The 144,179-nt window shown below is 41.0% G+C and overlaps 3 protein-coding genes across 7 annotated transcripts; all 3 read left to right on the top strand.

Annotated features, from left to right (window-relative positions):
• The first annotated feature begins 1,476 nt into the window (after nucleotides 1-1,476).
• SDAD1 (SDA1 domain containing 1) lies at nucleotides 1,477-33,156 on the top strand. 4 transcript variants are annotated; one of them, XM_070505625.1, is made up of 22 exons: nucleotides 1,477-1,728; nucleotides 8,186-8,290; nucleotides 8,748-8,846; nucleotides 11,421-11,531; nucleotides 13,069-13,140; nucleotides 13,271-13,371; nucleotides 14,351-14,408; nucleotides 15,051-15,125; nucleotides 16,581-16,682; nucleotides 17,779-17,848; nucleotides 18,821-18,924; nucleotides 20,921-20,978; nucleotides 22,087-22,145; nucleotides 22,760-22,836; nucleotides 23,600-23,697; nucleotides 23,800-23,876; nucleotides 24,473-24,602; nucleotides 26,061-26,155; nucleotides 26,289-26,479; nucleotides 26,586-26,670; nucleotides 27,516-27,677; nucleotides 29,149-33,156. In XM_070505625.1, exons 1-22 carry the CDS (start codon nucleotides 1,639-1,641, stop codon nucleotides 29,194-29,196), a joined length of 2,067 nt encoding a protein of 688 aa, XP_070361726.1. In that variant the 5' UTR covers nucleotides 1,477-1,638; the 3' UTR covers nucleotides 29,197-33,156. The 4 variants fall into 4 exon arrangements, with proteins under 4 accessions (XP_070361726.1, XP_070361728.1, XP_070361729.1 ...); XM_070505627.1 differs by having other exon boundaries at nucleotides 1,510-1,728; nucleotides 8,677-8,846; XM_070505628.1 differs by having other exon boundaries at nucleotides 1,510-1,728; nucleotides 8,677-8,846; nucleotides 26,064-26,155.
• A 7,210-nt stretch (nucleotides 33,157-40,366) lies between these two features.
• On the top strand, nucleotides 40,367-61,883 carry NAAA (N-acylethanolamine acid amidase). Of its 2 annotated transcripts, none has more exons than XM_044766154.2 (11): nucleotides 40,367-40,806; nucleotides 41,472-41,636; nucleotides 44,662-44,788; nucleotides 48,826-48,916; nucleotides 52,434-52,510; nucleotides 55,308-55,480; nucleotides 55,629-55,691; nucleotides 56,451-56,517; nucleotides 56,925-56,953; nucleotides 60,454-60,531; nucleotides 61,199-61,883. In XM_044766154.2, exons 1-10 carry the CDS (start codon nucleotides 40,604-40,606, stop codon nucleotides 60,527-60,529), a joined length of 1,071 nt encoding a protein of 356 aa, XP_044622089.1. In that variant the 5' UTR covers nucleotides 40,367-40,603; the 3' UTR covers nucleotides 60,530-60,531; nucleotides 61,199-61,883. The 2 variants fall into 2 exon arrangements, with proteins under 2 accessions (XP_044622089.1, XP_044622090.1); XM_044766155.2 differs by having other exon boundaries at nucleotides 40,387-40,806; nucleotides 61,392-61,883.
• A 17,837-nt stretch (nucleotides 61,884-79,720) lies between these two features.
• On the top strand, nucleotides 79,721-105,372 carry PPEF2 (protein phosphatase with EF-hand domain 2). The gene is made up of 16 exons (XM_014865938.3): nucleotides 79,721-79,775; nucleotides 83,750-83,877; nucleotides 84,030-84,087; nucleotides 84,999-85,174; nucleotides 86,468-86,582; nucleotides 87,555-87,601; nucleotides 88,391-88,557; nucleotides 89,434-89,470; nucleotides 89,563-89,712; nucleotides 93,964-94,350; nucleotides 96,352-96,537; nucleotides 97,639-97,781; nucleotides 100,254-100,360; nucleotides 101,277-101,440; nucleotides 102,192-102,279; nucleotides 104,797-105,372. Exons 1-16 carry the CDS (start codon nucleotides 79,721-79,723, stop codon nucleotides 105,045-105,047), a joined length of 2,259 nt encoding a protein of 752 aa, XP_014721424.3. The 3' UTR covers nucleotides 105,048-105,372.
• Nucleotides 105,373-144,179: the final 38,807 nt, after the last annotated feature.

The raw sequence follows: 144,179 nt of genomic DNA on the forward strand, positions 1-144,179 counted from the left end.
TTTGTTCATTTTAAGTGTGTTTATTTGTCTCTCTTATTAGTCTGTAGGTTTCCTAAGGGCAAATACCCATGCCTTATTTATTTATGAATTCCCAGCACCTCCCCAAGTGCCGGACATATAAATTTTGCATCTTGTGACATGGCCTGAGTGTTTTATTCATAAATCACATTTTGGTGACTCAAGATAAATATTCATAGTACATAAGCTTATGATTTTGACAGGAATTATATTAAATAATTTCAATATATTGTTTTCAGAATTCTTCTTTTCCTCACTAATACAACCTAACCAAAATACATTTTTTTAATTTAAATCTATGAATGGGTTTTTAAAAAAAGATTTATTGCTTACATTTACTTCTTAAAAACTTCACAAGTGCCTGATTCAATAACTAATAAACAGACTAGCCATTCTCCAAATGCAGCTGAAAAACTAATTGTAGTTTGCACAGTCTTCTTGATTTTGTTTGTGCTCACATGTGATTACAGAGTTGTCTTGTTTTTGACTCATTCTATCACGATCACTGAAGACCCAGGCAGCAGTGGACGTTCTGTGAAATTGCTTATCTTAAGCAGGAGAATACCACTACCCATTTATTGATGCCAGACCAGCTACAAGCTGATAGCTGTCAGGCTACTTTTCTCTTCATCTAGTTACAATCAAGACTGCCTGGACTGAAATCCCAGCTTCCTCACCAGCTAGGAACTTGGGCAGTCAACCTTGTTGGAGCCTGTTTCCTCATCTGTTAAGTGCAGATAATTATGCCTATTTTAGAGGGCTGTTCTGAGTATTAAAGGAGTTAATACAAATGAATGCTTGGAACAGTGCCTGGCACAGGGTGAATGATCAAGTGTATTTTTGCATTAACATTTTATCTCATTCATTCATTCCCCACCTATTTTTTTTGCACCATGTGAGATTGTAGAAATGTATTCTCTTCGAATTACCAGGATCTGAATTTAAAACTCTGGCTGAAGACTACTTACAAAGGTTATAACAATGGTGAACTTTTAAATACAAGTTAATTTGCATTTTTAAACCAATCAGCGTGACCACATTTTAAACAACAGTCCACATCCTTTTCCCTTGTCTCTGTTGAGTTGAAACAACCAAAAACAAAACAAAAAAAAATAGGTATTTAAAATTATACAGAAAAACTAACTTATGCCCCTCATTGCTTTTTTTCCTCTCTCTAAAATAGGACAGCACTATCTACTCCCCACGAATTTTTTTAGCTTCTAATTTTAGGCTGTGGGATTTTTAAAAAACTATTAATCCTCATCTGTCTGTTTCATGTGAGTGTCACGATGATGAAATAAACTAATGTGTGTAAAGAAAAATCTTTGGATTTCAGACTATTTCAGAAATACTAGGTAGTAGCAGCTGTTGGCCCCGGGGAAAAAAAAAATCTCGTATAAACCGCTACAGAGCGTTTCGGCAGTGAGAGTAAATTTGACACTCGGAGGCCCCCATAGTGTAGTTTTAAGAGCCAAGGTGGCGCTGCCCGCCGAGCGTCCCACGTGCTGTTTCCGGCGATGCCCGGAAGCGCGATTCCGAGCCGCAGCTGAGGAGGTTGGCGGTTGCCGGCGGTGTGAGTTTTCTTGAAGCTCCTCGCTGGGGAGCCAGTCTGTAGCCATCATGTCGAACAGAAATAATAACAAGCTGCCCAGCAACCTGCCGCAGTTACAGAATCTGATCAAGCGGGACCCGCCGGCCTACGTGGAGGAGGTGGGAGAGCGGCGCGGCCACGCCAGCGGCCCGGGCGGGACTGGCTCAGACCCTGGCGGAGAGGAGGCGTGGAGTGGAGCTGGGATCCCGGCCTGCCGCGTGTTCTACAGTTGGATTCAGGGTCCCTCGCGGGGAGAGAAGGGGTTGAGGAAAGGACGTGCCTCAGGGTTCATTCCCTACCGTTTGGAAATCTGCTGTCGGTTTGGCTTTTATGCCTGTTCGCTGGACCCCGCTGCTACGAAAACACCCTTAAAGACCTCTTTTTGCTTTAGGGTTTATCTCCCGACCTCATAGAGGTGGAGAGAAATGGACCGCCCCCAACTTCCAAGTTCCATGAAGGTTTCTCAGCCTTTTCCTTTCTGAGTCCTCTAACTTGAATTAGTCGGTAACACTTGATGAGTTGTATGTTAGAATGCTTTCGACTGGTGTCTGTTTCCAAGAGCCTGCACGCTCTGTGCCATGGGCTCTTGTGGGAAGGAGGGAGGATTCTCAAGTATGAGAGGCAGACACAGGAGCTTAGTATATCTAGTTTAACCAGGATTCAATCTCATCGGAAGCTGGCATGACCTGGATGTCAGAATTTGCTTCGGGAAACGATGAGGTTGAAAAATTAGATTAGATCCAGATTGTGGGGGGACTTTGTATACTGACCTGATACAAATTGTGAATATTAAGGGCGTTTGAGCAGAGAAATGAGAAGATGAAAACGGTGGTTTTGATATAGTCATCTGTCAGGTGCTTTCTTCAGACACTCATTTGTCTGACACGCGTTAGACAGGTATCTCTGCTGGGCATTTTCTGCAATTACTTGTTTGTGCTTCGTTCTCACTAGGTTGTGATTTATTCAATGGCTAACACATTTATTTATTTTTTGATTGCTTTTCTCATTTCCCTCCTCCCCCAGATTTTCACGTAGAAATATTTACATAAATGCTTCTTAACGAATAGTCGCGGTGGTTTAGGTCACCAGTGGAGAGAGCCTTCCCAAAGATCAAGGTGGTCAAAATAAAGAGTTAGGAATAAATACAGGAAATTAAGTAATATATGCAAGGCTTTGAGATGTGTAAAGCACTGTACAACCATTGACAGAGTAATAGTTGAGAGTCCATCTAGCGCTGTGTTTAAAAGCATTGGTTTCAAAATTAACTCTAAATCCTGGTCCTACCGTTGACCAATTGTGTAACCATGGAGGGTTATTCACTGAGCCTGTGTGTGCATTTTAGTATGCAAGAAAGAGATAATACCTACCTCGCAGGATTGCTTGTTCATTCACTTAAATATTTATGCAAATCCACACGTGTTGTGACTACTGTGTGGCAGTATAATTCTAAGCACTGGGGATACAATGATAAATGAGACAGAAATGAGAGCGTTCTTCTCTTGAACTTATGTTCTGGTGATGGTAGACATATCTGGTAAGGACTATTAAGAAAGTAAAACTGGTCAGGCAGGCCCAGTGGTGCAGCGGGTAAGTGCGCACTTTCTGCTTCAGTGGCCTGGGGTTCGTCGGTTCAGATCCCGGGTGTGGACGTGGCACTGCCTGGCAAAGCCATGCTGTGGTAGGTGTCCCACATATGAAGTTGAGGAAGATGGGCACGAATGTTAGCTCAGGCCAGTCTTCCTCAGCAAAAAGGGGAGGATTGGCGGCAAATGTTAGCTCAGGGCTAATCTTCCTCAAAAAAAAGAAAAAAAAAAATAAGTTGTCATCAAGATAGTAAAACTGGATGGGAATACATTAGAATTGGAGGCTGTTGATTTAGATCCCATGAACTGGGAAGGCTTCTCTGCTGTGATGATATTGAGCCAGACAGAGCATTCTAGACAGAGGGAATAAGAAGTGCAGAAGCTCTTGGTGGAAAAGAAGTAGAGAGGCAGCCAGTGTGGCTAAAGTGTAGTGAGCACGGAAGAGGGTGGTAGAAAATGGTGTGGGAAATGCAGGCAGAGGTCAGATCATGCAGCGCCTTTTAGACCATGGTAGAGAGTTAAAAGTTTTCTTTTAGGGCATTGGGGAGCCATTGAAGAGTTTTAAGCATAGATGTGACATGATCTGATTTATATTTTTAAAAATTTACTCTGGAGGCTAAATATAGAATGGAGTGTAGAGAAGCAAGCCTGGAAGCAGGGTAACTAATATAATAGCGGTTGGAATGTCTAGGCAAGGGATGGTGATGCCACTGTAGTTATCAACAGAAGTGGAGAGAAGTGGACAGAATGGGACTAGCTCTACATGGAGATGGAGCTGGTAGGACTCCTGGTGGAGCAGATGTGGGAGATAAGGGAAAATGAAGGAATGAAGGATGACTCAGGTTTTTTATTTCTGCATCTAGGTAGATGATAGTGACATTTCCTGAGGTTCATTCAGTATGTGCTAAGCATTGGGACTATAGTGGTGAACCATAAGATAAAAATCCTTTCTCATTAAATTATGTTCTAGTAGGAGGGGACGTACATTGACATATAATACAGAGGATGTCAAATGATGGTAAATACTGTGGGAAAAGATGTAACGTACCAGTATATATGTTGGGGATGAGGCAGGTGTTGCAATTTTAAATGGGATAGTGAAGGGAGGCTTTCTTGAGATGATAATCTTTGACTAAAAACCTGAAGGAGGTGAGGGAGAGCTATGCAGATGTTTGGAGGAAGAGCGATCTAGGCAGAAGGAACAGCAGATACAAAGATCCTGGGTCAGGAATGTACCTGGTGGGTTTGAGGGCTATGAAAGAATCCAGTGTGGCTTGGTATGGGGAATGAGGAAAGCAGGAGTAGTATGAGGTGAAATAGAACCATATCTTATAAGACCTAGCTGTTTTCAAGAGCTTTGGATTTTACTCTGAGTTAAGTGGAAATCTTTACAGGGTTTTGAGCAGAGGAAAACATGAACTGCCTTGTATGAGAACAGGATCACTCTGGCTGCCTTGTTTTGAGAATAGATTGTATGTAGGAGAGCAAAGATAGAAGCAGAGACACCAGTTAGGAGCAAGAGATGATGGTGGCTTGGACCAAAATGGTAACAGTGATGAAAAGTGATTAGATTCTAGATCTGGCAGATAGAGAAAGTCCTGGGAAGCCCCAACATTTACAGGCTAGTGAGTTGCTAAATAACTAGCAAAAGGGACTAAGAAAGAAGCCAATGAAGTAGGAGGAAAACCAGTTAGTGTCCTGGAAGCCAAGTACAGAAGGTGTTCCCCGAGGGAGGGAGAGACCAGGCATGTCAGATATTGATGAGTCAAATAAGATAAATGTTGAAAATTGACCTTTAAATTTAGCCATTTGGATGTCATTGGCTACCCTGATATGAGCAGTTTGAGTAGAGGAATGGGTGCAAAAATCTGAGAGTAGGTTTAAAAGTGAAGGGAGTATGATTCCATTTATATGAAATGTCCAGAATAGGTGAAGCCATAGAGACAGAAAGTAGATTAGTGGTTGCCAGGGGCTGGGGGTAGCGGGGAATAGAGAGTGACTATTCATGGATAGGGGTTTCTTTCTATAGTGATGAAAATGTTCTGAAATTAGATAGTGGTAATGGTTGCACAACTTTGTAAATATACTAAGACCACTGGATTGTACACTTGGAAAGGGTAAATTTATGTTATATGAGTTTATCTCAATTAAAAAATCTTTTTTGAAAGAGGAAAACAATTGGGCAACAAGTATGAACAACTCTTTTAAAGGAGCTTTTCTGAAAAGATGAGAGAAATGGAGTGTAAGCTCAAGACTGAAGTGGAATCAAGAAAAGGTTTCTTTTAAGGATGGCAGAAACAACAGCATGTCTGCATACCTACAGGGCAGAAATTGTTGAGGCAGAAAATGGGCAAGGAGACTCATGGAGCAAAGACCTAGACTGAATAGGGTATAGAGATTGGACTGGCTTTAGATGGTGGCCTGATAATTTATTCTTAGTAACAGGAGAGAAGGTAAAGTATATGAGCTCAGATGGAGCTAGATGGTTAAATGGAATACTAATGTATGGAAATTATTCTCAGATTGCTTATACCATATTCTTTTAATGAAATTGGAGACAAGGTTATCAGTTGAGAGTAAGGATAGTGGAGAAAGTATTTAAGGTTTGAGGACAGAAGACAAACTATGAAATGGTTGCCTAGGAGAGGGGAAAGTGCCATAAGATTGCCAGAGTACACTTCAGAGCCTCTTTGAGGTTTGTGGTAATGAGTTTAAAATGAAACCAGTTAGCTGATTTTCTTCAACCATGCTCAGCTCTGAGAGTGTAGTGATGGAGAAGGAAAGCACAAGATGGACATTTGCCAAACAGTGATGAAAGAAAGGAGCAAGTGCATTGAAGTACATGCATGGAGGTGGTTATAACGATTGGTCCTGGAACTGGAGCTGGATGAGAAGGGAAGTTCGGGAGGGGAGGTTAGTGAGATAGAGTGGAAGGTAGTAAGCTCAATGGACTGCGGATTCTGGTGAGATTGAAGGGTTGTTGGAGTTGGCATAATATCAGAAAAGAGATGGAAAATAGGAGATGGTGGTTAGAGACGAGGATGCTTCTAGTGGAGATTATGACGGAGTTGTAGTTATTGGTAATGGCAAGATTTGGGGTGTGACTGACCATGGAGGTGAGGGCTAAGGTGGAGTAAGACTTCAAGATGATTAGAGGAGGAGACTTCAAGGAAGTGATGGGTCAGGATATTGGAAAGACCACCCATTTGGATATGAAATCACCAAAAATTATGACAGGAATTGTTAGAGAGTGATAAGACAAGGAATAAAGAACTGAAATGTTCAGGGAATGTAGGGAATGACCATAGATCATAGATGACTACAACAAGATGGCGTAATGAGTCTCAAGACATAAGATTCAAAGCTGGCAGTGGGATGCTTAACAAGGAGAAAAGGGTGCTGATCTGGAAGGATGCTCATGCTCTGGAAGTTGCATTGGGAAATAAAGAAGATACCTTTTGGGTCAGCAATGCTGGGGGAAAGAAAATGGTGTGGCACGGTGTCAGAAGAGAGCCAGGATTTCAATAGAGCATCAGAGTAACTGGGCTGCTTTAAAAGATATAGATGCCTTGGCCCCTTCTGAGAGTTCTTGATTCCCCTGGTATGGGGGTTAGAGTGAGGGGGATGAAGGATGGCTTGGGAGTCTTAGCCTTTTATGGTGACTGATGAACAAAAGGACATAATGAAATTAGTCCTGATTATCTCAAGGCAGATAGTGGTGGCTGGGCCATGGGTGAGACGGGGAAAGAAGTGGGATAAGGATCTTACCAGGAGCACATTGAGTTCTGGGGCTCTCCTCATTCCTGTCAATGGCAGTGTGAAGTCGAGAGAGAGTTTCATTTGAAGCATATAAGGGCTGTAGGTTTCCCTCTTGACTCCAACTGTTGGAGAAAGCTGGAGGCCTAGCAGTTTTCTTGGGGAAATCAAGAGTTATGTTTTTTTGATCATGCTAAGTTTAAGAAGTCTGTTAGATATCTAAATAGAGATGTCAGACAATTGGATGTATGAATTTGGAGTTCAGTGGACCAGTTAGAGCTGGTAATATAAAGAAATACTCATTCTCATAGAGTCTCTCTCTCTCTCTCATACATACCCACACACAATTTAAAGCCGTGGTCTAGGGCCAGCCCGGTGGCATAGTGGTTAAGTTCATGTGCTCCACTTCAGCGGCCCAGGGTTTGCAGGTTCAGATCCTGGGTGTGGACCTAGCACCATTCATCAAGCCATGCTGTGGCGGCGTCCCACATAAAGTAAAGGAAGATTGGTACAGATGTTAGCTCAGCGACAATTTTCCTCAAGTAAAAAGAGGAAGATTGGCAACAGATGTTAGCTCAGGGCCAGTTGTGGTCTAGGAAGGGAGAGTAGATGTAGGGCATGGAACTGAGGCCTGGTGAATTCTAACATTAGATTGATGGGTTGTTGTTAGGATTAAACATAATTAAATGAGATAATGTACATAATAAGTTTGGCACATTGCAAGTGCTGAATAAATGGAAGCTATTATCATTAATTCTGTGTGTCTATTGCCTTTGGCTGTTAACACATCCTATCTAGAACTCCAGGATAAAATCTTAATAATTATTTAAAAGAAGAGGGGAATTTTGACTGCTGAGCTTGGTGTACTTGAGATATAATTTACTTTTTCTGACCCAGTAGTTTTCTGCTGATACGAGTGCTCTATATACATAGACAGTGTAGGGGTCATTTGGATAGTAAATGGCAGAATGGGGCCAGGATCTGAGTTTTTGACTCTTGCTTCACTGCTCTTTACACCACACCACCTACATTTCTGATGATAAAGGAAAGTGTCTTTAGATTACCTGTGATGTGCTCAGCATTTACAAAACTCATTTGAAGAATGCAGATAAGGAAAATGTAGTGTTTCTACATACTTTTGCCACATCTTTTTCTCCATGCCACTATCAGACTTCTACTAAATAATTTTGCATTCTGTACTGAATAGGTGACCAATTTAAATTTTATTTTTCTACAGTTTCTACAGCAGTACAATCACTACAAATCCAATGTGGAGATTTTCAAATTACAACCAAATAAACCTAGCAAAGAACTGGCAGAGCTGGTGATGTTTATGGCACAGGTAAGAAGATAATTTCTGAGTGAAACAAAGACCAGTTGTTAGACGTAGTTTGCAGAGTATTTTTCTGGTAATATACAATATCATTTCATTTGGGACCGGAAGCTTAATTTAAAAAAACTTTTTTAACTCCCTTTTTGCAAATTTTATTTTCTATGTTAAGTTAGAGGATTTCACCAGAGCATTTCAGAACCAGCTAGGGCAAAACTTTCAAACTACTTGTTTTTATCAAATTCATTATAAAAGCAGATTCTGAATCATGTCACACTTAATTTACTAAGACTAGAGGAAATATGAAAGAAGTCAGAGAAGTCAGCATGTAGAAGAAAAAGAGACGATTTGGAACCATCTACTTCTATGAAACAGAGCCTTTTACTCTCCTTTTGCAGAACATCCTAAATATGTGCATATGAATTATAAGAGAGAGAGAAACTTCAGAAGAGCCTTTGCTTTGTTACAGATTGGTCACTGCTATCCAGAACATTTAAGTAACTTTCCTCAAGAGCTGAAAGATCTTCTCTCCTACAATCACACTGTCTTGGATCCAGATCTTCGAATGGTAGGACCAGTATTTGGATTGATAAATTGTGTGGTGTTCATATGTGTGTGTAATACATATTTAAATGAGAACAGCCTCTCAGGTAAACATCTTTTTAAAATGTAAATGGGAATGTATCATCCCTTCCTTAAAATCTTTCTATGTCTTCTCATTTGTGCTTAGAATAAAACTCAAAGTTATTAATGTGGCCTGTAAGTACCTATATGATCTGCTTCCTGCCTGTGTTTTTGACCTCATCTCCTTTTCTGCTCCACTTCTCTCTCTGATCTTTCTGTTTTTCAGCATGCTAACCCTGCCAGGATGCTCTATTCCCTCTTTGGAATAGGTTATTCAAATCTCATATGCATCCTTCTAGTTATTCAAATATCATATGCCTCAGGAACCCTAATTCAACTTAAACTTTTTAGAATGCTTAATTTATAAATTTATCCATTACAGAACCAGCTTGAGCATTTAAACATTGTCACTTTAGTGGTTGACATTGGGTCCTGGCTGAGATCCCCTCTACCAGGCCAGTGCTCCCATTTTCCCCACCTGCAGTAAATGTTGGCTGCGAATGGCCCCCAGCTGCCCTTTCTCTTGAGCATTGTCTTCAGGTAAATGTGAGCCCTAGCACCTGGGAGGGTGCCTTCCCAGCCCACACCTGATACCTGACTAACCCAGAGGTACAAAAGCCCAGCCCCTTTCCTCAGGATGGGTCCAACTTTGTGTTACAGTCTGCGCTCCAGAGCTTCTCTGTGATCAGGCTAAAGCTAGTCTCCAGACAAGGACACATCCTTGCTCAGCTTTTCTTTTCTCTGTCCTAACTTGCTTCCTTTACTTCCCTTCTAGAAGAGAGCATACTCTGGACAAATCGCTATAATGAATCGACTCTGTTTCTAGGGAACCCAACCTAAGGCGTTTTCAAATTTCATACATCTGCTTGTCAAATAGCAGGTAGAATTTAACACAAATATTATGATCACAAAACATATTAATCCTATGCCAAAACTTGTAAAAATGCTAAATCCATAGATTCAACCTCATTTCTTATTCTTACATTTCCCCCAGCTTTCTGTAATTCTATGGTTATTTTACTTCTCTAGGATTTTATTAATTTGATTAGACCCAAAAGAAAAAGAATACCATCTCAGACTAGTCAAGGTTGCAGGCTCTGGCTTGTCAACTCACTGACTCTCGGTTGGGACTTTGGACCTGGCAGCACAGCCCAAGAGGCTTCAAACTTGAACCACTAGTCGGAAGACTTACTTATGTCATGGAACTTTTCACGTTCCTATATATTGTACAGATTTGAAAGTTTGAGTATAGAGACTTAGTGTCTTTCCAAGTAATTAGGTTTTCTTTAAGTTTTGTGTGACCAAAAGTACCCAACCAAACTGGTCTGCAGGCATTAATGAATAAATAAATATGTGGGTATGTTTCTTTATAATGTTTTATGATGATTATTAAAAAATAATAGTAGAGCTTTCCTTTGCTAGGAATCAAGGGATTGAGTGTGTAATTAGCATTTCTCTTTAGAGGAATCATTTAGAACACACTGGTAGTTCCTCTTTTTAATTGGCTGTTATGATAACCGCCAGTCCTTGTTGACTGCTGGACTTTCTTTCTACCTAGTATATATCCTATTTTTCTAGGGCTTTTTGAATTATTCCCAAGTTTTTGTTCCCTCTTTCCTGCCACTGATGGAAACAGACTGTATTTCTTAGTGGAAGAAACAAAATACCCATGTATATATTAACTTTAATAAAATCAATAAAATGAATTTTTTACATTTCTCTTTCTTTGACATTGTGATTACCTTTTTATGTACTTTTTATTCATTTCTTCTCTAAGCATTACTATTTTTATTATTTTATGTTCAAGTTGTCATTACCTGGCCAGTGGGAGTTTTTTAATCCCTTTAGCAATACCCTTGATGTTTGTGGAAGCATCTTTGCATTCTGGCAGAAATAGTTCCAAACTTTTTCTTACTGTTTTTCCTGCCCCAAGACTTGGAATCAACTATTCTCCAAGGATTATGTCTTCTGTCTAATGGAGGATAGTATTAGAGGCCAAAATTTGGGTAAGAAGGGTACTCATGAAAGTTGGTGGTAAGCAAGAGTGCTACCACTGCTGCTGGGCCGTTCTTAAAACTAAGAGTACTTCAAAAGAATGCCTTATTCAGATTGTTTATTTCAATTTAGTGTGTTATGTAATTGTTACCCCACCTTTCTTATCTTTGTGGATTCATTGATCACTGGAGTTTGTCATATGTTGACACTTCCTTGACCTCCCTGTATAAAATAGCCCTCCCTCAGTCACTATGTATCAGTTATATTACCTTGTTTTACTTCCTTTGTGACACTTATCATTATCTGAGATACACCTGTTTATATGCTTACTAGGTTGTCTGTCCCCTCTTCTGCTCCACCCCCAGTGTAAGGTCCATGAGGGCAGAGACTCTGTGTTCTGTTCTGATGCCTAGAATAATGCCTAGTTAGTAGAAGACATTATGCTTTTTTGGGATATACATGCTCCATTTTCTCATCTTAACTTTGTCATTGTCTTATAGTATGTTTTCTTTTCCTCCCTGAGACATTTTGCAAAGCTTTGATCTTGCTGAGAAATAAGAATCTCATCAATCCATCAAGTTTGCTAGAACTCTTCTTTGAACTTCTGCGTTGCCATGATAAGCTTCTGCGAAAGGTAAGGAGCAAAATTGCTTTCTTTGTTCTATGTCACTCTTCCTTGCAGTAACATAAAACTTCTAGAGTTTGGAATCCTTTGAATTCTTGATGCTTCACATTATTGGATACATTTAAGAATCATTTTAATAGGAAAAAATCATTGTGTGCATGCATCGTAGTGATAGTAGCTAAACATTTATTGAGTGCTTACTTTTTGCCAGGTACCATTCTCAGAGCTTGTACATATTTATTTCTTTACTCACAAAACCCCATGAGATAGAACAAGGAGGAGGAGGAGGATTATTATTTTACAGTTGGAAAGGCTGAGGCACAGAGTGATAGAGTAATGTGCCCCGGGTCACACAACTTCTGAGTGGTAAGGCCAGAACGTAAACCCAGGCAGTGTGGCTCTAGAACCCAAGCCCTTTTCCACTGCACTATACCGACTAGCTAAATCACAGCATGGACTGGACACTCATAGCTATAACTGCTCCCACCCTCTCCCCAAAACAACTCACTTCTTGTTGTTATTAGTATTTCCCTATGACTTTGTATTTGCTTATATAAGACCAGAAACTGAAGGTTTATCAGAGAAATTTAAGAAATAAAAGTTAAGTTTACATTTATTAACTTAAAGTTTTTTTCAAAGTATTAAGACACTTCAACCATGTGATTTTAGCAATTGTACTTCTTAGTTTAGCTTATGGAATAAAAGTGGTCCATGGGAAAATATTTTGGGTACCAGTGATATCTACGTAAGTCCCAGTATCTTCTTGCATGCACTTAGGGGCTCAATAAATGGAGTAACTTTCCTTTTTTTAAATAACAATTTTATTGAGACATAATTCATATAAACTTGTCCATTTAAAGTGTGCAATTCAGTGGTTTTTAGTATGTTCACAGAGTTGTGCAGCCATCACCACAGTGAATTTTAGAACATTTATACCACCCTCAGAAGAAACCCATTCCCATTAGCAGTGATTTCTCATCCCCCCATCTATCCCAACCATAGGCAACCACCAATCTACTTTTGGTCTCTATAGATTTGCCTACTCTGGATATTTCATCTAAATGAAGTTGTATAATATGTGGTTTTTCCTGACTGACCTTTCACCTAGCGTAATGTTTTCAGTGTTCATCCATGTTGTAGCATGTATCAGTACTTCATTACTTTTTGTTGCCAAATAATATTTCATTGTCTGGTTGTATCACATTTGTTATCCATTCATCAGTTAATGGACGTTTGGATTGTTTCTACTCTGACTCTTACAAGTAATGCTGTTATGAATATTTGTGTGAATATTAGTTGGAAATACGTTTTCATTTCTCTTGGGTATATAACTGAGAGTGGAATTGCTCCCTATGGTAGCTCCATGTATAACCTTTTCAGGGTAGTTTTCCTTTTGCTTTAGCTGCTGCTTTTTGTTTTATTTGTTTTTGGTGTCTTTTGTGATAGAATGAAAAGTAAATCCTTCTGTACGTTTGTACTTTTCTCCAAATTGAGCAAGGTGAGAAATGTTGGTTTATATGTAAATGTTTTTGTTTCTTTTCCTCAGACTTTATACACTCATATTGTGACTGATATCAAGAATATAAATGCAAAACACAAGAATAATAAAGTGAATATAGTAAGTACTCTTTTGTTTTCCATGTTAAGAGCATTGTACCATCAGTATATTAGATTTGCCTACTCTGGATATTTCATATAAATGGAGTCATATAATATGTGGGTTTTTTCTTTCTCTTCTTTTTCTTCAGGTATTGCAGAATTTCATGTACACCATGTTAAGAGACAGCAATGCAACTGCAGCCAAGATATCTTTGGATGTGATGATCGAACTCTACAGAAGAAACATTTGGTAACATATATGTATTTGTCTCTTGAGAAATAGACTCTTTTATTCATTTGTAATTACTACAGAGCACATAAGTTTATTTTTTTGATCTTGAGCTCTTTAATATATCTCTGTCATAGATTAAATTATAAGTAAAAATACAGAGATAATCCAAGTAACTAATAACATTGGCTACCATTTCTTGAGCACCTGCACTTCGCATTATCTCCTTCAACCTTCAGAACAGTGTAATGCAGCTTATCTGGAATTATCCCCATCTTTTAGGTAATGAAACGGAAGTTCAGAGAGTTTAGGTTTTATAGCTAATAAAGGGCAGAGTTGAAATTTAAACGCATATCTGTCTGACTCCAAAAATCTGAGCTCTTTCTACTCTGCCTCTCTGAAGATTTTCAAGTCAATTTATCCTCTATCTGTAAATTAATCATGTTTCATAAACTTTGGCTTGTTGATACAGTGTCCCCAACTCTTGTCTCTTGCTTTTCTTAATCGCTATTTTTTTTTAATATAAAAGTAGTTTTCATTGCAGCAGAAAATCTGGAGAAGGTAGAAAAGTTTTTTAAAAAAATTATTGATAGCCCCACCACCCAGAGACAATCACCATTAATATTGTATGATATTGCCTCCTGTCTCTTCTTTAACATGAATTTTTGAATATGGTTGGAATTTTTGCTGTATTATAGTTTTTTATTCTGTTTTTTGTTGTTACTGTTTTTCACTTGAGTAGGTTCCTATGTCATGAAAAACTCTTCAAAAAGTCCATCTTAATGGCTGTGTAATTTTCTGACATAAAACTGGGCTAAACTTTGATTGAATATTCACCTGTGGTTGATTATATAGCAACCATGACTTTTTAAAATATTACCACTATGAATTCTAACATGTCAGAAATACTTATTATATTGTTTATTTTGTGTCATTGTCTATGCTATAAAATACAATAGAATGAAAATTTACTTGAAAACACTCATTTGTCTTTCCCCAGGAACGATGCCAAAACTGTCAACGTGATCACAACTGCGTGTTTCTCTAAGGTCACCAAGGTGAGCGCCTGTAGGCCTGTGTGAAGGCCTGTCTGTGATGGTCTGCTTCTCCGGAGAGAAGGTGAAGGAGACGGGGCTGTGAGGAGGCAGTAGTGTGCAGACGCGCAGTGCATGTTTAGTAGTGCTTTCTTTGTGCTTTGACTGCTTCCCTGGGTCATCTGCTTTAGAGGAGTCACACAAAATTATCATGCGTATTAAACGATAGCCTTAGCGTTTATTCATGTTTTTGTCTGTAATTCTTGACTCTTCTTCTATTGGGCTCAGGCACAGCTGAAAGAAATTTAAGGACTGGGTTTGACTTTCTGTTAGAAGGGCTGTAATGTCCCTTTTCTTGTGTAGGTTGTTAAAATTCTTGACAGCCTACTTGAAGGGTAACAACTAGGTAGAATCTGGCTGTTTTTATCTAAAGATTTTTTTTAATTACATATTTATAGGACACATAACATTATAAAAACATTATATTTTAATTAAGAAAAATGAACCCAAATTCCACCACTCTGATTTTTTTTCTTCAGATCCTACTTCATATGTATGTCTAAAGTGTATAAAAGTATTTATTTATACTTTTAAAAATAAATGAAAGTGTTTATTCTTTTTTGTAAGCTGGGTTAAGTAATTCACTTTATTCTGATTGGTCCTTAGATATTAGTTGCTGCTTTGACATTCTTCCTCGGGAAAGATGAAGAGGAGAAACAGGACAGCGACTCAGAATCTGAGGTTAGTTTAACCTTAGATGTTTCTGAACTTTGCAGATTTCATTGTTGCTCTCAGTACAGACTATAAAATCGGTGACTGCTCAAGTTAGATAGAAACTTATACGTCACCTTCATCCTTTATTGAGTACTGCCATGTGGAGATTTTATTCTGTTTAGAGTTTGTCACTTAATTTAGTAACACTGGTTAAATAACTGATAAAACTTAGATTCATTCAGCCTTGTTCTTAGTTCTAAAGCTATACCTATATCTCACTGTATAAATTTAGAATGAAGATTGCTGCCAGCATGTTTTTGAGGTAGCATGTTGACATCATAGAAGTTTAGAGTAGGGAAAAGGAGAGGAGTAATATCATGGCATTTTTAAAAGGAAAAATCAAGATTTATGATACCATGAAATGTTCTTTATTAAAAGATGTTTCTTATTAAAACTAAAAGGGAGGGGCTGGCTCAGTGGCGTAGTGGTTAAGTTAGTGTGCTCCGCTTCAGCAGCCTGGGGATTGCGAGTTCAGGTCCCAAATGTGGACCTACAGACTGCTCATCAAGCTGTGCTGTGGCAGCATCCCATGTATAAAATAGAGGAAGATTGGCACAGGTGTTGGCTCAGGGACAGTCTTCCTCAAGCAAAAAGAGGAAGATTGGCAATAGATGTTAGCTCAGGGGCAATCTTCCTCACCAAAACAAAAAAACATAAAAGGAGGAAATTCTAAAAGAAAAATTTTTCTTCCTGTTTTAGCATTTTGGTGACAAGAATACTAGAGTACATAATAACATCTTTTAATTCATTTTGTTATTATTTTATTGTCTATGAATAGTAATTCTTATTGTAAAAATTTCAGACACTATAGATAGATAGTTTTCTTACCACGTCTTATTTCCACTTCCTAGATAGATTTCCACTTCACAGATAACCATTTTGTTTCCTACACATTTATATATGGTTGTATGTGTATATTGCCTTACATGTGTAGCAGATTTTTAAAAACTACATAAATAATATATGTACTATTCTGCAGCCTGCTTTCTTTGTATCGATCTATAGAGATGTACCAATGCATTTCAGTCTTCTTACGTTAGTACATATGGCTCTATCTCATTCTTTTAACCTCTACATAATCTTTCAGAATATGAATGTATTATAGTTTAAGCATTTCCCTGTTGATACATACTTATTTCCAGTTTATTTTTTCACAAAAAAACAAAGTTGCATTCTGTCTGTATATTATACTGCAATAAAAATTAAAAGCAAAATGTAAAAACAATCCTGCTGCAGTGAAAGATCTCTGTATGTGCCTGTTTGTGCACGGGGGCAAATATTTTTTATTGAATTTTAAATCATATTTATTTTTAATAGCTGTGTGCAAAGAGTATAAGTACAAAGAAGTGGTTGAAAGGATTACTGTTTGCTTTTATGCAGATTTTCCTTGTTTACACTTTCACAAAGTAGTTTCTTCTTCAGGATGATGGACCAACAGCAAGAGACCTGCTAGTGCAGTATGCCACAGGGAAGAAAAGCTCCAAACACAAGAAGAGGTTGGAAAAGGCTATGAAAGTGCTCAAGGTGAGACTTGTACCTGGGAAATGAGATAGGAATCATTAGAATGCAAAATAATGTATTTTTTAGCAAAAGCTTTTAAGAATTTGAAATTAAAAAAATAGCATTTTTGAAAGACTTAAACTTGTATGATGAATTTTTAAGCACTAATTTTTTAGATGGATACATGTTTTCAGCTCTAGCAAAATCAGTAACTTGAATAATTAATTTGATTAAATTCACTTTCACTTGTTCTGATCAAGATGGCCTGTATTAGGGTATCTGTGCTAGATATGTCTTCTCAGAAGAATGCATGAATGAAGTACATTTTATATTTTGTAATGATTATTGTGAAAATCATTAATTTGGCCCTTGTGTGTTTTTTAATGTTTATGTTTCCAAATTCTTTTAAGCCTTAAATTGGAACATTTCCAAGATTTAATCTTAAAAGGCAAAAATCACTTTTATTTCTTCTAGTTGAACTAGAAGCTTGGAGCTTACTGCCTATGTGTTTTGTTTTGTTTTGTTTTTGAGAAAGATTAGCCCTGAGCTAACTACTGCCAATCCTCCTCTTTTTGCTGAGGAAGACTGGCCCTGAGCTAATATCCATGCCCATCTTCCTCTACTTTATACGTGGGATGCCTACTACAGCATGGCTTGCCAACCGGTGCCATGTCTACAGCCAGGATCCAAACCGGCGAACCCCGGGCCGCTGAGAATTGGAACTTACGCACTTAACTGCTGCGCCACTGGGCTGGCCCCTGCCGATGTTTTCTTCTGGGATTTTTATGGTTTCAGGTCTCGTGTTCAAGTCTTTAATACATCTCGAGTTAATTTTTCTGTATGGTGTAGGATAGTGGTCCAGTTTCATTCTTTTTCATGTGGCTGTCTAGATTTCCTAACGCCACTTATTGAAGACACTGAGCATTCTCAAGGTTTAATCTTAAAAGACAGATCCCACCTTTAGTTCTTCTGGTTTAAAGAAAGGTTTTTGGAACAGAAATTTTTTTTTTTAAGTAGTATGGTAGACTTGATAACAGCTTTTAGCACGTTAGCACATTTAATCCCAGGGGCCTCATCACTAATTCAGGATGTAAACATTTTTCCTCTCCCTTTCTTTCAGAAACAAAAGAAGAAGAAAAAACCAGAGGTGTTTAATTTTTCAGCTATTCACTTGATTCATGATCCCCAAGGTACTATAATTATGACTTCCAAAGTCCTTATTGGCTTTCTCTCTGCCTATTTAGTTCTCTACCTTTAGGGTTACTAGGGTATACCAGATCCCTGGCACTTAATTAGTAGTCAGTAAATACTTAGTTGTTGCCAGTTGGTTGTCGCCTGGAGAATTATGTTCTAAAGCAGTGATTCCCAGTGCACAACAAAATAGGACAAATGTAGAAGAACAACTCTGCAATTCATGTCTTTAACAACACAATAGTGGTGGACGCTGAAAATTGACAATCTTTTGTTGGTCCTTTTTTGTTCTTTTTAAATTGGTCTGTGGAAACCAAAAGTTTGGGGAACCCTATTCTAGAACACTAGTTCTTGAACTAGATTGCACATTGGGCTTCCCTAGGGAATTTATGAAACTATGCTGATGCTTGGGCCGTGTTATCCCTAGAGACACTGATTCGTTGGTATGGGGTGCAGCTGGGCATTGGGACTTTTAAATGTTCTCTATCTCTAATGTACAGCATTGTTTGCTGACTCCTCTTCTCTGTCAGTTTCTCACACTTTAATGTTTATACAGATGACCTGAGGATCTTGTTAAAGTGCAGATTCTGATTCAGTAGATCTGGGGTGGGACCTGAGATTCTGCATTTCTGCCAAGCTCCCAGGTAGACCAGCTGCTGGTGGTCTGCAGATCACACTTGGAGAGCAAGGCTCTAGTAAGTGGAGCACCTATCAGTCACTTAAGATGCTGATCCAAAACATCTTGGGAATCCTTAAGACTTAATAAGTTGGGCACCACTGGAAGTAGATTCACCCGTGTGTGAGTCTTCACCTTCTGTCCTGCTGCTGCTTTTATCCTGGTTCAGCAGAGTGATTGCAGGCACAGCTGTCCCAGAGTCAGTGATCTGACTATTGCCTTTCTCTATACCTATTAGATAATGTCGTACAGACCGTGGATCCACAGTGTACTTCCCTGATATTCTCCTTTCTAGATTTTGCAGAAAAACTACTAAAGCAACTGGAGAGCTCTAAAGAGAGATTTGAAGTGAAGATGATGCTCATGAACCTCATCTCCAGATTGGTGGGAATTCATGAGGTTTGAGTTACATTATGCTTCTCTTGGTGAATGTTAGAAGTAGAATTATTCTTGGTAAAAGGAAAGCTACTAAGGTAGAGCAGTGGCTTAACTTTATGCCCCAAAACCATTTAAACCCATACAATTTACAGAAGAATAAAATCTCTCATTCTGAAAAAAACTCTTTTTATCACTTTGTTTTCTTATCAATGAGAATGGATGTTATATTGTACATGTATTCAGTTTATGGACAGACTTTTTTTTTTTTTTAAAGATTGGCACCTGAGCTAACAACTGTTGCCAATCTTTTATTTTTTTTTAATGCTTTTTCTCCCCAAATCCCCTCAGTACATAGTTGTATATTCTAGTTGTGGGTCCTTCTAGTTGTGGCATGTGGAATGCCACCTCAGCATGGCCTAATGAGCAGTGCCATGTCCGTCCCCAGGATCTGAACCAGCGAAACCCTGGGCTGCTGAAGTGGAGCATGCAAAGTTAACCATTCAGCCACGGGGCCGGCCCCTGGACAGACTATTTTGTGTTCTGTTTTTCTACTTTCTATCTATTCAACTTTGTCCCACATACACATTTTTTCTGAGCCAATATAACTCATATATTTGTGTTGATTATTACTACACTTTGCAGTTTGTTTATCCCTTCGTAGCTTTCCTGACTTCCAGACCACTCTAGTAGGGGATTGTCTTGTTTGCAAAGCTGAATTCTCTGCTTATTTATTTAGATTGCAAGAGCTCCTTGGTAGTATTTATGTATGTATATTCTGTATACATATGGAAACTTCACACATACTCTTAGACTAATTGCCATTGTAGAAAAGGAGAGATTCCCACAAATTTAGGCGATAAAGAAGTGACCATTGAGGTTGTTCCCTATCATTTTGTTCTTGTGACTGATGCTGTGCCGAACATCACTGAATGTGTTGCTTTTTTCAGAAAGTTTTTTTAAATAAAACAAGAAGAGTGAAACAGGCTTGTTTATTGAAAATCACACAGTATAGACATACATCAAGTTAAAAATGAAAGTACACGCATGAGTGAAACCACTTGTTCCCTTTCTCTAAGAAAAACTTGTCAACATATTAGTGAATACATTTCTTTTTCTCTGTGGGCTGCAGTCCTAAAGCAGGATTATCAGCTCAAGTCTTGTTACATTTGTGCCGTAATGTCATGTCAGACCTGAATTTGGGCTTGATAGGAAAGCAAAATTGATTTGTGGTTTAAGCATGGTCTGATGGGAGTGATACTGGAGTTTCACAACTGAGTACACTTGAACATCCGTCTTTATATTGAGCCCAAGGCTTCCCTGTTACTTCTTACTTCTCTGGCCGTGGGTTTGCTTTGTGGCTAAAATAGAAAAAACTAATTTATTCTCACATGATGAACTTTAAAAAAGACCAGCCCATCTCCAGAGTTCCTCTTGCAGTTAGAGATTATCACTGCTTAATAACTAGACCCTTGTCCCCTTGGTCTAGGTAGACTCCCGTGTTAGTATTTTCTCTGTAAGATATGGAGCTCAGAGCGATCCCTCCATTGTGGGTGGACTGGTATCCAATAGTAAGACTAGAACTGTGCGTTTTTTGGTGATCAGATTATACTAGGTGCTATTCAGATTTGAATTACTATTTTATCCCTTGCTTTGGAGCCTTAGTATCAATGCTGTTCCTTCCTGTAATCCTCTTTATCGTTGAAGACTAAAAAATTAGTTCTGCAGCCACACTAGTTTTAAAAGTAGAAAATGTTACCTTTTGGTTGCCTTTTTTCCTCTTAGTTTATTCTCCATACACTTTCTTCTTTCTTGACATATTGAGGATAGCAGCGTAGCCTTCCTTGGTTAATACGGCACATTGAATCATCCTGGGATGTGAATGCTTGTTGAGAAAAAACAAAAGTGAAAAATGATTCCCGATTAGTTGAGCTTGATGATATAATTGCATTATGGAAATAGGAAACTCTACAGCTTCAGTTACGTAAATATTAAAGTGAGTGCATGCTTCTTTTCACAGCTTTTTCTCTTCAATTTCTATCCCTTTGTGCAAAGGTTTCTGCAGCCGCACCAAAGAGGTAAGCCTCCTACTTGCAGTGTTCCTTTGGTGGCCTTGGGGTTAGAATAACCATCCAAAGTCTTTTGTTCTGGAGTTATTAAAGACAGAGTTAGGAGTGAAGTGTGTTCTGTATCAGAGAAGAGGAGGGATACCCTTATGTTTTCTTTCCAGAGTTTGCCATGCATTAATTGTTCTGCTCATCAACTTTAAGAAACAGTTATCTTAGGGAAAAACAAAAAACAAAAATTGGTTTCTCAAAGCAAGTCTTTTTGTAATACCATAAATGCTCCTGTGGCAAATTCCTTAAAAGAAGTTCGATCTTTTACTGTAACTTTGTAATAGATATCAGGATTTTATCTTGGTGCTTTCATTGTCCATGTGTATATTCTCAGTTAAAAACAACATAAAAGCAGGAAGAAGAGACGGTTGTTTTTCCCTTTGAACTTGAATCATTGTAGGAAGGAAACAAACATTCATTAACACTTAACATGAGCCAAGTACTGTGGTAAATGCTTTACATATATCATCTCATCTAATCCTCACTTCAGTCCTGCGAGGTGTAGAAAGAGAGAAAAAACACCAAGGTCATTCAGCAAATAAATGACAAATAAGGATTTATCTCACTTCTTCCTTTTGCCATAGACCTCATTCTTTGTATATACTGCCCCTTAAAAGGGAGAATGTGTGTGTATATGTGTATGTTTGTATTTATTCACTTATTCAGTAATTACTATGCTGCGTACTGTGCTACACACCCAAGAATTCTACAGTGACCATAAAGCAAAGTGCTTACATTCTAGAGGGAGACCTAGACAGTGCTGTGTGTAATACGTCCAAGTAAAGATAAAGATTTTGAAGAAAAAGGACGCAGAGTAAGGACAATAGGGAGTCCTGGGGTGGGTTCTGTTTTAGATTATGTGGCCAGGAAAGACATTTTGACAAGTCAGCAGTTGAATGAGGACCTGAAGGAAGCGAGGGGGTGAGCCATGCAGATATGTGGGAATTGGGTGTCCAGATGGAGTAAGCAGCAATAGCATTAAGGCCAGCATGTGCCTGCATGTTTGCTGTAGGCCTAAGGGGCAGAGTGATAAACTGACTATGACCTTTCTGATCTCTTACATTTTTAGAAGTAACAAAGATCCTTCTTTTTGCTGCACAAGCATCTCATCACTTAGTACCTCCAGAGGTGAGAACTCTCAAAGCTACCTGTGTCTGGATCTGATGCATGCATAAAAGTGCCAGTGTTAAGTGCCAGTAATCTCCCACAGAGATTACTGTCTGTCCCTCCTTTCCTTTTTTTTTTTTTAAATAAAGTGAGTGGAAGAGGCACTAACTCTTAAGGAGATAGACACAGAAGTTCAGTTATAGAAACGAAAGAAAATTTACGCTAGAAAGTAAAGTTCATTTTGGATAAGTTGTTGATTTTGTTTAATTGCCAGATTTTATGATGGGGATGTCAAGAATATCAGTAAATTTATAGTGATTATTTTTCAAAGCTGATAATTATTTTCTTTGATTAAAATAGCGCTGGATTATCCTGAGTCAAAGCAGTTTTTTTAATCCATATTGAAAAATAAAGGAGAGGAAAATTTAATCTGAGAAAAGTCAAGAAGACTGAAACTCATAGTGGAGTATGTTCATGTCTGTCCTCCTCAGTCGTGATTGCTTCCAAATTGATTCCACCAAAAGTGGAGGGCTGTTTTTCCATTGTGCATAATCTGTTGTCCCTTCATCCTCAAGTGTTTGAGTAGGTGCAGACGTTTTACCAGCACTCATCTCTTTTCTTTTATTTCCATTCAGATCATTCAGTCATTGCTTATGACCGTGGCCAACAATTTTGTTACCGACAAGAACTCTGGGGAAGTCATGACAGTAGGGTATGTAAAATGTGGCTAGAGGCAGTGGATATATTTTTAATGTACCAGGTTTGCTTTATGTTACCAAGATAAAATATTTCAGCTGGCAATATGGCCTCTAGAGAAGCAGTTTAAATATACTTCAGTCTTCTCAGAAGGCTTATTATTTTCATTTTATTGGTCAGAATTTAGAAGAGGGAGCTAAGGAAAAGATATTTGTTCTTTTAATGAACACTTTGTTTTTTTTATTAGCTTTACTCTTTCAAATGAATTATTATTTGGCAATCTAATTGTTTTTCTCCTCTCTCTTAACCTGAACTCATATCTTCCCCTGGAACAAGTGATTTATTATTGAATAACTCTTTAATTCCAGTGGCCGTTTTGATTAATTCAAAAATAAGTGTGAGCAATGGTTTAAGGATCGTCTAATCTGTCCTACTTTGCTGAGCAACTGGGGTAACAGCCCTAAAGACATTCAACTTTTCTTACTTGACCTAGTACTTTTTTCCCCTTAGAGTTGGCAAATAAATGCTGCCATGATTTACTTTACAGAGAAGACACTGTTTCTTTTTCCACTAATAGAATAAATAGCTATAAACTGTCTAGAATACAAGCCCTCTAAGGCTGCCCACCCTCACATTCTCCACCATGCTACAGTTTTAGAGACCCAAACCCTATAAACCCAACCTATATTCCTTTTGATTTAGTCTTTTTAGGGAACCTTCTTGGGTTGAACCACATGAAATTGCTCTTTTGGTTTTTTCATTTGTTTTTCCTTTTCTAGAATCAATGCTATAAAAGAGATAACAGCTCGATGTCCTCTAGCCATGACTGAAGAACTTCTCCAAGACCTGGCTCAGTATAAATCCCACAAAGATAAAAGTAAATTTTTATTCTTGGTAGATTGAAGAGTATAGAGTGATTCATTTTTACCTCAATAGATTCTTTGCCCTGAAGTTTCTAATTAAAGATACTATTTTACAGATGTGATGATGTCTGCTAGAACTTTGATTCAACTCTTCCGAACACTGAATCCTCATATGTTGCAGAAGAAATTCCGGGTAGGTAAAGCATACATGTGTTGATCTAAAGGTATGGTCTCAAGAAAGGTGAGAGTAATTTTCTACAGTTTGAGTTTTAGTATTTGTGGTCTTTCCATTATAAGTATTTGTGATACATATAGTTTTATTCTTTAAGCTCAGAATACAATTGATTGAATACCGTTGCCTTAAATATTTTGTAGTTGATTCATGCTCTTTGGTGATGTGTGAGTGTTATAGACCTAATAGGCTGTTTCAAGTCTTTAGCTGATGCCAGTATTTAACAGGCTGTTCCCCAGCCAGATTCCACCTCTTTCAAGTTAGGAGGGAAGCTGCATGTGTGTAACAGATGGTGATCTTGAGACTTAAGAGTCAGCAGTTACTCTGTGATAACTGCCAGTTTCTTGATCTGGATCAGAAGAAAGCACGAAAATAGTGGGCAGAGTCCTGGCTAGAGGATATATTTTGACCCAAGACATAAGTGAACTATTTTTGTCATTTGATTACTTCCATTTTTTGTGATTTTCCCTTCTAAATTTATAATGCTAGAGAATCCTTCACATGAATAATGTTTTGCAATCCAAGCACCTTATTAAAAACAGTGTTCTTTCCCTTAGGGTAAACCTACAGAGGCCTCCATAGAAGCAAGAGTGCAAGAATATGGAGAATTAGATGCTAAAGATTACATTCCAGGAGCAGAAATTCTGGAAGTTGAAAAAGAAGAAGAGAATGCTGAAAATGATGAAGGTTCGTTTTTATTTCACCATTATTCAGGACAAAAGTCACTTCTATATCTGTATTGACCTTGAAATCTTTATGCCGTTTGAACGTTCATTCGGCAGATATTTACTGAGCAATAACTACTTGCCAAGAATTGTTACAAGCATTGGGGGTCAAATAGACATGGTTTCTGCTCTTGGGGAACGTACATTCTAGTGTAGGAGATGCCTTTTCATGTCCTTCAAAGTGGCTGCCCCTTATCAAAGCTTCCTGGTTGGCACTTGGGAAAGATAATGATTTTTTGTTTGTTGCCTAGAAAAAAATGATGAGGATTAGTCCTTAGCAGTCCTCCAGATTCTCCTGTTGAAGGAGAATGCTTGTTGATTTCCAGGGTTAGTGTTTATTGCATTGGTTGCTAGGGTCCTGTCTCTTCCTATTTGTTCATTCATTATTTCAACAAAGGTTTTTTAAGCATTAGTTATGAGCTGACCACTGTAAAAGTAAAGATGAATGATATCGTTCCTGCCCTGGCCTTTCATAAACATCCAATAAAGCATTAACAGGCTTTATGATTGGAGTAGGGCATAAGGGCAGGGGAGAGGTCAGGTCCACCTCAGAGGTTCAAAAGAGGCTTCAAGGAGATGGTGAGCAATGAGCTATGTCTTGAATGATGAGTGAGGAATGGTAGAAAAGTTGAGACTTTCCAGGCAAACTGTGAGTCCTGAAGGATTTAGGAAACTATTTGAATGTAGGATACAGGGTGAGGCATAGCAAGATAGGAGACTAGAGGTAGGCTTGGGACCTTATCACGGGTGGTTGTGTGTATACCATAAGAAAGAGCTGGGGCACTGTCAGATAGAATATGGGTAACCACTGAGAGATTGCACATATCTGATTTTGAAAGCTTACTGCGGTGGCTCCATTAGGAACTCTAATACCTCTTTTTTGAGGTATCTACAAGGTTCTTTCACATCCGGAATCTTCTACCTCAGTTCTCCAAATGACTTGTTTCTAGCCAGTTTCTCAAACATGTATAAATATACTTAGTTAGATATTTGCTGTGTGGCCAAGATAAATGTAGAAGTGCAGTTTTGATGGATACAATTGGTTTGGTGGAAAGAACATGGGCTCTAGAATCAGACATGATTTTCATGATTTCATTGTAAGCTGCATTTCTAGCAGTGTGGCTTGGGGCAGTTTACTTAGCTTTGAGAGTCTGTTCCTCTTCTGTCAAGTTGTGAAGGTTAGAGGAAGTGATTGTGAAGTTTTGACTCATGCTAGATACTAGGTCAGTGTTTATTCCCCATTCCTTAAATTAATTAAAGTGATATGGCTTACTCATCAGTAACTATTGCTCAATTCTTACTTGGTAGAGCATCTGTTTGAGGTTCATTACCTAACTTCCGTTTTGCTTAATTTACCTCAACTTACTATGAGTACTCAACATAAAGTGGTAGTACAAATGGTGTGCTCTTTTTCACTCAGAAGGGTGGGAAAGTACCAGTCTCAGTGAAGAGTCAGATGCTGATGGTGAGTGGGTTGATGTGCACCACTCTTCCGATGAAGAACAGCAAGAAATTGTAAGTCTTAAAATTTCCTTTTACATGTGCATGACTGATTTTTATTAAGACTTCATTTCTGCTGGCTCTTGTTGGGGGACTAAGCTCTCACTTGAGCTCATAGCCATTTAAGCCTTTGTTGTGTGCTTTCAAGTCCAGGAAGCTGAACAGCATGCCCATGGAGGAGCGGAAAGCCAAAGCTGCAGCCATCAGCACTAGCCGAGTTTTAACTCAGGAAGACTTCCAGAAAATCCGCATGGCCCAGATGAGGAAAGAACTCGATGCTGCCCCTGGGAAAGCCCAAAAGAGGAAATACATTGAAATAGACAGTGATGAGGAGCCCAGGTAAAATGGCACATCCATCAGGTCTTCAGTCAGCTGCCATGGTAATGAAAGTAGTAGGGAAGGAGTTCCACCCTTGTTTCATACTATATTTTTTCCTTCACTTCAGGGGCGAATTACTTTCTCTTCGGGACATTGAACGCCTTCATAAAAAGCCAAAGTCTGACAAGGAGACAAGACTAGCAACTGCAATGGTGAGTGAGGCACATGGTTCCCTAGTTCTTTAACGAGAAAGTGAACAAAATGAAATAGGACCCAGAACTTGGATAGCCACAGAACGGCAGTATTTTATTTTGGTGTTTTAAATAAAGGTATAATTAACATAGAATAACATGCACAGATATTAGGTGTTCAGTTAGATGAGTTTTAACAACTAGATAGCCATGTAACCACCATCCAACACAAGATGTAGAGAATAGCACTAGTACATGTTCTGTCTCAGGGAAGCTCAGTACCTTTATCAGAGCTATCAGGAAAGCAGAGAAATGCTTACAGTCGTTGATGAAAGCCTCTGCCAAGTGCTGTGGCTGTTTGTGATTGCACATTTCCAACTGCCTACATTTCCTACTTCATTTTCTGTTCCTTTACTTGTTTTAAGCACCATCCCATACTGGCTTAACATCACTCTGCATTCCATTTGTACTGAAACCTGTTTAGATAAGTTTAAAAACCCATGTTCTTTCTCCTCCACACCTTTGCATATACTGTCCCTACTTCCTGAAACGCTCTACCCCTCCCCTCCTTTTCCCTGCTTTCATCCTACAAAAAACAGCTCATGACTCCCCCTTTCTGGGAACCTCCTCTGATCTCATCAGCCTGAATTACGACCTTTTCTTCCACTGAACTCCCCTTGTCCCATTACAATACATCATGGTTATTTCTTCGCTGGACTGAGTTGCTAGGGAGCAAGGACTATGTTCCATCCATCTTTGTGTCCTTTGCATCCAGTGGAGCACCTGGCACAGAGGAGATGTGTGTTGAGTAGATAACTCCTAAAGTACATTGTTTAAGAAGAAATACCAATCTATTTGTGTGATAGGCTGGAAAGACAGACCGAAAAGAATTTGTGAGGAAGAAAACCAAAATGAATCCATTTTCAAGTTCCACAAATAAAGAGAAGAAAAAACAGAAGAATTTTATGATGATGCGGTATAGCCATAATGTCCGGTCGAAAAATAAGCGTTCCTTCCGAGAAAAGCAGGTGAGTTCAACTTGGCTGAACTTGGCTGAAGCTTGGCTGGCTAGAATAGTGTTACCATTCTAAGAGTTGTTTACATTTGAGATGGAGGTGTGCCTTCTAAAGACCTTGTATTAGGTGTGTTTTAGGATTAATGGGGAGCATTATGAGAGAGATTGGAGAGGTGGAAAGTGGTCAGGGCATGTAACTCATTTAATCAATATACGACAACATGAGCAGGTACTGTGATTAAACTGATTTTACGTGAGAAAATCAGACACAGATGAATCTGAGAAATATCTCCTTAGCCATGCAAATTAGGTTAAAATGAATTTGTTAATTTTTTTCTACCTTAAGTATCCCAGCTGTTCTGCCTCTGCAAAGACGTACCAAGACTGAGATATAAGCTAAAGGCAAGGAGTCAATAACTTAAAGTCATAATATCCAGAAAGTGTGAACATTTAGATGTAGGGCCAGGCAACTTCCACCCCAAAAAATGCTTTAACAAAGCAAAAAAATTAACACGTATCTTGTGAAAATTCAAAAGCTAGAGATCTTTCAGAGTTTCTAGGAATCAAAGAGTGGTGCTTGGGAATTATTGGAATAGTATCCATCACACACTTAAGATGTGTACATTGACCTTGGTTATCTTTTTTTTAAATTTGAGTTTATTCTTTATAATCTTTTGGTATTACTGTTTATTTTGAGCACCGTAAAACTTTTTTTTTTTAAAGGCTTTCATGGGTTCACTTTGAATTAAACAAGTTTCAAATTAGTCCTTATTAACTAGAATAACTATTTTTGCCTTAAGCCACAATTGTCAGCGTTTTGATTTCTGAGTTAATTTCTTCATATTTGAGCCATGATAAAGGATAAGTGTTAGCATTTACTTGTTGTAAAGTTTTCTTAGTTCATTTACTGCATTAAACAAACCCACTTGAAAATCTGCAACTAAGGGGACATTTTTCTGTTTTCCAAATTGTATATTATATAGCGTTATCTTAAATCTGCACAAACGCTGGATGCCATTTACAAATTTTTAAATGGTCCACATATGCCATATTTGGTGGAATATATGTAATCTTGGAAAAGGTGATTGTGAAGAAAAATCTGTTTTCCTGTTGGCTTTAATTTGGATGAGACTGTTAAGAATTTTAGATGAACTCTAAAATATTAAGAGCTGCGTACATCAGAGAAGTACCATCCCTGGAGACACATGTTGCTCCAGTCTCTGCATTCTCTATCTGTTCCTGTTTTGAGCTTTTGTCCCACGATGTGGGAACAGCGGTCAAGAGCTTTGCCTGTTTTCCTAGCAGTGAGGAGGCCCCAACCTGGATACTGATTCGATCTGTTATAGAGTATTTCACTATTTGTAGTTTTTCAGGATGATGTATTGACTTAGTGATTCCATCTTGGTATACTTCCATATAACCAAATTACTGTGATGGGGTACCCAAGAGTTACCACGTTTAAATACTTTTTTCTTATCTTCCAGCTGGCACTACGAGATGCACTTTTAAAAAAGAGAAAAAGAATGAAGTAACCTCCAAACAAGTTTTCCATTCCAAAGAGAAAGCCAAATTTGTGTCATTATTTTGAAAATTAGCAAATCAAGAATGTTTGTTAACATTAAAAACTCCTGAAGCACTATTTTGTGAAAAATACTATGGACTTGGTAGCAATTTGATGTTTTTTATTTGGGGTAGTGGTGGGAACATTTGAAATGTAAACAGTAGTGGTATTGTAAAATCATTTGCATTTAGCATTTATGCAAAAAATAATTGTGGAGTGCCTACTAATTGTCACTGTAGATACCAAAATGAATGAGCCATAACCCCCACTCAAGGTGTTCACAGCCTATTTGAGGGATAGGGGAGCGAGTATGTCTATGTGTATTTATAGTGCACTGTAAATAGTTCTCCAATAGAAATAGGTTCATATTTCTATGGGGTCTCTGAGGCCTTACAGACTAACTCTGCAGAGAATGGGAGTTACAATTCTCTAAAAATGAAATAGGACAATGTTACAAGAGTAAGAGGTTCTTACTTGTAAATAGGCTTACCTGCTGAAAACAGGTCCCTGCTGTACAGATTTTGGGTAGACAGTTTAGGTCTTTTAGTCCATCCAAAAGATTTGAATATTTTTTTGAATGCAAGTACAGGCTTTTTGGTTAAGACCTCACTTTTTAAATTGCCTTAGTGTAAAGAGTAATCTTGGAGTGTCTTTGGTCCATCATTTGTGCTGCCCACTCAGAGGAAAAAGAAATCAGATTGGTTTCCTCAGCCTTCCTTCTCCCTGAAATATTTTCAGCCCACTCTTTGCCTGGTCTCAATAAAGGGTTTCTGATGTCAAATAGGTATTCTTGTGTGTTGAATGGTGCATGTTGGTCTCCCTTCCCTAGGCATGCTTGAATAGATTTCAGGGGACACGAGAGCCATGGTCTGTCTCTCTGTTTGCAAGTTATTGCATTTGGAAATAGTTCCGTGCTTTTGCCTCAGATTTCTTAGATAACATTGTGGTAGATGAGAAAATTGTTCTATCTTACTTAAATTAGAGTAAAAGCAGTTTTCTTTTCACTCAGAATTAGAAAACAGCTTCTAAAACCACTTTTCTTGTTCCCTTTCCAGTATTCTGTTCACTTTCCGAGTTCAATTTTAGTTTTTATTGAATGAAACTTCATGACTTTCTTTAAGATGCCCCCAGTCAGTGAGGATTAGTTGTGAAAACCTTAAGGTTTAATGATTAAATTGCACTGTTCTAGTGAGGGGAGCTCTCAGAGTCAACCCCAGGAACTTCAGTGTTTCACAGGAAGTGTCCGATGTGCATTTGAATATTTCAGACCCAAAACTGCTTTTTTCTTTCTGCATTTTTCAGCTGGATATCTCCTTATGTGTCTAGCTCCAGAGAGAAGTAAGTAAAATTCAAAATGGCATAGCAGCTATGGTCCACAGTTTTGCTGAGTATATTGTGATGGTGCCTGGATGTTTCAGCCTTCCCCTGGACTTTGCCAACCCACTTAGCTGCCGAGAGGCCAAAGTCCATTCTGTGTTCTGACTCCTGTTCTTCTACTGTGGCTTCACCCTGCTCTTAACTGAGGTTTATATGCAAGATAGAAAATATCTGGCTTAAAAAGGTGCAGTCTTAACTCTCTTTTGTTTCTTTAATCCCATGGTATCTTATCTCTGATTCCTTTTATTATTTTTATTTTTTTTAAAGACTGGCACCTGAGCTAAGCTAACAACTGTTGCCAATCTTTTTTTTTTTCTGCTTTATCTCCCCAAATCTCCCCTGTACATAGTTGTATATCTTAGTTGCTGGTCCTTCTACTTGTGGCACGTGGGATGCCGCCTCAACATGGCCTGACAAGCGGTGCCATGTCTGCGCCCAGGATCCGAACCAGTGAAATCCTGGGCCACAGCAGCCGAGCACGCGAACTTAACCACTCGGCCACAGGGCCGGCCCCCTTTTATTATTTCATAAATCTTCTCTTGAGAACATTTCCTGTTTTACTATAAATTTGAAGATCAGATCCTCACAAGGTCGGATGCTGCCAGTAAACGCAGAATGACCTTTCAGGGTAACTTTTACCTTTTAAGAAGTCATCAGAGTCTAAGCTTTAGCTTTTCAGTTTCAAATTTTTGTCAACATTGAGAATGAATCCATTTCAGGGAAGAACTCATATTGTCCAAGATCATAATATATATAAAATGATATGTTAATCTACAATGCTGATATATTATGTACAGTCATGCACCACATTATGACATTTTGGTCAGTGACAGGCTGCATGTATGATCTTAGTGATCCCCTAAGATTAGTACCATATAGCCTAGGTGTGTAGTAGGCTATACCATCTAGATTTGTGTGAGTGCACTCTAATGTTTGCACGATGACAAAATTGCCTAACGACACATTTCTCAGAATGTATCCCCATTGTTAAGCAACGTGTGACTGTATGTGATCTTAGCAAGTTCCACTAGAAAATAAGCTCCATAAAAGGCAGAGTGTGTTCTCTGCTGTATCCCCAGTGCTTGTTCAATGCCTGGTGTGTGGATGCTCAGCAAATGTTTGTATACATAATTTAATCTCTGTCCATTTTCTCTCTGAAAATATAATACCACCTACCTCACTGATTGTTTTGAGAATTTTGAGAGCTAGTGTTTATAGGCACTAAGCGTGGTATTTGCTATGAAGCAAGCATTCAGTAAATCAAAGATTAGATATCAGTTTTTATTTTATCTTTTGCTTAATTTACTTGAAATAACAGTTACAGTTGCTACAAATATTTGTTTTACCTCCCATCCATTTTGGGGGGAACTAGTTTGAAATACGAAAATGTATATTGAATGCTCACTGTGTGCAAAGCACTCTGCTGGGTGCTGTGTGGGTTGCAAACACAATGTTCGTGCCGTATAGAAACTTTTAAATCCAATGAAGGGAATAGACTTACAAAATGACTATAATATACAAGGCCACTTATAGAGCTATCAAAAAAGGCACAGCATAGGGCTCGGGGCACCCTGAAGAAGGGGCAGTTCAGCTGGCAGGAGGGTGAAATGTCTCTTTGCCAACAAACTGATGCTTACGATGAATAGGGCAGCAGTAGGAAATATATCTGAATCATAAAAGAAAGTTAGGGTTTAAAAGTTGGCATAATTTTTTTAATGTTAGGGTTGATATAAATTTTGTTTTCATTACTTCATATTCTAATTCTTTGAAAACTTATGATCTATATAGAGTGTTGCATGGCAACTCTGTATTAACCAGAATGTTTAAGGAATCAGAATATTCTGTTCTTCAAACTATTTTAGATACACATTTTTAAACTGCATTCTACCAAGTGATAAAACAGTTGTAGCAAGTGACATCCTTTCATTGTATAAAAACAAAACTAAAAATTAACTGTTGCTTTGGAATGTATCATATGAGATTTTTAAAAGATCTTGAATATGAATAGGAAAGTAAGACACTGATGTGGAAAATTTTCTCTTTTTTCTCTTTTCTTTCCTAGTACAGTCTTTGATCTGTACTTGTTTAAAAATGCAAGCAAAAACAGAGAGCACAGCTAATTCTGTACTATTTAAATACCATGTATTTGTAGAGGGCACTCCTAATGTGGTAATCTTATTTCCTTCTGTAAATTCTGCTTTCGTTGTTTTGTCAATCTGATCTCAGTATGGAAATGGTTAAACTATGATTTATTCACATGATGGAATATTATGCAGCTGTTAAAATGTTTACAATAGGAAATGCTTATTATAAATGAGAAGAACAAAATACAAAAGTGTTTATAGTAGGATCCAATTATACATATAAGAAAATGGGGAATAATAAAAGCCTGAGAGGAAATATACCAAATATTAAATGTGGTTCTTTGGAGTTGGGTTCATGTGTGAGTTTTTTTTTCTTTTTACTTTACTTTCTGAATCTTTTAGAGTGTACGTGTTTTTACTTATGTCGTTGTATAAGAGACAGAATAACTATTTGAGGCTGGGGAATAAAGGTAGCTTTAGACTTAAGACTCTGTTGTGAATTTTGTTTTAAATTGCACCTTAAACCAAGGCAAGGATTGATTTGAAAATTCTCCAGAGGAGTTGTAGTCTTGCCTTCTTCATTACTCTCTTCCACTAGTTGCTGATGAGGTGCTGGAGTCATCTTTAGTTTTGAGACCTTCTGACTCTAGCCAGCAATACCCAATGTTAGCAAAAGTGCTGTTAGTATAATTCTTAGGGAAAATAATTTGTAGTGTGTACCAAGAGCCTAAAAAATAGTCATACCTTTGACTCAAACCCACTTGTGAGAGTCTAGTCAAAGAAAATGATCCAAAATCTGACAAGAGGTCTGTTTGGGACTGTTCTGCTACAACTAACAGAATGTGCATCTAAAAATAGTCTAACCAAACTGGAGTCTCACATAAGTCTGGAGGAAGACAAGTTGCTGGCCTGAGTTCAGCTGCTCAGTGATGCCATAAAGATCTTGGGCTTCTTTTCTGCTTTGTCATTCTTAGTGGACTGAAGCCAGGATCTGGATTCAAATGCTGACTCTGACACAACTGTATGACCACATGCAAGTTACACAACATTTCTGTGCTGCGGTCTCCTCGTCTGTAAAATGGAGATAATGATAATACCTTACCTTTATAGACATTTCTTCTGTGTTTAAGGCAACAAGGGGCATTGCCACTTCAATCCCATTTACTAGGAAAGCAAAAAGCTTTCGCAGGATCCGTGTGACAGCCTTCCCTTAGGTGTCAGCCAGAACTGAGTTACATGACCACACTACCAAAAGGGGAAGCCAAGAAAGCAGAAAATAGGATTGTTGACCTCTCACTTTAGATGGACCATAACCACCCCAACAGAACTGGGCTTCTGTTAGCATGGAAGAGAGGGAAATGGATTTTGAATAGGCAACTGGCAATGTCTGCTACAAGCTATCTGTAGGGAAATGTTCATTGCAACATAATTTATAGTGGCAAAAATAGGTGCAAGAAAATATCTAAAATTTGGGAATAAACAACTTGGTATATAGTTACTAGATGGAATATTCAACTATTAAACAATCAATATGATAAAAAGTTATCAAAGATAAGGTATAAACACTGTAGTAATGTGAAAAAATGTTATGCTATTATTTTCAAAAGCAAAGTATAAAATGATTTTAAGACATTTTTCACATTTTTAATTGATGAAATTTGGATTTGTCTTAAAATTTTTGCAGCCAAATGACAGTCTTGACATAATTGTCATTGACTTCACATTCATAGTCTAAAAATCTTAAGTTGATGTCTGCTAAGACCAAGCAAGGACGAGTATCAAAACTTGCAGGAGTGTCAGTAGCTTGTAAGAAAATTCCAGAAAAAAAATAGTGGAACATTTTTCTAAATTTTTCAACTTTTTATTGATGTGTAATATATACATAAAGAAAAGTTCAAGTACTGTTAAGTGTACTTAAGCTCAATACATCCCTGTTATCAGCATCCAAACGAAGAAACAGAACATTACCGACGCCTTGGAAGCCTCCTTTATGAGTGGAGAACTCAAGAAATGCTGCATCACCAAGGTTCTTAATGGCACACAGAGTGACGTGTGGAAAAACATGGGCATCTATGATGCCACATCAAACGGTGGTTCAGAAGAGTCTAATTTTGAATGCAAAGAAGCTTATGCAGCACCTTAACCAATTGGTTTCACTTTTTAAAACATGTACAAGAGTAGGTAAGTGATTTTTAAATATCTGTGACAAAAAAACTTGAGAGCTCTTTCAATACATACACATTTTTAAATTCTAGTAAGAAAGCAAACTAAAGTAGTTTAAATATCAGCGAGTTTTTCTTTAAGATGCATAAAATAATACTCCGACTTAAAATTTTATAAATATAATATGCATATGAAAATAGTTCCTGGGTTTGTGTGGTGGGAATACAGCTGACTGGGTTTTCTTTTTCTGTATATATTAAGCATGTATTAGAGTTCTTCAGAGAAATAGAACCAATTGGAGAGAGAGATATTATATAAAATATATCCTATGTATATATGAGAAGATTTATATAGGAATTGGTTTACAAGATTATGGAGGCTGAAGATCTCTCATGATCTACTTTCTGCAAGCTGGAGACCCAGGAGAGCCAGCGGTATGATTCACTCCAAGTCTGAAGGCCTGAGAACAGGAGTGCCAACGTCCCAGGACAGAAGATGGATGTCCCAGCTTAAGCAAAAAGAGCAAATTTGCCCTTCCTCTGCCTTTTTTTCTCTTCAGGCCCTCAAGGGATTGGATGATGCCCATCCACACTGGTGAGAGTGATCTTCTTTGCTCAGTCTACCAATTCAAATGCTCTCTATTCTGGAAACATCCTCACAGACACACTCGGAAATAATGTTTTACCGGCTAGCTATCTGGGCATCCCTTAGCCCAGTCAAGTTGACACATAAAATTAATCATCAGAAAATATTTTGTAACGTTGCTATAAAACGTTTATACTAAACATCTTTTAAAAAATTCTAATAAAACCTCTAGTTCCATTCTTAGCAAGATCCAATTTTGGTGTACCTGCTATTCCTAATATCTAAGTTAACATCAGATCCAGGAGTGCTTTAAAAGGGAATTTGACCAAGGGTTAAAGGAAAATTAAGGACAAAATGGGAACCTAATTCTGCAAAATGTTACAAAAGGGGAAGTTTAAAGGAATTACATGGAAAGTAAACCAATAAATTATATTTCACAACTTCTTGTTTTAAGGATACTTGAATCTTCCTCTTTCAAAAAATTTTATAAACATTTTACCATTCTGTGATATTTTCAAACATACAGGAAAATATAGAAAATAACAAAACAGATACCAATCTCCCAGATTTATTCAATGTTAATTTTTGCCATTTTTTTTTTTATTTTAAAGAAATAGAACATTAAGAGTGTAAAGCCCCACTTAGCCATTTTTCCTCCCTTCTTGGGATAATGATTATCTTGAAATTAATACCTATCACTCCTTTAGTCATTTTTTCTTTTACTACGTTTGTGCATGTATATGTTGATGTGTGTGTATATAGTAGACAGTATTATTTATTATCTTTTAAATTTTTACACATATGGTATCATTGTGTATATTCTTTGGAGACTATGTAACAACATTAGATTTTTGATAAAAGGAGATTCTTTCATTTTAAGTGTTGTATAGTTTCCCATTGTTTATTCATAAATCCACAATTTATCATTACCCTACCAAAGAGCACTTAGTTTCCACTTTTTTGCTATGTAAAAAATTTTCCCCAGTGAACATCTTTGTACGTGTCTCCTTGGGCATATGTCTTAAGAGTTTTTTCTTTATCCAAAGTTTAAATAGAAACCTAGAAATGGAATTGCTGGGTTGTAGGGCCATGATTCTTCAACTTTACTAAGCAGTGCTGAATTGCACATTCCTAACAGTAACTCATAGGAGTTCCTATTTTAGCACATCCATGTCAATAGTTGGTGTTATTAGACTCTAAAAATTTACACAGTCTGTCACTTATAAATGATATTGTCTTAATTTGGAATTCAGTGATTACTAGTGAGGTTGAAATTGTTTCACATGGACTTTTGCCATGTAGTTTTCCTCTGCAGCCATTTGTTTTTCTTTTTTCTTATTGATTTGTGGGGGGTCTTTATATATTCTGGAGAGATATATATATATATCTATGGTCAACTATATTGCAAATATCTTCAGATAGGCAATGCTATCTCTGTTATAAACTAAGTTCCCATTTATACCTTGGACCTGGGAATTTTCAAAACCAGTCCTGCATCCTTTTCCTTTTAAATAGACTTTTTTTTTGGAGGAAGACTAGCCCTGATCTAACATCTGCCAATCCTCCTTTTTGCTGAGGAAGACTGGCCCTGAACTAACATCTGTGTCCATCTTCCTCTACTTTATATGTGGGATGCCTACCACAGCATGGCCTGCCAAGCAGTGCCATGTCTGCACCTGGGATTTGAACTGGCGAACCCCAGGCCACTGAAGTGGAACTTAACTGCTGCGCCACCGGGCCAGCCCCATAAATAGACTATTTTTAGAGCAGTTTTAGGATCACAGCAAAATTAAGCACGATGTACAGAGGGTTCTCATATACCGCTGCCCCTCCCCCCCACCCATAGCCTCCCCCATTATCAACATCCTCCACCAAAGTGGTTCATTTGTTACAACTGATGAACCTACATTGACACATCATCATCACCACAAGTCCATAGTTTACATTAGGGTTCATTCTTGGTGTTGTACATTCAGTGGGTTTGGACAAATGTATAATGACACGTATCCACCATTGTAGTATCTCACAGGGCATTGTCACTGCCCTAAAAGTCCCTCTTGCTGTGCCTATTCATCCCTTTCTTCTCCCTAACCCCTGGCAACCATTGATCTTTTTACTAGAGTTTTGCCTTTTCCAGCATATCACAGAGTTGGAATCATAACAGTGTGTAGCCTTTTCAGATTGTCTTCTTTCAGTTAGTAATATGCATTTAAGTTTCCTCTGTGTCTTTTCATGGTTTGATAGTTCATTTATTTTCAGTGCTAAATAATAGTCCATTGCCTGGATGTACCTCAGTTTATCCATGCGCCTACTAAAGGACATCTTGGTTGCTTCCAAGTTTTGGCAATTATGAATAAAGCTGCTATAAACATTCATGGGCAGATTTTTGTGTGGACATAAGTTTTCAGCTCCTTTGGGTAAGTACCAAGGACAGCGATTGCTGGATCATATGGTAAGAGTATGTTATTTTTGTAAGAAACTGCCAAACTGTGTTCCAAAGTGGCTGTACCACTTTGCTAGATCCTTTTTAAGTCTTCCCTGTAGCTTCTCTCTCCTCTCACATTTTACTGTAAGCAGCAAGAAGAAGCTGGGTGGCAACTTCAACGTGTCCTGGAAATCTAACTAGATTATCCAGTTCCTTGGGAACATTTTCTACCTTCCATATTACTGGAGGTGACAGTGTTGTTAAATGTTCTGCCACTACATAACAAAGAACCACTTTCCTCCAGTTTCCAATAGCATTTTTCTCATCTCCCTTGAAGCTACTATTGGCAGTCCCTTAAAGGCTGTCAGACTTCTAATAGTGTGTTCAAAGAACTTTAGGCTTTCACTTACACCCTGCTGAGTCCTTCCAGCTTCCAAAGCCACACCCACATTTTTAGGTATTTGTCATGGTAGCACTCCACTCGTGTTACCCAAATCTGTATTAGTTATGTATTGCTGCTTAACAAATCACCACAAAATTTAGTGGCTTAAAGCAGTGAACATTCTTTCACAGTTTCTGTGGGTAAGGAATTGGGGTGGCCTAGCTGCGGCTGGAGGATCGACTTTCAAGATGGCTCATCCATATTGTCTATTAGCAAGAAGCCTCAGTTCCTCTCTGGTTCTTGGTGGGAGGTCTCAGTTCCTCAAAATAGGGACCTTTTCACAGGGCTTCTTTGGTGTCCTCGGCACATGACAGCTGGTTTCCTGCAGAGTAAGCAATCCAAGAGAGAGTGCAAGCAGGAGGCCACCACGTCCTTGTGACCTAGTCTTGGAAGTCAGACACCATCTTTTGGGCAATATTCTATTCATTAGAAGCAAGTCACTAAGTACTGCCCACAGTCAAGAGGAGGGGAATTAGGCTCTGCTTTGGAAGGAAGTCGTACTGAAGGAGTATGTGGCTATATTTAAAAACTATCACACTGCCTTTAAACTGAACAAAATGAGATACCAGCCATAAAAAAACATTATATCCCATGTTTCTGATACAATCATCTAGCTTCTTGCATTCCCCACAGAAGCATTTTTTAAGCTGTAGGTTCTGATCCATAGACAAGCCATGAAATCAACATATGGCATCTCTGAAATGTGCATGGCATAGAAGCAGCAGAAAGGGGGGCTCGAAGTTTTGTAATTTCAGATCTCCCTTTTAATCTCTGTTTTAAACTGTTCTATAGCATATGTATAACGTTTTACTAGTACATGAATAGATTATTTAAAATTATATTTAGCTCAGCTTAATTGCGAATAGTGCCCATTTTACCACGTTGTAGATATGTTCATTCAATACATTTTATAATGGTTTTAAAAAGTCCTGTATTTTTTTTTTTTTTAGGAAGATTAGCCCTGAGCTAACATCTGTGCCAATCTTCCTCTATTTTGTGAGTGGAACACCGCCATAGCATAGCTGACGAGCGGTGTAGGTCTGAGCCAGGGATCCCAACCCGGGTGCGAAGCCGAGTGCACGGAACTTAGCCCTACGTCAGAGGCCAGCTCCTATTTTTAATTTTTATCTTTTTAATATCAGCCTTGAACAGACTGGAAGTCACTTTTTTTCTTTTTTAATGCAAGCGCACCTCTTTGAACTCACTGATCTGTCTGCTCCCTGGGTGATTCTCTCAATGCACCTACGGCTTAAGCAGGCAACTCAGTTACTCTGGTTTTGCAAACGAGCGAATTAAGACTCGGTCTTGACTTAGATTTAATGGAAAGATCAAGATGAAGCAAGAACAGAGACTTAAAACTTTAGCCCCGTGACAGGCAGGTCATAAATGGGAAACATCAGAGGTAGTGATCGTGTATTCTATTTGACAGGAAAAAACCCTGAAGGAAATGACCTTTCTCAGTTTCCTGTACACATTTATTCTGTTTTACCCACAGACGACATGCTAACCATTAAGAACGTCCCAGCCTTGCTAAGTCAGGTGATTTTCCTAAGACTTACAAGCTTTACGTTGCAAGTTTTCAGATCCTGGGAACTCAAGGAGGAGGCAGGGGAGTGATTACGAAGGTGGAGTTTGGATTCTGAGAGCCTGGCTGGGAGGCCAGCGCAGAGGCTCCCCAGGTGTGGCCTCGGGCAAATTACTTTACCTCTCCAAACCTCATATTCCTCATCACGAAAACGGGCAGAACTAACTCATCCCCGTTTGATGGTTAAATGAGATAGAGTCGGCAAAAATACTTGGCACATAAACGTTAGCTAACTTTTTAGTTTTTTTTTTTTAAACTAAAAGAGGTGTAAGTGTTGAACTGAAAAAGCTCTCTCTTCCTTTATAAAATCCAGATAAACCTTTAAATAATTTAAATATGAGCAAGTGAGGTGGCGGGGTGGGGGTGGGGGATCCTTTCCTACCACGGTAGGACTCTCCTGCAACCTCTTTGCTACTGAAAATCATTTACTTCGTCTCGCTCCAGGCCGCGGTTGACACTGTCGGTCCACGTGGCTGGGATGGGGCGGGGAGGCGGGGTGAGGAGCCGGCGGCTGGCAGCGTTAGCGCCCCCGCGGGAGGAGAGCCCGGGCGGGAGGGATGGGGGCACCAAATGACCTGGTGGGCCAGGCCGCGCGCGGGCTCCGCCTCCAGCCCTCCTAGCACCGCCCTGGCTCCTCCTCCTCCTTCTTCTTCGGCGCTCCCCCGGGCGCCGGCTGTGGCAGCAGCGGCCCTAACTCGGGCCATCTGAGCCCGAGCTATGCGAGCCGTGGACCCGGGCGCGCGCCCCGCGCTGGCGCTGCTGCTGCTGCTGGCCGGGGCCGGGGTGGCGGCCGCCGCCTCGCCCCCAGCTCCGCCGCTCTTCAACGTGAGCCTGGACGCGGCCCCCGAGCTGCGCTGGCTGCCGGTGCTGCGGCACTTCGACCTGGACTTCTTGCGCGCTGCGATGGCGCACATCCTCGGGTGAGCGCGGGCGCCGGGGCGCGGCTCGGGATCTCGGGGACATCACCGGCGGCCGGGGGCGGAGTGCGGAAAACCCCAGACGCGCGCTGCCCAATGTGCTCCAAACCGAGACTCCTTAGCCGTCCCCTCCCTCTGCGACAGCCTTGCCCTCCACCCCCTCCCCCTCACCCCTGGCCTCTGGAGTGTGCAGGGGCGGCGGGGACCAGAACCAGAATTGCGGCTGCTCTGGGCAGCGTGCGGGTTAGCGATGAGCCGGCGCGGCTGGGTTGGCTTTCAAGTTCGGTGTCACCAGTGGCCCGCCCGTCCTCGAGCCACTCCGGGTCAGGGTGGCGCGCGAGTTGTTGCCCTTGGCTGCTCGGCTATCTAGTAGGGGACGCAGCCCACGTCTTCTTTGCAAGCCTCACTGGCCTTCCAAGACCGCCCCTTTGGGGACCATGCTCGCTCCCTGTGTCGGAGTTTTCTTTTCCCCTCCTGGACGCTGAAGATTGGGTGACCCGGGGCCTGGACTGTCTGCTCTCTGGGGAAGGGAGGCACCTAGCATTCACTCCTTAAGGATGAGAGCCTCAGGTACCAACCCTTCCCGCCGCCCTCCCATCCCCCGACACACACTCGCACCCCTCCGACCTCTGAGCAGATCAGACACCCTCGTGGTTCTTCGTTTCTAGGGATGGGGTCCCCAAGTGGGTCCATACGTTGCTTCAAAAGGCGGTCGGAGTGCTGGAGAGCTTCCTGCCGCAGCCCTTCACCGACGAGATCCGCGGCATGTGCGACGTCCTCAACATCAGCCTGGCCGACGGCCTCCTCATCAACTTGGCCTACGAGTGCTCCGCGTGAGTGCCCCACGCTGGCGCGGATTAACGTGGGACTTCCTGGGAACTCCTGCCACACCTGAGTGGGAGGAGACATGTTTTCAGTTTGATAAAAACAGGGTGGTGACCGGGCTGCCCAGAAACCGCCAGCGCTTCCTCTTTGCTTCTCTGGGTGAATCTGAGCAGCAGATCATGGGCTTCGAGAAAGAAAGCAACTTCTTTGACCTCAGTACTGAACTTCTCCTCTGCCTGAAGCCCCTTTTTCTCCCTCTCCCTATCCAGCCAGCATCCCACTTTCGAAACTCTGCTCAACATGTACTTTTCCCGGAAGTTTTTGGAACAAACCCCGCTGGAGTATGGACCCTCTAAGTTAACCCAGTGACCTTCCAGCCTTATAACGCAAGGGGTCGTCCCAGGACTTATTTGTCCCCTGTATTTTGTCCTCCACGTTTCCTACGGCTAGTGAGCCTGACTCCTCTTTCTGAGTCTGTTCCCTCCAGGGCTGGGGTGGCAGGGAACACTGATCTGGCTAACAAGGCCAGCCAGGATTTGGTACCCAGAGTGGGCAGGATAAAATGGCACACGGAAAGTAATAGGGAGTGTGTGGTTGATCCCAGGCAAAGTGCAAGGGAAGCCGTAAGTCTTTAATGGCTCAGTAACAGATCCTGGAATTAAGTGAGGTTTGACTTGGTTTCTGCCTTCAGGACTTGTTTTGCCACCAGACCAACTTCATCCAGTAACATCTTGTAGATACTTATAGCTTCTGGCAGCCAAAAGGTGATTTAAAAAATATATATATATGCTTGGGATAAGGAAACCTTACTGCTCCCTGGCATCTTCCCGGAACACCTAGGCAGAGTAGGTTAAGGAGTAATGTGGGGGCCAGCCTCGTGGCCCAGTGGTTAAGTTCCTGTGCTCCGCTTCGGCGGCCCAGAGTTTGGAGGGTTCGGATCCTGGGCTCGGACATGGCACTGCTCGTCAGGCCATGCTGAGCCGGTGTCTCACATGCCACAACTAGAAGGACCCACAACTAAAATATACAACTATGTACTGGGGGGATTTGGGGAGAAAAAGCAGAAACAAGTAAAAAAAAAAAACAAAACGCAAGATTGGCAACAGTTGTTAGCTCAGGTGCCAATCTTAAAAAAGAAGAAAGAAAAAAGAAGCACTGTGACTGCCTTCCTCTTTAGGGAAATATTTTAAGACATGAGCTTGTTAAAGTGCTTTTCAATTGAACTAAGTTAATTTTGCCATTCCTCATCTCATACCCCCATCTTTTTCCTAGTCTATCATGTGGCTTTCTCAATGAAAAAATTATCACTTTTTACTTTCACCTTCTTTTGTTGGAGTCACTGTATTCAAGCAGATAAAGCAAAAGTTCCAGTAAAAACACTCTAACTTTTGGATTTGATATTAAGGTATATACTGAATTTCATGACAACAGAAAGCACCATCAGACTCCACCAGCATTAACAAAGGAAACGTTCTGTTTTCATTTCTGATGTAAGCCTTTTTGAATCAGAGTCAGACTAGCTACCCTTCTTGAGCCCCCTGGGTGCCAGGCACTGGAGATGGTATTACCTGCTGTGATGTGGAAACTAAGCCTCAAAAGGGACAAATTGCTGAAAGTCAGGTGGATGGTGAGTGGTCAGAGGTGGTACTAGAAGCATGTGTCCCCACTGCCCTGCGAGGCCCTGTGCTTGTGGGCCACCTCACGCTACAACTTTTGGGCATGACATGGAAGCTCATTTTGAAAAATCATCTTTGAGAGAGATTCTACAAACTTTGCTTTAGCCAATTCCAGTCTTTTATCAGTCCCTTCCTGGACATGAACTCTTTGAAGTTAAGATCAGAAACCTTGGAAAAAATTAAAACTTGACCAAGCTTCCTTTTTTAAACAAAAAAATTAAGTAACATTTGTTTTCTCCTAATTTTAGAAGTAATATGTAATCATTATAGAACATTAGTTAATACAGAAAAGTATGAAGGAAATTAACCACAATCCTGTTACTCAGAAATGACTGTCAGGGGCCGGCCTGGTGACGCAGCAGTTAAGTTCGTAGGTTCCGCTTCTTGGTGGCCCAGGGTTTGCTGGTTCGGATCCCGGGTGCGGACATGGCACCCCTTGGCACGCCATGCTATGGTAGGCATCCCACATATCAAGTAGAGGAAGATGGGCACGGATGTTAGCTCAGGCCAGTCTTCCTCAGCAAAAAGAGGAGGATTGGCAGTAGTTAGCTCAGGGCTAATCTTCCTCAAAAAAAAAAAAAAAAAAAGAAAGAAATGACTGTCAATCCATCAAGGTATTTCCTCTCATTTGGGTTTGTGTGGATAGAGATGTCTCCCCCCACTCCCACCCCCCAGAAGTGGACATGCTATATGTAAATAATGTTCCACATAACATTACATATCCCCAGAGAAAATGGACATTTAAATATCTTAACAAACCTTTTCTTCTTTTCCTCGAAATACTTCTCTCTGGCTGGGAGTTCTTAAAGTATCCTTTTTTCTTATTAGCTCTGTGTAGGGAGCTCTAAGGGGAACAGGAAAAGTGCCAAGCCCCTAAAAAGTTGACCATTTTCCCAGGGAGACGAAATAAAACCTTTGTGGGATGCAATGGTTTAGTGCCATTGCGCTTGCTCTGAGAAATTCAGTGGAGAGGTGAGCTTGAGCTGGCTTTGAATGGTGTGTTAAATAGATGGCACTCTGCCAAGCAGAGCAAAGTTCAGAGGTCAGGGTGAGCCCCAGAATGGGTCACTTTCAGATTTAGATTAGGATGAAATCCTCGTTCAGTATGTTTTCAATGCCGCGTGTGCTGAGGGCAAGGGTCAAGTAACACGGAACCAACACTGGTGAGTTGTGTCCAGTAGTGCTTTTCATCTTGAATTGTGAGTCCCTATTCTTGTACAAGGATTATGTGGTGTGTGTGTCTATTATAAGGAAGAAAAACTGTTTTACTTTAAGGACTTATTTTAAAAACAAAACACTCATTTTCCTTTTTCTTATTTTTCTCATTCGTTCATGTTGGACTTCTCCCTTTTCTCAGATTCTGCACCAGTATTGTGGCTCAAGACTCCAGAGGCCACATTTACCATGGCCGGAATCTGGATTATACTTTTGGAACTTTCTTACGCAAGTTGACCGTGGATGTGCAGTTCTTAAAGAATGGGCAGGTATTGTCCGTAGACTATAAGATTCAGAAATCAGAGCAACTTGCTAACCCAAATTAGCAATCATTTGGATGGCCTGCTCCTTAAGTGTGTTATTGGTTTAAGATACAAAAAAATCAAACTCCTGGAAAACAAAACCACGAGACCGTTACATCAATTAAGCTTAGAGAAAGAAGGGTCAATTATTACTGAGCTTTTCCTTAAAGAGGTCAATCAGTTTTCCTTAGGGAAATCTCCATCGGGGATGATCATTTGTCCACTGCTCTGCTGAGTCAGCTCTTCCCTCTGCTTTCCCATGTCCTGGCTGCTTCTGGAATAGGGAGGGGCGGCATAGTGTCACGGCTAGGAACACCCAACTTTGGGGTCTGACAGTCCTGAGTTTGAATCCTGCTTCTGTCACTTCCTTCCTTTAAGAACATGAGAGATTACTTAAACCCATTTTGTAGACGACAGCTCAGAGAGGTTAATAATTACTTTATGGAGACAGTTATAAAGGTTCAGTGAAGTAATCTGTGGAAAGCATGTGGTAGATGCTTGGAAAATAGTGGCCAAATAAGAAATGGCCCTTCACTCACTACTCTCTTATGTATCATCCTTAAAAAATTATACCTGGATCACTTTATTTTCAACACAGTCCCTTTAGAAGTATAATCTAATATGTGCTTTTGTCATGTTTCTGTGTAAACGTCTAGCGAGATAGCCTTAATCTATGTTCACTGAGTACACACAGCATGTTATTGCAATGAAACAGAATAGAGCACACAAAAGCCAGATTTTGGCTTGGTAGGACATTGTTTAAGGACGAGGACCTCATTTCATGTGCTCTTTGCGTTTAGGGGTTGACTCCCAAATACTGAAAACTCATTTACTAAATAGTCATTTGGTCATCTGCTTTTACAAACAAAAATTTCTCATAAAAAATTCAAAAGAGCAGCAAAATTTAAAGTTAAAGTTTCTCCTTTCCCAATTTCATACCTTTACTTCACCACTATTAACAATTTGATTTATAGCTGAAGATTTACTTCAAAATGGTTTTGTTTTGTTTTGTTTTTAAAGTTTGGGACCTGAGCTAACAACTGTTGTCAATCTTCTTTTTTTTCTTTCTGCTTTTTTCTCCCCAAATCCTCCCAGTACATGGTTGTATATCTTTAGTTGTGGGTCCTTCTAGCTGTGGCACATGGGACACTGTCTCAGCATGACCTGATGAGCGGTGCCATCTCCACGCCCAGGATCCGAACCGGCAAAACCCTGGGCTGCCAAAGTGGAGCGCGCGAACTTAACCAGTCGGCCACGAGGCCAGCCTCCAAAAATGGTTTTAAGTGGTGACAATGACAGAATATACATGCAAAATAAATTCTGAAAGGAAATCTGCTAAAATGTACATGGTTATTACCAAATGATAGGACAATAATTATTTGCATTTACTACTTTAGCTTTTCTCTATTATTCTACAGTGAGCAAAATTCTTATAAGTAGACAAAGGATTAAATGCAATAAAAATAAATTATTTCTGGGGCTGGCCCAGTGGCGCAGTGGTTAAATGCGCACATTCCCTTCGGTGGCCCAGGGTTCGCCAGTTCGGATCCCAGGTGAGGACATGGCACCGCTTGGCAAAAAGCCATGCTGTGGTAGGCATCCCACATATAAAAAGTAGAGGAAGATGGGCATGGATGTTAGCTCAGGGCCAGTCTTCCTCAGCAAAAAGAGGAGGATTGGCAGCAGTTAGCTCAGGAGTGATTTTCCTCAAAAAAAAAAGAGAGAAAGGAAAAATGAATAAATAAATAAATAATTTCAACTGTTCTCTCCAGAACTCAGCCTAAGTAACAGTTGCTGCTTCAGTTGTGTCTCTTTCTCCTGGAGCTCCCGTGAGAAGTGGTCTATTGGTGTGGCTTTTCTCTCAGTGCTCCGGTTATTATGCCGAACTTAGCAGTTTACACTTGGGTATTGTCTTTATGCTGAGGCCCCTGGCTAAGAAATTGTTTTGCTAAATTAAGAACAGATTATCCACACAATTGCTCTCTTATCCTTGTTGGGTGTTCATAATTTTAAAAGTATTTTCACATACAGGACCTCATTTGATCCTCCCAGCAGCCCTGTGAGGCAGGCACGAGTCAACATTTTCATCCTTATTTTCCAGATGAGGGGGCCAGGCCTCACAGAGACTGACTTGCCCCAAATCAGATGAGGGAGATGTGGCAGAGGTGGGACCGAACCCCGGCCTCAGCCTGCTGTTAGCTTTCTTCCCCAAAACTCGGCCTTAGACTGTAAATTAGAGTCTCTTGCCACAGCTAAGGGTGTATGTTAACTGACCTGCCAGAGACAATTGGAAAGCACAGACATCTAGAAATAGAGTCAGTTTTTCAGAGCTGCACGATACAATATCTTCAAATTACATCTTATAATTATTTATAATTATGTATTATAAAATATCTTGGAAACTACAATGTGATTTTAATTTTCATAACTTTAATTTGCTCAGTCCTTCAAGAGTGACGCTAACACCAGGATCAGTATATCATGCAAATAAAGTGAGGGCTTACATTTTGTAAGGGCTTTAGTAGCAAGGTGGACTTATTCCCGTCTTACTGCCGTGAATGGAAATGGGAGAATTCATGGAAGGCCCTCGGTGAGTCTAGGGGAAAAGGTCATTTATAAAAATAAAGCCACTGCATTTTTCCCTTGTAATTTAGCCACCTTGTAATTTACACCCAGATGAGGTAGAAATAAATGATTAAATGAGAAAGATTACTGACTTAAGATTCAGTTTTCTAACAAAAAATATTAACTTAGGCCTGTTCATTTCTCAAATATAAAAATCTTAGTTAACCTTTATTGAACAGCATGAGCCAGGTACTGTTCTAAGTACCTCTTTTAAAAACGAAGTCTAGGGGCTGGCCTGGTGGCTCAGCAGTTAAGTGCGCACATTCCGCTTTGGCGGCCTGGGCTTCGCAGGCCCGAATCCCTGGTGCGGACATGGCACCACTTGGCAAGCCATGCTGTGGTAGGCGTCCCACGTATAAAGTAGAGGAAGATGGGCACGGACGTTAGCTCAGGGCCAGTCTTCCTCAGCAAAAAGAGGAGGATTGGCAGCAGATGTTAGCTCAGGGCTAATCTTCCTCAAAAAAAGAAGTCTAGCATCCGAAATAACTGCTAGAGTTTGATTTTTCTCCTCAGGGCCATATAATGGTGTCTTGCAATCATTAGCACTCATTACTTTAAAGTGGGAGCAATTCTTATAACTCATGGGAACATCGTGAGGATTAAATGAAAGGTGTATGCAAAATCATTTTTTAAGCATTAAAATTTAAATATGACTGTCACTGATAAACAGTCTCACTTGTTCCCATTTACTTCACAAAACTTATAAGATGCATGATATTTATCTCTTATAAAAAGTCAACACAAGTTTTTAAATCGGAGCCCATTTGCGACTTCTAGGATGGGGCTTCTTTAAGGTGTATGGACCCCTGAGTGAGGCCTGTTGATCCCTTCTCAGAATAATATTTGATAAATACATAAAATAAAGTGAGAAGGATTATAAAGAAAACCAGTTATGTTGAAATACAGCCATTTCAATGTTATACTTTTTCTTAACACATTAAATAGTAATGTTTAGCAGCGCGTCTAATAACTACCATGATTCCAGAGTAGTGATAAGTATGAATGACATTTCAAGTTATCTGCCACCACCATGATGTCTGTGAAAATACATAATGATTTCTGCTGGTGACAGAGTTGTAGGCACAGCCACGACTGCACGATTTGTTGCCTACATTCCTTATAGAAGGAGCGAAGTTGCAGTTAGATGTTAGTGAAAATAAAGATGGACCTTTTTTCCCATTCAGGGTGACAGATCCACTGAATTCTGTCCATGGGCCCCAATGTTAAGCCTTCTAGAAGGCCATTTCAGAGTTTTTATTCTATTTATTCATATTATGAGCCTATAAGAAACAAAATCCATGAAATTGTGGGACAAAGCAGGTGATTTTAATGTGTGTTTGGTTGGAATGTTAAAATGATACTTTATCTCTTGATTTCAGATTGCGTTCACAGGAACCACTTTTATTGGCTACGTAGGATTATGGACTGGTCAGAGTCCGCACAAGTTTACCATTTCTGGTGACGAACGAGGTAATCACAACAAACTCCCGAGTGTTTTTAGCCATATTCCTGTTCAGTTTTACTTGAGTGCTTCTTTCACTCACCCAATATAGCATGGTAGAGGAACACCTTCTACACTACCTGGCAGGGACTTCCATCCTGGGGGGAGACGGGCAGTGCACATGAAGGAAAGAAGCTGATTTCAGGTAGTGCTGCGTGCTACCTAGAAAGGAAAACAGGAAGATGTGATCATGAAGGAGGAAGTGGGCCGGTTACTACAGGTAGAGGGTCAGGGAAGGCTGGACTCACACCATCCAGGAGCCAGGTCTGCAGAAGCTGGAGGAAGACCATTCTTGGTGGATTCCAGAAATAAAAGATGGTAATGTGGCTACAGCATGGAGTAAGGGGGGAGTAACAGTAAAGGTAGAGAGGAAGGCTGAGGCCATGGTAAGGGCCAGGATGAGGAGTTGGATTGTAAGCATAATGGAAGCCTTAGAAGAATTTTAGGCCAGGGAATGAACAGATGTGATTTAGATGTTTTAACTGTCACTTTGGCTGCTCTGTAGAGCTTGGACTGTGTTGGGATTGGATGGAAGCAGAAGACTGAGGAATCTATTGCAGTAATCTTGAGGTTGTATGACGGCATTATACAGGCAACATCTGTAAAGCACTTTACAGTGCACTTTCTCTTAAGTTTTTTCTTTGGACCCTCACAACAGTCCTGTTAGATAGCCAGGGCTGATGTTATTAACCCTATTCATCATGCAGAGGAAGAAAATAAGGCTATGAGATGAAATAACAGCTAGTAGTTGGGAGAAGTGGTTCTCCAACTGATCTCTGGGGTCGTGGCCCAGTTGCTGTGTTTGTTGTACAACCTACGGCCATTCCCTCCATCTCAGGGTATGTCGTTCCATACCACAGTACGTGGGGAGCCCAGAGATAAGCTAACTCTTGTCTCTGTCTTCAGGAAAATGCGGCTGGATGAGGAGAAAGACATACACGAGGAAACTCTTAAAGTTTAGTGTTGGTCATCTGATGGTCCCCTGGTCGACTTCATGTTGTTGTTATTTCCTTTGGTTAGGTTTATTCTTACCTGTTTGCGTAAGGCTTTCCCAGCAAGATGCTGATTGGGTATATATCAATGTTCGTGGTAGTCAGGTCTTCACCCTAATGTATATTTGCAACATTTTCTCAAATGTCAGCTGTGAGTGAGGTTGGTTCTCAACCAGTGGTACCCAAACCATGGCATGCCAGTTACTAATATTTTACACAGAATGTCTGTAAACACATGTATATTTATTAAAAAGATGGGCTTTGTTTCCATTATCTTGTGACTCAAATTATTTAGCTAACTGTTTGTAGAAGGTATGAGCAGTTTAAAAATAACCAAGTTATTCTGTAACATAAAAATTTAATTAAATATTGTCAAACCACTTTTTAAAAACTTTTAAAACCTTATTTTAATGAAAACTTGTCTGCTATGATTGAGTTCAAACACCTGAACAATAAGGTAACATGTCTTGGTTAGTATAGGTAATTAAGATATTTAGTTAAGTTTCTGGACATAATGAAGAGTGCCAACAGTGCCTCTAACTGCCCTGGGAAAGGAAGGGGATCTGAGGAGGACTAACAAATGGCACCAAGTGTGGGAGGCTCAGCAGACCACCTGGTGGTTAAGATCTCAGACCCAGCCTACCTGGGTTTATATCTTGGTGCTATCACTTGCTAGCTAGGTGACCATGACCAAGGTGCTTATCCTCTCTGTGCTTCAGTTTCCTCATCTGGAAAGCAGGGATGATAGTGGCTGCTGTGAGGATGAAATGAGTTCATGTATGTCAAGTACTCAGGGCACTACCTGGCACAGAGCAAGGGCCAGAGAAGCATTTGTTGTTATTGTCACATTTCCAGGCCTGACCTCCCTCCGAATTGGAGTACCCGACCACCTTCTCAGCATCTCCGCTTTGATGTCTGTTGGGTCTCTCAAACTTGATCTGCTTAAGTAGATCTCTTGCTTTTTTCTTTCCCCTTTTCTTGCCCTCACTCTGCCTCCACCCAAATCTGTTTCTCTCCGGGTTTTCCATGTCTCAGGAAATGGCACTTCTCTTCAACCAGTTGCTACCAGGAGAATTCTTTGACCCCTCAATCCCTAAGTTTTGTCAGCTCTTCCACCACAGCTAGACTCCACCTGTCCATTCTCTCTACCTCTATGGCTGGGCTAGCTGCCTTCGCGCCTCCACTGCTGCAGCAGCTGTCCCTCTGGTCTCCCTGCCACTGTTCTCATCCTCCTCTGATTCTTTCTCTACCCAGCAGCTGGCACCAGCAGGCTGTTCCCCTGTTTAAAACCTACCATGACTTTCCATTGCACTTATACCAAATCCAAAGTCCTGACTCTGACCTCAAACTCTATCCCGTCACCACCTGCACCCCACATTTTATGCCTCTGTCCTTCTCCCTCACTCTGCCTGCACCTCACCTCACCTCCTTTCTTTTCCTGACATCTGCCAAGCTTGTTCCTGCCTTTGGGCCCTGACACATTCCAGCCTCCTGTCTGGAATGTGCTACCCATCTTAGCTAAATGTCCACAACCCAGACAGGCTGTTCTTACGCTCCTCTTGAAAGGAGTCCTCCCTCGTCACTCACGATTACATTGTTCTGTTTTATTTTCTTTATTAGAGTTATCAAAATTTTCTTTAGTTAATGGTACACTAGTTTCTTTTGTTCCCTGTTAATTTCCAAAGGTCTGGATGAGATCAGGATATGTCACATAGTTAGATGCTCATTGCTTATTTCTTGAATGAAATTTTTTCTTTGGAAATCCCCTACAGAGATTTTTAAAGACATTAAAAAGTAATTTTGGAGACTAATTATAAATTTGTTTATTTGTTTGTTTTTCTTGGTGAGGAAGATTTGCCATGAACTAATGTCTGTTGCCAATCTTCCTCTTTATTTTTTTTTTTTGCTTGAGGGAGATTAGCCCTGAGCTAACATCTGTGCCAGTCTTCCTCTGTTTTGTATGTGGGTCGCCGCCTAGCCTAGCTGACGAGTGGTGTAGGTCGGCACCCAGGATCCGAACCCATGAACCCAAGCCACCAAAGTAGAGCACGGTGAACTCAACTACTAGGCAACAGGGACAGCCCTGTAAATTTGCATTTTTCGAAAAATGTAAGCCCAAATCAAACAAAGTTCTGAAAGATATGAGTTCTCTACAGTCTTCCTAATACTGATTGGGCCACTTCTCTTGACAGCTACGTAATTTTATTTTGCCTGGGGTAATTAATCAGGAATGATTTCCTTTAACATAATTCTAATTGTTTCCAGGCACAAAAGGTTCTGCTTTCAAATATATATTTTTACATGTTTTTATGGTTGCCGTGAAATTTGGGCTTAATCTTGAAAACTGGATGCTAGTAAAATCACTCCTCATCCAGCGACCTTTCTCTCCCATCAGCTTGTACTGTGGGAAGAAACGAGATTTAAGGAATTTTTCAAAGTGGCACTTGGGCTGCTATTTGTGTATGTACTTATTGTTCCTTCCTCGACTCGGCAGCTAAAGGCTCGTGGTGGGAGAACATGATCGCTGCCCTCTTTCAGAGACACTCTCCGATCAGCTGGGTCATCCGCACTGTGAGTATGTTCACTGTGCAGCCACCTCCCCCGACCTCATCTTCTACACTGTGTTCGTGTGGGGATGCTCTGTGTCACTCAACAATGTTGTCTTTAATGTAAGAAGCTCCTTAAAAGAATAGGCATCTAAAGGTTTGCAAAATGCACATCAACCTTTGTGATAATACGTATTAAAGATAAAATAAGGCTGGACACTAAAGTGAGAGTTATAAATTATAATTATAAAAAATTATAAATTTCCAGTTATAAAATAAATAAGTCATGGGAATGTAATGTACAGCATGGGGGCTATAGTTAATAATCCTGTATTGCATATTTAAAGTTGCTAAGAGAATAGATCTTAAAAGTTCTCACCACAAGAAAAATTTTTTTGGGTAACTATTTGTGGTGATGGATGTAAACTAGATTTGGGGTGGGTCGTTTTGCAATATATACAAATATCGAATCATTACATTGTACAGCTAAAACTAATGTAATGTTATGTGGCAATTATACCTCAAGAAAAATAAAGAAAGTGGTTAGGACAGATTTTAATCAGTAGTAGACTGTTGCCATAGGGAAACGTGTCCAACATGAACTGAACTGAACTCTGATTTGTACAGAGGTGACTGGGTGTTTTAAAGGAAGAATGAGGGAATGGGAGGGGGTGAGCAGGGCCTCAGTAGAGTCAGAAAAGTGAAAAATTACAAAAAGGAGGGGTTGTCCTTGTGAACCCTATCTGGGATTGCTCACTGGCTCTTATCGAAGTTAGCCTCCTACTCTCCTGCAGGGACTGGGGCCAGGGGCCCTATCTCCAGGTGTTGCCTGGAACAAACAGTAAAGTCTTTTGACAGCTTTGAGTTTCCTCCGGCAGGTATTCTAAGAGGGGCTAGGGTCATTTTAGGGATGTGGCCTTGAGGTGTTAGAAACTATGTTATCATTTGTTCAAGTCTTTATAGGCCAAGGTTAAGGTCTAATCAAAAAGAGGGCTCAGAGGAACTGGCTACATTTTAGTCACAGAGAGACTCTTCGTCATAACCTAGAGTTTTCTGCAATAGCTCAGCACAATGTTCAAATTCACCCTTGTTTGTATCACCAGCTCTTTCCTTGTTGTTATTGAAGAATAGTCAATATTATCAATATGCCGTAATTTATTTTCCTGTTGATTTCTAGTTTGGGGGGCTATCATGAATAAGGCTGGTATAGAAATTCTTGTACGAGTGTTCTTGTAAACATATCAGTTGGGTAAGTACTTAAGAGTGGAATTGCTGGGTCATAAGTAGAAGGATCTTTAATTGAGGTATAATGCCATGCGGTTTACATGCTGTACAATTTATCTATTTAAAGTATACAACTCACTGGTTTTTAGTTTATTCAGAGTTGTGCAACCATGACTACAAGCAATTTTAGAACATTTTCGTTCCTCTAAGAAGGAACTCTTTCCCGTTAACAGTCACTGCCCATCTCCTCACTTCCTGAGATAGACAGTAAGGTACCTGCCTCACCCTGACTTTGCTGCCTGAGGGAAGTAAGCCGCCACTGCCTGCAGTATTTCTTACTGATGTTCTTTTGCTTCGTTCTCGTAGAATTCTGTTTGAGGCAATAGATTCTTTGATAGTAGTTGGGGATGGTATAGGCAATATAATCAAAAAAGTATTTCATAGCTCCTATTGCCTCACTTTATAATTTTACTGAGTTTAGAACAAATCAACTCAAGTCTAAATACGTCACCCTGACAGCAGTATGTATAAGGCAGGGAAGAGGCCACAGGCCCTGCTGTCGGTTGATGGTTTATGGTGCTGAATGACAGCACCTCTGCAGACACTGATATTTTGAATTTTTCTTTTGTTTGACCCTATGCCTGCCCCCACCCTTGACACTGTGTCTTGGCGGTATTCAGGATGAGTGAGCAGAAAATGTACTTCTTTCAAAAAGTGGTGGAAGAGTGATTGGGAGGGGCAGGCCCTCTACCCCAGGATGGTCTCGAGCAGATCAGCTTGAGGGAGGAGCACCTATGGAAGCTGAAGATTTGGAAAGTGATCCCCTTAACCGTCTGTGCCACAGACCTCTGGAAGTCTTCGTGAGCCCCAGGGTATCTGAACACCAGTTAAGCTCACTGCTCTAATGTAGCACGCTCTCTTTCATCTCCAAGCCTTTGCCAAACTATTCCATCCAGCTGGAACTCATCCCTACCCCCACTCCCAACCCCAAAACCACCACTCTCACTAGTCTAACTTGTCTCTTTGGCCTTAGCTCCTGTGATTCCTCCTCGAGATGCCTCCTCAGCGCCCTGGGTGAGGATGGGTCCCCTGCCATGACTTCCACAGCATGTCCTTCTCCTGTGTTGACACTCATTACACTGTGTCACCCTTGCCTACTGACTTTCCTCTCATCCTTGGAAATATGGGGAGAACGAGGACCAGCTCAGTCATATTCCCTTTTCTGTCTCCATGCCAGCACAGTGCCTAGCACATAGTAGGTATTCAAGGAATACCTGTTGAAAGAGCAAATGAGTGAAGAAACATGGGGAGTCCTTTTTGATGGTGACTTGCTTAGAGAGCACGCAGCCCATGTTTGGTGAGCCAGGCCTAGAACTTGTCAATAGTTCTTTCCTTTTGTGAGAAAAATCCCGCTGCAGTTGGCTCCCCACTGAGGTTTCTCCCATCTCAGGAGCCCTGATGACAAGAGGATGAGGTCAGAGCAGTTCAAGATTCATGGCTTAATATATCAGGAGAATGTGCTTTGGACCATTTGTCCATCAGTTGGTGTGAAGAACTGCTGTGTGTAATGATGCTAACGCAGGTTTGTCTTTGTTCAGACCCTGAGTGAATCAGAAAACTTTGAAGCAGCTGTTTACAAATTGGCCAAGACTCCCCTTATTGCTGATGTTTATTACATTGTTGGTGGCACATCCCCCCAGGAAGGAGTGGTCATCACGAGGAACAGAGGTGGCCCGGTGGACATTTGGCCTCTAGATCCTTTAAATGGAGCGTGAGTAGGATTAAAGGCCCTGGTTATTTTGTACCAATTATCATTTTTTAATTGGTGAAAATACAGGCATTTTTTTATTCCGATATATTTCTTCTTTAACTATGTCCCAATGACCTTGGATAAGACAAGGCGGTGTGTTCTGTTGTAGGTGGTTCCGAGTTGAGACAAATTATGACCACTGGAAGCCAGTGCCTAAGGGCGATGACCGAAGGTGGGCCTCTACCCTTTCTGGTTTGCAGTGTTTTCTTGTGGTCGGACGAATGTACCCCTCCTTTTACAGGAACTGGAGAGGACTACAGGGGCATCCTCTCCCAGATGTACCTGGGCCCCCTCGCCAGTGCCTTGGCTGGGATGGGAGAGTGTCGTGTGGAGGAGAGCACTGGAGGAGCCTCTTTGGCAGTTGGTTGGATGTTGGGAGGGCAAGGCTAGCCCTGGCCTCTGGGTCAGGAGCCCTAGATTCCACCACCAGCTCTGCTAATGACTCACTGACAGATGGGCCTCTCTTCACCCATCTGTAAAAGGAAAGGAGAGAACAAGATTCGTGGTTTTCTATAGAATTCTTTTTTGGAAGGAAAACATTTCCCATACTTGAATAAGTAAATAAACCAGTTGGGGGCTTTCACTGTCCCTTCTAATTTTGAAGATTCTGTAATTATAAATTGGTGCATCCCCAAAGTGCAGGTGGTTCTATTTTCCCTCTTGGCTTTACTGCTGTACGTGTTTGGTGGCGACTGCTCAATTCTGCAGCAAGGCGTTTTCACTGGCCCAGCTTCCCGGAGCAGACGTGGCAGTGGGCCCAGTTGCTGAATGAATTCCATTCAGTCTGGGACTAGGCGGGACACGTGCTTGGGGGCCAGAATCTGTTTTGAGGAAAGGAGATTATGAGGCTAGACCTTGCATTGTGCCACCCAAAGTGAGAGCTGGTGGAGTGCGAGGTTTCCTGAAGTGACCTTGACCGTTGTCCTTGCAGAACACCTGCCATCAAAGCCCTTAACGCTACGGGCCAGGCAAACCTCAGTCTGGAGACGCTCTTCCAGGTAACTTGTGTCACAATGTCCAGCTTTTACCCGAGATGTTTGGTGTCTTTGTTAGGAGTGATTAAAAAAAATTTTCTCCTCTGACTTTAAGCAAATGTGGTAGATAAAAATGTAAGAGTAAGTTTTACCTGGTTGAAAATATTTGAAAGAAAAACCAGATGACATTTGCTGAACTTGTTTCTGTCTAGGTGAACATATCTATCTTCACCTAAGTTTTTCTGCATATTAAAAAAAGGGCACAGTTGTCATATATGTTCTTTGTTTAGAAGGAGAAAGGATTCAAAAGTCTGTAACTCTGTCACCCCGAGACACGTGGAAGTATTGTGATTATTTTCTTCCTATAGATATTCGACATGTGTTTCTTCTACCTTTTAATAGTCTTTATGATATGCTTGTTTCCTGTGCAGGTTTTGTCCGTGTTTCCAGTTAATAACAAGTAAGTGGCATGTTAAACACATTCGTACGTCACCTGGAATGGTGGCCTTGCTCACGCACGCTGGCTGAGCAGGATCTGAGGGCTCCGGCGGGGCAGGCTTTCTGGGTGCTGTGGATACAGCAGAGGGCAAAACAGTGTCTCTGCTCTCAGGGGCAGTGTTCTACTGCTGGTTGGGGGGAGTGCAGATAATCAAGCATATCCTAAGGCAGGTGAGAAGGCCACGAAGAAAAACAAAGGTCAGGAGGGCAGAGTGATCCAGAAGGAGGAGGCAGTGACGTGTTCATCCTGAATCAGTCTGTTAGGTGGGGCCTGCCTTCACTGGTTACGAGCTCCCTAATTTCACTCTTTTAGAACTAAACTCTAGACGCCTTTGGCTTTCCTTTATCTTCCCAGGGAGTTTCTGCTGCCCCCACGCTCGTTCCACGGATAATTCAGTATCTGAGTTAATGTTTCCCTTTTAGCCTGTTCTCTTGAGAGTAGCGTCCTGTGAGCAGTGGCTTCTTGGGTCTACAGCCTGGGATTTTTCCCACATGCTCTTCCGGGTGAAGCCCTGGGCTGTGGCCACCACTGCCACAGGAAGCTCCTAGTTAAACCTGAGAGGCAGCCACCCCCGACCGTGTACAGGTAACTCTAAAGGTCCACTGCGACCATCACAGCAAAGCAGAAGAGCCCAGATTGTCATCGTCCCCCTCAAGAGGTTGCCCACTTGCGTCCTGCACACCCAGGACCAGCTCAGTAGGAGCGCAGACGCCTCCCTTTGCTCAGTGAGATAGGACTTAATTTACTAAAATAAGAGAGGAAGCGTCTGCAAGTCAGTACAGAGTTCGGTCTCCTCTTTTCCTTCAGTAACTTCCCAAGCCCAGCATTTCTTACTTTCTCATCATCCACTTCTGCTTTCCCCAAGGCAAGAAGGTCAAAATGGTACACTTCAGGAAATAGCCTAATACGGATAAAAGCTACACAGTGATTTTTAGTTTCAAATACCCAATTGATTTTTTTCTTTGCAATGATCCTCTTTTACACAAATACAAAATAGTGGTTTTCCTGGTTGGCTCCACAATCACTTTTGGGTCTGGGTGCTTTAAGATTGCTTAGGTGTGATGACGTTTTTAAAACTGGCCTTATTCTTTTCACTTTGCACCGTAATAGGAATATATCTTCAAAATATCTCTTTGAAAGTTTTTTCTTTAAGTATGGCCTGATAAAAAGATTATTGTTAAAAAGTTTATTCCATAAACAATATTGTAACAGCCAAATACAGAAAAACAAATTAGTATTTTACCACTGGAACAGAGGAGCTGTTCGGGTAACAAATGAGACCTGATGGGATGCTAGTAAACTACCTCTTCAGAGGTGAGGGAGCAAAAAACAAAAGACTCCCCTGATTTGTAGCATTTATTGACTTCTGTGATGTAAATAGTCCGACCTGGCCTTTTTCACGTTTACGATGAGCTCATAACTTCCTGCATATTGAACGATCGGCTCTCGGCAGCCTGTGGGAGCCGCTCCAGTGCACCCCGGCTGTACCCGCTCCAGTAGGGCATAATTTTGACCTTTTCATATTCATTTTAAAAATAAGGGTTAAAAACCTATTTTTGTGTCCTTGCAGTTTTCAAAATAATTATGTAAGTGAAGACTGTATCTTTTAAAAATTAGTATTATAATAAAATAGTTATATTTATTTTAATAAAGCATTTTTCATGCTGTGAACAGCCCTTATAATTTTGAATAGCTGATTCATAGGTAACTGAGTGTAATAGAATTAAGCATTCTCCAGGTAAAACTTTTAAAATGGGGCTAACCTTGTAGCCGAGTGGTTAAGTTCACACATTCCACTTTGGCAGCCTGGGGTTCGCCGGTTCAGATCCTGGGTGCAGACCTCACCTCATCAAGCCATGCTGTGGCGGGATCCCACATAGAACTAGAAGGACTTAAAAGTAGGATATACAACTATGTACTGGGGCTTTGGGAGGGGAAAAAAAAGGAAAATTGGTAACAGATGGTAGCTCAGGGCCAATCTTCCTCACCAAAAAAAATTTTGTATCTTAAAAAAACTTTATTAAAACTCTGAAATAAACATATTTGTACCTTTCCCCTCCTTCTTTTGAGTTATTTCCCTTGGCTAAATTCCCAGAAGTAAGGTTACTGAGTAAAAGGCTATGAATGTTTAAATGGCATCTGAAATGTTTTGTTGAAATAGAATTGTTAGAAATTAGAGACAGTTTACTGAGTAGCATTTTTCCCTACTGTATAACTGAAACCCAAGAGGAACTGCATTTAAATGATAGTAACCACTGAGCCAGAATTAACACAGAGCCTTAACTCTCAGGCCCTTTACATGTAATGATTCCTGTCAACCAAGGCTGTTCACAAGGTGTCAGGTTAATAGAAGTCAGTCTGAACAGACGCAGTTAACTCTGTACTGCCCCCTTGTGCTGTGCTACAAAACTACACTCCCCTGCATTGGAATTCCATCCTCTGCTGTGGCTATAAGCAGAGAAAATATTAAAACAGTGGTGGAGAATAGAATTCTGACTAAAGTAAATAAGCAACCAGGATCCTGCTCAGGGAACTTCCATTACCCTTGGACGAGCTCTGCACGTGCTCATAGTGCTATCTTCAGCTGGGCTTATGATTCTGCTGTGGGGCACTAGGGCCCTAATTCTGCCTATTCCTGAACAGCCCAGCTCCAGATGCTTGGAGCATGCACCCCAGCTGATGTCCAGGACAAGAGGTAGATGAAGGGAGTGCAAGGCAGGGGCCCTACTGTGTGCGTGTGCATATGTGTGCACTTGTGCTTAAGTTGTTAAGGTCTCTTGCTAGGCAGAATGTTGAATAAATGCCACTGTAGTTTTCATCCTTAGATCTGGACAAGTGGGCCCCTCTCTTGATCCCTGAGCTTTATAGGCTCCACTCTGGCCTTGCTCTGTCCCTCCCTTGAAATAAGGAATCCACTGGGCCAGGGGCATTTGCCCCCTGAGTCTGGCCCAAGTACTCAGAACCCTGGAATTCTCATCGCCAAGCCCATTTCCAGGGCCTGTGTGGTCAACTTCCCTGGGGCTGTTCTCCTGACGGCGGCGTGCAGCCATTGTGGACATCCTGTCCCTGATGGGAGGCCAAGGGCTGGCTGTTTGCTGGGGGTCATGCATGAAGCCTAGATGCAAAGGCCAAAGTGACCACATACGTGCCACTTGTGGGGTAGGGCGGAGCATGGGTGAGGGCCAAGGCCGGCTCTGCCTCACTGCCACAGCGTGGAACTCTGAGGAGTCTGAGAATTTTAAATTTGAACCTGGCCTTCCACAGTGTTGTCAAAATAGGAGGAAAGAACACTTTGTGTGGTCGCTTGAATTGTAAATTTTAAATATTCTGACATACGTGTGCCTCTATTTGTATTCTCGTCCCAGGTCTCCAGTGTTAGGGAAGGGCCTGGTATTTTTTTTTCCTCTTTGGAGTATTAGGGAAAATGATGTGTATATAAAAACTCCTCTCATTATTTTCAGCTACACGATTTATACCACGGTAATGAGTGCTGCCAGCCCAGACAAGTACATGACTAGGATCCGAAACCTGGGTTAAAGGTCAGTAAGCAGAAGAGTGAATTCACCTGTGCTATGAAAGCTTTGCTAAAGTTTTTTTTGGGGGGTGGGGCAGCTAACGGGGAGGTGAGTATGTGCTGGTATTTCATAGAAGATGGCAGCATCTTCAACATTTATACGTACAGACAATTTTCTGACAGGCATCTGGCATATGATTGTCATTTGTGTCAGATTGATGTCACTAATAGGTATTTATTTTGAATTGTTCGTATGAAAGCTAATCTTCTGGTGCCCAGTGCCATTTGCCTCTTATTCAAACCCTCTCAGGGCGAAGTGTCATCTCTTTGCTTAGGCAGAGGGGTGAATGTCGAATAAGCCTTGTGTGTCCTCAGATGATAGTGAGGCAGGCCCAGCACTTTTGCAGCATTTACTTTGCAGACAGATACTGAAGGCAAAGGCCACTTAGAGAGTGTATTTTAGGCATCAGTGAGCCTGTAGATAAGGGCAGACAGGAGGAAACAGCAGGAATCCTTTCTGCTCTCTCTAAAATCGGACTTCCTGGGCAGCTGCCTCCTGAAAGGACACCTTTCTCTCTTGCAAGGACCTTCTGGAGTCCGTAAACCTGATGTTTTGGTCACCCACTTACTACGGGGATGTTTAACATCAGTGTTTGAATTAAGTTCATTTATTTTTTTTCTTCCCTTTACAGATGATTTTTTAAATATGAAATTCTTGAAGAGCTGCACTTTAAAAAATCAAGTAAAAGGATCGTATTATTTTATGAACAATCCAGGCTCCTTCCTCCTGAAACTTGTCAAGCTTGTGAAGCGGGGCTGGAGGATCGCTTTGCAGCTTGTTTTGGTAACGTGGGTAACAGGCATCTTGCCTTCGCTTCCCTTCAGGGTGTGCCGTGAGCTTCTCGAAGCTTTCTCTGTCCTGCGTGAGCAACTCCAAGATACCTGGTCTCAGAGGGCAGGCCAGATCCTTGGGCTTTATTCTCAGCTTCTCACCGTAAGGCATAGCTCTGTTGTCTACCTCAGCTTATCAACTGAGCTGGCCAGACCTCTTGGTTCAGTATGAAGTGCTTCTGGAAGAGTCTGAGAAAAAAGACGCTTCTGAAAGAAATGGAGAAACCTAGTTCGAATAGCGCCTATTTGAATGTTTGTTAGTCTGACCTTTGATCATGTATTTCTGTGTGATGGGATTCTCATTTTTCATAATGTTTCTAATGTTTTTTAAAAAAACTAATGGACCCTCCTTTTTCTAAATAGCTACTTTCATACTGTTTTTGAAAGCAATATGAAACCAAATTATTTCTGATTGTCACTGATCATTACTTCATAAGATGTTGAAAGAGATGCTGGCAAGGAGAATAAAAATTTTTTTCCAAGAAATTTGGTCTTGTGTTCTCCCTACATTCTTACACTTGAAGTCACGTGGTTCTGAACAGCTGTCCTGAGGAACCAGCTCTCAGAGATGTTAAGTTCTTTGAGTGTCAGCATTCAAAGGCGTGCACGGCTGCTTTGTAGAATTTGATTTTTTTTCACGTGTACAGGAAAGAAACTTCTTTGAGGATGAACTCAGAAAAGGTTAAAAGCATACACAATGGAGTGGACTGGATGTTCTTGTTCAGTGTGCCAGCAGAAGGAAGGAAAATGGAATGTCTAGAGGGAAATGTTAGCCGGGTACAGATCATTCATGCCATGCCATGTTGCACACTTCCATAGGGGCCTGGAATATTCATGTTTCTTCTTGGACAGTGTTGGATCAACACAGTTAAATTTCTGTCATCCAGTGCCCCCTTCTTTTTTCTTAACTTTTTATTGAGATTATGATAGTTTACAACCTTGTGAAATTCTAGTTGTACATTATTGTTTGTCAGTTGTGTTGTAGGTGCACCACTTCACCCTTTGTGCCCACCCCCTACCCCTCTTTCCCCTGGTAACCACTAATCTGTTCTCTTTGTCTACATGTTTAACTGCCACATATGAGTGGAGTCATACAGAAATTGTCTTTCTCTATCTGGTTTATTTCGCTTAACATAATACCCTCAAGGTCCATCCATGTTGTTGTGCATGGGACAATTTTATCCTTTTTTATGGCTGAGTAGTATTCCATTGTATATATATACCACATCTTTATCCAATCATCGGTTGATGGGCACTTAGGTTGCTTCCACATCTTGGCTATGTAAATAATGCTGCAATGAACATAGGGGTGCATGGGACTTTTGGAATTGCTGATTTCAAGTTCTTTGGATAGATACCCAGTAGTGGGATGGCTGGGCCATATGATGGTTCTATTTTTAATTTTTTGAGAAATCTCCATACTGTTTTCCATAGTGGCTGCACCAGTTTGCATTCCCACCAGCAGTGGATGAGGGTTCCTTTTTCGCCACAACCTCTCCAACATTTATTTTAAGTTTTGGTTATTTTTGCCATTCTAACGAGTGTAAGGTGATATCTTAGTGTAGTTTTGATTTCATCCAGTGCCCTTTTAAAAATCAAATATCAAGAGTAATTTACCCTTGCCAGACATGTTACACTGCAATTGAGACTAGAAATTTCTACTCATTAGTCACATTCTATTCTTGTTTTCTTAAAAATGTACCTTGGCCTCTGGATGGAAATTTGGGGAATGCCCGAATTTTAACCAGGTGAAGCGAAGCCATCAAGGGCAGGAAGTGAGAAGATTACTTATCTAAATCTCTGGTTGCTTTGAGGATCTTTGTCCTTCATGCATGTCGTTTTGCTACGATGTGTCTAGATGTAGATATCTTTTTATTTAGCCTGCTTGGGATTTGTTGTGTTCTCTAAGTTTCAAATTTGTGTCTTTTTTTCAATTTTGGAAAATGCTCAGTTATCATCTAAGAATTGCTCTCTGATATTCTCTTGTGTCTTTTCTCCTAAACTCCAAGTATGTGTGTTGCATCTCCCTCCAGCTTTATTTTTCTTAGCCCCTCTGGTATCTGGGGATAAAAAGAGAGGAGTGGAGGGAGGATCCAAGATGGCGCCGTGAGTAGTCCTCTTTGTCTCTCCCCCTTCGAGTCTACAATTATTTGGACACTCATCGCTTAACAAAGGATATCCAGATAGCATCTCAGGACGTCTGAGAGACCCATGCGACTATACATCGGAAGGCGGACGGACTTCCCTCCGGGAGGATGTGGAGATAGGTGAAAACTCTCCGACCCCGACTGAACAGCCTAGTACCTGCAAGCCGCTTTCTGCCAACGGACGCCCCCAGAAGATCAACACACACCTAGGGCAGGAGCGAGCACACACCAGAGGAGTGACGGTGGAAACAGGTGACCAGAACCCTACCTAAACCCCCCGCAATTACTCCTAAATGCAGAGGGAAACTCTAGAGTTACACACCTGAGCCCGCGGGGAGAGTCTCGCCCCGCCATTGACAGGGAGATCCCGTCTAGTGTTCATGGCGCCCGGAGGGTCCAGAGAGAATCACAGAGGGTATGGCGGCCCCCTGGCTGCCACTGCCTGCACAGTGGGGAAAGGGATTGCCGGAGATCTCAGAGAGGACTGGGGCTGGGTGAAGCTCCAGAGGCTGGCTCCGCACCCCGGAGGGGAAGCTCCAGAGTTCCGCCCAGGCAGCAGACAAAACTCTCTGTCTGCCATTAGCGGAGGGGCCACGCCCAGCATTCACAACTCCAGGAAAGTCCCGGAGAGAATCCCAGAGGGCAAGGTGACCCCCAGCTGCCATTGCCCGCCCTGTGGGGCAAGGGATTGCCGGAGATCTCGGAGAGGACTGGGGCTGGGTGAAGCACCAGAGGCTGGCTCCGCGCCCCGGAGGGGAAGCTCCAGAGTTCTGCCTGGGCAGCAGACAAAACTCTCTGTCTGCCATTAGTGGAGGGGCAACGCCCAGCATCCACAACACCGGGAGGGTCCCGGAGAGGAGAATATCAGGCAGGGCAGCAGCTGACCAGCTACCACTGAAATCAGGATCTCCGGCTATCCCCCAGACAGGGCAAAGGGCTCCCCAAGTTCCTGGGGAACAGGACTGGGGCTGGGTGGAGTTCCGGCGACCCAGCTCCGTAGCCTAGGGGGAAACCCTACAGGCTCACAGCAGCCTCAGGGAAAGCCTCTGCACAGCACTAGCAGAGAGCACCCATCCGGGAGCCACAAGGCTGGAAGACCCCGGGACAAAAGTAGCATAGCTAGGTGAGCTAACCACAGACTGTAGAAGATGCCAATACCTCTGCTGCGACCCATAGTGGACAAGTGAGATTTTGTGGGTGCCAACAGTGACGGAGCGGCAAATATAAGTGATCCTATCCCTGGCCGCTGGAAAAGCCCATAACACCGTTGCAGACCCCAAGGAGGGAGCACGTCTAGGTGGGCTGCAACAGTAGGCACCAGCAGCCTGAAGCCCCCCCCGTGACGGCCCCCACGGCAGAAGAGGGAATCCAAAGGACCACTGTGACTATGAGGAGGGGCCCAGGCCCAGTTAGCAACTGCAGATAGGGTTCCTGGTTGGTGCAGTATAAACAGCTGCTCCCCCACCACACCAGCAGAAACAAGGGGAAGGAGCAACTAAACTCTATCTCTATGCGGAGGCACAAATCTACAACATCAAGCAATATGAAAAAATACATTAAATCTCCAGAACAGAAGGAAAATAACAAATACACAGAAAACAATCCCAAAGAAAATGAGATATATAACCTAAAGGATGATGATTTCAAAACAGCCATCATTAAAATACTCAATGAGTTAAAAGAGAATTCAGATAGACAACTCAACGAGTTCAGGAGCTATGTCACAAAAGAGTTTGATACGATAAAGAAGAACCAAACAGAAATACTGGAAATGAAGAACACAATAGAGGAGATTAAGAAAAATCTAGATGCACTGAACAGTAGGGCCGATAATATGGAGGAAAGAATTAGCAATTTGGAAGATGGGAATATAGAAATGCTGCAGGCAGGGGAGGAGAGAGAAGTAAGACTAAAAAGAAATGAAGAAACTCTCTGAGAATTATCAGACACAATTAGGAGATGCAACGTAAGGATTATAGGTATACCAGAGGGAAAAGAGAAGGAGAAAGGGGCAGAAAGCCTATTCAAAGAAATAATGGCTGAGAACTTCCCAAATCTGGTGAGAGAGATGGATCTTCAGGTGACAGAAGCCAATAGATCTCCAAACTTTATCAATGCAAGAAGACCAACCCCACAGCATATAGTAGTGAAGCTAGCAAAAGTCAACAACAAGGAGAAAATACTAAGGACAGCCAGGCAAAAGAAACTAACCTACAAAGGAACCCCCATCAGGCTATCAGCAGATTTCTCAGCAGAAACTTTACAGGCTAGAAGAGAGTGGAATGATATATTCAAAAATCTGAAGGACAAAAACCTACAGCCGAGAATTTTCTACCCAGCAAAAATATCCTTCAAATACGATGGAGAAATAAAAACTTTCCCAGATAAACAAAAATTAAGGGAGTTCATTGCCACAAACCTCCTCTTCAGGAAATCCTCAGGAAAACTCTCATTCCTGAAAAATCAAAAAAAGGAAAGGGGCTACAAAACCAAGAGCAGAGGAGATAAGTAGAAGGACAACAACAGAGAGTAACAGTTCTTCATCAGAACAGATTAAACCATGGGACGAGAAACAAAGGAAATTGAAGAAAACCGGAAAACAAGACATAAAATGGTAGTGGTAGGCCCCCACATCTCAATAATCACTCTAAATGTAAATGGATTGAACTCCCCAATCAAAAGACACAGAGTGGCAGGATGGATCAAAGAACAAGACCCAACAATATGCTGCCTCCAGGAAACACACCTCAGCCCCAAAGACAAACACAGACTCAGAGTGAAGGGATGGAGAACAATACTCCAAGCTAATAATGAACAAAAGAAAGCAGGTGTCGCTATACTAATATCAGACAAGGTAGACTTCAAAGCAAAACAGATAAAGACAAAGAGGGACAGTATATAATGATAAAAGGGACTCTCCACCAAGAAGACATAACACTTATAAATATCTACGCACCCAACCCAGGAGCACCAATATTTGTAAAGCAACTCTTAATAGAACTAAAAGAAGACATCAACAACAATACAATAGTAGGGGACCTCAACACACCATTAACACCAATGGACAGAACATCCAGACAGAAAATCAACAAGGAAATAATAGAATTAAATGAAAAATTAGACCAGATGGACTTAATAGATATATATATATAGAACACTTCATCAAAAACAGCAGGTTACACATTCTTCTCAAGTGCACATGGAACATTCTCAAGGATTGACCATATTTTGGGAAACAAAGCAAACATCAATAAATACAAGAGAGTTGAAATATCAAGCATCTTTTCTGATCATAATGCTATGAAACTAGAAATCAACTACAAAGAAAAAGCAGAGAAAGGTGCAAAAATGTGGAGACTAAACAACACGCTTCTGAACAAACAATGGATCATTGAAGAAATTAAAGAAGAAATCAAATATTATCTGGAGACAAATGAAAATGAGAACACGACATACCAAATCATCTGGGATGCAGCAAAAGCAGTCCTAAGAGGGAAATTCATCACAATACAGGCTCAGCTCACTAAACAAGAAAAAGCTCACATAAACAACCTCAAACAACACCTAACAGAACTAGAAAAAGAAGAACAAACAAAACCCAGAGTCAGTAGAAGGAGGGAAATAATAAAAATAAGAGCAGAAATAAACGATATTGAAGCAAAAAAGACAATAGAAAGGATCAATGAAACAAAGAGTTGGTTCTTTGAAAAAATTAACAAAATCGACAAACCTTTAGCCAGACTCACCAAGAAAAGAAGAGAGAAATTGCAAATAAATAAAATTAGGAATAAAAGAGGAGAAATCACAACAGATACCAATGAAATACAAGGGATCATAAGAGAATACTATGAAAAACTATATGCCAACAAATTGAACAACCTGGAAGAAATGGACAACTTCCTAGACTCCTACAACCTCCCCAAACTGAATCAGGAAGAAATGGAGAATCTGAATAGGCCAATCACAAGTAAGGAAATAGAAACGGTAATCAAAAACCTCCCCCAAAATAAGAGTCCAGGACCAGACGGCTTCTCTGGAGAATTCTACTAAACATTCAAAGAAGACTTAATGCCTATTCTATCTCAAACTATTCCAGAAAATTGAGGAAGATGGAGTACTCCCTAACACATTCTATGAAGCCAACATCACTCTGATCCCCAAACCTGACAAGGACAACACAAAGAAGGAAAACTACAGGCCAATATCACTGATGAACATAGATGCAAAAATCCTCAACAAAATTCTGGCAAACCAAATACAGCAATACATCAAAAAGATTATACACCATGATCAAGTGGGATTTATACCAGGGACACAGGGATGGTTCAACATCGGCAAGTCAATCAACGTGATACACTACATCAACAAAATGAAAAACAAAAACCACATGATCATCTCAATAGATGCAGAGAAAGCATTTGACAAGATCCAACACCCATTTATGATAAAAATGCTCAATAAAATGGGTATAGAAGGAAAGTACCTCAACATAATAAAGGCCATATATGACAGACCCACAGCCAACATCATACTCAATGGACAAAAACTGAAAGCCATCCCTCTGAGGACAGGAACAAGACAAGGGTGCCCACTTTCACCACTCCTATTCAACATAGTACTGGAGGTGTTGGCCAGAGCAATTCGGCAGGAAAAAGAAATAAAAGGAATCCAAATAGGTAATGAAGAAGTAAAACTCTCACTGTTTGCAGACGACATGATCTTATATATAGAAAACCCCAAAGAATCCATAGAAAAACTATTAGAAATAATCAACAACTACAGCAAAGTAGCAGGGTATAAAATCAACATACATAAATCAGTAGCATTTCTATACACTAACAATGAACTAACAGAAAAAGAACTCAAGAACTCAATCCCATTCACAATCACAATGAAAAGAATAAAATACCTTGGGATAAACTTAACCAAGGAAGTGAAGGATCTAAACAATGAAAACTACAAGACTTTCTTGAAAGAAATTGACGACGACATAAAGAGATGGAAAGACATTCCATGCACATGGATTGGAAGAATAAACATAGTTAAAATGTCCATACTACCTAAAGCAATCTACAGATTCAATGCTATCCCAATCAGAATCCTAAGAACATTCTTCACAGAAATTGAACAAAGAATCCTAAAATTCATATGGGGCAACAAAAGACTGCAAATTGCTAAAGCAATCCTGAGCAAGAAAAACAAAGCCGGCGGAATCACAATCCCCGATTTCAAAACATACTACAAAGCTACAGTGATCAAAACAGCATGGTACTGGTACAAAAATAGGTCCACAGATCAATGGAACAGAATTGAAAGCCCAGAGATAAAACCACACATCTATGGACAGCTAATCTTCGACAAAGGAGCAGAGGGCCTACAATGGAGAAAAGAAAGTCTCTTCAACAAATGGTGCTGGGAAAACTGGACAGCCACATGGAAAAGATTGAAAATTGACCATTCTTTTTCACCACACACCAAAATAAACTCAAAATGGATCAAAGACCTAAAGATTAGGCCTGAAACAATAAGTCTTCTGGAAGAGAATATAGGCAATACACTCTTTGACATCAGTTTCAAAAGAATCTTTTTGGACACTATAACTCCTCAGTTGAGGGAAACAATAGAAAGAATAAACAAATGGGACTTCATCAGACTAAAGAGCTTCTTTAAGGCAAGGGAAAACAGGATTGAAACAAAAAAAAAGCTCACTAATTGGGAAAAAATATTTACAAGCCACTTATCCGACAAAGGGTTAATCTCCATAATATACAAAGAACTCACACGGCTTAACAACAAAAAAACAAACAACCCGATCAAAAAATGGGCAGTGGATATGAACAGACATTTCTCCAAAGAAGATATAAGTATGGCCAATAGACACATGAAAAGATGTTCATCATCGCTAATCATCAGGGAAATGCAAATCAAAACTACACTAAGATATCACCTTACACCCGTTAGATTGGCAAAAACATCCAAAACCAAGAACGACAAATGTTGGATAGGTTGTGGAGAAAAAGGAACCCTCATACACTGTTGGTGGGAATGCAAACTGGTACAGCCACTATGGAAAACAGTATGGAGATTTCTCAAAAAGTTAAAAATAGAAATACCCTATGACCCAGCCATCCCATTACTGGGTATCTATCCTAAGAACCTGAAATCAGAAATCCGAAGAGTCCCTTGCACCCCTATGTTCATCGCAGCATTATTTACAATAGCCAAGATGTGGAACCAACCTACATGCCCAGAAACTGATGATTGGATAAAGAAGATATGGTATATATACACAATGGAATACTACTCAGCCATAAAAAAAGACAAAATTGGCCCATTCGTAGCAACGTGGATGGGCCTCGAGGGTATTATGTTAAGCGAAATAAACCAGTCAGAGAAAGACGAACTCTATATGACTCCACTCATAGGTGGAAGTTAATATATTGACAAGGAGATCTGATCGGTGGTTACCAGGGAAAAGGGGGGGTGGGGGGAGGGCACAAAGGGGGAAGTGGTGTACCCACAACATGACTAACAATAATGTACAACTGAACTCTCACAAGGTTGTAATCTATCATAACATTAATAAAAAAAAACAAAAGAGTGGATTTCTCTCTCAATGATCTATTCCAGGTAATTTAAATTTTTTCCTGTAAATCAGAAATATTTCTTCCATAGATTTATTTGTTTTTAATATCAAGGATAATGTTTTTATTTTAGATGGTCTATTTGGTACTTTTTCAAATCTGCTAGCATCTTTTTTCGATAGCTTTGTTCCTTGCTTGTATCTCTTTTGTTACTCTTTTTAACCTATACTTATTTTATATTCTGCTTCTGAATTCCATCATCAAGTCCTCCGGTGTCTGATTTTGCTGTTTGTTTTTTCTGACTCTGCCTTGTGGAGGTTTCTGTGGTGTCTTGTGATTTTGGATTGTGAACTCTTATTTCTCTGAAATCCTGAAGGCCTGGGTTGATGGTGTGCCCCCGAGAGAGGACGTGTGTTCGTTAATTTCTCAGTTTGTGGGTTCTCAGAACACTCAGCTTGTATACATTGAAGCCTTGATTTATGTTGTATGAGGACAGGTGTGTGGTTACAAATTCATAGCAAGAGCTCTGCCCCCTGCAAAGGCTGAAACATTTTAACTCTTCCCCTTGTATCCACCCAGGCCTTGTCCCTCTATCCTCCACTGCCCAAGGGAACGTCAAAGAACCCAAGGTTCTGAGTTCCTGGGACCAGCAAGTGCCCTGAGCCGTCGGGGCTTCACTGCCTGCTCACCTCCTCAGAGCCCTCTTTATTTCCCAGTCTAGCTTTACTCCCTTTGTTCTCTCCAGTTTTACTTCCTTACTTGCAAGCTCAGCTAAGCCTTATGCATTTAAGAAAGATGTTTATCATTTCTAGTTTTGTTGTGGGAATGTATTTTATGGATATTTGTCCTTCCAAAATATCTAGAGCTGTATAAGTGATTTTTATTTTTTAAAGTTCATTCTGTGTAGGGTGGAGGGTGCATTGGCGCGCCGATAATGGAAAAGTGAAAACCAGTTAGTTTGACATCATAGTAGAACAGATCAGAAATTAAGATGGATTGCAAGATTTGGAGAAAACCTAAATGTCCATTGACAGGTGAATAGATAAAATGTGGTATGGGGCTGGCCCGGTTCCGCAGCAATTAAGTTTGCATGTTCCACTTTGGGCCTGGGGTTCACCAGTTGGATCCCAGGTGCGGACATGGTGCTGCTTGGCAGGCCATGCTGTGGGGGTGTCCCACATATAAAGTAGAGGAAGATGGGCACGGATGTTAGCTCAGGGCTAGTATTCCTCAGCAAAAAGAGGAGGATTGGCAGCAGTTAGCTCAGGGCTGATCTTCCCAAAAACAAACAAGCAAAAAAACTGAGTCCACTTTGGGCTCAGAGGGGAAAAAAAAATGTGGTACGTACATACAGCGGAATATTATTCAGCCTTAAAAAATAAAGAAATCCTGCCATATGTGACAACATGGATGAACCTTGAGGACGTTAGGCTCAGTGAAATAAGCCAATCACAAGAGGACAAAATACTGCATGATTTCACTTATATGAGGTTGTTGGGGTTCAAGACACAGCACCCTCAAATATGGCCCCTTGACATATTGAATATTTCAAGCTGAAGGAGTTTGAGAAAATGGCAGAAGCAGAAAGGTCACTCTGACCTCGTTGCCCTTTCACCCTTCTTCTCTGAGACCAGTCATAATATCCTCATGCAGAGGTCCCCTCCCTATACCCAGAGGAGAGAGCATCCTTATCTCTGAAGACAAAGGGACGTCAAGAAGAATCCTAACCAACAGGCCTTGCTAAGATTGCCCCAGTTTACCACACTTACCTCAGCTCCCTAGCCTGTCCTAGTCCTCCATGCCTGTCCACTCTTCCTCACAGCCAGCACAAAATACTCAGGTCTAACTGTTTCTTTAAGACTTCGTTTCCTTATGAAGGCTCCCATGTCATGCAAAACTTATATTGAATACATTTTTATGCTTTTCTCCTGTTAATCTTTGTCAGTTTAATTTTCAGACCCCACAGGGGACCCTAAGAGAGTGGAGGAAAACTTTTACCTCTCCTACAAAGTATCTAAAATAGACTCATAGAAGCCAGGGGCTAGGGAGAAGGGGAAATGGGAAGTTGCTATTCAACAGGTATAAAGTTTCAGTTATGCAAGATGAATAAGTTCTAGAGATCTGCTGCACAACATGGTACCTATATTCCATACTACAGTATCGTTAACAGTACTGTATTTTACACTTAAACATTTGTTAAGAGGGTAGATGGGGCTGGCCTTGTGGCATAGTGGTTAAGTTTGTGCCCTCCACTTTGGCAGCCTGGGGGTTCATGGGTTCAGATCCCAGGCGTGGACATATTCCACTCTTCAGCCATGTGTGGTGGCATCCCACATGCCAAATAGTGGAAGATTGGCACAGATGTTAGTTTAGGGCTAATCTTCCTCAAGCAAAAAAAGAGGAAGATTGGCAACAGATGTTAGCTCAGGGCAAATCTTCCTCATCAAAAATAATAATAAAAATAATTTGTTAAGAGGGTAGAGCTCATGTTAAGTGTTCTTATACCAACAACATTTTTTAAAAAGCAAAAGAAAATTTTTTTGTGAGGAAGATTTCTCCTGAGCTACCATCTGTTGCCAGTTTCCTCTTTTTGCTTGAAGAAAACTGTCACTGAGCTAACATCTGTGCCAATCTTCTATTTTGTGTGGGACACCGCCATAGTGTGGCTTGACTAGTGGTACTAAGTCTGTGCCCAGGATCTGAACCTACACACCCTGAGCCACCAAAGTAGAGCGCGCGAACTTAACCGCTACACCACCTGGCCAGCTCCCCCCCCCCCAAATTTTTTTAACAAAATTTTTTACAAAATTAACATGGCTGGGCTTATGGTGTTTGCATAGGAGATGGAGAGAGTTGATTTTTTAAATATCTCAGTTTTTGAAGTATACAAGTAACATATACCTATTATAAAAATAAACCAGGCAGGACATAGTGTAATCCTTTGCCTGTCTTCCCCACTCATAACTAGCACTCTCCAACAGCTCTCCCTAGAGATAGAGTCTGTCTGTTCATCATGACTTTTTTTATGCATGTGTTTTGTTTTATTTTATTTATTTATTTATTTATTTTCCTTTTTCTCCCCAAAGCCCCCCGGTACATAGTTGTATATTCTTAGTTGTGGGCCCTTCTAGTTGTGGCATTTGGGATGCTGCCTCAGCGTGGTTTGATGAGCAGTGCCATGTCTGCGCCCAGGATTGGAACCAATGAAACACTGGGCCGCCTGCAGCGGAGCGCGAACTTAACCACTCGGGGTACGGTGCCAGCCCCTATGCATGTGTTTTAAAATGTAGATTTCCTTCAGCTATGGTGAAGCTAACAGATCAGGAGACGATGGCCATTGAGAAGACAGATTATTCCTTATAGTTCCCAAGAGGAGGGGGCACACCATGCCTCCATGCAGGGCCACAGGGAGAACACAGAGTTTGGTCCAGAGAGAGAGAGAGTGGGGAACTGTGTGCAAGAGCCTTTCATGGTTTTTGAGGGAAGGAATGTGTGCAACACAGGGTAAGCAGGCTAAAGGGGTCTTGGATTGGCTAGTCTGAATTATTCCATTGGCTCCAGGAGCTGACCCTAGCTGTCTGATACTGGCCCTAGGTGATCAGGGTCTGGGAATAGCAGCCCTGAGTGTAAAAGCCCCTAAAGGACGTGGGTGGGGGTACAGGCTCTGGCTTGGTTGGTTTGCATATGAAACTCTTTCTTTCTCTAGGAATCAGCTAACTCCGGGACGGGCAGTCCATCTCTGGCCCCAACATGTCAAAGCATCAATACAGAAACTAGAAAACATGGTTCATCCAGTATAATTTTTTTTAAAAAATTGAGGTTTGCTTATATATATTTCAGCAGGTTGCCTTTTTCACATAAAAAATGTGAGCATCTTTTCATGACAGGGGATATATTGATCTACATTTTTTAAACGACTGCATAGTATTCTCCCAGATATATGTACAATACCTTATTTAACCATTCTGTTATTTGTGTTTGTTATTGTTAAAAGTTATTTCCAATTTTTCATGATCATAAACAATATGGTAATGAAAATCCTTACATACTTTTTATGTTGGTGTATAGTTCTATAAAATTCTTAAAAGTGGGATTTCTGAACCAAAAGGTTTACATGTTACAAATCCATAATTTAATAAATTAAGTACTTAGTTTAATAAATCACAATTCACATTTAATCTGGTTTAATTCCAAACAAGTGAAACAATTTGCATTCTCACCAGTACAGTATGGGGAGGGCCCTTTTTCTCATACTCTCAATAATACAGGATTTTATCAGTCTTTTAACTTTTAGTCAGTTTGGGGAAACAATGTTTGCAGTCAACCACTAACAAAAAAGTGAGCCAACATGAAAATATTAATATCAGACAAAAAGCGAATTCAAGGCAAAAAGGATTTAGGGGGCAGAGTGATATTTTATTTTGATGTTCACCCTCTACCAAGAAAATAAAACATCCATACGTCCTCATGTATTTTAATTATATAATTGCCAATGGCAATTTCATATGGTTCAGCCTAATATTTATTACGTAGCTACAAAACATATAATGCAAAGATTCAGAAATACAGGGATAAATTGCTAAATCAATGCTTATCATAGAAATCTTCAAAATGTTTCTTTCAAAGATGAGCAGATCAGGAAGAATAAATAAGGATAAAGAGGATTTGAGTAACATAATTAACAAGCTTGACCTACTAAATATATGTAAATAAACAGAGTATAAACTTCTTTGCAAATTCCTATGGCATATTTAGTATCTACCAGCACACACATAAACATCTTAGATTAATTGAAAAGTGTCTGGAAATAATGATTAATATTTTAATATATTCATAGTTTAGGTTATATCCTAAGGAAAATGTGTCCACAGTAGGAGTAAACAAGAAAAGGCAGGATGTTTCAATCAGGTTTTGCAGAGAGAGAAAAGCTGATCACAAGGAAGGATGCCTCAGCCCCCTGTGTGGCTCCGGAGAGGACCACTCAAGCTCTGGGGCCGTCTCTGGAGCCCCCAGGGCCCCTCTGTCTTGTCAGCACCCTTCTATTTCTGGGTTAAGGAGCTCAGCCTTCTCAGCCGTGGCTTCAGAAACACATCCTCCTAATCCAGGGGAGTCAGAAGACTTAGGACAAAGACAGGTGAGAGTAAGCAGTGGAGAAACCGTCTTCAGGAGTTGGGCCTGGTGTGAGGGAGACACCCCAACTACGCAGTCTCACCCTTCAAATCCTCCTGGCGGTCCTGACCTGATTGACATCAAGGGGCACCTACTGCGGTGAGGCGGGAAGCCCTGACCTCTCGGCCAGGTCTGTGGATGCCATCGTTGCCTTTCTGGGAGAAGGTATGCCAGACTAGATCCCGCAGCCAGGTCTGAAGACAGGATGGGGTCATGCCTGTGCATTAAGGAGGTTTCTGCCTCCTTATGTCTCATAGTAAAAAATACCGAAGAAGGTAAGAGCTTTCTTCCTAGCCTAAAGTACAGGAAAGAGTGAGACCAGGAGGGCAACAAATGTATGTTTTCACACAAGAAACACATACAGGTTTGGTTTGGGGGCAGAGGTCAGAGAAAGCCCCTTTATTATCTCATTAACTCACTTAGGGAGGGTCTTTGCTGTGTGGGTTTCGAGGCTTCAAGTCCTGGGTGATGACTCTTCCTTCCGTTTCTTGGGTTCACTTAGTGGGCAGGTAAACAATTACGTACTTTTTTTTTTAATGTTAATGTCAGATATGGGTGACGCTAAGTCAAATCCTAGAAGGACAGGAGTCTCGCCCACGTGGTACAGATGTGCTAGTTACCAGAGAAGATGGCTCACCTGGGGAATCACCAGCAGGAGAGCAGTGAGTCGCTACCTAAAGGTGCCGATTCAACAGTCTGAGGCTACATCCAGCTCATTTTTCAAGTTCGATCTTATGACGTTATCACGTTTTCAGTTTTTCCCTTGAGAATTATTTTAGTTCTCCTTTCTATTCATTTTTCTTAGTGACGTCTAGAACATTCTCTACTGGTCTGAAGATGATGTCACTTTCTTCTCTTAAGGCAGCCATATGTGATACCTATTTAGTCACTTATTTATTTTTTTATTTAGAGCCACTTTCTAATTTTTTTCTTATATGTAAAATTTTTTGAAAAATATAATTTATTCATTTTTAATTATAAAACTTGCAATAGAACTATATGAGTTAAAAATTGAAAGTTTCTCACACAACCCCATTCTTCAGAGGTAATTGCTGTTAATAATTTGGTGTATGCTCTTTGATTATACACTTACTGATCTTTTTTTATACAGATGAGATCCTAGTAAGCATGCTGTTCTGCAATTTTCTTTTCTTCAAGTAAAGATGTATCTCAGGGATGTTTTCAAACCATGACATACAGACTTGTCTTGTTCTTTGTCATGGCTGAATACTATTCCATTGTTTTTAACATGCCACGATGTATTTTGTTAATTTTGTACTGATAAATATTGAAGATGCTCTCTATTTTGGAGGGAGAGAAATTTTAAGAGATTTCTGAAATTTTAAGAGATTTCATTTAAAAAGGCTCCTCATCTATGATTTTCATGACAATGACAAACATTTGCAAAGTATTCATCATCTATAACTTTATTTCACCCTCATAACAATCCTGTAATGGAGTCACCATGATCCATACACATCAGGGAAACAGATGAGGCCGTGGAGCCCTAAGGCAGGGGCCCCATGCACCTTTGCTGTTACGGTGATGGCTGGGTCCCCTTTCCTGCTTCCACACGATATATGAAAGTACATCTTTTTTGTCCCAGAGTTACTTACAACTCGATGTGCTGCCTGATGAGACTTCATTTCTTTTGTTCCTAGAGGGTGTTTCAAATAGTTATTGGCTCAGGATAGTTATTACCTACTCCCTCTATAGCAGTGTCAGATTTCTATCTCCAACAACCTTTTTATAGGGTAGATGACTGACAAGGTTGTCTTATTCTGCCACCAATTTTAGATTTACAAACTCATAAGAAACAAGGTGCCTGAGGGCAAAAGAAGACTTATTTAATAATAACAATCTTCAACCCAGCAATAATCAGTATCCACCCCACTGGTTTATGCTTGTCTTGGTCAGCTCGAGCTGCTGTAACAAAATACCACGGACTGAGTGGCTTAAACAACAGATGTGTATTTCTTACAGTTCTGGAGGCATGTAGTCCAAGATCAAGATGCCAGCAGATTTGAGTCCTGGTGAGCGTTCTCTTTCTGGCTTGCAGAAGGCCACCTGTTTGCAGGGTCCTCACATGGTACAGAGTGAGAGAGAGCTCTGGTCCCTTTTCCTCTTCTTCTAAGGACACTAATCCAATCAGGAGGGCCCACCCTCATGACCTCATCTAAACCTAATTGCTTCTCAAAGGTCCCACCTCTAAATACTATCACATTGGGAGTTAGGATTTCAACATGTGGATCTGGGGGGGCACGGTCAGTTCATAACAATGCTGCATTGAGATAGTATGTCTTTTACTGCCTCCTAAATTTGAGCCAGGGACATGTTTTTGATTATTGATATTTTAAAATAAATATATCAGATTCAGTCCATCAACATATACTGAGGTTCTAGTGTATACTGAGAGCACTTTAAATATACTATTTATTATTTTCAAAGATACATAGATGAGAAAACTGAGTCTATGAGAGGTTAAGTGACCAAGATCTAGTGAGAAGCTGAGCTGGAATTCTCACCCACATCTGTGTACTTCCAAAACTCAAACACTTTAACACACAACGTGGCTCTATAGGCAAGTTACCAGTTATCAAAGCAAGTTGTGAGTCCTTTGTGAGCTCAGTCACTGCTGGCGTCTCTTCCAGCTCTAAAACTCTGCAGGCATCTAGGGGGAGTTTGCTTGGTTTGGTCATGATGGCTCTCATTTTACCCCATACTCAGATTCTGGTTTCATGACACCTCTTGCATCTGGGGACCATTATGCATACAAAAAAAGAGATCGTAGCCTTTTTTCCTTTGATTATTTATTCATAAAAAGCTAACCAACATAAGCAAGGTAAGCCTGTCATTTTGATTTGCAAGAGAAGAAGGTAACAATTCTTTGACAATCCCCAGTAACCTTCAAAAATAGAGGAAGTAGAGCGAGGTAGAAGTGAAGGAGGGGAAAAAATATGGAAGTGGAATCTACTCTCCATGTTAAGTCAGTATGTCTCACATTGCTTCCTGAAGAAGGGCTAGAAAAAGATTTATCTTTGCTGTGTAAAAATTAATATGGCATAAAGTTTATTCAATTAACGTTTATTAAATCTCCACTATGTGACAGGCACCATGCCAAATCCTGGGGATAAAGTGATGAATTTGTTCACACACAGTCTTTGTTCTCAAGGAACCCACAGTCTAACGGTAGACAGACACAAAATAGAAAACTGCCATGTGGCATTGCAGTGATGGAGATGTGCACAGGATATTCAGGAGCCCAGAAGAGGGGCACGTCAACCTGGCTTCTTTAAGGAAGGTGATGCCTAAAATGAGCCTTAAGGAATGAGTAAAGTTAGCCAAGTTAAGAGGGGCGGGAGAGGAAGAACATTCCAGGTGAGAGCAAAAACATTAAGTCATGGTGGTCAAAGAGCAGAGTTTGGAGAGAGGAGAGAAATCACATGAAGCTGGAGGAGTAGGCTTTTCGGGGGATGAGTTCTGTTTGTGGTATGTGGAGTCTGAGGCACCCCAGCGAAAGTTTAGCCGGAAGCTGGGTACATGGGGCTGACATTTAGGGATGGTCTGGGATGGAGGTATGGATTTGAGAGGTGGGAAGTGATAACTGAAAATGTGAGCATTGATTAAATCATCCAGGGAGCATGTGTAGAGTCAGGAGAGCTGACATTTAAGACTGGAATACAAATAAAAATCGACATTTTAGGAATAGACAGAGAAAAATGAGCTCAAGAAGTAGGCAGAGTAAATAGTCAGAGAAGTAGAAGCAAATACAAGGGAGTCTGGCATCATGGAAGCCCAAGGAGTAGAATTTTCATCAGAGTGTGACTTGTGGAGACAGATAGGCTTGCTCTTCTGGTAAGGTAAGGACTGAAAAGATGAAGACGTTGGTGACATTAGCATGAAAGGTTTTTTAAATCAGTAGTGAAGACGTAAAAAAATGGTTTTAAGAGGAATTAAGGAGAAAATATGTAGTCTACTCTTGAGAGAAATCTGGATTAGAAGAAGAGAAAGGTTGGGTTATAGTTAGAGGAATATAGGAGGTCAAAGGATGATGACGATGGTGATGAATTGCTTGGAGATTGCAAGAGAAGAGACTTCAGTATGTTTCTAGGCTGAAAAGGAAAAGCTAGTAGAAAGATTGAAAACACAGGAGGGCTATGAGATGACAAATGGAGGGTATCTTCAGGGAAGAAACCTTTGTGCTGAGACTGGAGAGGTGGAGAGGGTAGTTATGGATAGTTATCTCACAGATAGTTACACGTTTTTTATGATGTGGAGACAAGGCCCATAGATAATTTGGTCTTCCTGAGCCAATACTCTGCCTGAATCTCCTATTTCAGATTCCCTCTTCCTTTTGTCAGCAAGCAATTCACTCTCTCTTGGACCTGCTATCTTGGACCTGCAGAAACATTGCATTTACACTATGGGAAGTGGCACCTCAACCCAACATCATTTTGCTTTCCAAAATGCAGAGAAAGGTATGTGTTTCCCACCACCCAAACTAGCTGTGTGTACCCCAAGGCCTACACTGCATATGGAGGGGCTTCTCAGGATAGGAGCAAGAAACCATCATATTCCTCCTCAGGCAACTCCTGAAAATTAGCTTCTCCTCCTTCTGATGTGACCACCAGAATGCTCAGCTGAATGTTGTAGGACTTGGTGAACTATATTTGACAGAATTAAAATTTACTAAGGAATCAGTGCTGTTCATTGGGGTTTATCCCAAACTACACACATACGAGTGAATGAAATAAGGTTGGGCAAAGAGGGGATGAAAGGGCATTCCAGGTAGAGGGTACAGCATGTACAAAGGCCATGAGGTAGGAAGAAGAGAGGCATATTCAAGAAACTGAATGGTCTGAAGTGAACAAGATGGAGGATGGCACAATACGAGGCTGCTGAGGTAGGCAGAGTCCAGATTACCCAGGGTCTTAAAGGATTTTAAATTTTATCCTAAAGGCATGAAGAACTATTAAAGAATTAAAAATAGGGAATTATATAATAAGATTTACAAATTTAAAAGATCTTCTGCTTCTGTGAAGAAAGAAGAACAGTTTAAAAGCTACTAAAGTCATCTAAGCAAGAGATGATGATACCTTGGTCCAGAGTTGGTGGCAGCAGAGATGGAGAGAAGAAGGTGAATTCCAACAATATTCAGAGGTGGAATTGACAGGATCCGACTGATTAGATGTATGGGGTGAGGGAGAAGGATGGATCAAGAAGAACCTCCAGGTTTCTGTCTAGCAAAACTGGTCAGAAGATAATGCCAATTACCGACATAAAGGTAGTGGAGGAGAATCAAGCGTGACTAGAGGGAAGGTGATGAGTTTACAGATGCTGGGTTTGAGATGCCCATGAGACATGCAGGTGGAAGTGCTGGGTAGACAGCTGCATATTCACATCTGGACTTGGGAGGAGAGGTTGGGCTGGAGATACATACATTTGGAAGGCACCAGAGTGTGGGTGGTGGTTGGGGTCACTGAAGTAGCCTAGAGGGAGGAGAGACAGATCAGAGGCCAGGGCCTAGGCCAGAGCCATGAGGCACTCCAGGGCTTGAGCATAAGGAGAGGAGTCAGCACAGGAGGCTGAGGAGAGGCTGCCAGACATGTGGGAGGAAGCAAGGAGCTGGAGATGTAGGAGGAAACGAGGGAAATAGTGGCAGCACCTTGTTTATTTGGGCCTGCGCATCTCTGTCAGCACGTGGCTTCCTTGCTTTCTAGTTTGGCAGCGTGTCCCAGGCTCATCTTGCACATTTTTGGCCGCAGACCAGGAGGAGCTATTTCCCCAGGGTGTGGGTGTTTATTGCTACCAGATTGGTCATTATTTTTATACCTTTTCAGTGAACAGATCCAGAAAATGTGTGTTAGTTAAAGAAAAAAAGTCATCACCAATTTATATTTAGGGTCACAATATTTTTACTTAACAACCTTGATATTTTATTTATATCTCTTTTCTCTTTATTAAAAATCTTTTTTCCCAGTGACCTTAAAATAGTATCCTTTACGTTATCTTACCATATATAAATAATAGTTTCATGATAATAATAACATACTATTATAAACAATATGATTACTGAAAACTCTTTAAGATTTCTTTGCAGTTCTGTTTGTCCTCAGATATATCCGCTGGGGATGTGCAAAGTACTGAATTTTCAAGTCATTTGAAGTAACTCGTTTCCATGTGGTTATGCCACCAACTTATACAACATTAGATTCATTTGTTTAACTTTTGCTTTTGATTTTTAGAGATTGATTTTTTTTCATTTTGATTTAAATTCGTTTTATAATTTTGTAAAACATTTATACAATTCCTGTTCCAGTTATCTGTTGCAGTGTAACCACCTATCCCTGAAATTGGCTTAAGACAACCATTTCATTCTGCTCATGATTTTATGGGTCAGGCCTTTGCAAAGGACCCAGCTGGGTGGTTTGTCTACAACCCTCAGGGCAGCTGGGGCTGGAGGTTCTGCTTCTGAGACAGCTCGTCACTCAGTATCTGGTGCCTTGGTGTCCCTCGGCCTCTTTCCTCACATGGTTGCCTTGTTCTTAACAGCCAGGTGTACTTACAACTTGCACTCCAGGATTTAGTCTACACAAGGCTTGAGCCAGGGGAGCCCAAGCATGTTGTATCATGCTGTTAAGGGAGAATAGGGTAGAGGATCTCAAACTATGCTGCATCTCAGAGTGGCCATCTCAGTTGTAGGTAACCCAGGCCCCAGACAGAGGATGGGAGGCAAAAAAAAGAGGGAGAAAGAGAGGCATTGCCTGCTCTCCCTGCTGTACAGAGCAGAAGCATGACAGAGGATGTAAGGATGTCTAATTGGCAGCATTTGCCTTAAAATGCTTGAGGCAAGGTGTTAGCAAACAACATTTTCAGGGGAGCTTGGTGGCCATGATATTCCTCAGTGTTGGTTAAACTTCAGTGCAAGTAAAAAGCATGCTTGGAGTTGTCACACCTGCAGGTTCCTGGGTTCCCTGTAGAGATTCTGATGCTATGGGTCTAGGGTGAGGTCCGGATGTCTGTGTGTTTCCCAGAAGTTCCTAAGGAGCCTGTAGTGCTTACTCTGGACATTTCATGCACTGTCCTGATCATGGATTTACAGAATTCAATTGGGAGAGCTTCAACCACATCACTTATTATTTAGTAAGTGCCTTTAAGAAATAAATATGACCTTTTTCTCAAAGGAACATTCAATTTTGCTTAAATTCATCATAGGTTCTCTTTTCCTACTCTACAATCGTCTTTCCTCTTAGAGAAATCAGTGAGAATTTTATTAGCTCTCTAATGCAAGCTAAATATATTAAACCAATCTGTCTACTGTTCACAAGGTTGACCTGAGTGAAGCTGCAGGGTTTCCTTTTTAATCCAGCTTTATCCACAAATACCCCATTCATGACTGGCGGCACGTTCAGGCCCAGGAACTTAAGAAGAATCTAGTTATTTATGCGGACAGCTGTCCTCTTCTCTGGTAGCAGTACCTGACCACAGGTCCTAAAGCTCCTGTGAAGAAGTAAACCCACCCATGCCATCCTGTGGTACCCGCTCACCTAGAGTGGGTCCTGGCAAAAGGAAAAGCCCAAAGGCTGGATTTGATAGCGCAGTCATGGAAGTATTGTGATGAGGCTACCACTTAAAGTCCATGGGGATATCACGAATGTGGGGGCCCAGCAGGAAGTTATCATCACCTGACATTATAGTAGTAGTTTGTGTGTTTGTCTATTGTTTGTTTTCCCCAGTCATCATCTGGTGCATCCCTCTTTCCAGATGAGGACATTGAGGCCCAGGAAGGCGACTTGCCTGACCACATTGTGGTCAAGGCAGCTCAAGGCCTAGAACCCAGCTCTCCTGACACAGTCTATTGTTATACGGTCACGCGTCGCTTTTAAAGATAGAGATATGTTCTGAGAAACGCATCATTAGGTGATTTTGTCCTTGTGTGAACATCATAAAGTGTACTTACACAAACCCAGATGGCAGAACCTCCTACACACCTAGGCTATATGGTACTAGTCTGATGGGACCACCATCATATATGCAAACCCTCATTGACTGAAACTTTGTTATGCAGCGCATGACTGTTCTCCCTGCCACGCCCCTGCCTTAAGCCACTGTCCAAGGGGGCTGCATCCTTGCAGTCCCTCCAGGTTACATCTTCTTCTCAGAATCCTGGCAGTCAACCTTTGCATCTCTACACATATAGATGTTTTCATCAATAAGTGGGAATTCCAATAAACCTCCAGTGATATCAGTATAACCACCAGATCAGAATGGGAGTGGGATGGGGGACGGAAATGAGGAAAAGAGCACCTCGGCCAGCAGTAATGCAAATCCTTCCTGTGGGCAGTGCTTTCCCCACCATTTTATCCCATGTTGCAGGTGGAGAGGCACCCCCACCTCTCCACAGGCCAAGGGAGTCCCAGCTCACAGGCTTGCTTCACCATCTGTGTCACAGCCTTCAAGGCAGCGGCCCTGATCCAGAGATGGTACCGGCGCTACATGGCACGCCTGGAGATGAGGCGGCGGTGCACCTGGAGCATCTTCCAGTCCATAGAGTATGCTGGGCAGCAAGACCAGGTCAAGGTACGGTGGGCTGTGGGGTGGAGCCACCTCCAGCTCTGCCTTCCAGCTTCTGGGCAGCAAGGCCCAGGTGCCCACAAGATACAGCTGATCTGGACCACCCCTGGTTTCTCTTTTCACTCATCTCTAAAGCCAAGTCTTGGGTTCTTCTGCAGCTCCACGATTTCTTCAGCTACCTTATGGATCACTTCACCCCCAGCAGTCACAATGAGAGTGAGTATGAACTGCCACGTAGCACATCCTCCTGTCTCAGGGTCATAGATGTCTGGGTGAGGTGGAAGAGCCACAGGGCGTGAAAACGGGAATCCGGTGACAGCCAGGGAGTGAGTGAGGAGGCTGACAAATACATGGCAGAGCGGAATTTTATCCTGGTTCTCCTGGAATCACACCTGGAGACAAGAATTTGAGCGCAAGGAATTTATTAGTTAAATACAGGAAACACTGTAGGGCAGGGAAGGGTGGGGAGAGGGCTAGGGATTCAGGAGAGGGAGGGCAGCCAACAAAGGGTGGGCTACTAAGCCAATAACTCAATGCGCCTGGGAAATAGTGCAAAATGCACACCTGGGAATGATCCCACCTGGCGGTAGAGGGAACTGGAGTCTTCATGTGTCAGCCCCTAGAGTCATTGGTCGAAGCCTGCGGGGAGGGCCCGTGAGCAGGGTTGTCAATTCCACAGCATCTCTGGCCTGCGGCAGGCCCTCTGCGGACTGACCGGGAAGAAAGCCCTCAGGCTGAGAGCGCAGGCAGGCAGTTGGCAGTCGCTGAAGGGCACTGGAAGACGGAGGCATCTGCTGCTCTCACTAAGCACAGCAGAAATGCCCGTGGACTTTTCTTCCACTGCAGCTTTTCCCTTTCCTCTGGCTTACAAAGCTAGGCCCCTAAATTCTATGCTTTCTAAGTTAATCTTTTAAAATAAAAGTAAAATGGAATGGATGTAAAAACATAACCTTTTCCTCCTGCTCATCCTCATCTGTCGTCACTTCCCTTTCCTGTTGCCTCTCTGGGGTTGGAGCTGATGCCAGACTGGCCAGGTCCCACCTGAAGCACAGTCCAGGGAGAGAATTCCGGGTGGCCCGTGGACTGCAGGTGGGATGTGAGCCGCCCACCCTTTCTGTCCTGACTAGGGGACTTCCTGAGCCGCATGTTCACTGAGGAGAGACTCCCCCAGGACTCCGAGATGGAGGGGTGCAGGGACTATGACTGCATAGAGGTACCGGACAGTTACACGGGGCCACGCCTCTCATTCCCGCTGCTTCCTGACCATGCAACTGCCCTGCTGGAAGCCTTCAGACTGAAACAGGTATGCTCACCCATGGAGCCTGGGTCTCCCGGAACGTGTCGGGGGAGAGGAGACTCCTCAGAGCAGGCATGGCCCCAGATTTAAGGTCTTCGTGTCATGAGTCCACTAGAGAGAGTCCACACCCCATTTCCTTAGCCAGGACCTTGTGGTCAATCAGCCAGTTTTTATGCTTTGAAAATTTCCCCTCCTAATCATGTCGTCTCTCTTTGTTCATCCATCCTGCAGATAATTATTGAGCAGCGCTCTGTGCGGGCATTGTTCTGGACACTGGGGATATAGTAGTGAACGAGATAGATACAGACCCTGCCCTCAAGGGGCTGACAGTCTAGGCAAGAGACAGACAGTAAATAAGTAAATGTTGTAGTTTATTTGAAGGTGATGAGAGCTGAGGAAAAGAATGAGCTAAGTTCTAGGTGGGAGAGATGGCAGTTTTACACAGTGGTCTGTGAAGGGCTCACTGAACAGGTGATTTCCGAGCAAAGGTGGAGGGTGGTGAGGGAATGTGCCGTGTGGACATCTGGGGAGAGCATTCCAGGCAGAGGGAACAAATGGAAAGGACCTTGCCTGGGTGGCTCAGGGAGCTCTGGAAGGCCGTTATGGCTGGAGAGGAGGGAGCCTGGGGAAGAGCATTAGGAGATGGAGGCAGAGAGGGAGTGGGGTGGATTTTTATTCTTCTGAAAGAGATGGGAGATATTCAACATTGAGCACAGGAATGTTATAAAATAATCTTGCTTGCTTTTTAAAATAATCATTCTGGTTGCTGAACAGAGAGTAAGGAGCAAGGGCAGAAGCAGGGAGACCATCCAGAGCCTACTGCAATAGTCCAGGCAAAAGATGATAGTGGCTTGAAACCCTGGTGGTAGAGGCAGAAGTGGCAAGAAGTGGTCAGATGCCAATCTTTCCCCTCTTTCAATGAAGATAATTCACTGCAGGAGGAGTTTAGATGATGTTCCCAGTAATGTCAGCATCACTCAGTACCATCAACATGCATGCACTTATTCATCCTTCACTGAGACAATGGTGTGTTTCTCCCAGGCCAAAGGCAAGGAAGGCTTTCATAGAGTAGCTAGGAAAGAGAAAATTAGTCTGATATTTAGGGGATGATGAAAAGCAGAAACAAGGGCAGAAGATGGGTAAAAAAGAAAGGATCTGTGCCCAGGGTCCCAGGGGCAGTTTACTGGGGTCACTTTTGGGGTCTTGGGTGATTGGGGTCGTTAGCAGTAAAGATGAGGCCCATCTTCCCGCACGAACATCAGTGTTGCTTTGTTCGCTCCCTCCTCTTCCTCCTAGTAGCAGCTCCACGCTCGCTATGTCTTGAATCTTTTGCATGAAACCAGGAAATATCTGGTGCAACTGCCAAACATCAACCGGGTCTCCACCTGTTACAGCGAGGAGATCACCGTGTGTGGTAAGAGCCAGTCAGAAGCGGCCTTACATGCTAGACACAAAGAAAACTCGGCCTATGATAGGGGAGGAGAAAAGGCGGGGCTGGGGGGAGACAGTAGGGCAACACGGCAGGCCAAGTTCATCTCTTCACACTGACAGGATCTACATATTCGCTCCACATTCGCTTAAAGTTAAAGTCGAGGTGGGGCAGTGAAGAACTGTGGGGCAAGAGGGCCCAGCCTCTGCTTTCTTTTCCCAAGCAATTCATGTCTGACCCCAAACCCATGCCCTCCATTCAGAACAAAATCCTTACAAATGGCCAGACCCTCCCTTATTAGAAGACATTTAATGTTATTTGAGCAGGCCCCAATTCCTAGTGAATTATTCCTTCTGTCCACATGTATCCTTCTCCCAGAAAGAAATCCTGTTAATGATGATTTTTTTCCCATCTCATTATGTTTTCAGTGATATTTAAATATCCCTTCTAGACTGACATCGCACCCTTAACTTAGGGGAGGCAGGGATTGTAAACTGGCAATTCCAGGGCTGCATGCAGCCAGCAGATGGTCTCATCTGCCCTGAAATGTCCTTAACTTTTAAAATTAGTTTCCAACATTTGAAAGTCAGAGGATTTTGTATTAAAATCCAGATTGCCAACTTCTCTTGAAAAAATCTCCTAACATTGGCCTGTAAGGCCTCAGTTCTCATCTGAGTTTGCAACCTTGCACTATTCTCTTCCATCTTTGCTTCAGTAAAAATAGAAGTCATTTGCTATTTATGATAATTGTGCAGGAAAAATATTGTGCTGCTTTCAATATTAACTATCCCTGCAACAAGAGAAATTAATATTTATCCCTATGTTACATATGGAAAAATAAGTCACCCTAAGTTTCTTTACATACTCAGATTTTTCAGGGTATTTTCCTTTTATAGTAAAATGAGAAACAACGGTAAGGACCAGTTGAGACTGATACTCTTTTTCTGTCTTTGTTAGGAGATTTACATGGCCAGTTGGATGACTTAATATTTATATTTTATAAGGTATGAATGTTCCAATTAAGTTCTTGTTCTGAGGCTTAATTTAGATGTTCAAGTAGAGTATCTATTAAATAAATGCTTAAACGTTGCTTGGATTTTAAAAATATTATTTTTAAATAATATCTGCTACTATGTAGCAAGTACATAATATAAAATCCAGCATTGCATTATACTCTAGTACATTTCTGTAAATTGTTTTCAAAAGTCTTAGGTTAATAAAGAGAAGGAACCATTATTTAGCAATTGATTTTCTTTTTTCCAAATAAAATAATAGTTTATTATCAAAGCAACGGAAAGTTATTTTCATGCTCATTTTTGGTTATAAAATGTAGAGCATATACAACATATAAGAATATTCTATTAATGTAGTACTGCTTTATATGTACACTGCACTTCCCAAAGCATTTTCCCATGTATTGTCACATTTAATCTCGAGGAATCCATGGCAGCTATTGTTATTATTGGTAGTTAAAGACAGTGTGGCCAGAACTTAAAACTGGCCTTTGGATCACAAGTTCAGTGCCCTTTGTGCATGCCACATGGCAACGCTTTGGCTTTGTATAACACATTCATTTTGATGAGCATGTCATAACCTCAGCCTGGCTGGAAAGGAAATATAAGACCAATGGAAAATATTTCCATCTTTTACTGACATTTCACTTTTGGAGGAGAGCCAGAAAGCACAGAATTGGTGTTAGATCTGATGTGACTGTCAAATGCACATTGGTTTGACCTAATTTCCTGTTCTCTCCCTTCGGTGCCTCTTCTTGGACTTGCCTCCTTGTTGGGAAGAATGGCCTCCCGTCACCAGAGCGGGCCTACGTGTTCAATGGTGACTTTGTGGATCGAGGCAAGGATTCATTAGAGATCCTGATGGTTCTTTTTGCCTTCATGTTGGTTTACCCAAAAGAGTTCCATCTTAACCGAGGCAACCATGAGGACCATATGGTGAACTTACGGTACAAACCAAAACATGCATGGGGCTTTGATGTTTACTTGTTGCAATTGTAGAAAGTTATTTTGTCAGAGCTTCTCATTTGTTAGATGCCTTTTTAAAGTAGCTTTCCAATTTTATAAAGTAGAATACACAATATATAACATTTAAAAAGGTTTTTAAAAAATTTACACATGGGGCTGGCCCCATGGCTGAGTGGTTGAGTTCGCGTGCTCCGCTTCAATGGCCCAGGGTTTCGCTGGTTCGAATCCTGGGCGTGGACATGGCACCGCTCATCAGGCCATGCTGAGGTGGCATCCCACATAGCACAACTAGAAGGACCCACAACTAAAAATACACAAGTATGTACCAAGGGGCTTTGAGGAGAAAAAGGAAAAATAAAATCTTTAAAAAAAAATTTACACATTATCCTGCTATCTAATAAAACCATTAAATTTTTTTTCATATATCCATACTGGATTTTTTTTGTTGAGGGAGATTGGCTGTAAGCTAACATCTGTGCCAAGCTTTCCTCTATTTCGCATGTGAGTCGCTGCCACAGCATGGCTTAATGAGCTGTGTGTAGGACTGCACCCAGGATCTAAATCTGCGTGCCACCCTGGGTCGCTGAAGCAGAGTGCGCTGAAGTTAACCACTATGCCACTGGGCCGGCCCCTCTGTACTCTTTATCATATAAACAATAAAGTTTCACTATAGAAAAAGAAAGAAATGCAAATTAATAAAGGAAGAAAATTAAAATATCCCATAATTTCTCTACCCAGAGATAATGTTATAATTATAAACATTTTAGTGATTATTCTACAGTCTCATTTTTATAAAAAAGCAATTATGCTATAACTATTGTCACTAAATTTAATATCTTTTTTGCTTCTAAATCTAGTTATGGCTTCACCAAGGAAGTGATGCATAAATATAAGGTGGGCTGCCTTTATAAGCAAAAATTTCTCTTAATTCAGATAAGTTGAGTGTATCATTTGAAACTTAGTATCTTGTTAATGTCACTTTTTAGACACATGGCAAGAAAATACTAAAAGTACTGCAAGATGTTTTCTGTTGGCTTCCGCTGGCCACTCTGGTTGATGAGAAAGTCCTGATTCTTCACGGTGGAGTGTCAGACAAGACTGACCTGGAGCTTTTGTCTAAACTAGACAGGCACAAGGTACTGACTGAGTAATGAGACAGTGCAAATTTCACCATCATGCCCAGTTTCACTGCCAACATAAAATAAATGTCATCTTGCATGCTGATTGCAGTTGACTAAAAAGGGCTGTTAAGTAAAGCCATTAAACCAGTAATAGGAGAAGGATTGAGAATCCATAGCTGGGCTCAGGGAGCGAGTATGCTGTGATCAGTTAGTGATGTTGCCATAGACATGATAGTGGGGAGTGGCAGTTAGTGCTGTCTACCTGCCATTCCTGATATAGATAATTCTCAGTACCCCTCAATCACTGTCACCTGAAGAGACTCTATTTCCCAGATAATTCAGATCATCTTCAATTAAAGACAACAAATGTGCATTGAGTGCCTACTTCATGCAGGGAGGATGCTATTGGCAGATGCAAAGATGAAGATCAATTTCAATTAAACTCAACAACTTAGTTTTAAGTGCTTGTGCAAGGAAAGTGCTAGGAGAGATACTAAGATAACCAGAGATGGTGGCTGCCCTAAAGGAATTTACAATAGCCAGCAGGAAGAGGGGGAGTGGGAGAGACAGAATGTATTATACTCCAATATTAATAAGTCTCTATTTTCCATGTCATTTTGGAATAGAAATCTAGAAAGCAAAGACTCTATTTTCTTTTAATCATAGACTCTTACACTTGAACGGTGTATGATGGTGTCTATACTCCAATTATCCATCACACACAGGAACCCCTACTACAACATCCTTGACAACATTTGCTGAGCAGTTCCAAAGACAGGGACCTCATTACCACACAAACCAGTCTACTTTGGGCAACTCTAATTGATATAAAAGCCTATGTTATATGAGACATAAATGAAACAGCATGGCTTCAGAATCAGACAGACCTGGGTTTGAATCTTGCAACATGTAGTTCTTGGCTGGTATGGCAGCTTTGTTTTGCTAGGGTGTCCAGGGACCAAGGCTTCTTATGTCTTGTTACCCTGCCATCCTTGGGGCGTCATTCCCATGTCCTCAACTGCGTAGCCCAACACGCCTTGCCACCACCTCTGTATTCCAAGCATTAGGATAGAGGCAGGAAGGGAAGAAAAATATTCCTGCCCGTTAAAGACACAGTGAAGAATTTGCATACATCTCTTCTGCTCTCATCCAGTTGTTCAGAATATAGTTACATTACTACAACTCACTGGAAGGAAGGATGGAAATGCAGTCTTCTTTCTGGTTGGCCAAGTGCCCAGCACAAAAGTTGGGGTTTCCATTCCTATGACAGAGACGGGAAGACAGATTTGGGGGAATGGTAGTCTCTGCCACACAGATTTTGGAGTGTGGAAGTATGTCCTTTTTTCCCTGAGTAGGTGTGGTGAGTGGTTAACTCATGGCCTATGAAGTCAGATAGAAATGGATAAAAATTCTGGTTCTGCTACTTATAGTTATGTGACATTGAACAAATTAGTTAACTTATTGTAACCTCAGTTTCTACATCTATAAAATAAGGATATGAATAACTATATCATAGATGTTTTGAGGATTAAATGAAAGTATATGTGCATGTGCCTTACAAAATTTGCACTCAATAAGTGGAAATAGCATTAACTACATTTGGCTGAAGTGGCAGAAAACTTCAAATAAGAATGGCTTAATGCTTACTTCTTTGTTGTATAAATAAAAGCTGGAAACAAGCAGTCCAGGGCTGGTACAGAAACGCCACAAAGTCATTAGGGACCCAGGTTCCTGCTCTCTTGTTGCTCCACCATATTGCATCATGGCCCAAAATGGCTACTTTATCTCCAGCCATCATGACCACATTCTAGTTAGCATAAATTAGAGAGCAGAAGAAAGGCAGTTTTCCTTCCTTTACAGACATTAGGTTGTACACAAAATTTCTGTTCAAACTTTGTCATATGTGAACACAGCTGAAAAGCAGGGTGGAAAGTGTAATCTTCATTCCAGGTGGTAGCTGTAAGAATCTGGGTTTTTCTTACTAAGGAAGAAGAATAGACAGATGTTGGGGTAGCAAGACTCTGCCTTAGTCTGCCCCTGTGGCTCCCCAAATTTCCATGCACACCCTCCTTCCCGTACAACCATGCTCATCCCCACCCCAATGGAGTTTACACTCAAGCCTCATTCAAGGATTGCATCCAGTTCAAAGTCCAAGGTTTCTGGATTCAAGGCCTAGCTGTCAGGTCTGGCTAAGGCTCCTTATGATCTGGTGACTAAAAGACAAGTTATGTGTCCCTGCACACCCCGAGACCCAGTGTTGGAAGGGAAGAAGGATCACTCCTGAGCGGAGGCAGAGGAGGGAGAGCGGCAGCATTTTCAACAGCTCCCTCCAAAAATCCTCGTTATAAAACCCCCTGTACTTCTCCACACTCTCACTCCTTTCATGTTCTTGATGGAGAGGGAGGGGACCCAGGGACCTAAAACCAGCTCTTAGTGTTTCCTCTGTCAGTGCCACATGTCTGTCACTTGATTTTTTTTCACCTCAAACATTCGGTTCCGCCGTATCAATGTCTGGAGGTAGAGACTGCAAGTCATCACAGAGCAGACTCTCTCATGGGAAGAGTCACGTTGAATTACTCAAATGTAGGAGAAGTAGAAACTTTGGAAAGAATGCTGAAGAGCAGTTTATTTTCTGTAGCTTAGCAAAGGCTAACTTCCCAACAGCTGGTTTGCAAAGCTCTGGGGAAGGGTGACGTAGCCATTTGCCCAGTCCAGGGACCGCTTGGGAGGGAAACACAGAGGAGCGAGAGCTCTGGAATCCGGCCTGGCGCAGTTTTAGTATCTCGTGCCTCAGTTTTCGTATCCATGCTATAAATGGGGGTGCATTCTCACCGGAGAATGAGGGCTAATCAATTAATTCTTGTGAAGTGCCCAGAATAGCACCTATTTGGAAGGACCTCAATACGTATTAACACTAATATTCTCCTTAAGGATCAAAGTTAGGGATGCGTCTTGGAGCAGATGACATCCTTAAAAGAAAGTTCCCTGAGGCTGGAAAGGGCTGGAACTGATGGTCTAGCCCTGACTGTGAGCTGGCCCGGAGGAGAGAAGGAGCTGGTTAGTACTCCCTTCACATTTTGTGCCCTTTCCTGCTCTATGCCCAGGTCCGGAACCACCTGGGAAGTCAGCGGTGCTTGTCCAAAGTTAGAGTAAACGTCTGTTCTATTCTGTTCCATCTGGATTCCTCTTCAAACATCATTCAGGCCCTGCTGACCCTCTCTGAGTGTCTTTCTTTGTTCTTGTCCTAAAGCCAGTCCACAAGGGACATGGCTTTCCTGAAGGTCCTTGTGTCTATTTGCAGAAAGTTCTCGTTCTTTGGTTATGCGGTTGCACAGAGTTCCCTTTGTGAACTGGACACTTTTATCATTGTTATCCTTGTGGACATCACATCTCTGTTTTCACTGTGGCACTCAGGCATGCCAGGAATGCCTGCTCTCTCTTTTTGCTCGACGCCACAGCTCTGCTCTGTGGCCTGACCCCTCTCTTGCCTGTGATCAGAATTTTTTCTGCTTGTGTCTATGTTCTTAGCCTGGTCCTACCACAATGACCCTGAGTCAGTGAGAGGGACCATACTCAGTCCTTTTGGCAAAGAAGTGTATCTTCCTGATTAAGTCCAGGCTGAAAAGAGATGCTCCTTCTCCTCTCCGCCCTTCCTCAACAGGGAAGATAACAGGTAAGATCGCACTGCCTGCAAAACACCATTCAGGGCTGCCTCTCCCCCAGCAAGCGTCAAGTTTTTCCTATTCCAGTACTTCTCAACCACAGGGTGCATTTCTTCTCCTTTGCTTTAGCATCTGTGGAACAACAGAAAAGTCAATGAAGGCTCCCTTTCCTGAGAGAGAAGTGCCCTTTCCCATCTTGGCCTAAAATCACCAGGCTCCAAGAGGTGACAACGACCTAGCTCAGTATTTCTCAAATTACCTGTGGTGAAGGACGAGGTGTCATAAATTTCCAATTTGTCACAGACCAACATTTTTGTAAAGTACAAGATTATGAATTACTAGAAAAATGAAATACAAACAAAGAATGCAAGCCCACGGGTCACGTGCTTGAATGTCATAGCAATATCCACTTGCTATCCAGGTCTCTAAAGGCTTACTGTCACGTTCTGTGCTTGTCTTGTCTTGGGCCAGGAGCAAACTGTTCACAGACCAGCCCTTGTCTGTGGACCCCTGTGTGAGAAGCACTGACCTGGATGCCAAAATGCGACTCAGAAAGGACCCCCAGTTTCATCCTAGCATCTGTGTCTTTTCTGGACATTTTCAGATTGTTTCCGCCATGAGGTGCAAAACGAGAAAGGAGAATGAGAAGCAGGCAGAGAAGGGAAAAGCCAACCAGACTGGCTCTGCAGGGAGACCCTCCCCGTGGTTTCTCCCCCAAAGCCACTCTCTCCCGTCTTCGCCCCTTCACCTCGGCTCCCACAAGGCCCACAAAGACAGCCGCTCCTCCAGTGTCCCCTGCAGCATCCCCCCGAACCCCCAGGAGCTCTCCCGGCAGGTGCGGCGCTCTGTGGACCTGGAGCTGGAGCGGTGCCGGCAGCAAGCAGGCTTCCCAGTGATCAAGGAGAAAAAGGAGGAACCCCTGCTCTTCTCATCAGAAGCAGACTCAGAAGCTGGGGAGCTGCTGCAGCCCACTCAGGAGGAGTGGCGGCAGGTGGGTTGTGGCCAGGTGCGGCTCCCTAGAATGTGCCACCATCAGGAGGGACCAAGAATTTTAGAAAAACACATCAAATCTCCTCCTTCTATATAAATTCAGGGTATTTTTTTTTGGACCCCTTTCTCTCTCTCCCTGGGGTTAGAGCTCCCCAGAAAGATATTAGTATTTGCCTAATGACGTAAATTTTAGAGTTGTATAAAGGATGGGAAGATATAGCAGGTAGGCTCTATTGCCTGAATAAATTGGTTTAGTGACCTGGCATCATTGGGGTAAGACGGTAAGGCACTATTTATGGGATGCTATTATATGTTTTGGTTTTTGTTTGTTTTAATGCTTCGAAAAGATGGCTGCTGTAACTCAAGGCCGAAAGGGCTACGTCCAGCAGCTTCTGTCCCCCTCTGTTATCAGGCAACTAAAGGCTTTCCCAGAATCTCCAGAACTGTGTCACATGGCCCACCTAGCTGCAAGGGAGACTGGGAAAGCAAGTATTTAGCCAGGCACATTGCCACCTCCAACATGGAGTCAGAGTTCTGTTCACAGGGAAGAAGCAGGAGACTGGGTACCCAGTAGGGACCCACAGCACGTGCCAAATGGAGGGCACACTTCATGGGGGCAAAGCTGTGGCAGGGGGACCCCTTAAATGACGGTTGTAATCCGACTGGGAGATGATTATGGTGATCTTGTATAGTAGTGTTAATAGAACTACGTGAACTTGTTGGTATTCAACCATTTTGACCTGTAAAAATGGCAATTTCTTATGGTTCATCCAATAAAGAAAAGGAATTCAGAATTATTTAAGTGCTAAAATTAGCAGAACTTGCTGATTGATTGGATGGTGGGTGGAGAGGCAGACGCGGGTTTGCAGCTGACTCTGAGGCTGGAAACCTCAGAGAGGTAGACGGGGAGCTCCGGTTCCATTCTCCGAGTTATCCATCTGGGCTTCAACATCAGCTTAGACTTGACAGTTTAAAACGCAAGTCTCTCCTTTTACAAAACATGACTCGATAATAATGTGCTGATATTTACAAATCAAATTCATTTTTTGCCTTAAAAGTACATTTAGAAAGTATTAGGTGTCAACAACCAAAAAACACCCACTTTTTTCAGATGAGTTGTGTAAGACTGGCAGTCAGTGTTTTCCTGAGTAGTAACAGTAGAGTAAAATGTTAATTGCTAGAAAAATTGTTCAGCTTCTCTGAAAATTCTTCAAAAATTTCTGAAATTACTTTAAGAAATAGAATGCCTGATTGCACTTTCCCAGGACCACATCTGGGGCTTGTGAATCTGCATGAAAGACTATCTTTGGCCTTCTCTTTGGGCAAATGTCCAGGAGCACTGGCACTGACTGCAGAGAACTGGCTGTGATCAAAGCTTCTACCAGAGCAGCTCCCTTTTTTTTTCATGAGGAAGATTGGCTCTGAGCTAACATCTGTTGCTGATCTTCCTCTTTTTGCTTGAGGAAGATTGGCCCTAAGCTAACATCCATGTCAATCTTCCTCCATTTTGTATGTGGGATGCCTGCCACAGCATGGCTTGAAGAGTGATGTGTAGGTCCAGGCCCAGGATCTGAAGCAGCGAACCCAGGGCCGCCAAAGCAGAGAGTGCAAACTTAATCTCTACACCACTGGGCCAGCCCCTTTTTATCTGTTTTATATATTGAGCTTTCATGTAAGATTTATTTTCAAGAAAGCGGATATATCTTTGTCAAACAATATGCACTTACACATGCTCATTTTGTGAGTAAAAAAATTCTGGAACCTCAGGATATAAAATATAATAATATAAATTATATATTTTATATATATAATTTATATAAATATAAATGTATGTCAAATATTGATTGTATGGAAATTTATTCACTTGTTTTTATTCAAATATTTTAGTCTTTTTCCTCTTCTGCTCCTCCTCCTCCTCATCTTCCTCTTCTTTCCATAGGAATGACTCTGACTGAATATCTGTCTAGTTTTTAGGAAAGAAACCATCTCTTGGTCTCTCCAGGTTGTAGATATATTGTGGAGTGATCCCATGGCCCAGGAGGGCTGCAAGGCCAACACTGTTCGAGGAGGAGGCTGTTATTTTGGGCCTAATGTGACAGAACAGTTGCTACAGAAATACAACCTGCAGTTCCTGATCCGCTCACACGAGTGCAAACCCGAGGGCTATGAATTCTGCCACAGCCGCAAGGTGGGTGGACCGTCCGCGGTAGCACAGAGTGGTCCGTCTTGCTCCTCCAGGCCTGGATGGGCTAAGGCGCTCGGCTTCTCATGGTCCACTGTGCCTTGGATTTGCTGTCCACTTGCTCATAGCAACTGGGTCCTTTATAGTCATTAATCCTTGACTTTTATAGCCTCTTTAAAACTCAAAATTTGATCGAGGCCACAGCTCACCAATACCCTGAGAGGAGAGTGAGGGGCAGATATGGTCCCATGTCATGGATGGAAATATGGTCTAGTGTTTTCTCAGCCACATCTCTAGTCTTTAAGTCACATTACTTGCTGTCACATGTCACAAACAACACTACAGGGTAACAAGATTTCTGCACTGTGCCCCAGGCAGGGATTCAGGACCGTTTGTCTTCCCAGGAGCATAATTAATGTCCAGACTAATCTTTGGGCATCTCCAAATCCTACAATGTTTGCCTAGCTTAATGCCACTAGGGTGAGAGTAGTCCCAGGAACACTAACTCTACAGGAGAGTAATAGATTTCCAGGCAAAAAAAAGATCGAGACCAACTAATGTGAGAATGTTTTGTTAAACAGTTATACAAGTTTCCTTATTGTAGGACTTCTGAGAACCTTTAACTTCCTACATTCATTATAAATTGCCAAGGTAAGCTGCAGTGTCTAGCGTTTCCCAACGTGTTGACAAGGGAAGCTTTTTTCACAGAGCATCTCAGGAGGTACAACGCTCTGTAGGAAACTGCTTTGAGAGCTCACACCAGCTTTAATAACTGATGTGCCCGCGAGTTATAATGGTCATCCCAGTTTATTAGACCTAGCTTGCCTCTAGGTTGAAGCAAATCAAGTGTTTTCTATGACCCCTGCTATTTTTACTTGGGATAAAAATGTGAAGAAAACCTGTGGTGGATATCCTATCAGAATTCAAGTTTTTACAACTTGAGTCACAACTCCTGCCCTACTAGCATCAGTAACTTTTAAAAAACATCCGTAGGTGAGGTCAAGGAGGAATAGCAGCCACTGAAATCGGGTGGGGCCCTATAAGATTGAGGGTGAAGAGTTCATCAGTGAACCTGAAGGCTTGTCTCTCTCTTCTGTTTTGATTTAGGTGTTAACCATCTTCTCTGCCTCCAACTATTATGAAGTTGGCAGTAACCGAGGGGCCTATGTCAAACTGGGGCCGGCCCTGACCCCACACATTGTGCAGTATCAAGCTAACAAGGCAACCCACATGCTAACCATGAGACAAAGGCAAGATTTTTCAATGAACGATTTTCCAAAAAATGGAATTATTGTATTTATAGAACCTTTGAAGTGTGAAATGTCATGACGTTTACCCAAATTCTAAGTGAGAATTCAGAATTTAGCTACGTCAGCAGTGAGCTCTAGGATATACATTATAGCAGGGGTCTCTTCCTTCCCCTCCACTCTAAAATCTCTACCTACTCATCATTAATGAAAACAACTAATTTGTTTCCTGCAGGAATTATTCTCAGTGGGTGTGTTTTCAGTAAAGTCTATATATGAGGCCACTAAGTCTTTTCAGGGTCACTCTTCTGTTTTCTCTCATCCTTACAGGGTTTATGTTACCCCATACACCACAGCGGAAGGTTCTTTCACTTTCTGGGGATTTGGCAGAGGGATTTCAGTGGGCACATTGGTTAACAATGCCCCTTTCTTCCTGGGAAGGAAGCGTATAATAATAAAATGGCTTCTGTTGAGACAATTTTGACCTTAGCTGAGAGCTTACTATACAATAAGTGTTGTTACAAAAAATTTATCTATAGTGTCTCACAATGAACTTATGAAATACATCGTGTTACTAATTTCAGTTTTATAGATGAGATCATTAGGAACAGAGTTAAATCAGCTGGCTCACGGTCACACAGCTAAGAAGTGATGAAGGTTGGCCTTGACATGGGCAGTCTTATTTCAGAGCTCACAGACTTAATGACTATGCGATACTGCCTCCTATCGAGAAGATGGCCCCAGGATATATAAGCTGCTCACAGATACAGTTGTAGTGCTATGAACAAGCTTATTTAATTATCAGATGAGCTAAATTAGAAATCAAAACGAAGTTAGTACAAATGCAGTGATTCTATGTGATTTAGGTGTTGTCACTACAAAAGGAGTCACTGTAGGGAATCCTATAAATAACATGTTTTAATAACGTAATTAAAGAGCACTCAGCGCTTGGGAATATTCATGGGTTGCGTTAAAGCAAGAATAGCATCACCTAATTTACACAGAAGTCGCTCGTCCAACAACCTCAACTATCTGGAGCACAGTGGAGAACGAATAAGAGAGGAGTGTCTCCAACCAACCACAACTGACGTCTCAACATCTATAAACTCAGGATCACGTGTTTTTCTTAGAGGAACCTTCGTGCAGAACCCATTTAATTTTGGTTTAAATCCACATCTTCCAATAATAGTTTAGCCAGACTGGAGTCTACCTGACAAGACTGATTCCTGGCCCCACCCCTTTTTAGCTGTGTGACCTTGGGTTAGTTACTTACTCTGTTATGGGCATAATAGTCATACCCACCTCAGTGGGTGTTGGAGGGTTAATGAGATGATCCACGCAGAGCTCTGCATGTAGTAAGCGCTCAATATGTGCTGCTTGACGTTGGGACTGAGAGCCTTGCACACCCAGAGAGCTCCCAAGAGTGTCGCCAGACTGCATCCCTGTGTGATAACGATCAACGACTACAATTTACCAGTAAATAGTTTAAATGCTTTGCCGAACCAGTGGTTCTTAAAGTTTTTGGGGGGTCCCACACTTCTTTTAGCCTCTGATAAAACAATAAACTCCAGAAAAAGCATGTATAGTCACATACCTATGAAACTTGGGGTGAGTTTTAGGCAGTTCACACTATCTGAGGAGTCTAGGGTGCCCATGGAAGGACTGTTATGCTAAAAACCTTAAACTGCAAGGAATATTTTCATCAAATGTGATTAAAATGGTGGTGTTTTTGTTGTTGTTCTTCTTTTGCTTTTAGCCCTTGACAAGATAGGTTATCTGGTCATTATTTATAGAATGGCTGGTTCCTCAATGAGACAGAACAAAGTACATATTTGCCTCCTATCTCTTTTTACATACTTGTTCATTCAACTACTGATATTTATCAAACGCTTACTTTGGGCCAAGTGCTGTGGCCAGCATTACTCTATTGACGCAATAAGAACGAGAAAACTAAATTAGTGTTATTTTGTTATATATAGATCTTGCCTTGTGACTGTTTAACATAATAGTAAATTACAAGGAAAGCATATGATTATGATAACAGATCCCATTTGTTGAGTGCTTTCTAAGTTCCAGGCTTTCTTCTAAGTGCTTTACATGACTTCACTTATTTAATCTTCACAACAATCCTATGAGGTAGGGACTGTTTTTATCCCTATTCTGCAGATGGGGAAATTGAGATACAGTGCAGTTAGATCACTTTATTGCACTCGTGGTCATTCTCTAGAATGTCTGCTCTAACCACTATCCTACACTGGGAAGGACAGCAGCGTTCCCCAAACAGATCCCATTTGTGCACAACAGGGAAAAGTCGGGAGCCAGTGGGGAGAGAGAAAAGACGGAGCTCTTCTGTCAAAAACTGAGCTCTTGGGAGGTTGAGACATTAAGAAAGAGGGAGGAGAAATGTAGTAAAAACCCATGACTATTTCTTCTCTACTAATTTTTTAAAACATTCCTTTTCGTCCCCTGTCCCAGGATTAGCAGAGTCGAGGAGTCAGCCCTGAGAGCTCTGCGGGGAAAGTTATTTGCTCATTCCTCAGATCTTCTCGGTGAATTTAAGAAGCATGATAAAGATAAAACTGGTAAGACTAATTAAGTAAAATATTCATAGAGGAAGGAAGCTAGCCGAAAAATCTCTGCCTCACAATAGTTAGCAAATAAATATTTGTTGAATGAATGAATGACCCAAAGACCTCTTTGATTACTTCTTCCATTTTATTCAACTTAACGTCCCAGTAATCTTTTCTAAACTTTTAAATTCCAAGCTTTTAACAGAATATGAACTTGGTAACTATAGATGGAGATGGTGAGAAGAAATGGAATCAAGGGAAGAATGACAAGGCCAGAACTAAGCAAAAAGCAACAGGTGGGGCAGGTTACAAGAGTATAGCCAAGATGAGCAAAAGACCATTGATTTGGCTTCTTGTTGTCGAGTGTGTGCTTATCTGTTCTGTGTTCTACTCTTCAAGCTAGAAATTTTGTCTTTTCTCAACTCAATGGAATGTCTAATGGACGTTGACTACATGTAGCTCTATTAAAAAATAGCAGTAACAGTCATAAAATCATAGTAACAATTTTTCATACACATCTAAACAACCAATGCTGTATATGTATAATGTTTCGTGATTTTTTAATGAGTCTTGTGTGATTTCCAATAGTATTGCCAGGTTTAGCAAATAAAAACACGATGCCTAATTAAATTTGAGTAGTAGACAGACAACAAATAATTTTTAAGTGTAAGTATGTCCCATGCAATAATTGGGACATGCTTATACTTCATGGTCTGTGTGAAATTCAAATTTAACTGGGTATCCTGTATTTTATCTGGCAACCCTATTTTCCAGCCAGCTCTACTGTGACCAAGGAAAATAGTGACAGTGCCCATTATTTCTATTGCCTACAGATGGTGAGAAGAATGTCAGGATAAGAAGGTATGCACTGTTGGGCAGGAAACTAGACTTACAGGTGGCAAGTCAACAAGTGAGCTCTTTCCTGTAGGTTTGATCGCCCTGAGTGACTGGGCAGCCGCCGTGGAGTCCGTGTTGCATCTGGGACTACCATGGCGGATGCTAAGGCCACAGCTGGTGAACAGCTCAACAGATAACATGCTGGAGTACAAGTCCTGGCTGGAGGACTTAGCCAAAGAACAACTGAGCCACGAGGTAATGGTGTGAAAATGGTGGGTGAGAGCAGATTGTGGACCATGAAGTCCCTTATGGAGAACTTTGAATCAGAAACAACCAAATATTGAGAACCCAAAAGGGAAGGGTGAGAAAAGGGAACAACTATTTGTTGAGTTTTTATGTGCCAGACTTTGTGTTAAGTGATTTAAATACGTTGTTTCAGTTTGTCCTCAAAACCACCCCAAGAGATAGGTATCATCAGCACCATTATACCCATGAGGACACTGCTCACAGAGGTTAAGCAGCCTCCCTGGAATCACAGAGCTTCTAAGTTATAGAACTGGGATTCAAACCCAGGTCTGTCCGGCTTCATTGACACCAAGCTTCTTGCTCCATGTAAACAAGTATTTATTCAAGAAATATTTATTGAATGTATAACGTATGTGAAGCTTTGGGCTAAGTACTTTTTTTAAAAAACAGCTTTATTGCAATATAATTCACATACCATATAATTCACCCATTTAAAGTGTACAATTCAATGGTTTTTAGCATATTCGCAGATATGTGCAACCATCGCTATGGTCAGTTTTAGAACGTTTTCATCACGGGCTAGATACTTCTTAAACCATTAGATTATTTGGTACGTTGAATGGGGTTGGGGGTGGAAAGATGGTAAACATCTTCAGGTTTTTTCAAGAGTGTCTTATCTTTGGGTTTGATTGTGTGTTAAGTATATATTAGAACAAGCCTAAATATAAGATATAGAAGCAAAGTGAGTTTTTTCTTGCAGAACATACAGTCAAGTTTGCTGGAAACACTGTATCGAAACCGATCCAACCTGGAGACCATTTTTAGGATCATAGACAGCGATCATTCAGGTAAAGGCGCTCATTGTCCTATAACTTTCGACACACAACAAGTATTTACCTCCCACCCTTTAGTCTCCTCCCTCATTACTTAGCTCGCTACTCAAGCACTTTAGGAGCAAAGTCAGTAATGGCAATGCTTATAACTGGCAGACACTAGAAGGACTGAAGCAAACCAGCAGTCTGTGTAGAAGAGGGATGGGCGGAGAAGAGTGAAGACAAGCTGAATGAGAACTTCCTCCAGGAAGAAGAGTTGTTAGTAGATGTGATATTCTGTATGGGTCTATCAAAGATAGATACAAAGTAACGAAGAATGCCTAGGGCAGAAAGGCGCTTTCAGTTTCACTCCCGAAGTATCTTTAAAAAATCCTGTTATTTTGAAATAATTATAGAGTCACAAGAAGTTACAAAAAAATTGCAGAAAGGTCTATATACCCTCAACCTGTTCCCCCAAAGGTCCAAAGGCCTTTTTCAATGTTACTACTGTTTTATTTTCTTGAGGTATAATTCACATACCATATAGTTTACTCATTTAAAATGTTCATTCAGTTCATGGGTTTTAGTATATTCACAAGGTTGTGTAACCATCATCACTATCTAATTTTAGAACACTTTCATCACCTTAAAAAGAAACCCATACCCGTTAGCAGTCACTCCCCAGTCCCTGTCCCTTCTCCACGAGCTCCTGGCAACCATTAATCTGCTTTCTGTCTCTGTGGATTTGCCGATTCTGGACATTTCATATTAATGGAATCATACAATCTATGGCCTTTGATATCTGGCTTCTTTCACTTAGCAGAATGTTCTCAAGGTTCATCCTAGTTGTAGCAAGTATCAGTTCTTTGTTCCTTGTTATAGTGGATAACATTCCTTTGTGTGGTTGTACCACATTTGTTTATCCATTCATTAGTTCATAGACATATGGATTGTTTCCACTTTTTGACTATTATGAATAATGCTGGGGCCAGCCCTGTGGCCGAGAGGTTAAATGCGTGCACCCCAATTCGGCGGCCCAGGGTTTCGCCGGTTCAGATCCTGGGTGTGGACCTGGCCCCCCTAATCAAGCCGTGTTGGGGTGGCGTCCCACACAGCACAGACAGAAGGACCTACAACTAGAATATACAACTATATACTGGGAGGCTTTCGGGAGAAGAAAGAAAAAAGAAGATTGACAAGAGATGTTAGCTCAGGTGCCAATCTTTAAAAAAAAAAAAGAATAATGCTGCTATGAACATTCACGTACAACTTTTTGTGTGAACACATGTTTTCAGTTCTCTTGGATGTATTTCTAGGAGTGCAACTGCTGGATCATATGGTAAAACTATGTTTAACTTTTGAGGAACAGCCAAACTGTGCCTATACCATTTTACATTCCTATCAACAGTGTATGAGGGTTCCAATTTCTCCACATCCTCACCGAAACTTGTTTATTTTCCGTTTTTTTTTTTTTTACAGCCATCCTTCTGGTTATGAAGTATCTCATCATGGTTTTGATTTGCATTTCCTTAATAACTAATGATGTTAAGAATCTTTTCATGTGCTTATTAGAAATTTTTATATCTTCTTTGGAGAAATGTCTATCCAAACCCTTTGCCCATCTTTTAATTGGGTTGTCTTTTTACTGTTGAGTTGTAAGTGTTCTTTATATATTCTGGATACTAGACCATTATCAGATTTATGTTTTGCAAATATTTTCTCTGATTTTATGGATTGTCTTTTCACTTTCTTGGTAGTGTCCTTAGATGCACAAAAGTTTTTAATTAAAAAAATTCCATTTTATCTTTTTTCTTTTGTTGTTTGTGCTTTTGGTGTCGTAGCTAAAAAAAGTTATGTAATCCAAGACCACAAAAATTTATACCTGTAGACACAGACTTTTGAGAGTTTTATAGTTCTAGCTCTTACAGTTAGGTCTCTGATCCGTGTTGAACTAATTTTTGTTTATAGTGCAAGGGAGGGGTCTAGTCATTGTTCTGCATGGGGCTATCCAGTCGTCCCCTACCATCTGTTGAAAACACTATTCTTTTCCCATTGAATGGTCTTGGAACCCTTGTAAAAATCAATTCACTGTACATGTATAGGTCCAAAGGCTTCTTATAAGCAGAATATGTTAGTGTATGTTTGGGATGATTTAATGCAGGATTTCTCAGCAGTGGCACTATTGACATTTTGGCCTGAATAATTCTTTGTTTTGGGGTCCATCCTATGCATTATAGGACATTTAGCAACATCCTTGGCTTTTACCTAATAGATGCCAGTAACACCCCTCCCCCACCCCAGTCATGACAATCAAAAAACGTCTCCAGCCATTGCTAAATGTCCCCTAGAGGGAGAGGAACAAAATTGCTCCCAGTTGGAAACCACTAGTGATCCAGTGGTTTTGTGCCATTCCCTTGGGGACTTAAACTAGGTACTAGGCCTTGGGTGTCTTTGTCTGTCTAACAGCAGGGAGCGGGTGTCCTTGCAAGAATGTCAGAGGAAATGACCGTTGAAAACACTGACTCACTGAAATGACTTCCTCTCTCTGGTAAGGGTTCATTTCACTGGACGAGTTCAGACAGACTTGGAAACTGTTCAGCTCTCATATGAAGATTGACATCACGGATGACTGTATCTGTGACCTTGCTCGGAGCATTGACTTCAACAAGGATGGCCACATTGACATCAATGAGTTCCTGGAGGCCTTCCGCCTTGTGGAGCAATCCTGCTCAGAGGGCAATGCCTCAGAGTGCCCACAAGCCACAAATGCTAACAGTGGCTACAGCAGGCCAGATGCACACTAACAACAGCCTGGTCTCCACCGCCCAAGGTGCCTCATAAGCAATGCCAAGCTTGTCGCTGGAATATCTCCTTTATTCTCCATAGATCTGTGGTTCTTTATGCTGAGAGTTTGCCTACCAGTATGCTTCAGAATCACCTGTGTATTTGCGGGTATGGCGTGGGGTTAGTGTGTGTGTGTGTGTGTGTATGTGTGTGCGTGTGTTTGTATGTGTGTGTATTTTTAAATATATAGACATCCCAGACCCATCTCAGGATTTTCACAAGGTAGGACCCAGGTATAAGTATGTTTTAATTCTGAATTCTACCCCAGTTATGAATCACTGATAATTCAACCCCCTTATTGTTTTCATTTTGTATCTTTTATTTTATTGTTTTTAAAATGTCATATTAGTAAAAGAAAATTATCAAAAATTGTTTCTGTAATCTCATCACCCAAACATATGAATTCTTTTCATTGTTTACTTTTTCTTGTTATAACTATAGTAGTGTTTGTATAATTTAATGTTCTGCTTGTTTTTAATGAATTCACATCTAATTGTAAACACTTTCCTGTGTTGCTACACAGTCTTCATGATTATTAGTTTAATGCCTGCATAATTTTCTTTCAAATGGATGCAGTATAGTCTATTCAGCCATTCTCCAATTGTTAAACATGTATATTATTTCCAGTGTTTCATTATTATAGATAATGCTGTGGTTAATAACTTTGTGCATGTAGCTCGTTTTACACAAATCTTTTAAATCATACATTTTCTAAGGATAAAATCCCAGGAACAGGATTACGGAACTGGCTCACATGACTGTGGAAGCTAAAAGGCCCAAGATCTTTAGTAGCAAGCTGGAGACCCAGGAGAGCCGATGCCGTCGTTCCAGTCTGAGTCTGAGTCCAAAGGCAGGAGAAGATGATGTCCCAGCTCAAAGACAGGGAAGCAGAGACAGAGAATTCTTTCTTCCTCAGGTTTTTGGTCTATGAAGGCCTTCAGTGGATTGGGTGAGGCCCACTCACATTGAGGGGGCAGTCTGCTTCACTCAGTCCACTGATCAAACACCAATCTCATCCAGAGACGCCCTCACAGACACACCCAGAAATAACGCTTAACCAAATATCTGGGCACTCCATGACCAAGTTGACACATAGAATTAACCATCACAGGGCTGAATATTTTTTATGGCAATTTGCTTTTCAGAACTGAGCATACGAATTTCGCCATAAACTCACGAGTTTGAGTGCAATCATTTCTAATTTTTGCTAAAGGTAAACAATGGTGCTTCCATGCTATTTTAATATGCATTTCTTTGATTATTATCTCCCCTACCTCATTTTATTTGTAAAGTAAGGAAATTGAGGTCCAGAAAACTAACTGGGTATATGATCTGGTTAATAACCCAGCCAGGGCCAGAACCCATGATCCCTGGCTCCTTCCAGTGTTTTCCAGTTTTGCCATGACTATATCTTCTGTTGGTTTGACTACAGACAATCCCTGGTTCCTCCCCTCTTTTCTTGTGTGGCAAACAGACCCTAAAGTGCCCCCACCCCCGGTGATTTCCCGCCTCTTGGTGTTCACGCCTTCGTGTGGCCACCTCCCTGTGAGAGCAGGCAGGATCTGTGACTTGCTTTGAACCAAAAGAATATGGCAAAGGTGATGGCGTGTTCCTCCTGTGATTATATCACATTATATCGAATTCCATGTTAGTCGACTGGAACAAGAGATTCTCCTTGCAGGCTTGACGAAGCCAGCAGCCATGCTGAGGGAATGCACATGGCAAGGAACTTTGGGTGGCCCGTAGGATCTATAGACAGCTTCACCTGATGGCTCAAAAGGCAGGCCTTTCAATCATGCAGCTACAAGGAAATAAATTTTGCAACAACCTGAGTTAGCTTGGAAGCAGATTCTCTGAGATGTAGTTGGGCTTCTGGACGAGAATGCAGCCCAGCCAACACCCAGCCACAGGCCCGCGGAATCCTGAGCTGAGGACCCAGGACAGCTGTGCCCAGACTCTTCACCCAGGAAAACTATAAGATAATAAATGCGGGTTGTTTTAAGCCACTGTTTGTGGTCATTTGTTCCAAGGCATACAAAATGAACACACTAGGCTTCTTGGAAAACTTTACTTTCATATTCCACTACTCCAGAAAAGTCTGGATTTCCACCAGTGGGTTCAATCCAGAGAAGAGTCAAGATGTCTTATGAAAACATGTGACCCATGGGTTTACGTTGCCTGACTTAGTAACTGAGAGAGCAAGGATGCTAGTGAATTCATGTTTGTATCTGTCTGCCATATCCTGTGCAAACAGCTCGAACTCAGCAAATAAAGTGCTTGTTGTTTTCACTACATCCTCCACTTCATTGTGATTAAAGGGAAAATATCTTCTGGGGCTTCAAAAGAATAAGACGACTGTTCTGAGACAACAAGTTAGTGCCCTGGGGATTTACTCATGTATCAGGATATGTTACCGAGAGCAGCCCCTGATGACCGTCTCTCTCCAACCAAAGGCAAGGGTGAGGCTTATAAAGGCAAAAGCCACAAAGTTTCACCAGGCAAGGTGAGGGGTCAATCTAAACAAGTCCTTGGCTCGTCGATTCAGGATTGGTTGGTTGTAGTGGAGCTTGGGGGGTTGATTGCTGAACTCGCAGTTCCCGTCTTGAGACTAAATAGCACAGTCACAAATTCACACCAGGCTGTTCTGCTCACTCTGACCAGTTTTCTGTGAAGCGGTCGCTCTGGTTGCTTGTTCTTCACGGGGCCTCACTGTTTGCTCTCTGACACCCTTCAGGCTCAGTGTCCTGCCGTGGGCAAGTCCTATGCACACACTCAAGGCTCAGAGAAAATTCCTTCATCAATTAGCATAGTGAATTAATAGGGCATTGGCTTCAAGGCAGTTTTAATTTAAAAGGAATTTAAAATTTGTGCTAGGAAGAAATAGCAAAATCATGCCTCTGATCCGGTGATTTAGGCTTAACTGCTAATTAAAATCATCTGGGGAGCCTTTAAAACATAGGAAGCTTGTGGCCCCACTCCAGACCAATTAAATCAAAATCTCTGGGTGAGAGACCGTGCTATTGATAGGTTTGAAATCTCCCCGGGTGATTCTAATGTGCAGCCAGGCTCGAGTACTGCTGATCTAATTGTTTACCCTGCAAAAGTGAAGGGGGATTGCTTGGTAAGACTTTAACTGCTATTTGCACTGGTATAGCCGTAAGCAAGAGAGGCCAATTCAGAAACCTAACATTTTTAGATTTAGATGAGGAAACTGCCAACTACGCCCAAAGAGTATTAAGAGAGACCAGAAAGTCTGATGTCGACAGATTAAATACACGTACTTCTCCATTTGCATGTTTAATGAGCGTCTCAAAACTTAACATTTCCAATATAGGTTCCTTATATTCCCCTCAATCTGTTCCTCTTATGATCTTTCCTATCGGATTAAATGTCAATTTCATTCTACCAGTCTCCTTCTGCAAGAAAAAAACCAACTTGACTTCTCTTTTTCTCGTTCCCCACATCTGATCCATCAGAAAATCTTGACTCGACTTTCCAAACATCCAGCATTGAACCCCTTCTTATTCCTCCATTTCTACTTCCATAATCTCGGCCATATTATTTTTCATCAGTCTCCCCATTTCCTCCTTTACCTATATTGCAGCAATTCTTGAAATTTTTTATCACAGGATCCTTTTACACTGTTAAAAATTATTGAAGATCCCAAAAAACTTTTGCTTAATTGGATTATATCTATTGATATTTACTGTATTAGAAACAGAGAAATATTTAAGATACTAATCACTTAAAAATAAGAATATACCTGTTATATGTTAACATCAATAACATATTTTTAAAGCTTTTATTTTGAAATAATTATAAACTCACAAGAAATTTAAAAATAATAGAGAGATCCCATGTTCCCATTGCCCAGCTTCCCCTCGTGGTGACATCTTACTTAACTATAGAGCATTATCAAAACCAAGAAATTGATAATAAATAACATATTTTAAAGAATATTAACTATAGATCCCCAAACAAACAAACAAAATTACTGAATGGCATTGTTTTACTTATTTGCAAATCTCTTTAACATCTGGCTTAATAGAAGACAGCTGGATTTTCATATCTGCTTCTGCAGTCAATATGCTATGATATGTTTTGTCAGCTGAAGTATATGAAAAAATCCAGCCTCATATAGACGTGTAGTTGAGAAAGGATGGAGTATTTTAATAGCCTTTTTTAGATAATTGTGGATATTCTTCTTTGATACTATGCCAAATCTTGACAAATGGTAGTTCTTTTTTTTGTTGTTTTTGGTGAGAAAGATTGTCCCTGAGCTGACATCTGTACCGATCTTCCTCTATTTTGTATGTGGGCTGTGCCACAGCCTGGCTTGATGAGCCGTGTGTCCGTCCATGCCCGGGATCTGGGCCTGTGAACCCCAAGCCACTGAAGCAGAGCACACAAATTTAACTGCTATGCCACCAGGCTGGCCCTGACAAATGGTAGTTCTTAAAGGATAGAAGACATGGAGAATTTGAAACCACGTCAATAAACTTTTCATGCTGTTAGGACCACCAGGAACACACCTATAATTGGGCAAAGTCAGGTTTGCTGAATGTTCCAGTCTAGCTGACGGCAGCCCCAGCTGATAACACATGGAGCAGAAGGCTCACCCAGCTGAGCCCACTCAACCCACAGACCTGTGAAATGTCGTAAGAGGTTATTGTTGTTTTAAGTCACTGACTTTAGAGATAATTGGTTTCCTGGCAATGAATAACCCAAAACATTGCCAACCAAGGAATTAAAGTTTAGCTGTGTTAATCAGAATCGAAGGATAATTTCAGGAAGGGCTCATACTTCCCAGAGACGTTTTCTAAGCATACACTGTTAGGCATGAAAGTCTTTCTCTGTTTTGGGATTTTTGACATGTCTTCAAGTTGTAAGTAAGTATTTGGGGATTTTTGTTGTTGTCGCTGTTGCGTTTGTTTTTAAACAATTGCTGATGCTGGACGTGAACTCACACGCAGGTATGATTAGGGTTCCATAAATCTCTAAGAATCATTGTTTTAAATTTCAATGTTTACCTCTGTAGGACTCAAAACCCCCTTTAATCTGTATTTTAATGATCAAAACATAGGCATAAAGTCCTTAATCCCTGGGTTAGTCTCGACGCTTAAGCATTATGAGGGACTTTAGACATTAATTGCAACCTCAAAACCACTTGCCTCGCAGGTGTCTGCTGAAATGCTCCAGGAAGGAGGGCAGTGCTCCTAGAAGCAGCCAGTTGTGTTTTCAGAAAAACATATGTGTTTGAAAGTGTTTTTTTTTTTTTTTAAAGATTTTATTTTTTCCTTTTTCTCCCCAAAGCCCCCGGTACATACTTGTCTATTCTTCGTTGTGGGTTCTTCTAGTTGTGGCATGTGGGACGCTGCCTCAGCGTGGTTTGATGAGCAGTGCCACGTCCGCGCCCAGGATTCGAACCAAGGAAACACTGGGCCGCCTGCAGCGGAGCGCGCGAACTTAACCACTCGGCCACGGGGCCAGCCCCATGAAAGTGTTTTTTCTTTTTTTAAAGATTTCATTTTTCCTTTTTCTCCCCAAAGCCCCCCGGTACATGGTTGGGTATTTTTAGTTGTAGGTCCTTCTAGTTGTGGCATGTGGGACGCCGCCTCAGCATGGACTGATGAGCGGTGCCATGTCCGTGCCCAGGATCTGACCTGGCAAAACCCTGGGCCACCGAAGCGGGGTGCACACAGTTAAGCACTCGGCCACTGGCCGGCCCCCAGGAAAGTTTTTATTTGTGTAAGCATCAGTCTGGTAGAAGGATCTGGAGTCAGAAGATTTGAATTTCAATTCCAGGCTGTAAGATTTGTGTGATCATCTGAGCTTCCTGCCACCCCGCTCTTCAGGAGCCCTAACCACCTGCACAGGTGTGTTGAGATTCTGGGGTCTAATTAACAAAAAAACAAAAATTCGGAATTATTTTAACATAACCCTCAGCACAGTGTTAAACTAAATGATACAAAACTCTTTATTACTGATTATAAACTATTTCTTCTCCCAGATGAAGATAGTTTTAGACATGCATTTTTTGGTAAGCAGATTGGTTTCATTATTATATTTTATTTTAATTTTAAGCTGTTTCAAATGATCTACCATTAGCTGTGCTTACCCTTGGGAGTTCCACTTTCTATTGACATGGTGCACCAGGAAAGTTTTGAGAGAAATTTTGGAAACAAATCTAACTGCCAAGGCTATTATTATTCAGTATCCTTTGAGGTTTTTCTTATGGTCATGAGATACTTTTGTAGTTAAAAAAAAAAAATAAATACATATTTTCAAACCAACCTACAGTTTGATGTCCCTTTTAGAAAGGGCCGCTACACCTCAATAAATTATTTTTTAAATCCATTAGATGTCACCCTGAGCAAGTGGCCCTGTGTTTTAACAGTAGCTGCTAGAAAATGCTGATCCCTCATCACCAACTAGCTAGAAATAGGGATGTTCTCTGGCCACAGGGAAACGCTGACTTCCAGGTGAAAGGAAGCAGAATATGCCACCCCAAAATAAGCCATTTCAGCATATTATTATTTTGAATTAAAGTTACTCAAGAAATAGCTGGTACAAAGAGGACACTCTGACCCTCCTTTGTCCCCTTGAAAGCAGGAAATAAATTTTTCATGTGAAAGTTATCCTCCCTGGACCAGGAGGATAGACAGCATCCTTATCACCAGAGATAGATTTAGGGTGTATAAAGAAACCTTATTACTTCTTCACCGTTTTACTACCCCTAGCTCAAACTCTTTTGTCTTGTCAATTCTTCACAAATTTATTGTTTCTTTGACTAAAAGCTATAAAGGCTGCCTACTTTGCTTTGCATCTCACATTTTTATGGGGTCCCTGTATGTACAAAATTAAATTTGTTTTTCTCCTGTTAATCTGTCTCATGTCAGTTTAATTATTAGATCAGCCGGAGAACCCAGACAGGAAGAAGGGAAAAGTTTTCCACCCGTACATGAGGAAAGTCCCCATAGAATGCCTGCCGGTGCTGGTGCCAAGTGGTGTGAATCAGGAAAGATGGAGAGGCACAAACACAGAGATGGAGGCAGAGCATCTGGGGGAGGCAAGGCTAAACTGGGACCCAGAGTTAGGAAAGGGATCCTCCCAGCAGAAACTGGGCACACCATGGCCACAGTTACATTCCTTAATTCTGGGCCGTGCGTTTATGAGTATTAGCTGCCCAGCCTTGACAACTGGTTTTGGGTCCAAATTTTCTACCTTCACAAAATGTTTCTAGCACCTAGAAAGGAGATCTGAAGGAAAAAAATCCAGCCCAAATCTGATCAAGCCTCTGGATCTACCTACTAAATTATAGGAGTTACAGAGCCCAGAGGAATGTGTTAAATGACAGCAGTTTGCAATCAGCAAAATCCAGACTGGGACTCTACAGGACAAACGACCTGGTTTCTTCAAGAAATAAATTATGAGACAAACAGAAAGAGATGAAGGGGAAATCTACAGATTATGAGAGGTTTAAGAGACATACCAACTAATTGCAATGTATAGAATTTATTTGGATCCCTAAATAAAGAAACTCTTAAAAACACACACACACAAGCAGAGATGTGTGAATAATGACTAGATATTTGATGATATTAAGGAGTTACTATTTTTAGGTATGATAATGATATTAAGGTTCTTTTGTGTTTAAATCCTCAGAGAAATATATTGAAATATTTACTGAGATTTGTTTTAAAATGAGGGCAGTGGGTGATGATCACCTGAGGGTTCATTGTACTATTCTCTGGAATGTCCCTGGAAGGACAGGCCTTGTCCAGCTGCACACCTATTGTGACCATCTGGCCACATCTGTCCTCTCAGCTGCTGACACAAGAGTCAGGCAGTTTCAGATATTTCCCATGGAATTTTCCACTGTGTTTTTTTCCTTATAGAAGATTTATCTGTTCTGATTAGGAAGGGTTTGGGTTTTATAAACTTCCTGGTTTCAGATATAAGCAAGGGAGACTGGGCAGAGTTCCTGAGTCACATTGCAAGCCTGAGTCACGCTGAGCCCTGAAACCACGGGGTTTGAGGTAGGAGAGCAGTGAGCTTGCCGTGCTGTTCTACCCAGCACAGAATTCCCCGGCAGCAGCTTCCTGTTGGATCTTCCTGTTTGTTCCAGAGGGGTATGAAAAGAGAGAAATAGGGTCAATTGAAATGCTTGAGAAAGGAAAGAAAATCTTGGTTAAGTGAGTAAAGTTTCTGGAGAGACAAAATAAAATAATGCTGTGACAGCAGAGTCCCAGATTCCCCAAACCTCTTTACTAGATGCATGAGTTGTGTAAAACCACGGCAATAAAGATTTCTTTGCATGGGGATTTTATTTTACTTCTTTCCCCTACATATACAGGCATCTTTCTTCCTCAACACATATTCTCAAATGCAAGAACCTGGATGGGATCTTCTAGGACAGAGGGAGTCTGGACAGAGGATGGCATCTACTCTGGAATCACAGACACCAAGTGATATCTCAGCTCCACCCCTTACCAACTGTGCAGCTTCGAATAAAATGCTTAAATGTTCCCCTATCTGCAAAGTGGGGTTCAATGCAGCACCTACTTTGTAAAGTTGCTGGGAAGACTAAATGAGATAAAGCTTAAGTGAGATTAAATGAGATAATGCTTAGCGCAGTGTCCGCCGCATAGTAAGCTATGACGAAGTTCATCACAGGATCTGCTGCCAGAAGTCCCCTAGGCCAGCGCTCCCAAACTTCTATGTGTATACAAATCACCTGGAGACCTTGTTGAAAAGCGCCTTCAAGGTGCAGAGTTTCAGGTTGGGAAGATGAAAAAGTTCTGGAGATGGAGTGGTGAGGTTGCACAACAATGTGAATGTACTTAATGCCACTGAACTGTACATTTAAAAATGGTTAAAGTGGTAAATTTTAACATTTTTTATCATAATAAAAAACTTTTTTAAAAAAAAGCACATTCAGTAGCATTTCTAGCATGCTCCTAGGTGAGACTGATGATGCTGGTTTGAAGACAGCGCTTTGAGTAGCCAGATTCCCTAGACAATGAACCACTACCTTCAAATTCGTATTGCACTTTAGAGCTTACACAAGGCATTTCTATGTCCCGGTCTCCAGATCCCCACAGTAATGGCACACGGCCCTGTCTCTAGATCCCCACAATAACAGCACACTGTCTTGTCTCCAGATCCCCACAGTAAGGGCGTGTGGTCCTGTCTCTAGAGCAAATAAAATTCTTCCTCACCTGCAGACAACACTCTGATCTTGAGTAGAAGCCCTTTATATCAAACCAGGGCTGTCTCTATAGAGGCAGATAGGGTCTTACTTCAGGGCCTCTTCACTTCTTGTTTTGACTGTTTTTTTGAAGCCAAGTCTCCCAGGCAAATGCTTCCCGCATCAACTTAGGCCTTGCCTTCTCCATTTGTGTTTATGGTTCAGGCTAAAGAAATGCCCTCCAACTTAAATAGGGAGCATCTGCTTTGCCCGTTGGATGCTTATCTGTCCTTGATCTCGTAGGGCGCACTTCAAACGTTTCGTCTGTACTTACATCTTACTGACAGGACACATGGAAAACTGCTTTGTCATGTCTGTTGAGAGTGGGACATGACAGCATTTGCTGGAATTCTAGTCCTTGTTTAGTTGTTACTGCTACCTATCTGCAAGTAAAAACAGGGCCGGGAGCTCCCCACTACACTTTGCGAGCTTCACGATCAACATCACCCCAAAGTGACAGCTCTCCCAGTGTGTCCTACTTGTGAGAGATTCTTCTTCCCAGGAAAGTTACAAGTACGGCCCTAATTAGTGCATTTGCTAACGGCAGTTTCCTGTCCTGGACGCTCATACAGGTTTAGGCTTTGGGCTGTCCTTATTGTATATCTTTCCTTGGGGTAATCTGGTGTAATTCTGCAGTAATGTGTCCATTTGCCGAGCCACTGGGAACACGTACAAAGTCACTGGGCCATCCTTAACTCCATTCAAAAGAGTCAATTGTCAGCTTTCCCAATCCTTGGAGGAACCATGTTGCAGAGGGCAAAGCGCCTGCTGCTGGCCCCTCCAATAGTAGGACGCTCCAGCAACCACCCACAGCGGGAATTCTCAAGGGTCCCAAATCTCAAAAAGGAAGGAGGCAGAACAGGCACCCCAGGGTTCAGGTCCACGTTAGAACATCTGGGCCCATCTCAGATCAACTGAATTAGAATGTCTAGGGGTGAAACCTGGGCATCAACAATTATTTAAAAAAGTAAGTCTGATGTGTGGCCATGTTGAAAACCTCTACCTGAGAGAGTTTCTGTTTTGCGTTGTTTTTACCTTAATCAGAGGAAAAATTATAGTTGGAGACCAAGAGGCTAGAGCTATGATCATCACAAAACGTAAACTCCAAGGTTTTTAACGATAAAATGTGAACACTTGTGTCTGAGCTAAGCAGCAGTTCTAACCACTGTAACCATGTGGTGAGTGTGATTACCCCTAGGGTGAGGATAATTCGCTCCTGGGTGGGAGCACAGAACCAAGGGCCAGCGCCACCTTGGGAACCCCTGGGCTGCTGACCTGTCCCTGAGGGGAAGGACCTGGACGGAAGGGGGGTTTGGTGTGCCCCACTCACAGGAAATGCTTGCCAAATACTGGCTGGATGCATTAAATTTTGAAATAAAAAGGGTTTTAACTATAAAAGAGATTTTCAAAAATGAATCTCTTTACCCGGGAGATAAGCTTGGGGTGAACTGCTCCATGCAGCAGGGCGTCAAGGTAGCAGAACTCAGCAAAGTGGTAACATTTACCAAAGCCTCTCCAGCGAGTCTGGATTAGAACCTGATTTCTGGATTTCCTGGTCCCTTTGGCATACTCACACTCCATCAGGAGTACTCGTTTGGACACGCTTTTGAAAGTAGAGATTTCCAACGACAAGGAGTTTTACCCACAACACTTAAACACTCTTTAAAGCCATTCTCCTAAATGGATTTAAAGCCATATTCTAAGCAGAGTTCCCCAAACCTGCACAGATAGCAGCTTTGTAAAAAATGCTGAGTCAGAATCTCCTAGGACGGGCCTCAGAACGCATAGGTGGTATGTTCATTTCCCATGGCTGCTGCAACGAATTACCACAAACTCAGTGGCTTAAAACAGCATGAATTTATCATCTTAAAGTTCTGTAGGTCAGAAATCCGACAGAGATGTCCCTGGGCTAAACCCAAGGTCTGGGTAGGGCTGCTTTTCTTTCTGGAGGCCCTAGGGGAGAACCTGTTTCCTCGTCTTTTCCAGCTTCCAGAGGCCACCCACATTCCTTGGCTCATGGCCCCTTCCTCCATCTTCAGAGCCAGCAACAGCAGGTTGAGTTCTTCTCATATCACTTCACTGATGTGCTCTTCTGCCTCCCTCCTCCACTTTTAAGAATCTTTGCGATTACATTGGGCCCACTTGGTTAATGCAGGATACTCTTGACGTCTCAAGGCCCTTAACTTAATCACACCTGCAAAGTCCCTTTTGCCACATAAGGTAACATATTCACAGTTTCCCAGGATGAGCATCTGGACGTCTTTGAGGAGGACCCTTATTCTGCCCCCCACAATTGGTTAAAGCGTCTGAGATAAATCTGAGGCAGCTTGTCCAGGCACCATCACTTGGGAACTTGGAACTTGGGAACTCTGCTGGGTGTCAAAGGCCCTCTCCACCCCCTATCACTCATTTCCAGCCTAGATTTCCTTCTAATGAAATTCTCATGGTTCTGGCCCCATGTGCGTTGTCTTTCCCAGCCCCACCTTCCACCTGGGTGGAGAGTGAGACCTCCAGGTGATGTTCGTTTATTCTCTCACAAATACTGGTTGAGTGTCTCTATTTTTTGCTTTCTTCATTTGGAGAAGAGTTTGGTTATAAGCCCTTACTAATCGATAAATGCCTTCTTAGACATTATTCGGTTGGGGTTACTACAATAGTACATTCCCTACTGTCTCAGTCAGAAAATGTACCAGTGGTCCATACGTTTAAGAACCTAAATAGGTTAAACTATCAATTTTTAAAAATATCTTTTTTACCTGGGGTCTTTTGGTTGAAAGGAACTAACGCTTGTTAACACAAGCAAGCGAGGGAGGGGAGGGTTTCTTATAAAGACACGGACAGAGCAGTAAGAGAGCTAGAATTGAAGAGCAGAAAATGTGGTAGTTTGGCATCATGCACTTTGGAGTTGAGGAGAGGGGAGATATTTTGGGATCCAAAATCATCCTTGGAATATCAGCAGCAGAATGTTCTAGATCTTTACTCTAAAGTGTTCTCCTAAACGTTATTCAGCAAATTATGCTCACTTTTGGGATAAATGCAAGTCTTTTAAAACCCACTAAATTCATTGGCAACTACTGATATATATTTTAATATTTCTTTCATGAAAGTAATATATACAATAAAAAATTCAACGAGTATATAGAGGTATAAAACGAAAAAAAAGCCTCTATTCTTCTACAGAGAAACCATCGTTAATAGTTGGTATATCACTCCAAAATTGTTTAAAGGTATACATAAGCATATCAGTACACATCTTTTTAAAAGCACATATGAAGTCATATGATTTATTTCTTGCTTTTTTTCACCAAACAAAATACTTTGGTGATTTTTTCATATTCCTACACATAAAACTACTTCATTCTTTTTAATGGCTTAATATATTCCATTATATGGATTACCGTAATTTATTTAACTAATCCCCAACTAAGGACCATTTAGATGACCAATTTTTTACAAATATAAACAATAATGCATTAAATATTCTTGTGCATTTTTCTTTGCCCCCTTGTATGATTATACAGGTAACACAATTTCGTAGAAGTGGAATTGCTGAGTCAAAGAGTATGTGTGTTTTAGATGTTGTCTAAATGTTTCTATCCATTTGTATTTCTTGTATCAAACTGCTTATTCATCTTCTTAGTCTGTTTTTCTATTGAGTAGTCATCTTTTTCTTATTTATTTTTAAGAGCTTTTTATATACAAAGGAAATTAGTCATTTGACATGAGTTGAAATTCCCGCCCCTCATTTTGACATTTTTCTTTTGACTTCATTAACTACTGAAGTTGTCTCGTTTCTAAGGGAGAAGTGAAAACGTGGAGATTTGTGCTCACCTGTTTTGGCTTCAGAATCACCCAGCCAGGTAGGAACCTAGATCACCACTGTACATACAGACTTTTCCTCCACTTCCTGCCTCATCATCCTTCAATAGGACTGAACTATTTCTGGTTCCACAAATCCACCATATTATTTCTCACTTCCATGTTTTTGCTCATACTGTCCCCTCTGCCTAGAGTGTCTTTTCTGCCCTTCCCATTGAACATTGGTAAATACTGCGTATCACCTAAGACCCAGCAGAGTCATCTTTTCCTCCAGGAAGACTTCTGAGCTAAATGTTCCTCTTCTGTATCCCACAACACCCTATGCACATCTGTATCATTGCACTTTCCACCCTGTATTTTAAATATTCATGAGTCTGTCTTTCATGTTAGACTGTGATTTCCTCAAGGGCAGGAAATACGTCTTATCTATTTTTTTGTTCTCCCCAGGCTCACAATAAATGTTTGTTAAAGGAAGGAGGGTAAGAAAGGAGGAAGGAAGGAAGGTAGGAAGGAAGGAAGCGGGGAGGGAGTAAAGGAGGGAGGGAAGGAGAGAAGAAAGGAAGTCAAGGCCAGGCCAGGCCAGGTCTCCTCTCAGTGGTCTCTACCTTCTGTTTCCTTACCTCTGTGGCGTATCCTTCACTTACTAAAAAGGCATTTGAAAGTTGTCATCTTCTTATGTTCCCAGGTAGTCCTCTGAGACTGTGCAATACAAAGAGATAATATGTCCTTCAGTCCCCATTTCACTCTTTTAAAATCTTGTATTTATAACACTATTTGTATTTACAACATTTACAACAGTAAAGTATTTCCCTTAGCTCACAATTTGGATCAGACATTACATTATTTATTATATGTCCTACTTTTGTATAGCATTTTGCAACTTTAAAGTCATTTTCCTATAAATTTTAGTTGATCTTCATACAACCCTGTGAAGTTACTAGAGCTGGTAACAGAAATCCCATTTCGAAGATGGAGAAACTGAGACTCAGAGATATTTTAGTTACTTGCTATAGGTCACACAACTATTACCTGTGGAGCCAGGACTGAAACCCAGTCCTTTTGACTTAAATTCAGTGGTCTTTCTACTGTTCCATTCTGCCCCTCCATTCCCAGTGGAAGTTGGATTTCGATTATAAGGTTACGTTAATCTTTAGTTTCAGCCCGCTCATACAATTACATTTGCATCTGTTACGTGCTTAAAACTCTGGGAATGACCCGAAATAAGAACAGTTTCTATTTGTTACTTGTCAGCAGCAGCACTTCCCTCCCTTTAATCTAAGAACCACACATTTCTTTTCGCAGCTAAGAATCCGGCCAGGTGGGACACTGCGGAACGTGGTAGCAGGTAAGACAGTTGTTCCTGGTCCTTTGGTCCGCCATCTTTCATCACATCCTATTTTCTCTTCTTTCGCTCTCATCTTTAAGCCAATAAACTATTAAGCATCTATTAAAATTAGTGTTTACAAAGAGTTTGTAGTTGCATAGTTACCACATTATGTAAAAGAAAAAAAAAGCAAAGCCACTAAGATTTCAGCTACATAATTAATATGCTAAAGAAAAGACTAGAAAGAAATGCATCAAAAAGTCACCAGTGGTTATCTCTAAGTGTTAGGGTCATGAGTTGTTCTTATTTCCGTCTTCATTCATACACATGTGTTTTTAAAATAAGTTTATTGAGATATAATTCACAATCCATAAAGTTCATCCTTTTAAAGTATACAATTCAGAGCTTTTAGTATATTCACAGTGGTGCGCATCATCACCGCTCTCTAATTTCAGAACATTTTCATCACCCCAAAAGGAAACTCGTTATCAGTCCCTCCCATTCCCCCTTCCTCAGCCCCTAGAGACTATTAATCTACTTCCAGTCTCTATGGATTTGTCTATTCTGGACATTTCGTATAACGAGAATCATACAACATGTGGCCATTAGTGTCTGACTCCTTTCACCTCTTGCATAATATTTTCAGAGTGCATCCATGTTGTAGCATGTATCAGTACCTAGTTCCTTTTTTCTAACCTAGCAAAAATATTTTTGGAGGGCCTCCCTGGTAGTGTAGCTGTTAAACTTGCATGCTCTGCTTTGGTGGCTCAAGGTTCGGATCCTGGGGGCAGACCTACACACTGTTTATCAAGCCATGCTGTGGCAGGTGTCCCACATATAAAGTGGAGGAAGATGGGCACAAATGTTAGCTCAGGGCCAATCTTCCTCAGCAAAAAGAGGAGGATTGGTGGTGGATGTTAGCTCAGGGCTAATCTTCCTCACAAAAAAATAATAATAAAATATTCTTGCAGGATTCCTTGAAAATGCTAACGCCATCGCTACATTGAAAATGCTATTAGACTTAATTATGACCACTTATAGATAACTTGCAATGTCCCTCCAAAAATGTGTTTTTCCCCTTAATGTCATGCTTCTTTCTAAGAACAGGTTAAGTCCTGATGTTAAAAAGACTTTTTTTTTTTAACAGGTTGCCTTTTCATTTTGTTGATGGTTTCCTTTGCTGTGTAGAAGCTTTTAGTATGATATAGTCCCACTTATTAATTTTCGCTTTTGTTGCCTTTGCTTTTGGTGTCCCATTCCAAAAATCATCACCAAGATTTATGTCAAGGATTTTACTGCCTATGTTTTCTCCTACGAGTTTTATGGTTTCAGGTCTTACATTCAAGTTTTTAATCCATTTTGAGTTACTTTTTGTGTATGGTGTAAGATAGTGGTCTAGTTTCATTCTTTTGCGTGTGGCTGTCCAGTTTTCCAAACACCGTTAATTGAAGAGACTGTCCTTTCCCCACTGTATATTGTTGGCTCCTTTGTTGTAAATTAATTGACCATATATGCATGGGTTTATTTCCGGGGTCTCTATTTTGTCCCGTTGATCTAAGTGTCTGTTTTTATTCCAATACCATACTGTGTTAATTACTACAGCTTTGTAATATAGTTTGAAATCAGGGAGTGTGACGCCTCTGTTTTGTTCTTCTTTCTCAAGATAGCTTTGGTTATTCAGGTTTCTTTGTGGTTCCATACAAATTTCAGGATTATTTGTTCTATTTCTTTGAAAAATGCCATTGGAATTTTGATAGGGATTGCATTGAATATTGTAGATTGCTTTGGGTAGTACAGATATTTTAACAATATTGATTCTCCCAATCCATGAGCATGGAACATCTTTCCATTTATTTGTGTCTTCTTCAATTTCTTTCATTAATGTCTCGTGGTTTTCAATATACAGGTCTTTTACCTCCTTGGTTAAATTTATTCCTAGGTATTTTATTCTTTTTGATGCATTTGTAAATGGGCTGTTGTCTTAATTTCTCTTCCTGATAGTTTATTATTAGTGTATAGAAACACTACAGATTTTTGTGTGTTGATTTTGTATCCTGCAACCTTACTGAATTTGTATATTAGTTCTAACAGTTTTTTGATGGGATCTTTAGGGTTTTCTATATACAGTTGTGTGTCACTTAATGATGGGGATATGTTTGGAGAAACATGTCATTAAGCGATTTTATTTTTGTACAAATGTCCTACTTACACAAACCTAGATGGTATAGCCTACTACACACCCAGCTGAATGGTACTAATCTTACGGGACCACCATCGTATATGCAGTGCTTCATTGACTGAAATGTTGTAATGTGGCCTGTAACTGTATAACATCATGTCATTTGCAAATAGTGTTACCTATTCTTTTCCAATTTGGATGCCTTTTATTTCTTTTTCTTGCCTAGTTTCTCTAGCTAAGACTTCCAATACTATGTTGAATAAAAGTGGCAAGTGCAGGCATCCTTGTCTTCTTCTTGATCTTAGAGGAAAGGTGTTCAGCTTTTCATCTTTGAATATGATGTTAGCTGTGGGCTTGCTATATATGGTATTTACTATGTTGAGGTATGTTCTCTCTACCCACTTAGTTGAGAATTTTTATCATAAATGGATGTTTTGAATTTTATCAAATGCTTTTTCGGCATCTATTGAGATGATCATATGATTTTTATTCTTCATTTTGTTAATGTGGTGTATCACTTTGACTGACTTGTGGATGTTGAACCATCCTTGCATCCCTGGGATAAATCTCACTTGATCATGGTCTATGATCCTTTTAATGTATTGTTGGCTTTGATTTGCTAGTATTTTGTTGAGCATTTGCATCTATGTTTATCAGGGATATCGGCCTGTAATTTTCTTTTCTTGTGGCATTCTTGTCTTATTTTGGTATCAAGGTAATGCTGGCCTCATAAAACAAGTTTGGAAGAGTTCCTTCCCGTCTATTTTTTTTTTTTTTGGAAGAGTTTGAGAAGGATTGATATTAATTTTCCTTTGAATGTTTGGTAGAATTCACCAGTGAAGCTGTCTAGTCCTGGGCTTTTGTTTGTTGGAAGGTTTTTGATCACTGATTCAATCCCTTTGCTAGTAATCAATCTATTTGGATTTTCTATTTCTTCACAATTCAGTCTTGGTATGTTGTATTTTCTAGGAATTTATCCATTTCTTCTAGATTGTCCAAATTGTTGGTGTATAATTGTTCATAATAGTCTCTTGTGACCCTTTATATTTCTGTGGTATCAGTTGTAACATTGCCTCTTGCATTTCTGATTTTATTTATTTGAGCCCTCTCTTTTCTTGGTGAGTCTAGCTAAAATTTGCCAATTTACTTCATCTTTTCAAAGAACTGGCTCTTAGTTTTATTGATCTTCTCTATTGTCTTTTTAAGCTCTGTTTTACTTACTTCTGCTCTAATTTTTGCTGTCTCTTTCCTTCTACTAACTTTGAACATCATTTTTTTCTTTTTCTAGTTCTTTGAGGTGTAAAGTTAGATTGTTTATTTGGGACTTTTCTCATTTCTTTAGTTAGGCATTTATCATTATGAACTTCCCTCTTAGAACTGTTTTTGCTGCATCCCACAAATTTTAGTATGTTATTTCTCCATTTTCATTTGACTTAAGGTATTTTTTGATTTTCCTTTTGATTTCTTCTTTGACCCATTTTTTGTTCAGTAGCGTGTTGTTTAATCTCCACATATTTGTGAATTTTCCAGTTTTCTTCATGTAGTTAATTTCTAGTTTTATAACATTGTGGTCAGAAAAGATGTTTGATATGATTTCAATTTTCTTAAATTTATTAAGGCTTGTTTTGTAGTCTAATATATGATCTATCCTGGAGACTGTTCCATGTGCACTTGTGAAGAATGTGCATTCTGTTGCTTTTGGGTGGAATGTTCTGTATATATCTGTTAAGTCTACCTGGTCCATTGTCTTTTTTTTTTTTTTAAAGATTTTATTTTTCTCCTTTTTCTCCCCAAAGCCCCCCGGTACATAGTTGTATATTCTTAGTTGTGGACCCTTCTAGTTGTGGCATGTGGGACGCTGCCCCAGCATGGTTTGATGAGCAGTGCCATGTCCGCGCCCAGGATTCGAACCAACAAAACACTGGGCCGCCTGCAGCAGAGTGCGCGAACTTAACCACTCGGCCACGGGGCCAGCTCCAAGAGTGTTTTTTTCTGTTTTTGTTTTTGTTTTTTGAGGAAGATTAGCCCTCAGCTAACTACTGCCAGTCCTCTTTTTGCTGAGGAAGCCTGGCCCTGAGCTAACATCGTGCCCATCTTCCTCTACTTTATATGTGGGACGCCTACCACAGCATGGCTGCCAAGCGGTGCCATGTCCGCACCCTGGATCCGAACCAGCGAACACCAGGCCGCCAAGAAGCGGAACGTGTGAACTTAACTGCTGCACCACCGGGCCGGCCCCTGGTCCAATGTGTCTTTTAAAGCCAATGTTTCCTTATTGATTTTCTGTCGGGATGATCTATCCATTGATGTAAGTAGGGTATTAAAATCCCCCACTATTATTGTATTGCTGTCTATTTCTCCCTTTAAATCAGTTAATGTTTGCTTTATATATTTGGGTGCTCCTATGTTGGATGCATAAATATTTACAAACTTTATATCCTCTTGTTGGCTTGGCCCTTTTATCATTATGTAACTCACATCTTAGTCTCTTATTACAGTCTTTGTTTTAAAGAGTATTTTGTCTAAGAATAGCTACTCCAGCTTTCTTTTGGTTCCTATTTGCGTATCTTTTCCCATCCTTTCACTTTCAGTCTGTGTGTCTCCTTACATCTAAAGCGAGTCTCTGTGTAGGTAGCATATAGATGGGTCTTGTTTTTTTAATTTATTCAGCCACTTTATGTCTTTTGATTGGAGAATTTAGTCCATTTACATTTAAAGTAATTATTGTTAGATATGTACCTATTTCCATTTTGTTAATTGTTTTATGGCTGTTTTTGTAGTTCTTCTCTGCTCTTTTCTTCTTTTCTTGCTCTCTTCTTTTGTGGATTGATGGCTTTCTTTTTTTTCAAAGATTTTATTTTTCCTTTTTCTCCCTAAAGCCCCCCGGTACATAGTTGTGTATTTTTAGTTGTGGGTCCTTCTAGTTGTGGCATGTGGGATGCCGCCTCAGCATGGCTTGATGAGCGGTGCCATGTCCGTGCCCAGGATCCAAAGTGGAAAAACCCTTGGCCACTGAAGCAGAGCACACAAACTTTACCACTCAGCCACAGGGCCGGCCCGATGACTTTCATTAGTGCTGTGATTAGATTCCTTTCTCTTTCTCTTTTGTATTTACTATAGGTTTTTGCTTTATGGTTAACATGAGGCTTATATATCACAACATATCTATAACAGTTTTTTCAAAGTTGATAACTTAAGTTTGATCCCATTCTAAAGCTCAACATTTTTATTCTCCTCCCACATTTTATGTTTTTGATATCACATTTTACATCTTGAGTATTTTATCTTGAGTATCCCTTAACTAATTATTGTAGTCACAGTTGTTTTTACTACTTTTGTCTTTTAACCTTCTTATTAGCTTTATAAGTGATTAATACACTCACTTTACCATATATTTACCTTTTCAGTGAGATTTATTCTTTCATATTTTTTTCTTACTTATTAGTGTCCTTTTGTTTCAGCTTAAAGAAGTCCCTTTAACATTTCTTGTAAGGCCAGTTTAGTGGTGATGAACTCCTTTAGCTTTTGCTTGTCTGGAAACCTCTATCTCTCCTTCAATTCTGAATGATAACTTTGTCACATAGAATATTCTTGGTTGGAACTTTTTTCTTTCAGTGCTTTGAATGTATCATGGCAGTCTCTTTTATTGCTGAATAATATTCTATTTTGTGGATATACCATATCGTGTTTGCCTATTTATCAATTGATAGACATTTGGATTGTTTCCACTTTTTGGTTATCATGAATAATGCTACTATGAACATTCATTTACCAGTTTTTATGTAGATATATGTTTTCAGCTCTCTTGGATATACACAGGACTGAAATTGCTGAATTGCAGCTCTTTTCTATATGGTCCAAATTTTCTGAGGGGCATGTGTTGGTTTTATAAGATGAAATGAATTTCATTCAAAAATTAAATGTACCTTTATCTTTTTATTTTGAAGAGAATGTAGATTGGCAATGTAGACCAGCTTCTTGACTTAGTCATATCTACTAAGCTCAAGGAAACCAACCTTCATTCCAGTCTTACCAAGTAAGCATCCAGTGGTTTCTAACACCAGTCTAAATCCACACAGGTAACACAGAAAGAAGACACGTCAATGACCCATGTATTCTGTGTCTCTCTTAACGGATTTTCCAAGTATCAGCAGAATAAAAATTCAATTGTCCAAGAGCTTTCTAAGTTATACTGATTATATCATGCCTGTCTTTCTGAGGGGAGAGAGAGAACGTCTTTCCACGTCCTAACAAATTAGCCAGGACCCCTCCTCCCAGCCCTTGGTTCAGTCTGCTTCCCCACTGTTAAGGGCTGGCACCAAACATTGTCTCTTGTGCCCAAACCTCTCTTCTCACTTGACTATACACATCTTGGTGACCTCTAATGGGCTAACCAGACACCAGTTGCTCAAATGACCCCTTACTATATTTTGTTCTACTTAAACAGGCTTCTTTGCACGCTGGTTTAGAAGCAATAAAGCTCCATAAACAAAGTCAAAAGATACATGAAAAGGTCATTGCAACATATGACAGACAAAGTCACACATAAATGGATAAGAAAAGGATATGTAACTCAATTTTAAAAGTGGGCATCAAATACACTGATAGAAAGACAGATAGATGTATAAACATGTATAAAGCAAATATCGTTCATTGTTAATAGTAAAATCTGGGTGGTGAGGATGTGAATGTTCACCATAACATTTCTCAACTCTGCTCTATGTTTCAAATTTTTCATAAGAAAGTGGGGAAGGGTGGGGCAATTGGATGAAGGCAGTCAAAATGTACAAACTTCCAGTTATAAGATAAATAAGTACTTAGGATGTAATGTACAACACGATGACTGTAGTTAACACTGCCGTATAGTATGTCTGAAAGTTGATAAGAGAGTAGATCCTTAGAGTTCTCATCACAAGGAAAAAACCATTTTTTTCTTTTTTTGTATCTATATGAAGTGATGGATGCTAATTAAACTTATTGTGATAATCATTTCACAATATTTGAAAGTCAAGTCATTATGATGTATAGTTATAAACTACACAAACTTACACAGGGCTGTATGTCAATTATATCTCAATAACGCTGGAAAAGATACTATATATACTTTTCCCCACCTTGGTTTTTTTTCACTTAAGAGTATATTTTGATGATCACTTCATAGTAGCGCATAGAGGTAATCCCCGTTCTTTTTTATAGCTGTTTGAGTTGTGATAGGAAGTTTAACTTATAATTTGTGTAAAACAAACAAACAAACAAGAACACCGGGGAGGAGGGAGAGTGGCTCAGAGAACATCATGAGACCAGAACCACACGAGGAGGAATGTAACGTCTGAGCTTCCTCTGAAGAAGATACTGTGAAAGAAATCGGGCCTGGCAACGCGATGCCTTGGCTGAGCTGTTGGTATCCCACGGGTGATGTTATCTCAGATTGAATAACCCAGACTTTGGTAAAAATGCTGCAGACACTGGATTGATCTCTCTGGGCAGGAAACATAAAACCTATAGATGTGGGAAGTATAGAATTTCTCTGGCAGGAAACGGATATTTATCCTGTCAAACATATTGGAGCAGGAGATGAATGGATATTTTTTGGAGGGAAGAATTTCCTTCTTCCTCTGGCACTGAGTTAGCTGGGACCTGGACTCTGAGACAAAGCACGCTGGAGATTTTCTTTGTTGGGAACTGAGCTGACGTTTACCAGGTACAGGCAACATAGGCAGTGGCTGAGCTGGGGCTGAACACAGAGGGGCTGACTCTCAGGCTAGTGCTCCCTCCATTTATCTAAGTCAAAAGCGTATGTCTCCCCACCAAATGAGATGGGGGAACAAGACTTCCTCTGCAAATGCATGATTCATGCAAATTTCAATGGATTTACATTAAGTCTTTTGAGTTGAAATTCTCAAGGTCTATCTCCTAGCCAAACTATTAATTCTTTATGGTACTTTTCTAGCTGTTGCAATTATTTGTTCTCATTATTCATTAGCAAAGCCCTGGAGTCTCCTGGAAGAATTATTCACGTCTCATGCATAACCACAAAAATGTATTATGATCAGAGACAAGGGTCTTAGCCCCACAAAGAATGAGGTGTTGGCCTGCAAGGAAAACCCCTGTCTCCTCCCTATGTAAATGAGGGTCGTCAGAATTCATTTTTTTAATGTGCTGATATTACACGTCATTAGAATCTGCATATATAAATATCTTTCCATTATCCAGATCAACTGGCAACAGGGCTTCAAGGAAATCTTAATGATATTGGACATTTCGTTTTTCCTGGTGTACAAGGTAATATACCCTTTCAATTGTAAATTATACTATCTTATAAAAGACATGGTAAACTGGAAAGATCGAGAGTTAAAGAGTTTAGTTTAATTTATTGGCAATAACATTTTAATTCACTTTTATAGTCATGGCATATGTTTTTATCTGATTCTTCAAATATTGTCTTATATACTCACATGTATATTTGTTTTAAATACAGTACTCTGATGTTTGTTCTGAGTTATATTAGGGTTTTAAAATAGTTAATGACCAAAACCAAATTATAGAAAAAGAACCATGACAAAAATTCTACATAAATGGAATTTTCCCTTCTTAAATATTGGTACCAGAGCTAACATCTGTTGCCAATCTTCTTTTGTTTTTTCTATTTCTTCTTCTCCCCAAAGCCCCCCAGTACATAGTTGTATATTCTACTTGTAGGTCCTCCTGGTTCTGCTACGTGGGATGCCACCCAAGCATGGCTTGATGAGTGGTACTAGGTCTGTGCCCAGGATCCAAACTGGCAAAACCCTGGGTGGCCGAAACAGAACATGCGAACTTAACCACTCGGCCACTCGGCCGGCCCCCACAAATGGAATCTTTAAAGTTGTTCTGTAAATGTACATTCCTTCTTCCCTCTTCCATACTTTTGGTAATGTATGTAGGAAAAATAAAGGGAGTATCAATAACTATGAATAGAACATGAAGGATGTAAATTTTTCTCGTAGGCAATAATATTTACATAAACTTGATCATCATATTGTCCTCTTGAAGTCTCTCTTCCCATTTCAAATATTGTTTAACCTTGAAGATTGATTTTTTAAGTCAGCTGTTGGCAGTTGGGTTCAGGATATGTTCTCTTAGGGCATTATGCAGATCTAAGATTATTGGATATGTGTGGTTATTTTCTGTCTTGATTTGTTTTAAAATTACATTTATAGCCCTCTTTGTAAAGAGTATTTCAAGTGACAGAATGAATTTTTATAATAAACATTTACCTTGAATGACACTTCTTACTTACAAAAATGAATTAATTAATATACTTGAAAATTATAATATTCTGCTTATGGAGAAATATAGCAATTATATTTATCTTTAGAATGCCTCATCTTTCTTTTCTTCCCTCAAAATGACCAAAAAGTCATTTTATATATCATTTAAAAGGTATATTATTAACACCAGAATTTTCTTGTTTTCGTGAAAAATGAAAATGATCAAAATAAAAGTAATGATACAACAGAAAACAGAAGACCCTCATACCTATGGAAATTTACTAATACATCAAATAAATAATCACATCCTAATATAGGGGTGTACACAGGACAAATACCTACGTCTAAGTATATATTACACTAATGATGTCTACCTATCAGAATCATTATAAAAATCAAATGAAATAATAAATACTTTAAAATATGTGTTTTTTTATAAGCAGTTGATAGAATAGACCGATGTTCTGTTAACCTTATTAGGAAAATATTCCTAATAAGGATTAAACGTTTTATAGTGTACTTGAATGCACGCGTGGATGTGTAAGTGTGTGTGTGTGTGATATAGATCCTGAATTAGGGGCATATGCCATTATTGAGGCATTTGAATCATAATCTCTGTTCCAATTGTTTAACATCCTCTGGAATCTCCAATCTATACATCCTGTGGTTCCCAATGGCATGATCTTCAGTCATGCTTCTTAATAACATGCTGAAGTCAGCATCATGCTCTGTAAGCAGGGATAGGCTCCATATTTTCTAAGTTAACAAGTAATACTCTTGTTTTACTTGCAGACAGAGTCAAAAGATGAAAGTGGTGTTTCTGATCACTTTCCTTTTGGTCACAGCTCACTGCGCACCAGTAAGTAAACTCTTAATATTTATTTCTGCAAATCAGCCTTGGTTCATGCATTCTGAACTTTTAGTTATGCTGTACTCAATCCTAAAAAAAAAAAAAAAAAAAATTCTATCATTGGAATCAAAGCCACAATCTCCATTTTAAGTTTCTTTGGAGCTAAAAGCACGTCTTTCAACCGGTTTTAAAAGACTCTGTTAGAAAAGCAAGAGATTTGAATCAAGCACAGTGGGGAAGCTCTCCTGGCCTCAGAGCAGAGCAGTGGGTCTCATTCTTGGCTGCACTTTGGAATTGCTTGAGAAACTTTAAAAAGTCCTGATGTCGGGGTCCTACCCCCAAAACTCTGACTTAATTGGCCTGAGCTGTGACCCAGTCATCAGGATTTTTATAAGCTCCCCAGGTGATTATTCCACTGGTCAGCCTAGGTTGAGAACCACTGCCTGAGGGAGTGGAACTCGGAGCTGGGATTGCTCTGGAGAAGCCCTGGAGAAGGCAGCCAGTAACCCAGTGGTATTGGGTTAAGCAAGAGTACAGCTCACTGGGGTCAGCCGGTGGCTCAGTGGTTAAGTTCACACATTCCGCTTCAGCAGCCTGGGGTTTGCTGGCTCTGATCCCGAGTGTGGACCTATGCGCACTGCTTGTCAAGCCATGCTGTGTCAGGCGTCCCACATATAAAATAGAGGAAGATGGGCACAGATGTTAGCTCAGGGCTAGTCTTCCTCAGCAAAAAGAGGAGGATTGGCAGCAGATGTTAGCTCAGGGCTAATCTTCCTCAAAAAAAAAAAGTACTGCTCAAGTTGTTATTGTGAACAAAGAAGAGAGTGAGTAGACTGAGGGAATCACTGAGATAACATTTCTGGTATTAAAAAGGATTTGTGACTGATGTTAACATATGCAAGATTAATTCATTTATTCTATAAAAAATTTTTTCTTGAATATCTACTAGAAATGGGCAACCGTGCTAGGTGCTAAGATTACATAGATGACAAAACACAGTCCTGCCTTCAAGGAACTCAGAGTCTAAATTTCCTATTCATTACTATTTTTATCATTACTATTAATTTGCTCAGTCTCCATACTCTTTGCCTCTCAATTTTTACAGGTCCAAGAATTTCATCCTGCAATTCTCTATCATCAGTTCTTGCACTGGAAGGTAATTGCTCTCTCTCTTTCTCTCTCTTTCTTCAAACTTCAGTTAGGGATGTTCTCTGTCTCCCACAAAGTGACACAAAATGATTTAGGGAGAAAATATTTGACATTTTCAAGAAGTAATATTTTCAGGAACATAAAGTACGATGATAAGGTTTTCTCCAAGGTAAAAACTAAAACTCGAAGGTGGAACACATAGGAAATAGCTTGATTGGTGTAGCTAGGAATTCTGTAGGCTGTCCCTGCCACCCGGAGAATCATCTCCAGAGAAACAGACCCTCCCAGGCCTCTGAAAGTTGTCCACACAAGCCCTGAGTCACCCCTTCTCTGGGTGAACAGCACCCTTCTCAATATACAGCTTGTTTAAATATTTCTCTTTTGCACATAAGAGGATAACATAAACTGTGAAATTTCTTTTACAAGTTTAGCATCATTTGATTTAAATAGAAGTTAATTAACTAGAACCCAGAAATCACTAGAATATTTTGTTTTTGCAACCTAATGTCTTTACTTTTCAGAAGGTCCATCAAAGAATGATCCCATATAGACTATTACTGCATCACACTGTAAACTTGTTAAATACATCATTATAACATTCAAAATGCCTCATAAAAAGTTACATGTATTAATTCCTTTTAGAGGACTTTATTTCAACCGACAAATTCCCACTTTTTTTTTTTGCTAGGCAATCTCAGAGATAAATTTATACTTATTTTCAATAATTATCTTTAGCATAGATTTTGATCTATAGATTGTGGCCTCTTGGAATATTGCTTCCTGATTTGCATCTTCTTGAAGATGCTTCAAGTATCTTTGAAAGCTCAGGTTTCTGCTTTCAAAGAGACCAGAGAGAACTGCCAAAGCACGCAGCCCTCTGCTCCCCTCCTTGGCTCTTGACTTCTCTTTTCTCTTTCCTTTTGTAGTCTGAATAGAAAGGCAGCGATAAACCACTGTGTTTCTAGGGCTTCTGGTTGTTTTTCAAAAGAGTTAATATCTAGGGAATTTTTGTACTGTTACTCATCTCAGCTAACTCCTAACTCCTTTCTCTTCTATATCATTGCTCAGTTTACATTACAACAAGCCTCTTTACTAATCACAGACTTTAAAGCAATTTTTTCCTTAGAAATGTCTTTTCTTCAGAACATTTGAAAATATATTTGAACTGAAGCAGTTTCCTAATAATTAAACGTCATCTAACTGAGTTTTGTTTTTCCTTACAGCAACTTCAGAGGTTATATAAACTCTTGAATAACTGTGTAAGTTTTCGTTCTTGATTTTCCTGTCATTATCAAGACTTGACAGAGGAGTGAATGTTCAGGAAAGGAATGGGAGGGACACGGGAAATGTGAAATTGTGTTTGAGAGTTTTGTTGCCAGAATACCAGCTACTTTTCCCATTTACATCTTACTTTTAATAAAACTTTAAATCATTATTTATGAATTAAGAATGTCCCACATACAAATACAATTGCTAATTAATGGAAGAACTAAAACTTGTGAATCTGTCTGAAAAGCATTACAATTTCTTGAAGACAGTTATTAACTCCTAGGCCTCTTAGACTTCCGTTAACGTCTTTCCTACTAAAAATAGCTGAGAGAGAAATTATTTAAGAAAGAAAACATTCATTTTAAATTCACATAACTTTAACCTAAAAAATATCTCCAAAACTATTTTTTTTTAAAGATTGGCACCTGAGCTAGCAGCTGTTGCCAATCTTCTTTTTTTTTTTCTGCTTTTTCTCCCCCAAATCCCCAGTACATAGTTGTATATTTTAGTTGTGGGTCTTTCTAGTTGTGGCATATGGGACACCACCTCAACATGGCCTCATGAAAGGTGCCATGTCTGTGCCCAGGATCTGAACCAGCAAACCCCTGGGCCGTTGAAGCAGAGTGTGCAAACTTAACCACTCGGCCACGGGGCCGATCACCCAAAACTATTTTTTTTAATTTCTGTTTTTCAGAAATCTTATTGTAATATGTACAGATCTTCCTCAACTTACGATGGGGTTATGCCTTGATAACCCCATCGTAAGTTGAAAATATCGTAAGTTGAAAATGCATTTAATACACCTAACCTAAGGAACATCATAGCTTAGCCTAACCTACATTAAATGTGCCTACAGTTTGGCAAAATGATCTAACACAAAGCCCATCTTATAATAAAGTATTGACTATCTCATGTAATTTAACGAATATTGTACTGAAAGTGAAAAACAGAATGGTTTTATGGGTGTAGAATGGTTGTAAGTGTGTCAGGCGTTTACCCTGTGATTGTGTGGCTGACTAGGAGCTGCAGCTCGCTGTTGCTGCCCAGCATCATGAGAGAGCATCATACAGCATATCAGTAGCAAGGGAAAGGATCAAAATTAAAAATTCAAAGTATGGTTTCTACTGAATATGTACAGATTTCACAACATTATAAAGTTGAAAAACTGTAAGTCGAACCATCCTAAGTCAGGGACCATCTGTAGTTGTTTGTATATATCTTGCTTGGGATTTGTTGTGCTTCTTAAATCTTTCATCTTTGTACTCTTCTTAAGCCCCAAACACACATTCACCCTTTACATTGATTCCCATGTGCCTCTTATGCTCTTTTCTATATTTTCGATCCTTTTGTTTTGCTCTGCTTCAGTCTGAATATTTTTTTCTGATCCATCTTCTGTTCACTAATTCTGTCTTCAGTTGTATTTAATCTGAAGTTAAACCAATCTGTTGAACTCTTAATTTTAGTTTTTCAGTTCTAAAACGTCCGTTTGATGCCAAAGTCACCATCCTATCTTTTAATTTGTTGTGCATTTTAAGTACAGTTATTTTAAAGTCAGTGTCTGGTAACTCCACTCTTTGAATCTCCTGAGGCTCTCCTTTGATTATTTACCTTTCTCTTTTCACTTTCAGTTTAGTCTTGTTACTCCCCCACCCCCCCACCCCCGGCACTGGATCCTTTATTTAACCTGGTTATATTCAACTGAGTGGTGAACATTGTTTTTGAAAATTGTAGAGACAACTTGAGGTTCTGGATGAAGTTGTCTTCCTCCCGAGAGGATTTCCTTTTGTTTCTCTTGGGTGTGTAGGCAATGGGCACAACATTCACAGACCGCCTTCCTCCAATGAGAGACTGAGATGATTAGAACAAATCCCTGGTTCACTCTTAGCCCCAGGGGGAGGTCCTTGGGGTTCCAACCAACAGCTTGGTTACTGGCCAGGTTCCCTTCTCTGGCAGCTCCTCAATTTCAACTTTGATCCCCCAGCCGCGTGAGTTTGTCAAAAGCTCCGCTCACTACTCAGCCTTTCAGCCACCACTTTTGGAATTGCCAATTTCCTAGAGAAGAATAGAGTCAAATGCCTCCCTGGGCTTCTTGCCTCATCGCAATCTTGAGTCCGTAAGACCTCACTTCCTTAGAACTCTGCTACCTTCAGAACTATGCATAAAAAAATTTTTTTGGTCCAACTCTTCTACTTGTTCTCCCCAGGAGGATTGGCTGGAACAGCAAGGCTGGAAAGAGAATACTTGATTTTCATTTTAAAGATTGGATAAAAACATTTGAAATTTCTTTGATTAACTGTCGTACATATACAGAGAAGTAGAGGACGTTGGGAATAAGTTAATGAAACTAAAAATAGTATGGTATTGGTTGAAAATTCTTCCCTCCTTAACTACATAAACTTAAAAATATTTTTACTATGCAGGTAATAGCTATGTAATATTTATATGTTGAGTATTTATAAATGCATTTTTGTCTTGATTTTTGTTTTATCAGAGGAAACCACCAATGAACAGAAGAACTACCATGGTCCCCACGCCACCATTTCCACCAATAACAGAAATTGCTCCTCCTTTGACTTCTAACCCACCAGTCCCTCCTACCCCCGACCAGCGGGGAGATTCACTATTCACGAAGTTCTGAAGGAACTCATTAGCCCAATGCAGCTTCTCCCTCCAGGAATTCTTTAGTACCACAGCTGAAGATCAAAGACATTATCTGGCTGCTCCCTGTACCACAGTGTGCCCTTTTCAATATCCTGGATAAAATGACAATGATTCATTAAAAATGTTTATATCACTATATTATGCCCAAGTGGAATATCATTTCCCATCATTACCAGCATTGTAAAAGAAGGATGAGGAAAATGATCAAAGGAATCTAGGAAATAGGATCTTTTTTTCTCTGGCAAGTCATATGTTTAGCTAAGAATCAGAGGTTCTAAAACAAAGGAAGAAAGGAAAAGCAATATTGGGGAGAAGCACACAGCCTGCAGTTTCTGCCAAACTTGGGGAAGTGGTAGGTGACAGAAGTGTTCTGTCCCCAGCCTACATCCAAGCCCTTGAAGAGACTCCTGGGATGTTTCCAGCAGTAGGAGAGGGTGTTCTGGCCATTTTAATTCAGAAAGAAATTGATGAAGCCATGAGGTAATGCACTCAAAGTTTTCTTTTGCCTTATTTGGGAGGCAACGTTCTAAGTTTCTTCCTAATCTGTCTAGACAGATGTACAAAGCAAAAAGAACAAGAAAGATTTTACAGATGTTATCCATTCTCCATCTCTACAAATATGTAGTCCATCTTTCTCTTTCGGGAAACAGAACAGTAACCTTTGCACCTCAGTTAAGAACAATGATCACTGTCTGTTAGTCCCTTCTGTTCCTCAGTGTGGAAAAGTCACTACATGGCATTCACAGGGGACTTTGGTCTCATTTGAGAAGTTTCCTACAGAGCCCTTCTTACAACTGGCTGCAACATGGTCACATGTAGAAATCAAAAGGAATAGAGTTTGTGTAGGAGAGAACATGCATCATTTCATAGAAACGAAAGGCTCAGGCTTGGAAAGGACATTAAAGCCTTCAGAATCAACATCCCCTGGGAGCTGGTTAGAAGAGCACCAGAGATCAAGCTCCACTCCAGGTGAACTGAAGCGGTATCTGCATTTAAGCAAGATGCCTCGTGCTCCTCCACAACGTCACCAACTTGGAGATATCTGCCAGAATACCTAGCAGCAGAGAGCTCACTGCAGGCAGGACGGCTCACTCCAGAATCCTTTGCTGGGTAGCTTTGGTCTTGGAAAAGTGATTCTCTGCATGGAGTTAAAATTTGGTCCTAGCTCAACTCTGGGGTTGCATTGAATAAATCTAGTCTGTCTTCTCAATGACAACCCTTCAAATAAATAAAGATAGCTCTCACAGTCCTGACTTTTTCCAAGCAAAAATTCCCCAGTCTTCCAACCACTCTCTTTATGACATGGTTAGATTTGTCTCAATAGCCAAAAATCTTCTCCAAATACTCTCTAGCTTTTACATTGTCCCCGCCCCCAGTGGTGGTTTTCAGAACTGCACATAATAACCCAGATGTGATCTGGCAAATGCAAAAATGGGGTGATTGCCTCCTACACCAGGTCCTATTGTCTATTAATATATCTATTAATAGGATCTAGAACTGTAACTGTCTTTCTGGATAACCACTAAGTCCTTTTCATGTGTTCCTGAAAACACGTTTGATGTCTTCTGTACTTTACCTTGGACTGACCTTCCATTTACCTCTTTATCACTTATCTGATTTGAATCAACTCAGCATTCTCACACACACATATTTTTATCTAGATTCCATTATTCAATATATTTGAGTTCAGTAGTTCAACATATGGTCTTAACTTTCTCTGTTCATTCATCTACCCATGCAACAAACAATTTTTAAGCATCTCCTCAGTTCCAAACTCAGGAGGAAGAGAAGAGAACAAGACAGCCTGGGCCCTCGTCCTCGTGGGATTCTCATGCTTTGAAGCAGTATTTGCTACACCTGGGAGAGTACTGTAACAATACTAAAATATATTTGAATGTATCCTACATACCTTAAAGGGCTATGAATTACAGTTTCATGTCCAAAGCACTGAGAACAAATAGAGCACTTGGTAAAACAAGTATTTACATGGCTGATAAAGGATACAGGTAGATTTGTCTTGACAGCTGGGGTCTGCAGGGAAATGCCTACCCAGAACTTCCCAGCCCTGGTTCTGCTTTAGAATCATCTGGGAATGTTTTTAAAACACACCAAAGGCTCATCCACGACCAACTGAATGGAAATTTCTGGTTGTGGAAGGAACCAGAGCATCAGCATGTTAAAAATGCCTGGGGTGGTTCTAACGTGCAGTCAGGTCTGGGAACGGCCGCTCTACAGGGATTCTCGGAAGTACAGCTCTGTGCCTCTTCAGACAGGCAGGGCTGGCTCAGCCAGCAGACCCTGATGAGCACAGCTGGAGAAGGAGTTCTCCAGCTGAGGCAGGTGGGGTAGGGAGTGGGGGGAACAGCCACTGCGGGACTTCCTGACTGTTAGATCCTGCTGCAGCTTGCCGGTGTGTTAGAATGGGCTGGAAAGTCTGCTAGAGCTAGGCTGCATACAGTTTCCCCAGCTTTCTCTGCTGGTAATCAAAATACCTCTCAGACACATTTGTGAGAGATACAAGTTTGCTTTCTAGAAAGCTCTGTTGGATGAACCTCCCTTGCAGGATGTCTGTGTACACTTTCTGATACATCTCTATGTGCCCGGCAAACGTAACGTTGAAGCTTTCTGTTCTCCTGAGTTTGCTGGTAGCAACGAGGGAAATGAGAATTCAGTGTTGTTTACCTCCTGAAGCAGAAGAATATTTACAGTTAACACCATCCAGATTTTAAATCTCTGAACAGCAAATCAATGTCTGAGACAAAGGTCAACACAAAAGAATGCTTAATACAGCTTAGGTTCTTTAGTCAGAATTTGATGTCTGCCTGATGTTTTTCTCTGACAACAGTTGTAAGTTTTTAAACAGTTGATTGAAAAAAATAAAATGGACACACACAAGATTTCAAATGTTGCTTGTCTCCAGGATTTGGTTCTGTTTGTTCGAGGGGTTCTCTGGTGGTTAGGAATTCATGGTGTATGTACTGTAGACTCTGGCCTCACCCAGCTCCTGAAGCATGCTTTCCCCCTCCAGCCCAAGTATAATTATGTTCCATGAGGGGCGGCGGTGTGGTTGGCTGCAAAACCAGGGGTAAGCAATTCTCTCAAAAACAAATCCTGAAAACAGACTGTTGCTGCGTATCTGACGTCATGTTTTGTAAGGCCTCCTGTCTAGAAAACATGCAAAGCCACAGCATTCTTTACCAGCGGCATTTCGTAGGGTTAAGAGAATGCCTTGTTAGTGTTGCTTTCTGATGGGCTCTGCCGCTTGTCTTGTAACATTCCAGCGGCAGCAGGTAAGTCTTGAGGGGTCTGGAGGGAAATGCCTACCTTTCGATTTACTGATTTATTCCTGGCTTGGTGGACCTTGAGGCATCAGAGGGAGGGGGAGCTACATCTGGAGGATGTGGCGACACGAACCAGTCACTGGAGTGGAGCGGGATGTTCATAACCTGGGGCTGGGCCGCAAGGCCCACTGGGGTAGAAAAAAGATTTTAGAATTTTTAAATTTTTAAATCCCATACTTTTAAACTTATTTTTCAGTGAGTTCTATAATGTGCATAATATATATGCAGTAGACTATGCTTAATGTTTCGATAAATAACTGATAATTAGATGATATTTATAAATATTATATAAATAATAATTATACATTGTATATATATATATATATATATATATAAAGGGTGCATGCTCAAAATTTTTTATTGGTAATATGCATGTTAAAAAACTAAACACAGAGACCACGGTTGTGGAGGTCTGTGAGGTAAGCGATGCTGATGTTGATGAGCCCTGTAGCGTTTCCAGTTCTTTCTCCCTTGAGTTCCTCTAGCAGTCTCGCTGAAGGGAAAAGACAGAGACTGAATCAGCAAAGTCTGTGGCTGACAAACAGTTTTCCTTACATTTCTTTGTTGGTTCAAACTTGACATGACAAGATTGCAGCCACAACACACGTTTTCCCTCGCTGGCCATCTGCAGGAGTGGGTGGCTGAGCGTGCGAGCCGAAGGAAAAATCAAAGACAACCCCATACCTGCAAGATGTTTTAAAAATTAGGATCTGTTGGATAAAAGGAACATTTTACTCAGATTGTTTACTATGGAATTCCTAAAGTCATTCCAGCCAAACTTTTAAAAAAATTTAACAGAGCAGGTAATTTAAAAACATTTTCTGGTTATTAAAACTTACTTGGTAGCATTGTTGTGAAGATCAAATGAGAACGCCCACTGCCCTGCCTGTGACGGGTGTGTAGTGAGTGTTAGTTTCATTATTATTGTTTTATGATTATTTTTAAAATTTTCATTATCATGACTCAGCACCCCACTTGGCCTAACTTTTTTGAGGTGGTTTTCCAGATTTCTGTAAGTCATTTGGGACCCTGGGAAATTTATTCTCTCTGACTCTGTCTCCAGGAGGGCCTGGTTTCACTTCCCATTTTCCCTGACCAAACATGAGCGCTTAATGCTCCTCTGATATGGAGCCTCCTTATTGAGCAGGTCCCTTGTAATGTGGCCATACTGGCCAGGTTGCTTTTCTCTCAGAAGGGGCCAGCGTAACTAGCAGGCCTGACAGGCCTTCACTATAAAAGATAATATCTTTCATCTTGCATCCCTGCCACCTTGCACAGTGCTCAGTAAATGTTTACAGAATTGAATGGAATATTAGGAGACACAGCAAGTTAAGTCAAAGGAATGACTCTCTAAAGGTGGGATATAAGACGTTACAGGAGGGAAAGGTGAAGTGACCTTTGGGGGTTAATAATCCTCAGACGGTACTACATGGATATCAGCCTAATCAATTTGTTGACATAAAGTCAGTCCAGCTGTCCTCTTTCATCAATACAGGAGGCTAATGGTGGGTGGGGAATGGCCCCATATGGGGGGATGCTGGTCAGGGGTATGCTGGAGGAAAACCCTAGACCTCATGGGAAATGAAAGTAGACAGCATCATTGTACATGACAAGAAGTCAGCTCCGGGTGCAGAGGTGCTCCAGCACCTGGAACTGTACCATGGACTGAAACAACAGGCCTGAAGGGCGACTCTGGGAGCAGCACAGTGGGCCTGTGTCTTAGGCAGCTCGGGGTCTTATAACAAAATACCACATACTGGGGCTTAAACAACACACATTTATTTCTCACAGCTCTGCAGGCTGAGAAGTCTGAGATCAGGGTGCCAGTGTGGCCGGGTTCTGGTGAGGCTCTCTTCCCGGCTGGCAGACAGCCGCCTGCTTGCTGTATCTTCACAGGGTAATCTCTCTGTCTCTGCTTCCAAGGGCACCGATCCCACCAGGAGGGGCCCATGACCTCATTTAAGCCTAATTATCTCCCAAAGGCCCACCTGCAAGTACGATCACACTGAGGGGCAGGCCTTCAACATAGGAATTGTAGGGGATAGAATTCAGTAAATAGCAGCCTGAGTCTTTGGGTTGGAGTCACTTTCTAGCCAGGATCTTGGGCAAATTATTCAACCTGGCTGTGCATCGATTTCCTCACCTGTAAAATGGAACTATTTCGTACCTCAGAGTGCTGTTGTGAAGAGTGAACGAATACAGTTAAAGAACTTGGCACAGTGTCTGCAGCGTGCTAAGTGTGGGATACAGTGTAGGTTGCTCTTATTATTTGCTCTTATTACCTGGGAAGGTGGGCACAAACACTTTATTAAGTGAAAGCCAAGCTCTGCACTTGACCCAAGCTGAGGGCCCACCATAGCCAGGTCAACATTTCCCACTGGCCTCAGTAGTTGGCAGCAAATGACCTGGAACAAGCCCAGGTGCCAGCGCGTGTCCACCCCCACCACATCGGGTGTCCTGTGCAGGGCATCAGCCTCCCTCTGCCACCCCTGGGCCTAGTTGGTATTCCCTGCCTCTCTCAACTGCCGCCTTTTCTTAGCATCTCTCTCTCATTTTCTCTCTTCTCAGGGGAAAATCTTGAAGGGTTCTTGGCAGCCATTCTTTGGTGGCCGAAGGGCCCTAGTCCCTCCTCGAGGTGCCTGCCCGGGACTGGCTGCTGCCAAGGGGCTGACGCTCATCCTGGTTCTTCCCCTGCTTCTATCCCCAAAGCAGGGATCCGCAGGGAAGCCACCGCAACAGGGACGCTTGTGGGAAAGGCCCACCCCCAGAGCAGGAAGTCCAGACAGTACTGCAGTCTTTTTAGGCTCCCAGATTCTGTTTACCTTGGTCCTCCCTCCTTCTAACAGGCCTATCAGAAACAACACCCGCTTTTAAGAATAAGTATTATGTAATGCTCAGGTGAGTCTCCAGTAATGCCATGCATAGATAAAAACCACCTACCTATACACTTGACTTCAAAAAACTGATATAGTGCTCCAACTATACCATAAAGTAGAACTAAAGAGAGAGTGATTTACTATGAAACAACAGGTATTTCAATATGTAGATGCTCAAGCATGACTCTGTTGGAAAACACAGTGTTTGTCAGCTCCTTGCACTTGCAGGCAGATCACCATGAATACAACAGGCACAAATGCAAAGGGTGGGCAATGTGGCCACTGGCGATGTGGTTTTCCAAAATGGCGGACAACTGCTGGGAAAGTTCCAAATAAATCAAAGTTCAATTTTGCCTGGATCTACCTGAGAACCACTGCTCCAGGCTGTTTCAAGAAAAGCACCGTGTAAGTGGTAAAATATTCACACATGCCCATTGTCCTGTTCAATTCCAAAGGGCCAAGTGAGAAACAGAGGCCTGGCCATCTGGGTCACTCAGAAGGAATCAACTGGCGTCAGACAGACATTCAAATCCTGGCTCTACCACCTACTTTAGTGTGATCTTGGGGAAGTTATTACCCTTTCTAAACCTTGACTTCCTCATCTATAAAATAGGCATACAATACTCACCTGATGCAGTTACCATGAGGATTAAGTGGAATAATGTGAGTACAGCACTGTATACAAGGTCTGGACTATGAAAAGCTCTCAACAAAGGATTTGGGGGTGATGAGTAGGCAGGAAATAGTGTAGGGGAGGAAGAAATATTTTTCCTCTACCCATCTTAGGTTCTCTAGCTGGAGCCCTGTAAATTAGAACGGCAGGAGACAGATTAACAAGAGAAAAAATACCCACCTGATGACCCACCTAAACAAACAGAAGTTCATTAACGTTTGCGTCGTGCGTGTACATATGGGCACACCCAGTGAGGAGTAACCCGAAGGGGTGATTCAAACTTGGGCTCACAAAACATCTTAGGCTAAAACAAAAGAAAAGGGGTTTGGGGCTTCTAGGCTGTGGGAGGCAACTTATGGGAAGGTGACCAGGGAAGGTATGTGACAAGGGTTGCCTTGTAAGGCTTATTGTGCAGATTCAAGGCAGTGCCTTCTGTATTAGTGGGTGTTGTTAAGAGTCCCTCCTCTTTGTGGTACTGGACAGGGAAACACCTTTAACAAATGGAAATTTCATTTAAAAAAGGAAAACCTATGCTCTGTTTTTAGAACTTTCCCTATAGCTCCTGGCTGTCAACAGCCTTAGCTCAAAATAATTCAGATCCCCAAAAGGTGTATTTTGGGGTACATATTCTGGGACCCTTCAGTAGTCAACAAATACTCACATCAGAGCTCTTCAGATGGTTCCTGCTTCCAAAGGAGTGACCAGCAGTGTCTCCCCCACAGCAGGAAATAAGCTCAGGAGAAGGACAGTCCCACTGGGGAGCTGTCCTCCATCAACTTTGCCCTCTGGGAACCAGGCTCGCTGACCCACAGGGCTCGGTGGGTCTCCAGTGGCTCCTGGAGGAGGCTGCAGAGTCACCCATTACCCTGCTGAGTCGAGAGCCCTGGAAAATACCTCACGGGCCTCTGTGGATGGGGAATTAAAGGTATTTTCCACCTGTGATGGGGTTCGGGGGATGCGAGTCACGAAGCAGCCAGCATCTTGGTGATGTCAGGTTAACCAGACCCTGATTTTCTAGAACCCACTAGTTATTTTTGCTTTAGGTCTTTTTTGCTCTTGAAAGTTCCATCTTCTGACCTAGACAGCTGTACAAGGCACTAGTCAGGTCAAACTCATCCTGCGTTGCATCCCGTTTATGGATTCTCTCAGCAAACATTGAAGGAGTAACCACTGTGAGTAAGGAATAAAGCAGTCAGCAGTGGAGGCAGAAATCTCTCCGTTTATTTAATCTCTCAAATAGTCTATGAATCCCTTGACAGCCAGGCCTTAGTTTTATTTACCTCTGTATCCATTTGGTGCCCAGCTCAGAGCGTGTTAGTAATCGTAAAAGCTAAAAGCATGGAGGGCTGCCTGCTTTCCATGCACTATTTTAAGTGCTTCATATGCATTACCTCATTCAAATTTCATAACCACCCTTGAAATAGCTTTAATATTATCCCCATTTTAGAGGTGAGGAAAATGAGGCCCAAAGAGGTTAAATGATTTGCCCCAGGTCACACAGCTAGCAAGTGTCAAAGTCAAGATTTCAAACCCAGCCTCCTCTTGTTACCTTGTGCTCCACAGTTTCCTTTATTTATTATCATTATTTATTTATTTATTATTTATTTATTATCAATACATATCAAGACATATTTATTATTTATTTATTATCAAGACATCATCTATGCACATACACACACATTTATTTATTTGAATCAGAAAGTTTCATTTGTGCTTTCAGCACCTCAGCATGGCCTGGTGTGTGAGTCTGCTGGTCTTTCTCCATGGAGTTCTTACACTTCAGATGGTGAGTAGCTCCCATTGCATCCCCATTTCTTCCCCTTCCAGGGCTTCTAGTTTTGCCTGTAGGAACACAAAGTCAGGCCCTGCAGCTCTGCGTGGCATCCAGATTTCCCATACTCTGAAGATAATATTGACTATATCAGTTCTATTTTTCCCATTCTTACACCCTTTTATATCCACTCCCTCTTTCAAGAAAGGATCTAAATTCATTTATGCTAAAATAAGGGTGACTAAGAATAACTTAGGAGTCAGTAAATTTTCAGAAATGATGTTCAAGCTACCTACTCTACTTCCTCTTAAGGCAGGGAGAGAGGGAGTCTAAGCCGGATGGGGGAAGGCTCTTCAGCTCAAGAATATCTCCACAACACATTCTACCTAAGAAAATATTTAGGTTTAAGTCTTTCTTTTAAGATACAGAGAAAAGAGGCCATAGGTACAGAGAGAGATGGAAAAGGAGAATGATAGAGATCTGAGCATTTGACACAGAGTCTTCAATGTGCTGTTCCTGTGCCTGAAGCACCTTTTCCTTCTACTCCTCCCCATAGTGGCCCTCCCCATCCTCCCAACACCTCGTTAATTGCTAGTCATTCCTGAGGGTGCAACTTACACAGCACTTCCCTGACCCTCCTTCCCCACCCCTACCTAAAGTCAGATGTTCCCAGATATGCT

Source organism: Equus asinus, chromosome 3 (genome assembly GCF_041296235.1).
Source record: "Equus asinus isolate D_3611 breed Donkey chromosome 3, EquAss-T2T_v2, whole genome shotgun sequence".
Taxonomy (NCBI): Eukaryota; Metazoa; Chordata; class Mammalia; order Perissodactyla; family Equidae; genus Equus; species Equus asinus.

What these genes read in the sequence shown, in the direction of transcription:
- NAAA (XM_044766154.2), top strand. Translation starts at nt 40,604, where the DNA reads ATGCGAGCCGTGGACCCGGGCGCGCGCCCCGCGCTGGCGCTGCTGCTG. An exon ending in GCGATGGCGCACATCCTCGG is followed by an intron (nt 40,807 to 41,471) that starts GTGAGCGCGGGC and finishes CTTCGTTTCTAG; the next exon opens with GGATGGGGTCCCCAAGTGGG. An exon ending in TTGGCCTACGAGTGCTCCGC is followed by an intron (nt 41,637 to 44,661) that starts GTGAGTGCCCCA and finishes CCCTTTTCTCAG; the next exon opens with ATTCTGCACCAGTATTGTGG.
- SDAD1 (XM_070505625.1), top strand. Translation starts at nt 1,639, where the DNA reads ATGTCGAACAGAAATAATAACAAGCTGCCCAGCAACCTGCCGCAGTTA. An exon ending in TCTGCAGCCGCACCAAAGAG is followed by an intron (nt 20,979 to 22,086) that starts GTAAGCCTCCTA and finishes TTACATTTTTAG; the next exon opens with AAGTAACAAAGATCCTTCTT. An exon ending in GGGGAAGTCATGACAGTAGG is followed by an intron (nt 22,837 to 23,599) that starts GTATGTAAAATG and finishes TTCCTTTTCTAG; the next exon opens with AATCAATGCTATAAAAGAGA.
- PPEF2 (XM_014865938.3), top strand. Translation starts at nt 79,721, where the DNA reads ATGGGAAGTGGCACCTCAACCCAACATCATTTTGCTTTCCAAAATGCA. An exon ending in GGCAGCAAGACCAGGTCAAG is followed by an intron (nt 83,878 to 84,029) that starts GTACGGTGGGCT and finishes GTTCTTCTGCAG; the next exon opens with CTCCACGATTTCTTCAGCTA. An exon ending in CATAGACAGCGATCATTCAG is followed by an intron (nt 102,280 to 104,796) that starts GTAAAGGCGCTC and finishes CTCTCTGGTAAG; the next exon opens with GGTTCATTTCACTGGACGAG.